Raw genomic sequence first — 144,179 nt, forward strand, 5'->3', positions numbered from 1 at the left:
CTACCTCTAAAACTACTACATCTACTACAACAACATCTACTATTTCTACTGCTGCTTATTCTACTACTCTACTGATGCCGCTACTGCTTTCACTAATTTGGAATGTAGCGGTCACGGTGCGGCAAGTTCTAATGAACAGGAAGAGGCCGCTAGTTCCGATACTTGTCCTACATATTGTATTTAGTGTTTGTGACTGCATTATTTTCATTTTAAGGCAAACGAAAAAAGGAGTAAAACGCAATTTTTCGTAACAACTATCCTGGTTAGCGTCAAATGGTAATTATTAGCAATTTTTAAATAGAATACTTGTAATATTGATATGCCATACAAGGCCCATCATCAGGTTGGACGAGGGTCAGGTTGTGAATCGTCCAAATTGTTCAACGATCCCATCAACTTTATCTCTAAGAATTCATATCAATTCAATTTCAAAATTCATGCGCAGTATTTTTAATATACTTTTTTGAATGGTGGTGAGTAAAATAACTTCGACCTTCGACCACGAAACTTTGGTTGGATGCCCCTGATAACTAGATGAACCGTATTGTTTCAGTTTGGTGGTCAAACAAATTTTAATACCCGCGGTCTCGGGACCATGGATTTTCCGGACACTTTTATACATGTCAGTATTTGCCTGAGTTTTTGAATGTGCAATGTCCAATGTTGTGCCAGCACGAATTCGTTCTTTGAATGTCCAATTTCCAATGTCGTGTCAGCACGAATTTCATTTTTGAATGTCCAGTGTCGTATGTTTAGGTAACACAGCTTGGTAAATCAATGTTTTTTTTATTCATACATTAACATAGCGCCCTTAATTTTTTTCAGAACATTATTATATGCGTTTTCTTCTGAAACATTGATAAATTTAGTGTTTTAATTCAAAAATGATCAATCTCAAGCGATTTTCAACATCTTTTCAAAAAAGTCGATGAAGTAGTTCAGTGGCCCAACGGCCTATCGGCGTTAAGTTAGCGGCTTAGTGGTCTAAAATGGTATCCTATTTCAAAGAATGTATACATGCCTTTTCTTCTAAAACAATGATATATTAACTGTTTTTATGCACAAATTATGACAATTAAGCGATTGTCAACATTTTTCTTTCAAAAAAAGTCGACCAAGCACTTCAGAGGCCTAGCGGCGTGAAGTTAGCGGCCTGGCCGGGCGTCCTAGCGGCCTAGCGGCCTAAACTTGGTTTCTATTTTAAAGCATTTATACATGCGTTTTTCTAAAACAATGATAAATTTATGGTTTCTATTCACAAATCAACACCCTGCGTTTTCTTGGAAAACAACGATAAAGGACTTTGAGTTTGATAAGATAGACCTGGCCCCAATTTCTCGAAACTTCTTAAGCTTAACAGGCTTAAGTAGCTTATTTCAATAAGTCAAAATACATACTGAAATTGATTCTTTATAAATGAAAATGGTTAATTGTGATTAATTGTGATTATCATAAAACATTACTCCAATCTTCAGTATTAACACTCTTAAAGACGTGAATATTATGCAAATTATTGGAAAACAAAAATAGTGAGCTTAGCTTAATCCTGTTATAAGGGACTTAAAAAGTTTCGAGAAATTGGGGCCGGTATCCTAGGAGTCTACAGTTTTGTTGTATTTATTTTGAAAACATGTATGGAGGGACACTTATGAACACTTCTTTAAAGTTGAAACAGATCTTAAGTCGAAAATGTTCGGGGCATTACTAAATAATGACACACGATTTTTACTATTAAATGCGTTTTTGATGACCCACGTGTGTTTCGTTTCACACTGCACTTAGTAAAACAGAGTTATGGTCCTTGAATTAGCAAAAAATGCATTTCTGTACTTGTGTCGCTCAAAACTTCAAAACTATATTACCTAGAGTCATGAAAAAATAGGGAAATGAATGCTAATGTGGTGATAAATGTCTGCACCTAGGGTTTCGTTTCCCGCTGCACTTAGTAATCCAGAGTTAGTGCCCTTGAATTAGCAAAAATGCAATCTGGACTTGTGTCGCTCAAAGCTCTAAAACTATATTACCTGAAGTCCTGAATCCTTGTTAGTGGGGTGATGAAGGTGTGCACCTGGTCCCATTTTCTCGAAACGCCTTGAGTCTCTTATAACAGGATTGAGCTAAGCTTACTATTTTTGTGTTGTTGTTTCTATAATTTGTGTTATGTTAACTTCTTTAAGATTTTTTATACTTTAAATTGGAATTATCTTTATGATTATCACAATAAACCATTTTTTTATCAAAATCAAATTTAAGTATATATTTTGGCTTAAGCTTGTTTAACTTAAGACGTTTTGAGAAATTGGGGCCTGGCGCTTTACTTAAGAGAACTTCCTCACTTGATTATGTATGATAAATGTTCATACGCTTTATTAAAGGTTCCTTTTTTCGAGTGTTATCAGTTTTGTCCGTGTGGCCCCTCCCCTACGAATAATAATAGTGAAATGGGCATTTGGGGTAGATTTTGCGATACCATTTTGGCTTAAATTGTGCGTGTTCATGGTATAATTTTTTATATACCAGACACTTGTGTGGTTTAGAGGAAGAGCGTATACGGGCTTCACCCCCTTTGTATCCACTAGTCAGATGCACATGTCTGTCCTGCTGGCGAGTTTCACCTCCGTTTACATTCTTGAATTATCGTATTCAGCACACAAAGATATTTTAGGTATAATGAAAATACATTTAAGTAAAATATCGACGTACGATGGCGACAAGAGTGCGTTTTACTTGTTTTTTTCTGTGGTATCATATGCTGTTGCCTCACAATTCCCTAATTGATGGAAACTTGTCCGCTAGAGTATATCGCTTTTAGCTCAATCCGCCTATTGCTTATTAGTGAGCTTTTTTGTAGAGTACTGTAACCGACCCACATATACCTTCAGCTTATAAGCTGTGTACGGAGGACATGCACATTCAGCTTATTTGGCTTTATTTTTTACTGAAATGAATGTGTGATTTCGGCGAAAAAGTTGATATGAACGAAAGTAAAATTATAAACGGAAATATATTAATTAATGTATGATTACCAATGTTCGTGCTTGTCGCAATGGTCAATTTTTGGTGTCCTGATCAATTATGTTCAAGCTGAAGTAAGATGTTTATGGTCATAACGTACTCGGATACAGCCTTTAGCTACACGTACAAGTGAACGTACACGTCGTCTTCCCAATCCCTCTCTTGGTGACGAAAGCCAACCGTAAAGTTCATTCAATTTCCTCGGCGTTGGTCTGTTAATAACACGGACCTATAGATCATATAGGTTGATAGATCTGTGTTAATTATGATTGTTTAGGGTCAGTGTTCATTATCAAACACTTTGAGGGTACATTTTAGAATGTAATAACATACGTATTTTTCGTATAGGCAGACATCGATATACAACTTTCTTTTACTGGGTTACTACTTTTCTCAGAGACACTTTTTTAATATATGAATTAGACACTTTGCTAACTTGTTACCACACGACTACCCTATCTTTCGTTATTAGAACACACTAGAACCAGCATTTACCTATAGAAACAAATGTCAACCAAATTAGGTAAAAGTATTTTCATAAGTTAATTATCTTTTGTGGGGTTCAATTACACCTAATTTATCGATGGCGTCAGAAATACACATATAACACTTCCAGATGAAGAAAGCTGATTATATAGCGTATGTTGTATTTCCTTCATTCCATTTTACTTCTCGGCCTAATATTGTTCTTAACTGTGTGTGTTTTTAATTTCTTTTCTTTGAGTTTCGTGCACACCAGCGAAGAGATAACTATTACATCCCTCTGAAGTTTAGAACAATACGTTTACTTCCCGTGCTCTATAATCTGTTGATATATTATATAAATTCCTCTTGGCAGCCCTATTTGTGACACTGAGGCCAAACGCCAGACCGAGTGTGAGTTTGTGCCGTCACATCTTTTGAATCGAGCCAAATAAACACAATTCTTGTTCTTTCTGTTCAATAATATAAATAGGTATTTTCTTTTTTTAAAAGTGTTAAAAAGGCAGCTCCGCATGTGGTCTTTAAGCTATATTTCAGAATAGAATGAAATTCCAACATTCTGAATATGTGTAAGATGGGCGCTCATTTCAAGATACCGAAGCTGAACTATGTACAGTTCTAAATAACAAATTACAAATGCAGGACGTCAAATTTGAAGGTTACCGTCCCGACACGGAAGAGAGGAACAACGCTAATTCCCCGCCAAGATTCTTCAAGGCCGGTGATTTCATACGACGGAATGGGCACTTTGGAATACCAATAAAAACTACATACTTCCAATGTATTACCTGACTTGATATGTTAATACTGACAAGAAAAGTGGTCACTTTTACACTTAAACTAGTAAACACTTTTTCAGTTGTTATTTCTACCACTACACCATGTTTAAAACGCAAATCAGAACAATGCGCAAAATCTGACCGACTCACCACCATCGACGAAGTTACTGTCGATACGACATTGTACGGGAAACCTGTCAATACGATATTGTACGGAAAACATCTCGTACAGTAGAGTGTAGTTTTTGATACTCGATAAACATCCGGTCGACAATACCAAGTGCGCCAATGCCGAAGTAAACCAACACTCTTTAATGACCTGGTGAGCCAGTATATAACATGTATGTCTCTGCATGTATAACTCTGCCGTTTTTGTTCAGTCATCAGTCAAAATATGCTATTGTAATAATGCATTAAAAAATTCAACCTGAATACATGTGCAGTCCACTAAATACACGTGCATATCGTGCACATTCAACGTAACCGACAGACGCCATTCTATAATCAAATGATGTGCATATACAGTATATACATGTAATAGCTTGTATAGACTAGGTGCATGGTTATGCCACTCTCCCATGCCCCCAAGCAAACAGTAAAGTACCAAGAAGGCACAAATAATCCCTGATATAATGATGGGGGAATTGTAACTAGTACTAAACCAAAGGAATAACAGTTCAGTTTTATAATACTATTATTCTGTATTTTTTTCTTACGGAAGCCAACTTGCCCCTGTATTTCCCTATATACATGAGGAGCCAATATAATTTTTTAATTTAATCACAATTTTATTGAACAGGGGTGCAGGAGCAGTTGATCACTATCTAGAGAGCGACAACTGCATGGCAGTTGAAATGGCCTTTGTTTTTGTCGTAGATGTTGGCAACACTAGCACCATCCCTGATAAAAGCCATGCTGCCAACAACAACACTATTATATACAACACCTTTCACCATTGTCACATTCACAAGTCCAACAACATCATTGACGCCACTACCGATGAGGGCCTCCAACTAGTGATGCTGCCTCTGTCGTTTGGCCCACGAAAAGACAGTCTGATGGAGATGGAACCTGTGAGGATCCTGGGTAAATCCTTCAACCTGGGTGAAGATGTTCGGATCCAGAATGTCCCCAATGCATAAAACATGAGGTGCTGGAAGATTGTCCTCCTCGTCTGGATGTTGGCTGGTGATGAACACTGCTTTTAGCAATGGTTTTATAATTAACCATGATCGTGAGTAACAATCTGAGGGTCTGTAGCTTGTACTTGAAATAATCTTAAATAATTATCATTTAATGTAGGGGCGTAGCTAGACCAATTTTGTTGTGCAGACTTCAAACTTATAATTGGCCTTGGGTCTGGGGGCATCCATGTTCATCTGATTTTTTTATACATATTCTGCCTAATGGCGCATTTCGACATTAGTCTGAAGGGGAAACTAACATAAAATATCACAAAAGATTTAAATAAGGGTTAGTATTTGTTCTTTCTTTACAGGAAGAAATGATGTGCAGGCCTTTAAGCCTAGTGGAAGCTATGCCACTGCAATGTATGGACAATTTTAAATATCATCATCAACATATGTTCATATTGTTTTTATTATTTTCAGCACGAGAAGCTTGGTGCATCTACTGGACATGCAGTGTGTGGTTCTGGGAAGATGCTGGGCCTTGGTGAAAGTGTACGGCCAGAACTTTGTGTCTGGCGTCATCCCGTTAAACCATTCTGCGGATCCGACAAGGCTAGGAAGCACAAGGCATCCATTCTGGTAATGATGAGTTTAATAATTGATGATGTTTTTAAATAATACAAAGAATATGATGTTTAAAAGGAGGGTGTCAATATTAAAAAAAAAATATAGCCAAACTTAAAGGTTGTGGTGGTCATCACAATACAGCAAACAGTTTTAATATTATTATATGTAGTTAGTTTTTGGTGTGCTTACAATCATTTGTACTGAATGAATGGAATAATATTGTGTATTATATGATGACAAGTGTCAGATTCTTTTATCACATTTAATATCTCATTATGCTTTTTTCCGATTCTGAAAACGATAAAAAAGATGCACCTCCTGCTGAATTGAAAAAAACTGTCAAAGCTAGCATAAAAAAATGCAGAAATATTAGTATGCGGCTTAATTTAAAACAAAATATATATCAGATCTTTTTCGTTCCATTTATATTAGCCGAAAGAATACTGATTTGATGTATAGTGAAAAACACAATATATACACCATTCTTTAATTAAGCAGAATAAATCCTATTTATCATAACAATAAAATGAGAAATAAATGTCTTGCTTGAATATTACCAATTAAGCAATTATTGTTTCCAATTAAATTCCTTACAAAATTGATGCCCTTATTTCCCTTTGAAGCACTCTTTTTTCGCAGAGAAATAAAATAATTTGCGGACAAATAAAAAATTGTTATGGGAATGGGGAAAAAATTGTTAGGGTCAGCAGCTTTTTTTAGGTAGGGTCGGGTTAACCAAAACGAACAAAACATTTCTTTACACCTTATGAAAAAATAAACATTCTATCCCTTAAGACCTGGGCAAGAGGTAAAGTGAACATTACAGGTACTTTACTAAGAATTTTTTAATGATAGACCCATGAAGATGATACTATTGGTGCATATTTCTCCCAACTCAAATACCAACAAGTAAAGCAAAATTTGTTTGGTAATTATTTTATCTTTATTTTTTTTATTGATATGTAGCACTTTCAAAATTTCTACAGTATTTTGTCATTTCAGATCATAGTGGGTTCATCAATGCTGCTGACTTTCTCCTGCCATGACGTAGGCTGGATGGCACATGGTTACCACCTTCAAGCAGCTCCAGCACCTCTACCCCGGCGTTGGCTCATTTCCAGAACTTTTCAGGTGTTTTGACAGCTGTTCTATAGTTTATACTACTTTATTTTAGTTAAATTGTAAAGAGTGCTTGTATTATCACTCCCAGTACGGTGTATCCTTTTTGAGAAACCATGAAACACATGGTAAGGGCATCATGTGGAACAATAACATGATCTTAGTTTCTGTGCATTAGTCTTGTATTCAAGTACTCTGCATGCTGAATGTTCATAATACTATGAGACATTACGCAGATGCAGTTAATAACAAAATTGCAGGTTCAATATAATAATGCACAACAAAATTGAAGGTTACGCATTAAAATTTTGACAGTCAATGCTGTTGTAACGATACAGTAGTGATGCTATCATACTGGTTCCATATTTATTAACAGAAAAACTAAATTGTAAAAACTATGTATAATGTACTACTGGTGTCTGCTATTCAGAGTCTTAAATGAATATTTGTTTCAGGTCCTTGTTGGTCCCGGTGCTTGGCTTAAAAAGGAGATGGCAGATACCCATGTCATCGCACATTCCAATTTTAGTCTTACGCAGGTTTCTGCAAGCTGTGTTTCATCCCGAATGCTGAAAACCCTTGGTAATAATTTCAAAAAATTAATTATGTATTACTGTTTTCTTCTGTTTAAATGATGTTATACAATTTAAATTAGTGTCCACATATTGTAGAGGAAATTTCTCTATCTTAGCAATTTTTGCCCGTTGGTCACTTTTCTTCATGTTAGGACATTAAGGGGAATTTTGAAACAAAGATGGGGAATGTTTATGTTTTAAAAGGTGGGGAATTGGGCAGAACTTGGACTCCACTATTCGACTATCACTAGAAAGTAGGCACTGCTATATCAAGGGGACGGCAATACTACATATTGACTGAAACTGAAGTCTCTTAACTCAGTTGCTGATCTAGCAGGGGAAAATTTATGATGGTTGGTGGTTATGGATGGAAAAACATGAAGGGAAAAAAGAAGTCGTTATTACTTTTGGAGTATATATATCATTTTTTGCACACTCATCATGTGACACTTCTTGACCATTCAAACATGTGTTAACATGTGAGGTATGTAGTATAAGATTATAACCAACAAGCCTCACTTTATATAAAAAAAAAGCCGACAAGCCGAGGATTAATTTTTGGCTTGCAGGCTTTTTCTTGTATTGCCTTGATAAACAGTAATAATATATACCTGACATATGTTTCTAGTCCGAGTGGACAGAAAAATCTGACCTGAGGGCATACACGTAAGCCGGATTTTGTACAGGGCTTCAGTAAATAGAAAGATGGACAAACAATATTAAAGAAAGGCTTCTTCCGTAAATGCAAGATGCCATATATTGTAGGTGCTTAAGATGTAAATGTCCGAGGAATGAGAAAATTTTATTTTTTATTGATTAACTGTTGTTTAATATTTGGAGAAAAAAATTATATTTTAATTGCTTTATGTAATGTAAGAGGTTTGATTTATAGAAATTATATAACTTTGTACATAACCATATTCTGTTAAAAAGTGTTTTGATTACTGGAATAGTAAATTATCTTTAATTTTAAAATGAAACATTTATAAACGATGGTTACATTGTGAAATAAATAAGGCCTAAAAAAAAAAATTGTTTGGTTAGGGTTACATCCTTAAAAAAAATAGGTAGGGTAGGTAGGCCTTTTATTTTTTTTATTTATTTTTTTAATTAGGTTTTATATAAGAAAATAATTTTCATCATTGGAGAATGGTGTTAAAACTATCTTCTGTATAAGCATTTAAGGTTTAAACTTAATATTAAAAAGCAATTTAAAAAAAAAAACGAGATTTCTTTTTTTTTTTTTTTTTTTTTTTTCATTTTTGATTTTTTTTTTCAAACTGACTATAAAAACGGTAGGGTCGGCGCCTATTCCGTAGGTAGGGTCGGGTAACCCGAACTAAATGTATTTTTTTTTAGGCCTAAGTAAATCTTTATAGAAAGCATATAGCCATTGAGATGTACTTATATAATTGTATTATGGCAAACTGTTAGTTCTTGATTTGAAATATTTTCTTATTTGTTCATGAAGTAGTCCTTTGACACAAGTACATCAGGTAGCAGTTGAAACAGAGAAATTTTATGAACATTATGATCATTTGTAATTATAGATGTAAAGAAGATGATGTGAGGTCACCTGGGTTATGATGAGACGCTTGTGTTTTCAGGAACTCCATGTTTAAGTTACAAGTTTCTCGTAATGTATAAAAGTGAGTGACTATATCAATAGTAAGCTAACTTTTAACCCACATTAGTTGTTTTTTTTGCTCACGGGAAAGCAGTTTCAAATCACATTTGTTTTTGTAAATCATGTCATTGTAAATCATGAGTCAGCCACAGGTTCATCAGTTGATTTAAACAGAAGCTGTGCCAAACTGAAATGTTTGCCTGGGTGTGCATTATTGGCAAGCAGCCATACTTATCTTAATTCTGTACTTCTGTTTTGACCAGTATAATCTTACTGCCCTTGTGTTTTTCATTACTTATATGATACATATAAATATCATATTTGTCTTTTACATAATAATTGTTGTGGCCTTAGACTTGTATGCAACACTGTCTAATTGACTAATTGATAAGTGATAGGGGTATTTTTTTCAGTGTTAGAATTATTTGAAGAAAATACCCCTATCACTACTAAATTATAACATTGTTGCATTATTTTCATGTCATTTAAATGTTCACAATGTGAAATTTACTGTTTTGAAAGATATACTTTTAGTAGAACATAATGCTTATGACAATGAAATCATTTAGTTAGTCAACTAATACCAAATAGCTGCTGAACATAACTTAATTCAATTATTTTAATAGTTGATCATTATAGTGGTTACCGTATTTTCTACTTCAACTCTAAAGGAACTCAATGTAATGCTCATACACAGTTACATGTTAAATGTTCATTTAAGGACTATTTTGAGACTGTGAACGATGTTGCCCTTGGAGACAGTGGGTTCAAGGCCCCTCCCAAAAATACTGTTGACATGAAGACTCCGTCTAGCCAACCAGAGGAAGAGCAGTGCAATAGTAAGTGCAGGCGAGGGCGAGAGGTTGTGAAGAGGACATTTGATGTTTTTGTATGCCTACAAATTTTGTGCTGCCTGTTACTATATGTCTGTCTCTCTTAAAAGAAACAAAGTTGAGATATAGTCATCATGATCGGTAGTTCACGAAACTTAAACTTTTGATATTTGTTCTTATATTTGAACTTGCCAAATCTTCACTTTTAATAGCATTATAAGGCTTATATTGCTTTAAAAGGCTAATATAGCCACTTTTCCCCAGCTTCTTTATACCAGTTTGATTTATATTTCCTCATTTGTCATCAACATTTTTGGTAATAACTTTTTGAGCATACAGCATAACTTGGTCTTTGAGGTATAGACTTTAAACTTCATATACAGATAGATCTCATCCAGGATAAGTGCACTGCACAGGAACCATAACTCTTGGTGCAGTATTTTTTTAGTTATAGCCCTTTGTTAATTTTCATACTTATATTTTGCTCGGAACATAACTTTGACTTCAAACTGTGTTACTAAATGGATATCTTTTAAGAGACGTGCAAAGCTTTATCCGTCCATCTTTCTGTCACACCCTTGTCCGGAGAATAACTTCAAAACTATGATGGGATTGAAATAAATCTTGGTCTTAAGACTGATTGAAATAAAACTTGAAATGTAGATATATGGCAATGAGTGGAAGTGCATTATTAAAGAACAGGCCGTCAACCAATTCTTATATTCCTATATTTTCCTATATTTTTAAGAAATTTCCTATATATTTAAAAACCTATATTTCCTATATTTTCCTATAATTTGGATTTTTTTCCTATATTTTTCTTAAAAAGTGACGCTGTTATATGTTTGAAAACATTCAAAAGATTAATACTGCCTTTAGATATTGTTTATTTGCAGTTTAAGACTGTCATTTGTTCTACAAACCATCACCACCATTCAGAATTGTTGTTGTACACCCATGGTTATCAATTTGAACACCTTTGATGAAGAGTATATTCCAAACATCAGAGCTTAAAGGTGTCCACTTTGATGACCGCAGTTGTGCTGCTGCAGCATATTCTGCCTTGATGGAGAGGTTTGAGGAATGTTGAAAGTGAAACACAAAATTTATGATTATAATAGTCAATAAACAATTAAGAAAATGTTAACTTGCATATCCCTTAATGTTAATTTTTCAGCCTTAAAATTCCTATATTTTGCCCAGAAAAAGCCAAAAACTCCTATATTTTTGTTCAAAATTTCCTATATTTTTTCTTATATTTTCACCAAAACTTGGTTGCCGGCCTGTAAGAATCATAATCCTGCCCTCCATTTTATTTTAATTATCTCCCCAGAAATTCAACTTTTCTGAGTTTTTGAGAATCAGAGAACAACAAGGCCATATTTTCGATATTTGAGATTTCAATTGCTGCTTTTTATTTCATTGCATAAAATTTACTTTAAAATTTAATTCCAAAACCTGCCCACATTTTTCCATGTAATTAATTTTCCCAGTGTATAATAATGCTAAAACCATTTACCTTCTACAATCACATTGTATGACAATTTCTGCCTTTTCATAGAAATTGAGGGTATGGGAGCATCCATCGCCTCCAGCGATATTTTTGTTGTCAATTGATTAATTATGATCATTTGTTGTAAGGGGAATTTATACTGTTTTTCATTCGGTGGAGGATATGACAGTCTATGACCGATCTTGTTATTTCATGTATTATCTTTTCAGTTTCTGCACATGCCAGCTTACCATAGACCCGGCCCTGTCCACTGATGGAAGAAGTCCTGTTAGCGTTTTGCATACAGACATTTTTGTAAGTATTGATGATTGTGTTGAAAACGATGATGATGATGATGATGATGATGATGATGATGATGATGATGATGATGATGATGAAAACTGTCATCCTGGTCATAACTCAGAACTGTCCAGAATATCCACATGTTACATGTCGTATGCATATGTGTTTGTCTTTAATTTTATTTTTTTTCGATTGCAATCGAATGATGCCATTTGATTGACTGACAAAACAGGTAAATGTTGCATCCACTTGTGTGTCTCTAGTTATGATATATAATGAAAATCAAGCAGTGCTTTGATACTTATGGTGAAAATGCAAGCTGCATCATTCTAAAACATAAAAATAGTTTTGATAATGTTTAAAACATGTGATGAAAGCATGATTTATGTTTATATTGCTTACAGGCCAGTTTTTTATTATTTGGTTCCTCTTCATAAAATCTAGTCGTCGTTTCATTTACTAGATGCCTGCACAGATCTGTGAGTGTTCTCCCATGCATGCTGGAAGCTTGTATTTGTATTTGAGGTAAAAAATTGAAAAGCGGCATTTAACTACAATCTATCGTAAACTGGTGGAAGATTCACTGACAAATAAAACAAACGATATCAAAAGTTCAAAACAGTTTAATTTTGGCATGTATTTTTATGTGTGTTTACTGCCATCAGCATTTGAGTCCCTTTTCCTTTGTAGTTGTTAATTGCCTTCAAAGAGTGGCATATAGTTATCATACTGTCTGAGAATAACTTTTTTTACACTTTAACTCTTAAACAGTTTCCCCAAGGACCATCAAACTTCAGAGGTAGATTCCAAGTCATTGAAATTAGACTTTCCGATGAACAAGCTTGAATTCTTATACTAGTGCTTGGCGTCAAATTTTTTAACAAGCCCTGCTATATAAAATTCAGAATTTGAGCAAGCCCAAAAAATATTTTACCAGTGCAGGGCTTGCGGGCTTGTGTTAATTTCGACCACTGAGATTACCTTGACCAGTAGATGACCCTTGTTGGTTTTGGGGTACTAGTCACGACCAACAGTCCTATTATGACACGTTCATTGAATCGCTTTCCTCATATTTCTGCAATATTTATAATTTAGATGTAAAGACGTTGATGCGAGGTCCTTTGGGTCATCACATGATGCTGGTGTTAAACAAAAACTTTTGACCACTATTAGTGAGAGATTGCAGTTTCCGTGCTCAGGCGACATCTCCTGTTACACCAATGACTACTGTGTGTTATCCTCGTAAGTCTCATAAGCAAGAACTAATTATAATGATGGCAACATAAAAGTTGGAACACAAATCATTGAATGGTTTTCCAGATATTTCGGCTTAAACAAATTTGTACGAAGATTTTGTGCTTATGTATTGTGAGCCCAGGACAGAAATAAATACTTTGTTTTCTACAAGGTTAAAATTAATACACAGAATTTTCTTTATTTATTGTATTAAATATCTCGGGCTGCAAAGCCGTCATAAATTATCTTATTAAAAATGTGTGCATAATATATAAAGTTAATATTACGTATAAGAATCATTGACATAATATTCCTATCTAATAAAGATAAATACATGATGGAGAGATTATAAATGCAGAAGGAGCATTATATTTCTGCCAGGTTAGCTTGCAGAATATGTCGAAAATCTTCCATGTTATAGTACAGATAGATATAACAAAACAAGGAAAATATGTTTTTCAGAACTACATATTTTTTTACAAAATTTATATTACGGTAGATATAATAATAGTATAGATCTGTTTCGTTAATTATATTCAGGTGTCAGCAGAATAAGCTACTAAGCCTGTAAATGTCTGTCAACGAATTCACATGCTGACAGTGTAGAGGGGCAGGTCATGCAAGCTGAGGGGAATGAGGCAGGCGTTTCCGGAATAGCAGCTAACACCGCCAACCCATCTGTGAAGATCTGCAGAGCTCTCCCTGGTCGAGGCTATTGCAAGTGCACTGCAATTAACATTGGCCGAGGAACCAAAATATATACATATGTGTGTTTAGTCATAAAATATCTTCTGTACAGTTCTAATGATTTTGTAATAAATAAGTATCAGAATGGTCTTGGAAATAACTGGAGTAAAGTACTTGACTATAATTGATTTTAAAGTGGTGTTTTCCCACAAAAAGAAAATTTGGGTATCAATCTTGAGTATACATGCATAAAAGCAAATATGTCACATATCTGTCACATATCCAGCAAATTATCCGTCACATATCCCACACATTTCCGGCATTTATCCATCACATATCCGGCATATATCCATCACATATCCGGCATATATCTCGCACATATCTGGCATATATTTATCACATATCCGGCATATCCCCACATATCCGGCATATATCCATCACATATCCCGCACATATCGGGCATATATCCATCTCATATCCGACATATATCCATCACATATCTGGCATATATCCATCACATATCTGGCATATATCCATTACATATCCGGCATGTATCCATCACATATCTGGCATATATCCTGCATATATCCACCACATATCCGGCATATATCCATTACATATCCCGCACATATCTGGCATATATCCATCACATATCCCACACATATCCGGCCTATATCCGGCATACATCCATATCCCGCATATATCCATCACATTTCCCTCTCATATCTGGCCTATATCCATCACATATCCAGCATATATCCATCACATATTCAGCATATATCCATCACATATCCAGCATATATCTCACATATATCCGGCATATATCCATCACATATCCAGCATATATCTCACACATATCTGGCATATATCTCGCACATATCTGGCATATATTTATCACATATCCGGCATATCCCACATATCCATCACATATCTGGCATTTTTTCATCTAATATCCATCACATGTCACACATATCCATCACATATCTGGCATATATCCATCACATATCTGGTATAAATCCATCACATATCCGGCATATATCCAGCACATATCCATCATATATCTCACACATATCCGGCATATATCTCACACATATCTGGCATATATCCATCACATATCCGGCATATATCTCACACATATCCGGCATATATCTCACACATATCTGGCATATATCCGGCACATTGGTTTATTTCCAGTCACAATGCAGAGAGGCCGCACCTTTCATGACGTTTAACCTAGAGTTCTTCACGGGGACCTCCAGCAGTGACGTCAGTGTTGATGATGTATTTTGCCAGCAATGGAAACTGTTAAATGAAATGAACATTAACTGATATCACACACTCATTTTGTTCATTGGCACACCATAGAACTGTGTTATTTTCTCCTCTGAACTGTGTTATTGTAAACTGTTTTCAATTGTTTTGCAATGATTATTATTGATTTACATTTATGTATAAACAAGTCACTGAGTATTGCTAGCAATACAACAGTTCCCCTCCGGTAATCAAAAGTACAAAAAAGTACTAAACACTTGTTTTAAATGATGTGCATAGTTTGCTTTTGGCCGGCCCCTAAAAACAATGTTTAATATACCTGGCTTGCGTACTTCTTGAGTTATCACAGAATAATTGTTCACGAGCAAACGGAGACATTGAAACTATTTAATCATCATGGAAACCTGACATGCATAATCTCACTATTCTCACAAATTTTATATACCTAGCTTACATACTCGGAGTGATCACAGGATCCATTATTATTGATAGACAGAAATACATTCACACTATTTTGTTGCCATAGCAACCACATTTCTCTGCGTCAAATAAGTACTTTTCTATTTCCCGAGTTTCATGAATGTAGCTTTTTAAACTTGGAGTTACAACAAATGCAGTCAAAAATGTGTTTTCATTTTTTTTGTTGCCATAGTAACCACAATTGTCCATTCATGTACCAAGTCTCATTCACCAAGCTTGCATATTACTTGTGTGACACCAGGTTATTCAGACGGTGAAACCATTAATTCGTACTCATTATATCAACAACAAAAATGCTACACATGTTTTACGTAATTTTATTGTGTATCGCATTAAATGCAGTTTTATTATAGTTACACACATATAAGAAAAAAGATCAGTTTTAATGACGTATTATACCTGGCAATAAGGTACCTATGTCAACAAAGCTGTTGGTTCGCAAATAAACACCTGATCTTCAATGAAGTCAATCATGTGGTACCGTACGTCATTAAATTGTGTTAAACATGATCTGTATATGATAAAAAAATCACATGATCTGCTGGTTAAATGGCACGTGTGTATCAGGTGATAGATTTGTTGTATACGTCATTAAAACTTGAGAACATGTGTACACAAAAATATTTTGTTGCATACGTCATTAAAACTTGAGATCATTTGATACACTAAAAGGTCACATGATCGGCCATTTTAATGACGTTTTTCACATGTGTACCAAGTGATTTTTGTTGTATGCATGATCAAAACTTGTGTTCACGTGATACACAAAAATATCACATGATCGACCATTTAATGACGTATTTCACATATGTAGCTCGTGATTTTTGTTGCATACGTCATCAAAACTTGTGTTAACGTGATACACTAAAAGGTCACATGATCGGCCATTTTAAACACGTATTTCACATGTACACTACGTGACAATTTTGTTGCATACGTCATCAAAACTTAAGTTAACGTGATACACAAGGTCACATGATCGACCATTTAATGACGTATTTCACATGTGTTTCTCGTGATTTTTTGTTGCGTACGTCATCAAAACTGGAGATCACGTGGTACACAAAAAGGTCACATGATCGGCCATTTTAATGACGTATTTCACATGTGGATCACGTGATTTTTTGTTGCGTACGTCATCAAAACTAGAGATAACGTGGTACACAAAAAGGTCACATGATCACGTGAATTTTGTTGCGTACGTCATCAAAACTTGAGATCACGTGGTACACAAAAAAGGTCACATGATCGGCCATTTTAATGACGTATTTCACATGTGGATCACGTGATTTTTTGTTGCCTACGTCATCAAAACTTGAGATCACGTGGTACACAAAAAGGTCACATGATCGGCCATTTTAATGACGTATTTCACATGTGTATCACGTGATTTTTTGTTGCGTACGTCATCAAAACTGGAGATCACGTGGTACACAAAAAGGTCACATGATCGGCCATTTTAATGACGTATTTCACATGTGTATCACGTGATTTTTGTTGCGTATGTCATCAAAACTTGAGATCACGTGGTACACAAAAAGGTCACATGATCGGCCATTTTAATGACGTATTTCACATGTGTATCACGTGATTTTTTGTTGCGTACGTCATCAAAACTGGAGATCACGTGGTACACAAAAAGGTCACATGATCGGTCATTTTAATGACGTATTTCACATGTGTATCACGTGATTTTTTGTTGCGTACGTCACCAAAACTTGAGATCACGTGGTACACAAAAAGGTCACATGATCGGCCATTTTAATGACGTATTTCACATGTGTATCACGTGATTTTTTGTTGCGTACGTCATCAAAACTTGAGATCACGTGGTACACCAAAAGGTCACATGATCGGCCATTTTAATGACGTATTTCACATGTGTATCACGTGATTTTTGTTACGTACGTCATCAAAACTTGAGATCACGTGGTACACAAAAAGGTCACATGATCGGCCATTTTAATGACGTATTTCACATGTGTATCACGTGATTTTTGTTGCGTACGTCATCAAAACTTGAGATAACGTGGTACACAAAAAGGTCACATGATCGGCCATTTTAATGACGTATTTCACATGTGTATCACGTGATTTTTTTGTTGCGTACGTCATCAAAACTTGAGATCACGTGGTACACCAAAAGGTCACATGATCGGCCATTTTAATGACGTATTTCACATGTGTATCACGTGATTTTTTGTTGCCTACGTCATCAAAACTTGAGATCACGTGGTACACAAAAAGGTCACATGATCGGCTATTTTAATGACGTATTTCACATGTGTATCACGTGATTTTTTGTTGCGTACGTCATCAAAACTGGAGATCACGTGGTACACAAAAAGGTCACATGATCGGCCATTTTAATGACGTATTTCACATGTGTATCACGTGATTTTTTGTTGCGTACGTCATCAAAACTTGAGATCACGTGGTACACCAAAAGGTCACATGATCGGCCATTTTAATGACGTATTTCACATGTGTATCACGTGATTTTTGTTGCGTACGTCATCAAAACTTGAGATCACGTGGTACACCAAAAGGTCACATGATCGGCCATTTTAATGACGTATTTCACATGTGTATCACGTGATTTTTTGTTGCGTACGTCATCAAAACTGGAGATCACGTGGTACACAAAAAGGTCACATGATCGGCCATTTTAATGACGTATTTCACATGTGTATCACGTGATTTTTTGTTGCGTACGTCATCAAAACTTGAGATCACGTGGTACACCAAAAGGTCACATGATCGGCCATTTTAATGACGTATTTCACATGTGTATCACGTGATTTTTGTTGCGTACGTCATCAAAACTTGAGATCACGTGGTACACAAAAAGGTCACATGATCGGCCATTTTAATGACGTATTTCACATGTGTATCACGTGATTTTTGTTGCGTACGTCATCAAAACATGAGATCACGTGGTACACAAAAAGGTCACATGATCGGCCATTTTAATGACGTATTTCACATGTGTATCACGTGATTTTTTGTTGCGTACGTCATCAAAACTTGAGATCACGTGGTACACAAAAAGGTCACATGATCGGCCATTTTAATGACGTATTTCACATGTGTATCACGTGATTTTTTGTTGCCTACGTCATCAAAACTTGAGATCACGTGGTACACAAAAAGGTCACAAGATCGGCCATTTTAATGACGTATTATACATGTGCATCACGTGAGAATACGTTTTGAATCTTTAGTAATTAAACACGTTTTGTTCCATCATTTTATTCTTTTATACATAGAATTTCATAAACGAAAAACATTAAATTACCATGAAGAAACAAAACAAATCAATCACTGTGACTGTTTATGCACATTAAAAAGAAATGAAGATAAGCGTGTATGTAATACTTTTTATGGTTTAAAACTAGTACGCCAAACGCATTTTGTTCTTTAAAAATAACAATTTTGAAATATGTTTCATAGACCCAAAAGTAACTCGACTATTTGATTAGAGAAAATAAATAGTTTGTACAAATACCAATATAAAATATGTTTTCAGTCAGTGAATTACTAAAGTAAGTCATGAAGCAGAGTTAGTGCAAGAGTGAGATAACAAGTGAGCAAGCTACAGCAATTCACTGACTGATTTAAATACAACTTTCATAAAGAAACTGGCGCCTTGATTCTTCATTGAAAGCACAATAACTGTTACTGTTTTTAAAATTTAAATGAAATAAACTGTTTGATTGTACAAACTATTTAAAGTATTTTTGAACAGGTTTTTTCTATATAGATTTTGAAGTTTTAACACATTGGAAAAAAAGAAGGATTTGCAATATATATTTATAGAAAAAGAGAAAACATTTTAATTAAATATATTTTGTGCATTATTATTGTTGTCACTATCATACAAACTTGTTTTGTTTCATATCAACATAAAAGTCATCAAACATACAAAATAAATAATGATTAATATGATGCAATAACACATTTAGTTGTATATTTTTTTTATAATGCGGCCGTTCGTTCGTCTGTCCATTCACATGTTGTTGTTTTTTCTTAATAAATTTAAAACAATTGAAGGCTTTCTGTTCATACACTTTCCAAATTAAAAAGGTAAAACAAAAATGCTTAATTGCAAAGTATACGTCAAATATTTGCCAAGTATATGTCAAATAGTTGCAAAATATACGTCAAATAGTTGCCAAGTATACGTCAAATAGTTGCAAAGTATACGTCAAATACTTTAATAGTTGCAAAGTATATGTCAAATAGTTGCAAAGTATACGTCAAATAGTTGCAAAGTATATGTCAAATAGTTGCAAAGTATATGTCAAATAGTTGCAAAGTATACGTCAAATAGTTGCAAAGTATATGTTAAATAGTTGCAAAGTATATGCCAAATCAGTAAACAAATTATTAAAAAATTTATACTTGATCTGAATTTCCTGAAATCTTTAATCTTAAAAAACTTGTTTCAAAAATTGTAAAATTTACAAAAAAATAATCCAATCATATAAATGTGTGATACTGCATCATATAAATGTGTGATACTGCATCATATAAATGTGTGATACTGCATCATATAAATGTGTGATACTGCATCATATAAATGTGTGATACTGCATCATATAAATGTGTGATACTGCATCATATAAATGTGTGTTACTGCATCATATAAATGTGTGATACTGCATCATATAAATTAATTGGAATTCATCAAAACAAATACATTCAAACCATACTATAATAATTACATAAGTAAATCATTTCATCAATTCGTGATAATCTAACATTTCCTAAGATAAGGCCAATGTTAAGAGATTTTTGTTTCACAATACTTGCCAATACAAAACTGAAATCATTCGCATTTTTCGAACCACATTACATTATATTCATGTATGTAAAAAGTATGTATTAAGGAACATTATATACAGCTCCTTTGGCTATTTGATAAAAGTATGAAAACATCCCATAGGCAAAACATGTGTACCCTTTTTGCAGTCACATTAAAAGCTTTATATGTTTAATGTTTAGCCACACCAAACATTCTTTTCAAATAACAGTGAAACAAGAAATAAATTAACAGTGGCCTTAATGGTAACTTTTCATAATTCATAGACACTCAACAATAATTAACAGTATATGGTATGAAAATAGACTCCTATTATTCAATAAGGTTTCAATGTTGTTAACTTGACAATCAATTAATTGAAAGTTTAAGTGTCCGTTTGTTCTCATGGAATGGCCAATTTTCTTCACTGAAAGGAAAAAAACATCATTTTCAAAACATTACAACTATAACATCGAACTCAAATTCTGAATAAGGCATTTGACCACCAATAAGTGAAATACAATTTGGAATTTACATTTTCTAAAGTTAATTGACATTCTATTACTCAACAAATAAAACTGCCATAAATTATTAATATTAATTATTATATATGGGGTTGCCAGGCATCAATGAATATAAAACGAACGGGACTATAGCTTATATATGGGTTCAATGCCTTAACGGAGAGTGCCATGACTGCCCAATATCTGAGTTCAATAGTTCCAGTGAAAAATGCAAATACATGTAGAGACGTTCAAAGGTATATTTGAGAAATGATTGAAACGACTACTAGTCAATGTTTAACACAAATTATCTAAATATGAAAAAGGAAGTACCTTAAAATGGTTTTTTATCAACCAAACATGTCTTATTAATTATTATATCAATACCATCACACCAACCCAGACTCAATGAACATCACTTAAACAGACTTGGTAGCTGACCTCTACAAGAACACCAACCCTGACCCAATGAACATCCCTTAAACAGACTTGGCAGCTGACCTCTACAACAGCACCAACCCTGACCCAATGAACATCACTTAAACAGACTTGGTAGCTGACCTCTACAACAGCACCAACCCTGACCCAATGAACATCCCTTAAACAGACTTGGCAGCTGACCTCTACAACAGCACCAACCCTGACCCAATGAACATCACTTAAACAGACTTGGTAGATGACCTCTACAACAGCACCAACCCTGACCCAATGAACATCACTTAAACAGACTTGGTAGCTGACCTCTACAACAGCACCAACCCTGACCCAATGAACATCACTTAAACAGACTTGGTAGATCACCTCTACAACAGCTGGCTTAAAAGCATTAATGTCCATACTATCGCGCAAATCAGGTACAAGGCATGTGCCAATGATAAAAAGAAACGATTTCTATAACTGTTATCCATATATTAAGTATTTATTCAAAGATATCCAGTCTATTTTGACCCCATATGTCAGAACTAGATACAGGAACGATGAATTACATGTCAGCGAACAATGGGAATTCACAATTAGGTGAACTTAAAATATTAAAATCAAATGCCAATACTACTCTGCAACAACAACAACAAACCCGAAATTTCAGAATCATAAAACACCGACATCAGCAGCTTAACCAAAACGGGAAATCACCACTATAGCATCCTTCTTATCATGTACATCAAGCACAAAATACAACCCAATTATATCACCATTAAGATCACCATAACATCATAAATGGCAATTGAAGCAGAACCAGATCATCATTATCATCATCATCGTTTCATCATTATCAATCATCATCATCAATCATTCATCATCATCCATCATCATCATCATCATCATCATGGATTTGACCGAAGAACATGAGATCATTAACACAATTTATTTCTTATCAACATCGGATATTGTTTCTACTACTGATAATTCCTGAAACACAACCAAGCGGGCCAAAGTGACATGGTAAGCAGGGAACCCGACCAATGAATAAATGAGCGAATAAATAAATGAATTAATCAATCAATCAAGAAATCAATAAAGTAATTAAACTAAAATAAAAACTTCATACACAAGAGCACCGTGCGCCCCGTGGCACGAACGTCAACGCTTGTCTATTATTGTTCAGTAAATAAGGGGCATAGCCAGCCTCTTATTAAAGCAAGAGTTATTAGACTTGCTTCACATGGGCACATTCTCACTGCTAAAATGTGTAGAAAGTTGCATGTGGATATCTTGAATGGTTATTACGTAATGGCCAAGATAGTGTTTGCATTAACAAGAATACACACAATCGATGGGAAAAACAAGCATTAACTAATTAAATAAATACATGAAGGAACGAGTGTTTGAATTAATATCTGAATGAATGACTTAATAAATAACTGAAATTATATTACCATTAAGATCACCATGACATTACCATCCATGACAACATCAGCAAAGCAATTATAAACTACATCATCACCAAAGAGTCATCATCATTAATTGCAATTTAATTATAACCACATCATCATCATCATCATCACCATCAACAGCAGCATGATAATCATCATCGGCATCACCCCCATCAACAGCAGCAACATGATGATGATGATAATCATCAACACCAACAACAACAGCAGCAGCATGATCATCATCATCATCTAGAGAATGCAAATGATTCACCAAAGAACGCAAGCTCATGAAACACTATGCATTCCTCATCGCCATCAGCAAAAGATTTTCCCAAAGAACAGAGGATTAATATTGATCACTATTCAAATCATATCACCGTCAGCAAAAGATTGACCAAACAACACGAGATCTTAAACACTTCGTTTCTTATCATGATCAGCAAAATATTTTTTCTAAAGATCTCGTGACCATTAACACTTCATTTTTCATAGTCAGCAGCAAAAGACTTAACGAAGCACACACAAAATCATGAAATTGTTTCCACAACTGACGACATACAACAAACCGTGACAAAGTGACAAGGTTTGCAAGGAACCCGATCACATGCATGAGGGAAAGAAAAATGAATAAAGGAAATTCAATCACTACAGTGAAAATAAAATTAATAGGTAACTACATAAGAGTGCCTAGTCCGGAGTTCTTTCCCCTAACACTATCATTATACTGTATGCATCGTCATCATCATCATCATCATCATCATCATCAGCAGCAGCAGCAGCAGCAGCAGCAGCAGCAGCATCACCATCAACAATTTTGTTTAGCAACGGTCTACACTTACCCGACTTTCTAGATGCAAAACGATCCGTTCCTCGACACCATAGTTGCCAAATGGGAGTCCACCGGCAGTCGAAAGGGTCGGGTCCGCCAACAAACAATCCGCCCGTCAGTGGAACGGACCGAGTAGACGGTCTTTTGGCTTGTCCGGACACTGAAATTATCAAACATTTAATATTGTATTTTAGTCTACTGTACATGTTAAATTTTCTTCTTACACAGTTGCAGGCGCGTAGCTGCCTTTACGCGAGTACGCGGCTGAATACACAGGATTCTGACCAAAATAATCGGCCAAAGTTGAAGTATGCGTACTTGACTACATGATCCCGAAACTCCCCTAATACAATTATGAATCCACATTAACAGGGGGCCAGCTGCGCCCCTGAGTGGTATTTTACTTTTTCGCTGTATCATTGGTATTCAAATTACAGTGCTATTTTAAATACGCGATATTTTTATCAATTAGTTTTCACATCAATGACTCATGTTTTGTTGAATTCATACCATGGTCGCCCGTTGATGGGAGCACCACTTCCGGATGCAGAGGGAGTCATTTCCGGTTGCAGGGGCATCACTTCCGGTTGCAAGCATCATCATAATATCCGGTTGCATGGAGCGACACTTCCGGTACAGTGGACGCTGAAAACCAATGCGTTTACATTTGTTTCATTATAGAGTTTATATAATATATCATAATAAATACAAATAAAATGTAAAACAGATTATATAAATCGTGAATAATTCGCATTGCTTAGATCTTATATTGCTTTCACTTTATATTTCATAAACATTTCAAACTGTAAGTCATTTACTAACAATATTCTAAATTGTATCATTAATCTCATACAAACGAAGCCCCCTACAATTACCCAAAAATGTCTGCACTAATGTGCAAGGTAATATTTTCAATATACACGAAAATGGAATAAACATTTTCAGCTACCATGGTTCGGTAACAGCAATTTTGGGAAAGATGCTGGCGCCTTTAGCATTTTCACTGTAAAATTGCTTATACCAGCAAAAAATGCCTATCTGACTTTCGTGTATTTTCTTAACTATTTTTTTTTTATAATTTTACAAAAAATAAAACGATTTTTTTATTTCATAAATGGTCATAAGAGTTTTAAACATAAAATACTTCTTTCGTATGAGATCAATGTGTTTGTGTTTAATTTTTCATTTATACAAGTTTCATTTAAAATTAAGTTTTCCCCATGAAATTTTGATTCATATGTTTATGTAAAGCTTATAAAATATAAAGTGACCTTTAAAGTTTAAACATTCGTTTTTCGCTAAGCATTTTTCACGAAACACATGCGAATGTCAAGCAGATTTGTCTTCGAACATTTTACTACCAAAAAGTATTAAAAAATAAAACTTATCTTTCGTTGGTATTCTTGTCGACGTCCGCTGGCACAGGTGTGGAGGGGTGTGGCAGTACGTAATGAGGCCGGGTGGAGAGACGTGAGGTACTATGGTAACGCCTTACATGTGATAACGGAGGACCGGGCGTGGACCAGGCGATGGCCATGGTGACGTTACTTAGGTGATTATGTTCAATCCGGTGAGGAGGCGTCGGCGACTATTTTGTCATGGTGGTGCAATGGACGTTCATCAGTTTAAGGCAACTGTTCATAATCTGAAGACCAAATTTTGCCGTTACTGACGTAAGCGTTTAAAAAAATAGATATTTAATAGTGATTTTGGACGTAATAGAGCATACAGACTTGAAACATTTGCAAAACTATACAGCTGGCGTACTTGGTGTTTTGCTATTTTAGAACAGTCGGATAATGTTTCCGAGTTGAGTGAAATATTTGTATAGCAACGTTAACAACAAGAAAAACACACGACCGATAAAACAAAGCATTAAATCGACAAGCAAAATGGAAATAAACACTGTACATACCTACAAACAGATCAAGTTTATCCAAATGTCCAGCACTTTGTGTAGCTTCCCGCCTTCTACTGAGTAACAAATGTCAATGCAAATGCAGATCTCACTCCAATACACAATCATGTGTACACATTCCCCCGGGCTAGAAGGTATTGTTCGATTACAATAGAATCATTTCACGGTCTGTTTTATGCCAATAGTTTGTTCTGTCCTGACGGGGCGTAACTGATATACAATTTTTGTTTGTTCTGTCCTGGCGGGGCGTAACTGATGTATACTGTTCTAATTTGTGCTGTCAAGTGGGGCGTAGTTGAAATATACTTATAGTTGAATCTAACATCATACACATTTGATTAGATATGTATTTATGCATTATTTATTTCCTACTTTTTGTATAGAATGTTTAATATCTGCAATGTGCAATGTGGACCATTTGCTTCAATGTCTGTGAAAGGTTTAATTCTGTATTGCACATGATTTTATAGCAGAAATTATATCCGCTTAGCGCCCCCCCCCCCCCCCCAATGAACTAACTGAACCTATTCCCAGCGATGGCATTAGGATGTATAGTATATCAATGTACATGACAATATAATATCCGGATATATGGATGCCCAATTAGTGACCACAGACGGGTCCAGGGTTTGGTGTAGGTGGGTTGAGGGCGAGGACATCAGAAAGTTGTCCAAGTCAACTTTTCATGTAAACGTGGTAGAAAAAAAAATACACGAAAAAGCTTCGTCTTAGATTAAAATTAGCCGAACGTTTTGGAAATTGTACATGAACCAGCCATCTCAATTTTACGGCTGAAATGTTTCGGTCTCCGGCGCTTTGGCACATGTAAGGTGCACAACCAAATTACAACCACTCTTACATCAAAACATGGAACCGCCTCTGCCTCGTGAAACTATCTTATCTATGAGATGAAATTACTGTCATTATTGGTGGTGGTAGTGGTAGTGGTAGTGGTAATTAGTTATACCGTACATCATATCTCGGAACCGTCCCTGCTTCTTTATGTTAATGGATATCTACGAGATGATATTATGATTATTAGTTACGGTATAAATTCGGCTTCTTACGTTGATACCATTTGCAAGAAGGTTGCACCGCAGGTGGTAATGGTGGTACGGGTCTCACTTCATGCACATTCTCTTATTTTCACAAAAAGCACCCAAGAGCCACAAGACTTGGTTTGTTGAATAGTCTGGAACAAATAAGCACAGCAATAAAGTCATAATTTTATTGTCAAAAGACTTTTCCGTTGAAATGCCAAAAAAATCAATAAAAACAGGATTTCAATAAATCTTCGATACAGTATCGCTTCATATCACATGCTTACCTACATATTCTTCCAACATATGTCAGCGAAATACCAGTCCTCATCGCGCTTGTTAGTGTTGGGCGGCGGCGGCGGCGGATTCCGTGGCGAGGGTACCCCCCCCCCCTCCCCAAAAAACAACACACCTTTCGGTACGCCGGATTCCAGCCGACTTTGGCGGGTTCCGGATGCCGAGATAAGTACGCCGGAGTCAAACTGCATAAGAAAACCAGCAAACATAAATAACAGTATTCTAGTTAATCGAGCGCCACTCTTTCTGAGCCTGAATGCAAACGTATTGTGCGCGGGAGGGGGAGCCCCGACCCTGACGGGGCATCATTCGAGTATTCCGACAGTTCGAATCGCAACGCTAAATCAATGGATCTCCCCTGGCCATGTCGATTATAACATATAGAAGTGAAATTTTATAACACTGGAATAGCGAAAATTATGCAAAACTATACCTCATTTTGAACAAATCATTTAAATCAATTTGATTAAGGCTAAAATAAGAGAGAAACAACGTCTGTGTTTCACGTGACCCATGACTGTTATTGCTTCAATTTCACAGCTGTATGTAGCCATAGTGCCAGAGATGTCAAATATCAACTAAAATTGGGACGCTTTACTTTAGCAAATACCAGTTCAAATTCAAACAAGCATTTTCAGTGAAAATATATCCCCCGCCAACGATGGCTTGTTTGTGTTTGTTGGCTTGTTTGTGCTTGAAGGTTAAAAAAAATCTCAGAAAGAATAAGATAAGCACATTGGTTTTACTGAGAAACGGCTGCAAGCAATGATTTTTTTTTAATAAATCAAGGGCAATAACTCTAAGGAAAATTGACCAATCCAAAAGTAAAATAGACAGGCATCATCACTTTATGTTGGTTCTTATTTATTCCAAGTGTCATGAAATTCTACGAGCTAGTTGCATAGAAAAGGCTGCAAACATGGATCTTTTAATAAATCAAGGGCAAATAACTCGTATAGAAATTACACAATCCAAAATATAAATAAACAGGCATCATCGCAGTATGTTGGTTCATATTTATTTCAAGTTTCAAGAATTTCTACCTACTAGTTACTGAGAAATGGCTGTAAATGAGAGTTTTTCAAAAAATCAAGGGCAATAACTATAAGTACAATTGACCAATCCAAAAAATGAACAGGCATCATCCCAGTATAGTAATTCATATTTATTTTAAGTTTCATGAAATTCTGCCAGCTAGTGACTGAGAAATGGCTGTGAATGTGCATTTAAAAAAAAATCAAGGGCAATAACTCCAAGGACAATTGACCAATCGAATTATTTTTTTTGGACGGGCATCATTCCAGTATAGTGGTTCATATTTATTTTAAGTTTCATGAAATTATACCGGCTAGTTACTGAGAAAACGCAGGTGACGGACGGACGGACGGAAGGAAAGACGGACGGACGGACGGACGGACAACGCCATTTCAATATCCCCCTCCCTATTTCATAGGCGGGGGATAAAAACGGTATTCCGGATTCCAAAGCCGGGATGGTGTCGCCCTTATTTGTATAATCTTTACATTCTGCGTAAACAAACACACGAGAAGTTGTGCCAAGGCCAAGGGAATGTATCGATGTAAGCATATCATACATATTAAACACGATTACTTCCCTTCAACTGTAAAAATACTATTAATTTGCGTTATTTTTAAGAGTGATCGATCGTGGTTTAAAGGAATAATTATATAAATCATTTAAATTTAAACTTAAAGAAGTATTGCGTTTGAACAGAATAACATTTTCTCCAAAAATTGTGCTAAAGAATGCATGGTATTCACACAATAATATAATAATACATTTCACAAAAACGTTCGTTCCTTAGTCTGCATGCTAGTCTCAAATAAAACATCAAAGTTTAAAAATGCTATATGATGTTAAAAAGGTGGCAACGTCCTACCACTTAGCTTTTTTTTTTTTTTAAATGAGAACTATCGCTTATATTACTTGTACATCGAAGTAAATTTTGTTTCAAACAATCAAATCATGCCTAAAAAGGTAATACTAACATCACTATCTTCTTAAAATATTCATACTGTTACATGCGTCAAGTCATGCATAGGAACATTAAAAAGCATACATGACATTTTCGGTCAAACATGTGTGCCCAACTTCGTCTTAAGACTGAATCATTGAGTATCAGCCCAACAAGTGGGCTCAACTTCGTCTTAAGACTTTATCATTGAGTAACACCCCAACATCGTCTTAAGACTTTATCATTTAGTAACAGCCCAAAAAATGCGCCCAACTTCGTCTAAGATTTAATCATGGAGTAGCAGCCCAACAAATGCGCCCAACTTCGTCTAAAGACTTCATCATTGAGTAACAGCCCAGCAAGTGCGCCCAACACCATCTTAAGACTTAATCATTGAGTAACAGCCCAGCAAGTGCGCCCAACACCATCTAAAGACTTAATCATTGAGTAACAGCCCAACAAGTGCGCCCAACATCGTCTTAATCATTGAACAGCACTGGTTAAGGTATCTCTGAGATAGGGCATAAGTTTGGTACAACAATATTCATTTTACCTCGGTGTAGTGCCGTAACAAGTGTTAACCATAACACCAGGCGTAAGCCCATAACAACACGTGTGACATGGACATAACTATGGTGTAAGAACGTAGTTGCACCCGGTTACGTGCATCGGATTCTGATTTGTGGAGGTTTTCGCAGTAAAATTGACAAGACCTAGTCTGCCAGTCAAAGCCAGCCGATTGATACCAAATCAGTGTCCAAATTGGGCTTATCAGTGGCTCGTTGCAATCTGCCATGACCTCCAACAATCTGCACTTATCAACACTAGTATACTAGATTGTTTTCTGTGTATTTATTTTCTTAAACTAAGTTTTTACACGTGAAAGGTGTAACCAAGTGCTGTATCTCATGCAACATCGCCGTAACACTCTTTAACCAGACAGTCTAATGCCGATTATAAGACATTTTATGGAAATGTTTTTCTGGATATCTTTTTCAAACGCAGTTTACGCAAACAACATGGTTACGCAGTGAAATATACACTCTTAATGGTATATGTACAGTCACACGTTGACGTTAAATAGAACCTTATATATAGCGTATGGAAAATCATAAATCACGTCAACACGTCGGCAGACGCCCTAAAAGGCATCGCAAATTCTACAGCATTAATAAATTAGGCGAATGCATTTATAAAACGTATTGAGCGTATACTTATCACATGTCTAACCTGAAAGTATAGCTTACTTATATATAACTTATGACAGCGTATCAAATCGTATGACCAGCGTTCCTGACCTATATCTACGTACGAGTACCTTGCCGACAGTCAAGTGACGTTATGCATACATAAAGCGCATATCTCTACAGTACGCATTCATACAGTAGTCAGCGAGCTATCTACATGAACATGGCACCCAAGAATACAGCACCCAAGAAACCTGCCAGGAGCTGAGGTAGAGTCAAGCAGAACCCATCTAAACCATCATCGTCCATAGCCGCCGATTCACCTGCTCATGATTTCCCAGCTGCGCCCCATACCGGCCGCTCGAGGTCACCACTCTTTCCTCCTCCTAGTGATGGTTATCGTGCCTCTTTTGACTTCTTCTCCTCCTCATCCTTTTAGCACGAAGCCGACTAATGTTGGAGAACGACTAGTTTGTATTCTTGTCGAAGCATCTAAGGATCATCCATCTCTGATGCAAGGGGAAGAGGGTCCTCCATCTTCTCTGATGCCAGGGGAAGAGGGTCCTCCGTCTTCTCTGATGCCAGGGGAAGAGGGTCCTCCGTCTTCTCTGATGCCAGGGGAAGAGGGTCCCCCATCTTCTCTGATGCCAGGGGAAGAGGGTCCCCCATCTTCTCTGATGCCAGGGGAAGAGGGTCCTCCATCTTCTCCGATGACGGGTGGAGAAAAGATGGCGAGGTACTCTGAATATATCGATATGCGTTGCAGTTATGAGTTGGAAGTAAGTTACCCAGGTTAACAATAATTTAGCTGTACGGTACGCCTTCATGTCAACGTATCTCGACGTATAAATAGCATACCTCTAGCGTATTTAACGCATGTTTAGAGTATACCAAACTTATGAAGACGCCGATTTCGACCACTGCGTACAACAACGTTTGTCAGCTTATACACGCGTTCTTATAACTAGAAACATACCCTTACATTATGTCAACGTACACCAGCGTGTTGGTGAAACTTATGCGTCCGGCAATTGTTACTTCTATACGTTCTAATGTGACTGCACCAGAAGCCTTACGACCTTTACTGCAACAGGCGTTTAGTTTAATCATATTTTATTGCTCTTTTGTAAACAGTTTAAATTACATGCACTTTACATGTACACTTACAATCAAATAAAACAAAAAGAACAAATGGGCTGGGCTACAATTTATTATTGGAATCATTGTCTTGAATTTGTCTCTACTCCGTTGATATTTTATTCACGTTCGAGTATAAAAAATAATTATAAAACACGTATACATGTATCTATTTTCTTACCAACACTCTTGCATTCTATTTGGAGTTGCATCATCTTTTGATATAATTCGGATAGAAAAAACAACAACTAAACAATATTTGATTTACGCCAAAAAATCTTTCCATGCTATTCAATATAATCCTTCAAAAAACCCTGTTTGTATGTGTATATTTTCACATTGCAGTAGAAATCACTTTTCATGTCTCAACTTTGAAAAAACTCTTGTAATTAATACAATATTATCAGATTCATTTAGAATGTAGTTTTACCTTCCACCGTTTTAAGAGTAGTAATAAAAGAGGGAAAGCATTTTAGTGTTTATTATACTTTCTTTAGAAATTATCTTAATGCAATTCCTTTAGAGAGTCGACATATACAATAATTTACCTTGTAGAAAAAATATACTTTTACGTGTTATCAAATTTAAACATGTATTTAGCAAGTTAACAAAGTCATTGGTAATATCAAGGAAATTTAATCAGAACCACATCGCATACTTTTTTCGTATAATGACGATAAATAAAATAATAATAATAATAATAATAATAACTAGAGCTGTCACAGGAGTGACGAATACCCCCAAATGCCGCCTGGACACAGGAATGGCAAACCATTCCTTTGAAAAGAGGCCATAACTCCAAGGTTACTGCACACTGCATCATCTTTTATCATGCATGCATTGTTTTATTTAAATCTATTGAGTAATTTAGAAGTTACACTGCTGACAAGAAAAACTAGCCTTTCATGAGTTATCGTCCGGAAACCGTTTTTCTATTTTTAGTAACAGTGACCTTGACCTTGGCCCCACCAGCCCCAATATCGAACTTAACCTGTATCTTCTGATGTTACACCTGTGTACCAAAAATTGTTCAAATCTGTCTAGCCTTTTATGAGTTATCGTCTGGAAACCGTTTTTCTATTTTTAGTAACAGTGACCTTGACCTTGGCCCCACCAGCCCCAATATCGAACTTGACCTGTATCTTCTGATGTTACACCTGTGTACCAAAAATTGTTCAAATCTGTCAAGCCTTTCACGAGTTATCGTCCGGAAACCTTTTTCTATTTTTAGTAACAGTGACCTTGACCTTGGCCCCACCAGCCCCAATATCGAACTTGACCTGTATCTTCTGATGTTACACCTGAGTACCAAAAATTTTTCAAATCTGTCTAGCCTTTCATGAGTTAGCGTCCGGAAACCATGAAAACCGACAGCGACCGATCGACAGACTGACAAGCTCACTCCTATATACCCCCTCAAATTTGTTTGTGGGAGTATAATAATAATGTATCCAATGGACTTGTAAACTAAATCTTTATCAAATTGTATGTCTACAATTTTCATCACCATTTCAAATTGCAAAAAGATTCTCATATGTTTCTAAACCGTTGATTCTTTAATCAACATCTTAATAATATTTGATATAATTAATAAAGATCATTGTTTTGTAGATGTACAACTATTGATGAAATGCAAATGTATGGATAAATATTGTTGCACAAACACACAGCCAAACAAACCAATCAATCAAGCAAATTAAATATATATCACTTATCATTGGATAACACACAAATACAAGTATTTAATTTCTAATGCAGTCATCATCTGGAATGGAGCTGCCTTGAAGTGAGTTGATTTCTTCTAAATTTTCACCACTTGCATCCACCCACCTATAGTCTTCTGATGTCTCTAGCTCATCTATAGGTGTCTCTAACATTACTTGAACAAGTTCACCTGCAGCTGTCTCCAACTGTTCATGATCTCCACGTAGCACACATTGGTCTTCAGATATCTCTAGCTCATCTACCAGCACCTCCAGCGTTACTTAAACAGGTTCATGCTTTCAACACACCCCGCCTTGGTTTTCTGTTGTAACTAGTTAATCTGTAGTTGTCTCCAGCGTTACTTGAACAGGTTCAACTGCAGCTGCCTCGGACTGTTCAAGCTCTCCATATACCTCATCCGGTTCTTCTGCTGTCTCTAGCTCATCTGTAGTTGTCTCCAGCATTATTGGAACAGGTTGACCTGCAGCTGTCTCAGGCTGTCTTCATTGAGAGGATCATGTATTAAATATACTGAAATATAACAGTTGAGAGGATGGTATTTAATGTACTGAAATAAATACTTTGTTCATTGCAATTGACTCTGCATGTAAAAACAATCATAAACATAAGTGTTTTTGGTCCAGCTAATTGTCCCACTTAAAAATAAATGAACACTAATCTGAGTTGATGGTTCCAGTTCTGAGCTTGCTCCACATGTAAATACATGAATATAAGTGTACCTTAGTCAAGCCTGAGTTGATGGTTCCAGTTCTGAGCTTGCTCCACATGTAAATACATGAATATAAGTGTACCTTAGTCAAGCCTGAGTTGATGGTTCCAGTTCTGAGCTTGCTCCACATGTAAATACATGAATATAAGTGTACCTTAGTCAAGCCTGAGTTGATGGTTCCAGTTCTGAGCGCACTCCACATGTAAATACATGAATGTTAGAGTACCTTAGTCAAGCCCGAGTTGATGGTTCCAGTTCTGAGCGCACTCCACATGTAAATACATGAATATAAGTGTACCTAAGTCAAGCCTGAGTTGATGGTTCCAGTTCTGAGCGCACTCCACATGTAAATACATGAATGTTAGAGTACCTTAGTCAAGCCCGAGTTGATGGTTTCAGTTCTGAGCGCACTCCACATGTAAATACATGAATGTTAGAGTACCTTAGTCAAGCCCGAGTTGATGGTTCCAGTTCTGAGCGCACTCCACATGTAAATACATGAATATAAGTGTACCTAAGTCAAGCCTGAGTTGATGGTTCCAGTTCTGAGCACACTCCACATGTAAATACATGAATATAAGTGTACCTTAGTCAAGCCTGAGTTGATGGTTCCAGTTCTGAGTGCCCTCCACATGTAAATACATGAATACAAGTGTACCTTAGTCAAGCCTGAGTTGATGGTTCCAGTTCTGAGCACACTCCACATGTAAATACATGAATACAAGTGTACCTAAGTCAAGCCTGAGTTGATGGTTCCAGTTCTGAGCGCACTCCACATGTAAATACATGAATATAAGTGTACCTAAGTCAAGCCTGAGTTGATGGTTCCAGTTCTGAGCTTGCTCCACATGTAAATACATGAATATAAGTGTACCTTAGTCAAGCCTGAGTTGATGGTTCCAATTCTGAGAGCACTCCACTGCTCATTGCAGTATAATGTTAGTTACATGTAACACCCATCAGCGCATTTCTACAGATGCATCAACTGTGCTAGTCTTCACCTGATGTTGTTCATCACCACCAAGGTACGGCAAGAAAACTGTATACATAATCCTGGATGTACTCAATCGATACTTATAGCGGTCAGCAAATGTCAGCAACTGCAAAATGTAGATCATTGCTAATATTTGTACTTATACCTTTGTATTATGATTTTATTTTATTTTTTTACTTACTACTGCTATATGAGCAACGGGTTTCGACAGTAGAAAAATATGATAAAAACACAATGGCATTCTTCCACACTCTTAAAGAAATATTCATGTGTAAGTACTTTCATTTGCACAAAGATGCTTCCTGCAAATTTACTCTTGGTCAAACATGCCCAGTGCTTAACTAAATGGGGTCACTAATTGAAGTTTACATCAAAGAATCGTTATAAATCCTGATTCAAACATGTTATTGTCATGTATCAACTTATGGTTAAATATTGGTAGTATGTACTTACAAAAATAAACTGTTTAAGTATTATACTTACTTTAATACATGTATATACATGTAGTTAACCACCACTATAAAATTAATGTTGAACAATTTCATAAATAATTCTATGTTATTAAACATTTCATATATTTAAGGCTCATTTTTTTCATGTGTGTCTTAAAACTTTTTCTCTAATCATTTAGAATAAAAACATGCCAACCTCATGTTATTTATGGTAAGCGAGTTGACCAGAATAATCCCAAGCTAATTGAACTGTACACATCTAAAGTGTGGCTTATCAGAATATCCATTGATAGAACCTCAAGAGGTCACACGGCCATCAATAACCTCGTCAGAGATACTAAATTGCTTGCAAAGTTTCATCCCTTTTTCTAAATAGATTATGTTTGTTTTTAGACTAAATTTGTATGAATGTTAAAATTTATATTTTTTATATATATATATATATATATATATATATATATATATATATATATATATATATATATATATATATATATATATATATATATATATATATATATATATTCATATTGGTGTATTTTGTGCTTATTGATACAATAATGGTGTGTGTTTTGTGCTTATTGTTACAAAAATGTCATGTGTTTTGTGTTTATTGCTACTATGGCCTTTAATCCATGCCTAGTATTATATGTTACATTATAGTTCTCACATTAAATTAATTAAATGTCCTTTTCACTCACAGCTGTTTATTCAGTCTTCCATTCTAATTTGAACTTGTTGTCGGGCTAAGCCCTTTCTTATTCAGGAGCAATACATAAATTGTATAAATGATTAATTCAGAAACACAAATACCTATAAGAGAAATCGTTGATCTACAGATGGAACATAGTTGAGGACGTCAGGCAGGAATAGATTTGTACCTGCAATGGACAAGGGAAATTTGTAAATGAGCAATGTGGGTAGTTTACACAATATAACGTAGATGGCTAAAAGGTTGTTAGTAATTTACTTATGACTGACTTTGGAAAACTCTAAAGAATGATTTCTTCATTCAAGAGACAAGTTGACAATACCTAACATACAATACAGCCAGCAGCAGAACCGGTCCAAACTCACACCAGTCAGTTTTGACCAAATGTACAAACTGGATACCCTTCAACTCAGTCCAGTCTTTGCTTGAAGATCACCTCAGAAAAGCTCTTAAGGTTATTTTTTAGAAACTGTATCTGCTGTGCTAGGTTAGAGATGCAGCCCTTGTGTCTGTTGGCATCACAGCAGACAATGACTCTTGCATTGGCTGATAGGGTAACCTTCTTGTATGATGCGATGGTTCTGAATATCGAACAGCATGTCTGGAATAAGAAACGAAATATGACATTGTGAAATATAGCCTTTGGTTCTCACTCAGTAAAATATATTACAATCTTACACTGAAACAAACAATTATTCCTGATTTATATTTGCAAAAAGAAATAAGCAAACTTCAAAAGGCAATGTTTTTAAATCAGATTAACCCAACATTGCAATACAATTACTATGCGTAACATAGTAACATTGCATGCGTTTCCATTGCTGTTGGATGTTGCTTGATTCTTGATGCTTCCTATTTCCTGTCCATCCATGGGTGGCATCTTATCCACAACTTGTAACCTGTCCATCCATGGGTGGCATCTTATCCACAACTTGTAACCTGTCCATCCATGGGTGGCATCTTATCCACAACTTGTAACCTTCATCCATTCTAGTTATCGACCCATCAAACATAATGTAATTTAAAGGGTAAGTTCCTGAGATTGTATTGGTGCCAGACCTTACTATTATCTCCACTCCTGGGTGAATTTTGAATGAACAACAGGACCCTTTCTTCAATGCGCAGTGATGGTTGCTCTTCAAGGTCATAGCTCCAGTTGGCACACTCTGTGTTCTCTAGGACAGAGGCAGTTACAGATACAGTGCCTTGTGTTCCTTCACTCAGTGTGTACTTGGAGGTATCCAATGAGAACTATGTTATATTGAAGAATGTCAGGCACATTCCCACTGGAAACGTTGAAGCGGTGCACCACTGTAAACGGTTCATAATTGACCACCATTACAGCACAAGGTCTGCGGCAGGCTTTGACATTCCCAGTTCACCACATCCTCTGATTAGTGAGTACATAGTCAGCACTGGCAGAAACTGTTCCACAATCATTGAGCCACCATCTTTATCAATGATCACCTTCTTTGGCATGTCAGTGTTGCCATCCTTGGCCACATGTTCATTTGCCCTAATACTCAGTGCGTTCACAATTCCATCCATAGTGGCCAGTGTTAGAGAACAAACCTGTTGAATCGAATCTACCAAAATCAACGTAGTTCAATAAACCTTCCTGAATCAAGAGTACTAATAACTCCATTTTACTTCAATAATAATTTACAGAATTTACCCTTCTATATCTGTCCTCCTTTATGTAGGTGACACCAGAGGTCCCATTTTCCCCGTTTGTAGTGCTTCCTCCATACAACCAACCAATCGCATGGACTTGACCTTGAAAAGAATGTGCACAATTATTTTTTAATTGTAAAAGACCGATTGGCAAAATTATTGGGACATTTGTGCAAACAACAGAATTGGTCATAAAGTCAAAATATTACTTCAGCTGAGCAGATTTTAACCAAGATTTTAAGATACAACTTTTGTAGAAACTATTTACAACACATATGTATGACTTGTACCTAATTGGTAAAGAGAATAAAATTAAAATCACAAAAAGGAAAATTAATAAATTAAATACAATATTTTCATAGCTATTCTGTACTTGAGACATTGTTTACATAAAATACCATTGCCTGAAATTGGTGTCCATGTACTGATTTTGGTATCTGACAGCCCCAGCCCTATCTCAGTTACCAAATGCACCATCCGAATCCGGGGAGGTGCATGGTATTGCCCCAATTGCAAACAGGTATACAACATTACTCACCACAAATCTTGGCACCGTACAGGTGATCCAGTTACTTCCCTGACAACCCTACCACAGAAAACAAAAATACAGTCCAAATCCAGGGAGGTGCATGGTATTGCCCCCACAGCAAACAGGTATACAACATTACTCACCACAGATCTTGGCGTTGGAAAGGTGATCATGATATTTCCTTCAGCAGGCTGGCATATATATAGCTGCATACACCATTCACATCCAGTGATGTACAGCTCTGCTGCTCTGCAAACAGTGTACAACATTTATTGAACACTGTTAATAAAGACAACTTACATCAATTTTACCAATCAGAAACAATTGCAGCTAGAGATAGCTTTTTAAAGAGCTCTTGTATCACCCATGGTGTGGTCATCACTGAGAAATAATCATTGGACATGAAATTTGTACTTTTCGACTGGAGAGGAACCAACAGTGACCTTTAAGTTTAGAATATTCTTCTGCATATGGCCATGCCAAATTGGAATTTTGTTAAGCATCAGCGTGCACTTAGGTTTTGCATCATCGTGCCAAATAAAAAAAAACATTTATTTGTATGAGATTCTTGATAGTTGTTCTATATTGTGACAAGACGCCAATGCGGCAATGCTGCATTAAAGCCAGATTTTTTCTTTGACGATGCAATTTTGCAAACCTAGGATTTGAGGTAGTGACCTAGTATTTTTAACCAATAAGACCCATATTTATACTTATTGGAGATATCGTTCATACAAATAACCTGATCAACAGAAACTATTCCATTTGTGTGAGGAAAAATCAACATTTTATAATATCATCAGCTTTTCCAATAAGATCTGTCCCAGAGACCTAGTTTTTGACCCCAGATGACACACTTTATCATCTAAGATTTCATTTTTTTATGACATCGAGAAAATAATCCCTTAGATTGGACCTAATGACCTAGTTTTTTTTATCTGAGGTAACCCATATTCACAAATGTTTAAGACAACATGTAGACAAATATTCTGACCAAGTTTCATTAAGAGTCAACAAAAATTAATGAATTTTAATGACCAAGGGAATTCTTTCTCCTAAGATTTGACCTTGTGACCTAAATTTTGACCGGGAATGACCCATATTAAAGAACTTTCAAGATATTATGCAGACAAATATTCTAAGTGTCATAAAGATTTGACAAAATTTCTTAAATTAAGAAGGGGTACTATGACCCGGAAGCATTTCATTGTGGGCTGACACCTTTATGCAAAACTTAACTTCTTTATACAGGGTTAGACACTAACATTTTTTACAAGGTAGCCCCTAGGACTACTGGATCTAAATCCAGGTGGTCCAGCAAAAATTCTGGTAGTCCAAACTAATGCAAGCCTGCAACGGATTCCTTCAGTGTTTTGTAAGACTTGGCCTTCTCTTTAAAAACATTGTCAGTATAACCCTTTGATTGGTCATGTTTCTTATCTGTCTCAATCTTAAAATTTCCACATTCTTCAAAACAATGTTTGGCCTTTAAATTTAATTTTAAAACCTTAAAAAATCTAAAAACCATGCTAAAATACCCCAGACTAAAAAATCTAAAAAACATGCTAAAATACCCCATAATCTGTCACTTTCAGGAAAATGGTGCAATAAATCAATTGATACCTCGACCGAGATTGTTGCTAAGTTACGGCACAAATGACAGACATCCTACTGATCAGCAATATATGATAAATGGCATCCTACTATTCAGTATTCTTTGTTAATCTTTTAAAATAACATCTAATAATGCTTTTAAAATATAATGAATTTAATTCCCAAATTGTTATTCATTCATTTAATAAGGAAGTAAGATAAAAATTGTTATTGGCCCTATCTTCAATGTATAAAATGACATTTTGTTGGAAAATTAACGCACACAATTTTGCCGTCGTCTGCACTTACACTTAATAAGACCTTTTTTGGCAGTATGAATAATTCATCAGCTGCTCTTCTAAAAGCAAGTTAAAAGATATCAGAAGCCATACATAATGTTCCTTCTGTCTGCTTTATCAAAAACACTGACATTTGACAATATCCTAAATGATAAATAACCATGACGTCATTTCAGAAAATCTAAAAATAGTATCAACCATCAAGTTTTTGTTAACATCGTATCTATCATTGTTTCTGACCGAAAATGCAAGGTACACTGGCAGAGTTTCACGTGTCTGACGATTTAAACACACCATACAGTGCAAAATGGTTTTCCCTTTTTAAATAAAGACAGTCAAAATTATACAGATTGGTTTAAATATTGATCGAAAGGCTATACGCAATGCGCGCGAAACTTGCTGAACAGTCCAGGTGGTCCTGAACTGCTCGGCCATATTTGGCAAACTTTAGAATGAGTGTTTACCGGTGATATTAGGCTTTTTAAAAAAAAATAACAACACGTTTTACGCAAGTTTAAGCGTAATAAAGATTTTATGCTCAATAACCTGATGTGATATTTACTTTTTCTAGTAGTCCGACAGACTATTGACTTAAAATTTCTTGTAATCCTACCGAACCCTGTTATACATTAAAAATCATTACTTTTCCTTACTCTTTAGTGTGTATCTAAAAAAGAACAAGAGCTGTCACAGTATGTGACGAATGCCCCCGAATGTGACATTGACCTACGAAAAAGGTCAGTACATGAAAAGTTGATATTGCCTTTACGTGTCAAATACATATGGCAAGTTATTTTATATTGCCTCTGAACATAAAAAAATACCATCCATACTTGACAACCTACACTGTTATGTCCTTATATTCAGAATTCCCTTGTGAATAAACACTTAGTGTATCTACCTTAGAGGTAGGGACATGGGTCTTGCACATGACATGTCGTCTTCGTATGTGGAACACATGTAGCAAGTGATTTTAAAATCTGTCCATACAAGGGAAAGTAACAGCCCTGACACGACAACCTATACTCTATGTCCTTATATGCAGCACTCCATTGTGAATAAACACTAAGTGTGACCTTGACCTTTGAGGTAGGGACACCGGTCTTGCACGCGACACGTCGTCTTGGTATGTGGAACACTGATAAATGTGGCAAGTTATTTTTAAATCTGTCCTTACAAGAGAAAGTTACAGCCCTGACACGACAACCTATACTCTATGTCCTTATATGCAGCACTCCATTGTGAAAAAACACTAAGTGTGACCTTCACCTTTGAGTTAGGGACACGGGTCTTGCACGCGACACGTCGTCTTGGTATGTGGAACACATGTGGCAAGTTATTTTTAAATCTGTCCATACAAGGGAAAGTTACAGAGCCGGACGGACGGACGGACGGACGGTGCGATTTTAATATGCCCACCTTCGGGGGCATAAAAAGTCCCTTACCGAGTATGCAGCAGGTCCGTAGTAAAGGTTGTCATATTGTAAGGTAACAGCGCTGCTTACAGAGTCTATTAACCTCGAAGGGATATCTCGTTGAGATGGCCTCAAATACAAGGTCTCAGATCTGGTCTCAAAACTGTGGTGCCAATGGCAGTTGTCTCGGCAATTACTCGATAGTACGGTACATTACTGAACACAGGTGGGAAGGCATTTCACGTCACTGTTATGGTTCCCATTCTGTTGGCACATCTCTGCGGCAGTCCATTGTCACATGCACGGAAGGTGAACTGAAAATATCGTGTATATTTTAAGGCTTTTTCCAAAGCACATTTTACAGATTTGTGGCCTTATTCAATGAGCAACTTTGAAGTTAAATTTACGATTAGAAATTAAGTGTTTTGATTGGCCTGTATATTTAGCTGACCAATAGGCTGAATGGAATCACTGAGGCATGTCTAAGGATAAAATCAATATTGAACATGGCGAGTCACCTAAATAAACACTTACAAACCTAAAATACACTCTGTCAATTTATTAATGATAAATTTTATTCCATAATTTTTTTCTGATAAGCCATTTCAACTAGAAATGCACAATCATAATTGATGCTATTTATGAAGTGAAAAAGCCCTTCTTAAAATCTTCATACAATCATCCAGATATAGATTTCCATTGACAGCCCAAATACTATAATTATGTTCATAAAATAAGATTTAAAAAATGAGTCCAAATATTTTTCTCAAAATCCCAAGACTTCACAAATTTTTTTTATAAAGAATCCGGAAAGGCTAACTCTGACACAAAGAACTGGTTGATTCATGCATGTATCGTTTGTCCGGAAACCGTTTTTCTATTTTCGTAACAGTGCACAAAAACCTTTACTCCACTGGCCCCATTTTCAATCACAAGCATTGTCTTCACAGAGGCTGCCTATACAGCAAGTTTCATCACAATATCTCATGCCCAATAAAAGTTATGAAGCAGAAACCATTTTTCTATTTTTAGTAACAGTGACCTTGACCTTGGCCCCACCAGCCCCAATATCGAACTTGACCTGTATCTTCTGATGTTACACCTGTGTACCAAAAATTGTTCAAATCTGTCAAGCCTTTCATGAGTTATCGTCCGGAAACCATTTTTCTATTTTTAGTAACAGTGACCTTGACCCCACCAGCCCCAATATCGAACTTGACCTGTATATTCTGATGTTACACCTGTGTACCAAAATTTTTTCTAATCTGTCAAGCCTTTCATGAGTTATCGTCCGGAAACTGTTTTTCTATTTTTATTAACAGTGACCTTGACCTTGGCCCCACCAGCCCCAATATCAAACTTGACCTGTATCTTCTGATGTTACACCTGTGTACCAAAATTTTTTCAAATCTGTCTAGCCTTTCATGAGTTATCGTCCGGAAACCATGAAAACCGACAGACCCACCGACTGACAAGCTCACTCCTATATACCCCCTCAAACTTCGTTTGTGGGGGTATAATGAGGGCATTTCTTATTTGGCCCTGAAATGTATAATTAGTGTCTATGTAGATCTATGTTGATTTTTTTAGTAACCATTTTATATCATTACATTTCCAACAAACCTCACAAGTCAGAACTTATAAAAATCAAGTAAAGGTTTCATCTCATGTATAGATGTACTATGACACAGCTATAAACATTACGTAAGCTGTTTATTATTATGAAATATATTTTGGGCCAGAGGCCTTTATCTACCAAATTAATACTTGGTCATGTCCCCACAAAAAAAACATTTTGCTGAATACGAAAAGGAGGTTGTTATTTATATCGACATCATTAACGAAAATATTTTTTTAATATGTAAGTGAAGTCTTTTTCAAATGCAATACTATCAATGTTGAAATTGTAGCATTAATAGGAAAATCAAAACTAAATACATACCACAAGGTCATTGTCAGTAGCATTGACATTAAAGACCTGTGCTCCAATTGCTCCATACTCAAGACAACAGAATATGGTGTGTTCAAGAAGAAGGGAGGGAACTGGTCACAGACAACAGTGATGAAAGCCTCCACGAAGGCCGTCTTGCTAGGGTTACTGTTGTCATTGCCAACTACTGTCATCTGAATGTAAAAAAGAATATAGTAAGGTTTGAAAAAATACAAAAAATTATATCAATCAGTAACATAATGTGTTGATAACAAATTATCCGCTAGATTTCTAAATATTTGTTTATTTAAATTTCAGTATGTAAAGGCTGCAAGCCAGAACGGTTGACTGGGATATGATTTTTTATATCAATTTGACTTTTTTTAAATTCGAAAGAAAATAATTTCAGCTGACCGTAAGGTGTTTTTTTTGAAACTATTAATTTGAAAATTTTATTGCATCTTTTTTATACATATAAACACACATTGTTTATGAAAGTGTTGATGATAAAACTTTTGTAATTGTTTGTTTGGTTGATTGATTGTACATACGCCATCGTTGTTCTCAGCTGACACAGTGATAATGCATGAACCAAGGCTGATTGTCTCGTTTATGGTGACTCGATATGGTGACTGTAGGAACTCCGGACCATTCTTGTTACGTGTAACCGAAATGCTGACAATGGACTCTGCGATCTGATCCCGGTACTTTGTGTCATAGGCCTGAACTCTCAGCTGAAATATACATAAGTCAGTATACAGTAGCTACACCTTACATTCAAGTTGTATAAACAGAGGAGCGAGGGAAAGACGGAAACGGGGGAAAAGTTGATGACCTTGGTAATTTTGTGGATTTTGAAAAATTGTTTAAATCACAAGGTCTTTTTGATCTTGCCTCTCAGGACAAAATGGATGACAATATTGAATTGGTACGGTGTGGTGGGGATGGGATGTCATGTCATGTCTCTGCTCGGCTGAACAAGACAATTTGGAGCCATCAGTACTTTAATTTAGCAATTTTGTTAAAGGGCTCTATCGAGCTATCTTCATTGTTCAATCAACCTGGCCTATTACATCTTACGGATGAAGGGGCCTTAGAAGCAAAAGCCAGGACATGCAATGACAAATTCCATTCCATTGAGAGATGGACAGATGCATTTGTAATTTATATGAATGTTTACCTGATTAAATACCCTGACAAGTCTCGCAAGATGTTAGAATATATGAGCTTGTTAAGGGACTTTGCGGCTCACCAGGCTGGTCACGCATGGCGAACTTATGACGAGCAGTTTAGGCTGCATCAAGCAATTTGCCAACAGCCATGGGACAAAATAAACGCAGACCTGTGGTTACGGGTGGTGGCTTTGTCCCAGCCTGTTCAATCCGGGCCCTGCTATAATGTGCCAAGTAAGAGTACGGCCCCCACTCTCCCTTGCATTGACTTTAACAGAGGTTTTTACCATTGGAGCCCCTGCAGGTTCGCGCATAGGTGCTCTGCTTGCTTGTCAACGCAGCATGGTAGGTCAGCATGCCCACAGTCAAATTTCACGACAGAGGCCAGCAGTTTCGTAGGGGTGCAAGATGCATGTTCGGATGCCGGGGCTAGTACTCAAGGCAGTAAAGACTCAATTGATAATGTTTTGACATTAGCTCCCTCCCCAATCATATTAGATCATTTAGAGCGTGAGCTTCTACATTACAATAAAGATGAGGCAGGGATTTTACTTAGCGGTTTTAAGTTTGGTTTTCCATTGTGTTATAGCGGTCCTAGGCTGGCCTTAGAAGCTAAAAATCTTAAGTCTGTGCAGTTAAATACAGGTATCGTGCAGGACAAAATTATGAAAGAAGTTTCTGAAGGTAGGGTAGCAGGTCCTTTTTCATTTAGGCCAAACCTGCGAGTGTCACCTATAGGCTTGGTCCCTAAAAAATCAGTAGGGGAGTTTAGGCTGATACACCATTTATCATATCCAGCCGGTAACTCCGTCAATGACTTCATTGATCCTGCTTTGTGCTCTGTTCAATATGCACACTTTGACAAGGCGGTCGAAACGGTGCAAGCTCTAGGGAAAAACGCATTGCTCTTTAAGCTAGATGTTAAAAATGCTTTCCGTTTGTTACCAGTGAATCCCAATGACTTCGAGCTCCTTGGATTTCAGTTTCAGGGCAAATACTATTTTGATAAGTGTTTACCGTTCGGATGTAGTATTTCTTGTAGCAATTTTGAAACGTTTGCAACATTTTTGGAATTCTGTGTTCGCAGGAGGGCGTTAAATAATCACTTCTGGGAGTCTAATGCTGATATTGAGCTGTTTTCTGACAGTGCAGGAGTTTTGGGACTAGGGTTTGGGCTGATTACTTGGCAAAGCATTTGTACATGACTTGTTCAGTCTGCAAATGTTTTACTTCAATAACCCAATTAAATAGGGAATTTTAAAACTACATTTGCAAGAACCATACAGTTGAAAACAAAACTAGATCTCTGAAGAGTTGAAAAAGATTGCCTGAAGCCAGTGTCAAGGCGGTTCAAATTGAATTGTCTATTCAGTGAAAAATTGCTTGGTTTGATGAACTGACAATCAAGTTTATTTGCTAACAGGGATCATACTGTGTATGTTAGTGGTGTCACTGGCGAGAGCATTTCTCACCATGCTGTCTCCCTCAGTTTCATCAATCATGAAGTAAAAGGCGACGGAGAAGTACTGCCCTGTTAGGTCATATCGCAAGGTACCCTAAACAATCAAACAGATATTCACCCTTTTAGTAAAACATTACATAATAACAAGTTACCAGTAACCACTTTATGTTTAATCTGCTATTGAGTTTCAATCAAATATCACAACTTATACTTGTTAACAAGATTTTCCTTCAATTTGACCTGGTGACCTAGTTTTTGACCACACATGACCCAGAATCGAACTTGACCTAGAGAGTATTAATATTATCATTCTGACTAAGTTTCCTGAAGATACAGTCATAAATGTGACCTCTAGAGTGTTAACAAGCTTTTCCTTTAATTTGACCTGGTGACCTAGTTTTTAACCCCAGATGACCCAATATCGAACTCATCCAAGATTTTATTGAGGGTAACATTCTGACCAAGTTTCATTAAGATAGTGCCCAAATTGTGACCTCTAGAGTGTTAAGTCAAATTGTTGACGACGGACGACGGAAAATGGACACAGGGCAATCGCAATAGCTCACCTTGAGCACTTCGTGCTCAGGTGAGCTAAAAAATGATGAAATATTAATACCATTTACAGAATTGGGCCAATGGTTCAGAGCTTTGTTAACAAACGTAACAACATTGTTAATGTCATTGTTGTTAACTTCCAAATATTTATTGCTCTCGAAGTTTCATTGAAATTCTTGTGCTTTGCAGAAACTTTTACAAGATTTTTGACAACTGATTCAGCTGTGATGGTTTATTTAAATATATGGGCATATCATGAAATAATCACCTTCAAAAGTTAACAACGATGTTTTTAACCACATTGTAAACTTCGGAAAAACCCTCTTCATTCTCACATGCTTACATTAATTTCAGAATCTGTTGCTCTAACATTAAGGATGCTGGTTCCTGGTGGATTAGTTTCCAGTATAGTTGTTTCCAGGATTAAACATTACATATTTGTTATAAGTTTTGACTGTTAGTACATCGTATTGTATATATATGTTATCAAAGTCATTGTATCGAGATGAACTTTATCTACAAACTATGATTTGACAGATACTATTATTCTATCTATACACACTAATTTGCACAAGTAGATTTCATGTATGTATTGTGTGATGTTTGCATGGGCTGGGGGCCTTCTAGCAAATAAACTGTTTGTTTGGGGCCAGTAGAGCTAAAAATCTTTTATCAGCAATCTTATTTCATTCGTTTTCAGGCATTTACACAAAATTTAGCTCATTCCAAGACAAAAAATCAACCTGTGAGAGGGTAGCTTTAAGTCTTATCCATGACCAAGTTATTCACAATGTACTGGTTATCTGTCTGGTCTGCATACAGCACGGATCTTGAGCTGACCTCTCCGGTCGTCTCTCCAACAGAAAAGTACAGGGGGGCGTTCACTGTCTGTGCCAATCACGGTGTATTTCAGAGTGTTGTAGGAGGGAGCCTGAAACAGAGGCTTCATGTTATGCACCAGTCAATTGTAACCATGCACCCCCCCCCCCCCCCCCCCCAGGTCCGGGGAATAGCCGGGACTTTGACTTTCGGTCCAGCCAACCCCAGGTAAAATCCCCACCCTGCGGGAACGAATTGATGGTTAAACCCCGGCCAAATGCCCCCACACCCCAGAGACTCTATGTAAGGGCCAATCTCTGCTAAATTTGGCGCTATGGCAAACCATCGCGGTTACCCGGCCCTGCTGGTGCACCTGGAGAGTAAAAACACAGCCCTTTTTCCCAGCTATCCCCGGTATACCCCCGGACCTGGGGGGGGGGGGGGGGGGGGGGGGCAAGGTTACAATTGACTGGTGCATTAAACACATGTTTTATCAGGCATTGATTCATTGGTAAAGAAAAATTAATGGAAATCACATTGACTAAAATAGTCAAAGGTTCTGAATGCTTTTGACAACCCATATTTAATATCTACATGCGGAAGGTATTTCCAAGAAAAATGGGATTTGATGATTTAAACCAATAAATATATAGTTATAATAGACAAAAATAAATCAAATTCTGTTTGATAATAAAATTGGCCCTATATCATGTTTTACCGCTTAGTGTATAAATTTCCTAACACATCATTATCTCTGGCCTGGAAGTTGTAAATGGCGGCGTTGAAATTGGTATTCTCAAGCACAGATGTGGATGCATGGTAGCTCGAGCTGCTGATTAGCTGAAGCCATACTGGAGTGTTCTCATTACGACTCAGTGTGAAGTACACAATCTCGAACATGGAACAGGCTGGGTTCCTGTTATCGGAGGCTCGCACTCTGACCGGGAAAAAAATATTTGCTTTGCATCTCCTTCATGAGTAACAACCTCTGAAGAGCTATTGTGATATTTTGTGTGGGAGGTTTTATCTGCCATGTTCATGAGAAACAAGAACCATTTACAGTTCATGAGTAATCACAAGAACAACCAAACAGACGAAGTTCTCAATTGAGAATTGAACCAGGTATATTGAAATTGATCGACTACTTGGCTCATAAGAATTCATATACAATACCAAGACCAAGTAGGTTTTTAATCAAACCAGACTGCTTACACACCTTTTCAACACCTCTATAAGTAACTATACCGTGACACACTCCCCTACCATGTTGAAATTTGTCCCCCAATTAACAGGATTGGGAACGAGGTAAACATTATCTCGACGAACCCACAGGTAGGATATTGAGTATATATACCGGTAAAGTCCCTCGTTGGGCGCCAAATGTCACAGGGTGAGAAAAGTGTGCAGCCAGACCGGGGCTTGAACCCGGGACCCCTCGCTATCAGGGCGAGTGCTCTACGGACTGAGCTATGGGACCTTCTCAACACCAGTATAGGTAACTGTACCATGACATAAAGATCAACAACTCAGTGTAGGTTGACTCTGATCTCCCGAACAAGGTGCCAGATGTACGGATGATGCTGCTCTGGTCAATATTGAACAGGTTCACAGCCTTGTTGTCACCGACAAACGCATATGACACTTGACCAAACTGGGTCTGTAACAATGAAATGAATACATGTTAAGTTGGATGCTAATTTTCAGTGGTAAAACACCATTGCCCCTGCTTTGCCCAGTTTTAAGGATATAGTCTTGTCAATAACAAAATATGAACAATACAAAGAATATTAATTTGAGCTATTTCAACCGATGTTATTGAAGGTGTGTTAATTGAACAATCCAAAGAATATGATGATGTATATAGGCATTTGTTTTTATTTCATTTCCGGAGTAAATATTTTGCTTAAAATATTTTGGGCAGCTTGGCATCATCAACATTGTAAACACACAATTTTTGAATAACGACAAAGAAAGCAAACATCACAAACCATGTCAGCATCAGTGGCCGTCACACGGAAGACACTGGTTCCTGAGGACAGACTCTGGGAAATGTCAGCTGCATAGGGAGCCCTGTAAAACACTGGGCAGTTCTCGTTTCGAATAACAGTTATCGTCACTGTTGCAAAATTCTGACTCTGAAGCTGCGGGGTGCCAAAATCACGGGCATACACAGTCATCTGGAAAGATGGACAGGAACATGACAAATACCTTTCAGATGATTACAAATTGAATGGGGTTACCAAGAAATTAAATGGGGTTACCAACCAATTGTATGGGGTTACTTACACATTGTATGAGGTTACCAACCAATTGTATGGGGTTACTAACAAAATGATGGGGCTTCAAACAATTGTATGTATGGGGTTAGCCACAAACTGTATGGGGCTACCAACAAAATTGTTATGCATGAGGTTAGCCACAAATTGTATGGGGTTTGTAACACATTCTATGGGGTTACCACTTAATATTTAATATTAAGGCTAATGGGGCTTTCAGAGAACTAGTTTTATCTCTGAGTCTGGGTATCTTTAATTTCACAATTGAAAACCCTTCACTCACTGTGTAGACATCATTGGCGAACGAAACCTTATTCCTTAGGGACTGCCTGGCCAAAATTTCACCGGTGGACGGGTTGAGGAAGAAGTATTGAAGAGCTTGCTGTGAACCAGTCGCAAAGTACTCCACATTGTTCACCTGGCCCTGGAGCACACAAACAACCAACATTTGTGGAGAACAAAATACTTGCGAAAAAGTACAGACATTTATGAAAGGTCAATACGATTTCCTGTAACAGTCGTTTTAAAGTGCCTAAATCATTTATATTTCTATTAAATCAAATTTACAAATATAAGTTTTCTTTTAAACTAGAGCCACTTAATACAACCTGGCAGTCAAAAGGCTGAAATCCATTTCGGCAATGGATTTGAGGGGGGGGGGGGGGTGCCTTTAGGCTCTTCATTGGGTTCCAACCCCCCTTTTTGGATCAAATTGGTTGAAACACCCTGCAAAACTGGCTTTATACAAAACAACAAAAAAAAAACACTATCAAAACGATTTAATTCTACGTGCCAGAAGTTGATCAGGGTCAGTGGCACGCAGTGACGATCATATAGCCAAGGACTTGGGTCTCAAGGATCGTTTCTGTGTAGTCCTGCTGGGCAAATGTGGGCGGCTGGGTGTTCTGTGTCACCGTCACAGTTACTGTTTCAGTGTCATAAAGGGCTGGGATGCCATTGTCATATGCCTGAATTATTAGCTGTGGCAGATGTCGTTGCTTCACGCTGTGGGGTACCACCATCAATAGCGCGAACTGTCAGCTGAGAAATAGAAAGGTGCATATTTTATTACACATAACTTACGCCTAAATCATTTAAAAGGTTAGTTTTTTTAAAGAACTTTTTTTTTGTCAAATGCTTTCAAAAAGTGATGAATGCCGCACATTGGTGCATTAACATCAGGAAGAGGTCACATTATAATGAATGAAACTTGAAAGCACTTATTCTGTATTTGTTATATTGAAGTATTTTTAAATGATAAGTTAAAGGGTTTCAGTGGAGTACAAAATATTGTCTCACATTTAACAAGTTTACAACATTGTTAATAATGTACAAATGTTTTAAATAAAGGAAAGCAATTAAAAATGCATTAATGAGAAATTGCAGTTATGAAACCACAGGTGTTCCAATTCTAATATAGTGAATTTAAATAGATTAAACATTTTATTTTACGATTGTAAAACAAGTTATTACAACATTATATTAATCACTCTCGTTGACACAATTTTATGCGAGAGAGTAGAAATGTATTGTTGAGGCAAACAGTACACGGGTGGAGGAAACCCATTTGTCCATTGATGACCATGAACCAAACTAACAAGCTGGGAATCAAACCCAGGTCCACTAGGTGAGAAGTGAGTGTGCAAACTGGACAAGGTAATAAGCTAATATCATTATGAAATAAAAAGAAATTTATTAAAATCCTGTGAGTCACCATCGCTAGCGCAGACAGCCACAAATGGCACTCCTAGTGCGTTAACCTCCGGAATGGTGACAAAGTACTGAGCATTGTTGGTCCCTGTCCAGACAGGAGCCAGGAAGTTGCGCTGAATGTCCACAATTACAATGGCCGTGGCACTGCATGTGGGCGTGCCAATGTCATTGGCGAGAACAGGTACCTGGAGATTAAATTGATAAATATCTAACTCTTATTTCAAAAGAAACAATAGCGGTCGTAAGACAGTGCGCTCGACCACACCGCTTTGATTTAGAATACAATAACGATGTAATATTACCAAGTTCGGTCTCTTTATGTCAAACCTAACTCAAATTATTTGATACATAAGGTGACTTTGATGCTGCCCTACCACCAGCCCGCCCAAACAATGATGCAAGTCATTCAAATAACTTGATTTCCCATTATGAAAATGTGGTTAAGAATATACAAATATGCCTTTAAAAAGAAGTTAAAAAAAATAAAAAATAATCAAGGGCCATAATTTTTATTTAGGGTTAAAATGGAGTAATGTTTCTTGTTGTAAGATGGTCGTAAATAATTTTGAATTTTATTAAGTGCATTTAATGAACAGTGTAGAAGGTTTTTTTTATTAAAATCCCAACTTGCCCTTTACTTTTACTTGCCTAAAACTTTAACCTAAGTCAATCAGGGGCTATAACTTGTATTAAGGATATGGAGTTATGTAACCTCATTGGGTGATGGTCCTGAACAATTGTGTGAAGTATTAAGTCAATTGAATGAAGGGTATAGAAGTTATTAAACAATATCATAACCTGCCCTAAAACTTTAACCTAAGTTCCATAGTCAATCAGGGGCCATTATAACTTTGTATAAAAGATACTATGGATTTATCAAACCCCATTATGCGATGGCTCTGAACATCTGTGTAAAGTATTAAGTCAATTGAATGAATGGTATTGTGAAAATACCAACTTGCCCTAAAACTTTAACCTGCCCTAAAACTTTAACCTAAGTCAATCAGGGGCCATAACTTGCATTTAGGATAATATGGAGTTATGTAACCTCATTGTGTGATAGTCCTGAACAACTGTGTGAAGTATTAAGTCAATTGAAGAAAGGATATAGAATTTATTAATAAATATTCCAACTTGCCCTAAAACTTTAACCGAAGTTCCATAGTCAATCATGGGCATAATCTCTGTAAAGAATAATATGGAGTTATCTAACCTCATCATGTGATGGCCCTGAAAAACTGCGTGAAGTATTAAGTCAATTGAATGTAGGGTAAGGACTTATAAGTGAAAATCCCAACTTGCCCTAAAACTTGAACCGGACGAAGCCGTAGGCGAGTAGTATAGCCCACCTATTCTTCGAATAGTCAAGCTAAAAATTCTACAGTCAATAAAATAAAATACGGTTATTTATTAATTGGTTAAAGTTAGCAAAAGTATTTGATTGGTCAATATTTGTCCAATAATTACTGAGGACCAATCAAAATGCTTGTATGTGAAAAATAGCCAAAAAAATAACCTGTGCATAGCTTATCGAGTTTTGGCTGCTGCAGTCAATTAAATAAAACTTGATAATTCTTTGGTTTGGATAACAAGAGGGCCATGATGGCCCTAAATCGCTCACCTGAGTAAAAGAGTTTAACCTTTGTTATTAATATAGCTTGTTTCTCAAAGAATATTGAACAAGAGCTGTCAAAGTATGTGACAAATGCCCCCCAATGTGACATTGATCTATGAACAAGTACATAAAAAGTTGATCTTGCCTTTATGTGTCAAATACATATTGCAAGTTATCTTAAATTGCCTCTGAGCATAGAAAAAAACAACAATCATACTAAATGACAGCCAACACTCTTTATGTCCTCATATTCAGCATTCCATTGTGAATAAACACTTAGTGTATCTTTCACCTTAGATGTAGGGACATGGGTCTTGCACATGACACGTTGTCTTGGTATGTCGAAAACATATGGCAAGTCATTTTAAAATCTGTCCATATAAGAGTAAGTCACAGCACGGACACGACAGCCTATATTTTCCTTCAGGTTGCCATGGCAACCAGAGTTCTGCATGGAATTAATTTTTTTGAACAATTTTGAAAAAGCACCAACCAAGGATCATTCCTATGAAGTTTCATCAAAATTGTCCAAGCGGTTTAGGAGAAGAAGCCCTTCCCTAAATTTGCCACGAATTGGACGTGGAAAATGGGTGGCAGTTGGTGGAGTATTGGAACGGGTGGCACTTGGTGTAAAATGATGAAAAACAGAAGAAAATGGGACTTTGATCTAATTTTTCACCATTTTCCACCAAATGCCACCCCAACGTGGCAGTTGGTGGAGTATTGGAACGTTTTCCACCAAATGCCACGTGGCAAACTTTTTTCACCATTTAATGCCACCCCAACGTGGCAGTTGGTGGAGTATTGGAACGTTTTCCACCAAATGCCACGTGGCAAATTTTTTCACCAAATGCCACCCCAACGTGGCAGTTGGTGGAGTATTGGAACGTTTTCCACCAAATGCCACGTGGCAGTTGGTGGCAAATTTTTCACCAAATGCCACCCCAACGTGGCAGTTGGTGGAGTATTGGAACAATTTTCCATCAAATGCCACATTCAGTTTCTTTGATCTTTTTTCACCAAATGCCATGCCAATGTGGCACTTGATGGAAATTACGTGGCACTTGGCGGAAATTAAATCATGGGATTATGAAGTATGCATACAACAACCTAAGAACAACAAAAAAAACACAATTCTTTGCAGTCATTTAGTTTCATATGTACACAAAATTACAAAGGATCACAGTTGATGGTGAAGAGCTGTCTGCATTTCTACATTTGGAGAAATCCTGAAAACAGTTTTAGTATTATTTATATTGGAGGTTTCATTTTAGCTATCATTATTCAAAATATATTTTAAAATTAGATTCATAAATAAAATGACAACAATAAAAACATACTCTTAAATATGTTTCTTCAGCTTTGGGCCTAGCCAGATTAATACCAAGTATTACAACAAAATGATATATTACCATAACTAAATATAGAATCCAGCCTCATACATTGAATCATTGCAAATATGTTTTACAAGAGCACTCGTCTATGTATTAGCAATGACAATACAGGTAAAAAGTTAATTAAACTACCGGTTTTGGTATTTGAATATTGAAATGTCAATAACCTGTTTCTTTTCTTTCAAGTGATGCACATCCGGTTGTTGTTTTCTGCAAGTTTGGCTATACTTCTTCTGCTATAGAAGTCCTCTATTCATATTTCTTTCTGAAAAAGCGATCATTTTAATAAATCTGTTCAATATAACAGGGTTTGCCTCACCAAGATTCACTTGAATATCTTTTCTTTTTCAAAATCATGCAGCCAACAACATGAATAACACGAAGGCTTTGTCAATACCTCAACAATTTTTCTTAAAAACACACACACCCTTAAGATCTTATAAATCTACATCTTTTCTTGACTGGCATTTAATATTGTTTATCTCACCCTTTATAGCACTTAGCACTTTTAAATAAGTATTAGCTAATATAATATGATAAAACTATGAGGTCAGTCTTCATTATAAGTTATTGTTATATTCAAATATATACCAAAAAGGTCTTAGAATCTTGTCCAAGTACATTGTCATCGTTATGGGGGGTTTTGTCTGGAAAAAAAATGTGTATAACATTTCTTTATGCATCTTCAACTTCATTGTACAAATTGAATGATACTTTTTAAACTTAGTACATTCCTTGACTAAGTATTTGTCAATTCTTTTGGAATAAAGACTTTTAGTGAAACATACTTGACAGTACATGCATAAAGCTTATCTCTTAGTCAAACTTTAAACAAAGACAAAGAGCCTAATATGTGTAAAAATAAAATAAAATGATAAGTCATGATCTTTTTTGGTTGTTAATATGATAAAAAAAAACAGTTACCTTATAATCAATCCATTTTATTAAACAAAACTTCACAAATTTTTTCTCACTATTCAAAGTTCCACAAAATTAATGCTCGTAACTGTCAGAAGATTCAAATATTTTGAGTAGATTTTCCAGCAGAGAGGTCATTCCGAGTTTAAATCAAACATTAATGGGATCCCTGTACCTTTGGGGAAATAGCATTAGAGCACATGTACACAGAAGACTTAGTTTTACTCATCATTATCATGATCATGATAATCATCATCACATTGTTGTTGTTGTTGTCATCATCATCATCATCATCATCATCATCATCAACAACATGTTGTTGTTGTTGTCACCACCACCACAATCATTATGATCACTATCACCACCACCACAATCATCATCATCACCAATACCACCACAATCATCATATTCACCAACACCACAATGAACTACCAACAACACCACAATTGTCAAAATCAACCACCACCACCACAATCATCATAATCCCCACCACCACCATCATCATAATTACCACCACCACCACCACCACCACCACCATCATAATCATCATCAATAGAACCACCAATATCATAATCATTATCAATAGAACCACCAACATCATAATCATCATCAATAGAACCACCAACATCATAATCATCATCAATAGAACCACCAACATTGTAATCATCATCAATAGAACCACCAACATGATGAAGAGTAGTAGCACATGTAGTTATAGTAGTAGTGGGAGAAATCACCAAAAGTAGTATTACCAGTTAGTTTTAAATAGTAGCATATGTAATGATGCTAAAACAGCAGCATGAACAGCAACTGTCGTAGATGCTATTCTTATTCCATGATGATAAGTTATGGTTCCATTTTACAGAACTCTTGAGATTTTCTAAGTCTTTTTTCACCAAATGCCACCCAAAAAATTAACTAAGTCCAGTTTTTCACCAACTGCCATATGAAAAATGAACTAAGTCCAACTTTTTCACCATGTGCCACATGAAAAAAAAATGAGTTCAATTTTACACCAACTGCCACCTCCAGTTGGGTGGAAATTTCATGGCAGTTGGTGGAATTCTTGATATTCCACAAGTGCCACCCATTTTCCACTAAATGCCACCCAAATCCATGGCATTTGGTGGAAGTTGGTGGCAAATTTAGGGAAGGGAGATGATTGTAACCAATTGTTGACACTTTTCCTTTAGGTTGCCATGTCAACCAGAGTTCTACATGGAATTAATTTCTTTGAACAATTTTGAAAAAGCACCAACCAAGGATCATTCCTATGAAGTTTCATCAAAATTGTCAAAGCGGTTTAGGAGAAGATGATTACCGTATAACCAATTGTTGACATTTTCCTTTAGGTTGCCAAGGGGCCAAACAAAATTATTTGAAAAGACCTGACAGAGGCCCATGCTAGGATTTATGCTTCAGACTTAAAGATCCATCAAGCAGTTAATAAGATCAAGTTGTTTAAAGGTTTTTCTATTTTTTGCTCTGGTGACCCCTAAAAGGGGCCAAACAAAACCATTTGAACAAAGTTGAGAGAGGACCATGTAAGGATGCTACATATCAAGTATGGAGTCATTCTGACCTTTACTTTCAGAGGAAAAGATGTTTAAGTGACAAGACAATGTAAAAACAAATGACCCCTGAGCAAGGCCAATTTGACCCCGGGACAATAATTTGAATACCTTTGGTGTAGGTCCACTAGGTAACACTATATACCAAATATGAAAGCTCTAGGTCTTATATTTTGGAGAAGAGGATTTTTAAAGTTTTATTATATAAGACTATATAAAAATATTGAAAACCTAAGCCTATGAACACGGGGCATGGCCAATTATGACCCCAGGGCTAAAGTTTGAACAATCTTAATAGTGGTCCGATAAACAATGCTTCATACCAAATATCTAAGGCCTTCGCCTTTTGGTTTCGGAGAAGAAGATTTTATAAGTTTTCATCATATACATATATAAGGAAACCCATGACCGCCCGGTCGGGGCCATTTTTTGACCCCAGGGCCAAAGATTGAACAATATTGGTACAAGTCAACTAGATGATATATCATGCCAAATATCTAAGCTCTTGTCACTACTTGATTTTACGTGTGTATCTATATATGTATATTTGTTATCAATTGTTGTATGTGGCCCATATTGAAAATTGGTATGTGTACTAAATATGTTATCCAGTTTAAATTAAGACGTTACTTGTCTTTGTGAGTTCGGAGAAGATTTTTTAAGTTTTCACAATAACACATATAGAGAAAACCCATCAGCCCCGGGGTGTGGCCAATTTTGAACCCAGGGCCATAATTTGAACAAACTTTGTAGAGGTCCACTAGACGATGAATCATGCCAAATATCTAAGCTCTAAGCCACGTAAGTTCAGAGGAGATGATTTTTGAAGTTTTCATTATAAACATATAGAGAAAACCCATGACTCCCGAAGGGGGTGGGGCCAATTTTGACCCCAAGGCCATAATTTGAACAATCTTTGTAGAGGTCCACTAGACGATGAATCATGCCAAATATCTAAGCTCTAGTCCAAGTAAGTTCAGAGGAGAAGATTTTTTAAGTTTTAACTATATACATATAGAGAATACCCTAACCCCCCCTGGGCGGGGCCAATTTTGACCCCAAGGCCATAATTTGAACAATCTTTGTAGAGGTCCACTAGACGATGAATCAAGCCAAATATCTAAGCTCTAAGCAACGTAAGTTCAGAGGAGATTTTTGATTTTTTTTAATATAAACATATAGAGAAAACCCATGACCACCCAGGGGCGGGGCCAATTTTGACCACAGGGCCATAATTTGAACAATCTTTGTAGAAGTCCACTAGACGATGAATCATGCCAAATATCTAAGCTCTAGTCCAAGTAAGTTAAGAGGAGAAGATTTTTGAAGTTTTAACTATAAACATATCAAGTATACACATGACCCCCCGGGGCGGGGCCAATTTTGACCCCAAGGCCATAATTTGAACAATCTTTGTAGAGGTCCACTTGACGATGAATCATGCCAAATATCTAAGCTCTAGTCCAAGTAAGTTCAAAGGAGAAGATTTTTGAAGTTTTCACTATAAACATATAGAGAATACCCTACCCCCCCGGGGCGGGGCCAATTTTGACCCCATGGCCATTATTTGAACAATCTTTGTAGAGGTCCACTAGACGATGAATCATGCCAAATATCTAAGCTCTAGTCCAAGTAAGTTAAGAGGAGAAGATTTTTGAAGTTTTAACTATAAACATATCGAGTATACCCATGACCCCCCGGGGCAGGGCCAATTTTGACCCCAAGGCCATAATTTGAACAATCTTTGTAGAGGTCCACTAGACGATGAATCATGCCAAATATCTAAGCTCTAGTCCAAGTAAGTTCAAAGGAGAAGATTTTTGAAGTTTTCACTACAAACATATAGAGAAAACCCATGACCCCCCGGGGCGGAGCCAATTTTGACCCCAAGGCCATAATTTGAACAATCTTTGTAAAGGTCCACTAGACGATGAATCATGCCAAATATCTAAGCTCTAGTCCAAGTAAGTTCAGAGGAGAAGATTTTTGAATTTTTAACTATAAACATATAGAGCATACCCATGACCCCCCCGGGGCGGGGCCAATTTTGACCCCAGGGCCATAATTTGAACAATCTTTGTAGAGGTCCACTAGACGAAAAATCATGCCAAATATCTAAGCTCTAGTCCAAGTAAGTTAAGAGGAGAAGATTTTTGAAGTTTTCACTATAAACATATAGAGAATACCCTTACCCCCCGGGGCGGGGCCAATTTTGACCCCAAGGCCATTATTTGAACAATCTTTGTAGAGGTCCACTAGACGATGAATCATGCCAAATATCTAAGCTCTAGTCCAAGTAAGTTAAGAGAAGAAGATTTTTGAAGTTTTAACTATAAACATATCAAGTATACCCATGACCCCCCGGGGCAGGGCCAATTTTGACCCCAAGGCCATAATTTGAACAATCTTTGTAGAGGTCCATTGGCGATGAATCATGCCAAATATCTAAGCTCTAGTCCAAGTAAGTTCAAAGGAGAAGATTTTTGAAGTTTTCACTACAAACATATAGAGAAAACCCATGACCCCCCGGGGCGGAGCCAATTTTGACCCCAAGGCCATTATTTGAACAATCTTTGTAAAGGTCCACTAGACGATGAATCATGCCAAATATCTAAGCTCTAGTCCAAGTAAGTTCAGAGGAGAAGATTTTTGAATTTTTAACTATAAACATATAGAGCATACCCATGACCCCCCGGGGCGGGGCCAATTTTGACCCCAGGGCCATAATTTGAACAATCTTTGTAGAGGTCCACTAGATGATGAATCATGCCAAATATCTAAGCTCTAGTCCAAGTAAGTTAAGAGGAGAAGATTTTTGAAGTTTTAACTATAAACATATCAAGTATACACATGACCCCCCGGGGCAGGGCCAATTTTGACCCCAGGGCCATAATTTGAACAACGTTTGTAAAGGTCCACTAGACGATGAATCATGCCAAATATCTAAGCTCTAGTCCAAGTAAGTTCAGAGGAGAAGATTTTTGAAGTTTTAACTATAAACATATCGAGTATACCCATGACCCCCGGGGCGGGGCCAATTTTGACCCCAGGGCCATAATTTGAACAATCTTTGTAGAGGTCCACTGGACGATGAATCATGACAAATATCTAAGCTCTAGGCCAAGTAAGTTCAGAGGAGAAGATTTTTTAAGTTTTCACTATAAACATATAGAGAAAACCCATGACCCCCCAGGGCGGGGCCAATTTTGACCCAAGGGCTATAATTTGAACAATCTTGGTAGAGGACCATTTGGTGATCCTACCTACCATATATCAACGGCCTAAGCCTTGTGGTTTGGGAGAAGAAGATTTTTCCTTTCCATTGCCATGGCAACCAGAGTTCTGCATGGAATTCAATTCTTTGAACAATTTTCAAAGGGGACCACCCAAGGAACATTCCTGTGAAGTTTGGATGAAATTGGCTAAGCGGTTTATGAGGAGATGTCGTTTAAAGTAAAAGTTTACGGACGGACGAAGGACGGACGGACGCCGGACGCCGGACAAATTGTGATCACAAAAGCTCACCTTGTCACTATTTGACAGGTGAGCTAAAAATAATTAAAATGATTGATTGGTCAATATTTATCCAATATCGGCTGTTTACCAATAAAATTGCTTGCATGTATAAACTTACCAGATGACCTGCAAATAACTTTTTAAACAATTGGCCTCTGGTAGATTGCCACAAAAAAATATTGGCAATTTGTAAATAAATGATTTTCGTAAAAAGCATATGCTCATCAAATAACGAATTTTTAAAAAGCAAAGAAAAGAGTACTCCTCCAATGTGGAAATATGTCACTTCTTTTAAAACTGAAAACAATATGGCCAATCAGGGAAACTAATTTGGGAACCCCTATTTTCAATGCAGGTGCTCTACAAATTAACATTGAAAAGCAGACTTCAGTCCCAATATTAAACTTTGCGAATATTCGAACACCTAGAAACATACATAGTATCTGTCCTGATTGCATTTGCAAGGTTCGACCAGACTGTAAAATGCTGGTGTGATGGCAAAGTAGGTCGGCGCTGTGTCATCTCCAATAATGGAAAATGTAAGCTGGTTGAATTGAGCCTGAAATGGAAAAATAGTTTTTTTATTATATGCTTTCTGGTGGTTTATAAAGATTTATCAGTGAAAAAGAATTGATATTTAACTGTTTGAAACAGTTAAAATATCAAATTGATATTTTTCACAGTTTTTGAAATTTAGCCCACTCTCAGTGTCAGTGCACACAGGGCTGCAGGGACACTGTTTTAACGTCATTTTAGAACGGAAATAATTATCCTTTTTATATTACATCAAGTTGAAAGAAAAACTTAATATAGATGAAATTTCTTTTTATAAATTAATTGAAATATACAACAAACAGTCATTTAGCATTGCTTCAAATAATATAAACTGTACAAGTACTTAATATTATTTTTTCCATTGTCAGTTTAAACTTGTAAATTCTTCTCACTCTGTAGAATGACTTTATGATTTGAAAAATTAACTTTCTATCAATAAGGTTAAAAAAAGAGCACAAGCAAAAAGACTTTAGAGTGACTGTGTTTATGCTTATATCAAGTTATGTGAGACTTGAGTGATTGTATAAGCTATCAAGTTATGTCACAATCAAACTTAAAGAAATAAGTACAGTCAAAAACCACTTTGTCAAAGTTGTCAGGACCTTGGGAAATACTTCCAAGATAATGAACATTCAATATAACCAAACTACAAAAATTGAAAAACTAAACCGAAAAAAAAAGTTTGACATAACCAGAACATTGAGATAAGAAAAGTTTGACATAGCGAGTTTCGACTGTATTAATTGTAAGCGAGTTTCAACTGTTTTAACTAAAAGCGAGTTTTGACTGTATTAACTATAAAATAAGCTTTCAAATTCGTTTACATACACTTGTGTCCTCAGCAGATACAATCATCACTGAACTTCCGACAGACTGCGACTCCAGGACGGTGGTGGAGTATGTAGAATTGAAAAACAAGGGAGAGAACTGGTTCCTTGACATAGTGATAGTCACCGTTGTGGTGTCAGTTGCAGAACATGACTGTGGCTGCCCTTGATCGCGCAGGGATACTTGGAACTGAAAACAACGATATTTAAATTTTCATTTGTCTCCAGAAATATGTACATCAGCCAAAAAAATTTCTAACAGAAAAAAAAACATAAAAAACTGCCATAACTTTCAACATAAAAAAAACTTATGTAATTCTTCAGTAAGGTCTGTGAAGCTAAGTTATTCTAAACAAGTGGTCTAATACAAAACAGCTGTCATTACAAGCGAAAAAAAATCTTCAATAAACGTTGTAAAATAAAATCATCTTGCTATAGTTTGGTTATGTTGTAACACTGATGATGCAGGAGAACATGGGAAGCTTATAAAAACCTTTAGGCCAAAATAAATTGGGTTTGGTTGGGGTTACATCCTTTCCAGAAACAAGTAGGGTTAGAAGGCTTATTTTTTCTTCTGTTTTTTTTTTATATTAGGCTTTATTAAAATTGTACGTTCAGCGCGAAATTGATTTATCAAACACAAAAATAACACAACTGTCGTGAAAAGGCATCCTTAATTTAGCGTTGTGCGAAATTTTGTCTCTAGATTTCACTCCGATGGTCTGATATTAACGCAATTATCAGACCATATTTATTTTATGGTGGTTACCAAAATATCCACTATGGCCTACTCGGGAGTTATTCCGAGCAGTTCCGAAGGCCTACGGAATTCAACGGAGACAATCACGTGATAGTTATGAATAATCAATGAGGTCAGCATCTCATTAAAAAGATGGACGTTGGAGAAAAGAGAAAGAGAGGAAGACCTAGATTAACTGAAGATCAGAAAGCGGCAAAGACAGGACAATGTAAAAGAAATGTCTTCAACAGTTTATTTAGGTATTCATTTAAATAGATGGAAAGCCTTGAAACTTCAGATGGGATGGTAAACTTACGGTGATGTAGCAAAACACCTTCTCGACAGGTTCGTGTTTTAACTTTAGTCACTGGTTTTGTAAACCTCAGTTATTTAATTATCGGGTGGGTATACAGTATATACATTCTGGTTAAGGTTTTACATTTTATCTGATTTCACAATCACAGTGATCCATGTATGTTTCAATCTTAACCCTTAAGCTGCTGATGGCGATTTTAAAGGCTTTGCAAACAGCTTGGAACCAGACCAGACACCGAGTAACCCGGCGCCTGGTCAGGTTCCAAGTTGTTTGCCACTCAGTCAATATATTCCCAAAGTTTTAAGTAAATTGAAAGAAATTTAGAATAAACCAGACAACATTTTTGAGCAGATGATATTTCCCAGCATGCAAAGGGTTAAAAAGCTGTGCACTCAATCTGTGACAACTCTTGTTGGAAAGATTATAAATTGTGACATCATTTTGCCCCATTATTTTGGATTAAATTAATGGACCAGAATTTTTACCAACATTTTGGGGGAAAAGTGCACCCTTTATTCTGGGGAATGGGGTCTGTATACCCGCCCGAAAGATGACATCTCTTTTACATTTTTCTATGTTGCAAAGTTCTGCAAGTCAAATGAAAAGAACAAATTGCATTTATTATTTGCATTGCAATGTGTAATTTAATAACAAGGTAAATTATTCCTTAAATTTCTATATAAAATCATAGCATGGTATGATTTTGTGTTTTTTTACCTCCCTAAAATACAAATAATCATTATATTATATTCACGTCAAAATGGCCTTATTATATAATGTAATCCATTCAAAAATTATACTGGTCAATCAATACAATTGAACTTAGAAATAATCTCAATTGATGTTATTATTAATAAGTCAAACATGCATTAACACATCTAGTGTTTGAATGATGGATGGCTCACCTAAAAATAAATGTAGACGAGCCAGAAAATGTTAATTATGGAGGAATTTTAAAACTCAAGAACACATTAAAAACAATGCTTTTATTTGTTATCCAATTGATAAAACTATACTCAGAAGAAAAAGTTTAGTCAGTATTTTCATTTTTGAACTAAGTCAACAATTTTGAAAATAGTTTAAGTAAATACATCTCAACAACATGATGTGGTTGACCTATTTATTATCAATACATCGGTTAATCCCTAATTTGCCACTGCATACAGTAGTTTTGCAATTTTTTCGAAGTTCATATGGTGCACGTGCACACGTTAATCGGCATGGTCATTTTGTCGGCAATTTTATCAAATAAATAGTGTAGTGGTCACATTGAAATAATCTGGACACAAAATATCGACAACAATCATGGGCCGTCGCCAAGGTTTATCATTAGATAACAGAAATATCGCTTTAGGATTGCTGGAAACCGGTATTCGCGTAGCTGACATCGCACTTCCTTTTGGTGTTCACGAACGGACTATTTTTCCTCTGCAAAAACGATTCTTTCAAACAGGCAACGTTAAGGTATATAGTGACGTCATCGTTTCATGGTTGCCCGGAAGATCGCAAATCAATTGAGGATTGCCACAGGAACCGGAATTTAGGTTTTCACCGCACGTAATCGTTTGAAGGCTGCACAACTTCGCGCTCTTCGCCCTTACGTTGGCATTCCACTGAGTGTGTGTCACTGTATAGCACATCTTAATTGAGCTCGCCAACATCTTGGCTGAATAAGCAGCAATGGAACAGGATCGTTTTCACAGACGAATCCAAATTTAATCTGCAAAGGGCAGGTGGCATTAGGTGCGTGTATGGAGACGTGAAGGTGAACGGCTGGATCCTACTAACGTCATCCAATGTGATCGATACGGTGGTCACGAAGTGTAATGATATGGGGCGGGATTTCATATAGTGGGAAAACAGAACTTAAAACAATATGTGGAAATCTAAATGCTGTTCACTATTGTGATGAAATCATTGTTCCCGTCGTTGCACCATACATAGCCAACCGTCATGCTGATATTCTACAACAGGATAACGCTCGCTGCCACACTGCACGTTACACACAAAATGTTCTGGCTGGACACAACATCGAAACCCTTGAAGAAGCAGTATTTGGTCAGGAAGAGGCTGCAGAAAGTGATGGTGAGGAAGCGGAGGTAGCAAGTCCTGCAGATGGCCAGAAAAAGAAAGTAAATGAAGCTGATATTGATGCGCTAATGTAGCACCCCCACTTGTATTTTATTCCTCGACCAGCTCCTAGCTTTGGCAGATATGAAAGTTTCCACTTGTCAGATATGTGGCTCCAAAGACATCCAGATGCAGGAGAGCATTGGATGACACGGCCCAATTATCGGATTAGGAGATTACCAATTTGTATGAATGGCTTATTGTGATGTTTTGACGAATGGGACAATTTGGCCAAATACTCGCTGATTGACAGATTTACAATGTGCTAAATTTTTCGGCGAAGTCAATGTCGCTTTGATGATACAAATGGGCGAAGTCTGGGAATTTTAGGTGACCACTTCGCCCAAGTCGCCCCCTCGCGAGAGCCCTGCATCATAGAATGGGTAAGACCTAATGACTGAAAGGGGCATGCTTACAAACCTGTGAGGTGGTGCGGTATAAACAGGGTGTTTCAAATTTTCAAACTTCAAGACTTATATAAGTAGATTGCTAAGTTATGTAATGTGTGTACAGGATAAAGTAGTGAATATCCAGTAATAAATAACTGGGGGGGGGGGTCGGCAGGGGGCAGCCTGGACATTCTTTTAACTGATTAATTGAAATGACACATTTTAAACATTTTGTGAATTTTGATTCTTATTAATAATTGTTTTCAGCATCTTTTAAATGGAAATATTTTTACTTATCTACAAATGTAATTTTGCCATTCATCTTTGGGGGTGGGGGCACAACCCTATCCCCATTGAAGATCCACCACTGTATTGTAAATTATATTTCTTGTGATTATGTACATTGCTATCATTTATGTAGCTGTCATTGCAGGTAACTGAATAGTTTACGGGCCTAGTATGTTACTCACCAAATAAGTTTTTGAATTCATTTTTTATCTACCCATAGGTATGTCAGGAAGGCCACAGAATTACACGCTGGTGCTCCCTGAATTAACACTAAACAGAGGGGTTCTCTCCGGTGACTTCTTTAGCTCTGCAACAACAGTCCTCTGAGGCAACAACTTTGTAAAGATGAAACTTTGGGCAGACATGCTGCAACTGAAGTTTCCATCAGCCTCAAAGTTCTTCCGAATTCAGCGGACATTATACTTTGTGCCTTCTCTGGACTGATACTGGGAGACTCACCAACAAGACCTGTTCCAATCTCTTCGTGGAAAGGATGTAGTCATACTAGGTGTGTTGTTAGAAATGTTCTGAGTTCATCTTGGGTCAATTATTACAGCATACTTTTGACATTATTCAGTTGATTGTTTACTGTGTTGACCACATGATCCCATGTTCCTATCAATAACTTGTGAAGTGCCTTAAAACTAGTATGTATTTGTAATCATCAGCAGATGTCAGTGTTTTGGTTATTATCTCATTTTTTTTTCTCATTCATCTTATTTTTTTTGTCATTCATCTTAAAAATATTATTGAAAATCAATACATACATGTATATTACAAACATAACAAAACAATTGTATTCATTGTTTAAAATCTTATTTGTGAGTAAGATTGCATCTTTAACTTATTAATGTCCCTATTATGCATCTATAGTCTGGTTGATCTATTGCCGTGTCACTCCTGTCTGTTCCAAGTAGCAAGGACCGGTTAGAAAACTTCTGAGTAAAGATGACAAATCCAATGAACTGATTTACTGGTACATGTTTTCAGTGTTTCTTGTGATAGAATTTCAATTCAGCTATAATGTTCGTTTTTCAGGAGATGGCCGAAATGCCAGTCCTGGTCATTCTGCTCAGTATTGTTCATATTCTGTCATAGACAATGAAACGAAGAAGGTCATTATGCTAAAAACAGTAGACAAATGTGAAACAGACAGAAAGCCAGTTGCTATGGAGAAGGTGGCACTTAAAGCATGCCTTGAGGATCTCTTCACCTGGTTTTGTAACAAAACCAGGTCAACATCACAGAGCTAGTAACAGATGGCCACTTAGGAATTGCAGCAATGATGAGTAAGTTTTCCAGTATTATTTAGGTAAAACTATAAAAGCTATGAGTTGGCAGCCATATCCATATATCCTTTCGAATACCGCTACCGTACATCGACGCGCTACCGTAGCCGCCTAATGCAGACCAATTTTTCAAGGGTGCTGGTTACCGCTACTGTTTTACCGTAGGAATACTGTAGATGACTGAAACGTACCGAAAAAGTAGGTACGCCCAGTTCCACAGCCGCAAAATGCACATTTTCCACAAACTTGTGGTACGTTTTTCATTAAAATAAGAAGGATTGTGAATTTTAAAAACAGCATTAATACACTATGGTACTTTGTCTTAGAAACAGTTACTACACTATGGAATTTCTTTAAAATATAATAACCATGCAAAAATAAGCAACGATATTTCTTTAAAAATCGTCATTCAACATTATTCGCCTCTGGCTTTTGTAAATTTGCTTTAATAATACAGCATGCTTATGTTTTTCCTCTTGTATCAGGAGTACGCTGTGGTATCACTGTTAAATTTAAGAAATGAGCAAAACTGCGCAGTGGTATTACTGTGATATTTGTTTTACGGACTGTGTGTTAACTTCGATAAGGTAGACATTTCATGTTTGAATTAAACTAAATCAGTCACTTAAGTGCACTTTGGTAGCGTTCTTAAATCTAGAAGTATGCAAAACTACGCAGCGGTATTTCCTGTATAAACAACATAACATAACCCATTTCAAAGGCGACGTTGCCTTTGAAGGTCATTTAACGCTAGTTACGCTTCCTTTTAAAACTGTTGAAATATATGCTATAACTTTCTTATAAATCCAACCGGACATCTATGACGTGATCGCTATAAAGTTATCATGGAAACCATAGTGACTGCAAATATATCAACAGAACATCCATTACAAAATAGCTGTCACAGTTGCCATGAAAACCACTGCAATAGACAATAAACCAACCGGACTAATATCACAAGGTCGCATCAAGGTTACATTGGAACCACAGTGACCCCTGTTATGAAAGTTGTATGGCAAAGGATCATGACTTAATACAACATGTATCAATACATATCTGTCGATGAAGCAATGATCAATAGTCACGGTCAACATTCAAGAATCGTTGGTGCTCTGTGTGTCATGGGGTTACCAGGCTTTCTTAAGTCGAAAGATAGAAGTAGGGTTGACTCAAACAGTTGTAGAGAACTGAAGAGGAAAAATCACAGGAGGATCATGTTGTATTTGCCGACAAGTTTAAATCATCAGTTCCTCCGGCGTTTGGAAAAAAAACTATACATTCATGTCACGCATTAGACACCGGAAGGACATATTGGTTAATCGCAAACTCAGTCCACGAAAAGAGATGGCAATGTTAGGATGCTAATAGCAGAGGGGAACACATGGCATAAAATATTTCGGACCGGAAGCTTATGTCCACTGCATGGGAACAATCAAAACATGTGTGCAACCCGATGACATGTTTCAATCCTATAATAAATAGCCGACAGAACAAGGTTTTGACGGAAGAAGTAAATACAAAAGGAAAGTGGGAAAAAACATGCATCAAAGTTATTTTTTAATTAAAAAAGAACAGGGGTGTTGTAGACAGTCAACATTTACAGTGTACCAACACAAACGCTTATTTGTGGACCTAATTTGTGTGGATTGCCGTGGACATCTCGCTTGTGATTCATCATGTATAAAGCGTCAACCCTCCTGCTACCTATAACCTGTTTGAGAGAATGGTAATACTTTTTTTACAGTATATTACAAACATGCTGTAGAATGTTAAATAGTAACCATAATCAGGTTTAATAACATTATGATCGTTGCATGTACCACCAAAATGAAACATGAACATGATCTTTTAAAATCAATCAGCTGTTTAATGTTTTATGTTTCTGTTTTTAGGTTGCAGAACAACTTATCGGCGGAAAAATTCTAATGTTTATAAAATAAAACTCAAATGAAATGTTATTTTATTTAAGGGAATGTTTTATTTCGTATCGTGGCTAGGAAAGGCCGAGTGGAGGTCAAGTCCAACAAGACTATGGCTCCAGAAACACGGAGGAATGGAAAACAACAACTCATGTATGTAAAACATTTTCAATAATATATGTTTTTTATGTAATTGCATTTTGAAATGACCCTTAAATCGAAACAATGAACGGCCTCTGAAGTTCATGAAAATGCATACATTAAATTATTTCTACTGTTTAATGGCACATCTTGAAATTCAGAGTCTAGTACAAGAAAGCGCCGTTTAGATCAATCATGCATTAAAATAGATTTTCAATATAGTTTTGATGAAATAATCATAACAAAATGCTGTTCAGGTGTCAACCTTTTGTTCCTGAAGGGACGAATAATGTTTGTTTTAATGGGTTTTTTTTTATAGAATTAAACATTTTATGCTTAAAATGAGGACATATTTTTCGAAATTACACATATACAATGCTATTGTCGCTAACAACGTGTCTTTATAACAAATATTCATCAATATGTGATTTCTTTTTACAAACCGATGATATTGCATTACACCAGAAACTCCACTAGACTCTGTTGCCGTTTCGTTAATCGCATGCTGTGATTATACTGGTGTTGTTTCCCGTGACAAATCTTGCGATATTTTTAGCAATATAATAGTTACAGTCAAATACTTTGATTTATGTTTTGGTCTATGTGTTTCTATTATATAATTATGTACATGTGTTCTTTGTTGATGGAAGAAAAATTATTATCACTAATGATTTTCGTCATGTTTGATTTTATCCCTATGTATTCCTCAAGTTCCTATGATGTAAATAAATGATCTATACATGTTATAACCTTGATGTATTATTGAATTGTGAATCCGTATTTGGATTTTAGTCCTATAAGTATACATTTACCGGTATATAGGAAATGAATGTACATGTGTGTAAAATATCATGATAGAGAATTGTTATTTTAATTCCTTTCTGATTTATTTGATAAAAAACATATTGTTTTGTAATCGCTCTCTGCATGTGTAAATACTAAAATTAACAAAAATATGTATAATATAATGAAAACTACAGGGACAAGCCCATTAGTTGAACAGAAAAAAATAGGCCCTGTTAAGGTACACGTAAAGGACCCAAACAACAATGAACTAGAGACACAAACATTGTTACACCACTTCTTAAATCATAAGTTTCACTTTTTGTTTTATTACTGAATTTTACATGGAATGACACGTGACTGGAAAACAGTGATAATGTGATGTCTGCATTAAAATTAAGCACGGCTAAAATAGCGTATTTATACATACATAGTTTAGTCACACATGGCATTCCAGAGAATGTTTATGTGGATTTTTTCAATTTACTCCGATTCAAGCACACACATGCATAATATGATTGAAATAATACAAACATTTCGCAACGTTGCCTTACAAACATCTTTTTAAGCATTGTACTTTTGAAATATTTTGGAAAACCTTTTTCTACTACTGTAGTACAAAATTGCTGCTTAAGAAATATCAAATACTAGCCGTAGCGTATTTATGAGGAAAACAACATAAATATCGAGTTACTACAAAAGTTAAAACTGCCATAGTGTATCTATGCATGCACAGGTGGTAGAATTCCAGGATTGATCATAACATTAAACGTCTCCGGCAATTTTGAAATATATATACCTGAAATGTTTGTACTAGAACTACCAGAGTGTATTAATGCAAAATATTATCCTTTATGTGCTTAACAAATTGTTCAAAGATGTAATTCCTATCTACAAAACTCGCCTATAGTAGTTTTATAAATATTAAAAAGTAGCCAATACTGAAGATGAAAATTACCACAACCTACATATCACAGGATTACCATTGCGCTGTTTTGCATGTGCGTTTACCTACTGATTGTCTTCAATCAAATTACTACAACACACGTCTACGGTTATTCCTACATTTGTTCAAAATTCATCATATCCGTAGTGTATTAATGAGAGTTTTGTATTTTTCCGAAGTCAACCAGAGCGTAGTTATGCCGGTATGTCATATTTATAAATAAGTGAATATTTTAATTGCCGTTACATAACAAAACCAATAAAATGCATTTCATTGTATTAATGTGTCTATTAAAGGATTTAAGTAAAAGGAAAAATGTACATTTTCACTAGAACATTACCTAATAAGGGATAATGTATATGTCACTAATTCGTGAAATGCAAACTTGATTTATAAGGGTGTTATGTTATATAATTGTATGTACTATATAATGCTTGTAATTAATTTCTTTAATTGTGTTATAAATTTGTACTGTTTCGAAATTGATAAACATTTTACCTAATTGCTAACGCATTTTAATCGGGAGATTTAAGTCTCTGCTTTTAGCAAAACATGTACAAGATTATAAAAATAAGTGGTATTCCCACGCTGTACGATAGCGGTAATCAGAAGCTGAAAATTTGAGTACGGTTTACACTGCTGTGGTAGTTCGCCGGTGAATGATAGAGGTAATGGGGACACCCGAATTTAGGGTCTGCATTAGGCGGCTATGATAGCGGAAAGGATATTGGGCTTTCTCCACTGAATAAGGATGTTTTAGACATTGCAAACGGACATATTACTTGAGCATCATTTGAATGAGCTTCTTGAGTAGAAAAGAAAATGGTTACAAAAACATATTAGAAAGCAGACAGTACAAATTTTATTAAGAAAACAAGTCATTGACAATAATATACAGAACAATTCATGGTCATGCTATGTTTTAACAACATATTTGAACATTTTGAAATGTCAAGAAAACTGATCAGATCGAATAATTTTTGTAAACAAGACGCCAATGTGGCAACGACGCTTTTTTTATTTGATGATGCAATTTTGCAAACCTAGGATTTGAGCTAGTGACCTAGTATTTTTAACCAAAAAGACCCATATTTATACTTAACGGACATATTGTTCATACAAATAACCTGATCAACAGAAACTATTCCATTTGTGTGAGGAAAAGTGGAACATTTTATAGACAGACAGACATTTTTATTTAGACTTGTACAATGTACATCATCTACATAAACATATATATTTTCATAAAACATGTCAACGTGTATATACAACATGTAATGGTAAATATGTTTTGTTTTAAATAACACAACATACTATGTGTAACAAAGCAACATACTATCATTTACTATGTGTAACAAAAAATTGGAGGCTGAACTTGATATTTATCTTTCAACATTCAACAAATTATTTCGAATAACAAGAGCGTATTTAATATACAAAGCTAGTTTTTAATTAATTCATTTCTATCATTTGATTTCAATAAATGTAGAAATTTGTATACAGAAGGGTGCATATAGTAACAACATTTTAGATATTTCTAACATCGGAATAACATGGACATATGCATATAAAATGAAATTCATCTTCAATATCGTAAATATTGCAAGTTGAACAATATCGTTCCTCTCGAGTTATTCGGTTTTTGGCATATATACAAGTCTGAATTCTCAGAGGAAATACAGATAACCTTAGTCTGGAGAAGTACAAGCATAACTTTGTTGGTAAAATATCGAGGTATTTATTGTATTCTAATGAAGATTTAATCTCTTTATATATAGTTAAAACTGTACTAGTGTTAAATGTTCCGAGCCAATTTTGCTAAAAAATATCTAGCAGTCTACGTTTAAATTCATACAAAAAAACTTTACAATCTATATTGGCAACATTGTCGAATATATAAGAAAAACCATGAGCGTCTAACAAATTCTTAACATTTGATACCCAATTTCTTTTACCATTATTATAATCTGACAAAGCTTGCTCATATACAGTTTTTAAAATAATATTATCAGTTTTAACTACTTTAAACCAATAGTTCATTATTCTCATATATCTATGTATATAAAGCGGATATCTTCCTAGTTCACCATAGATACAGGCATTACATGTATTTAGCCTAACCTTCTGTAGCCTTTTGCAAAATTTTAAGTGTATTCTCTCTATTTCTTTTGATTTAGAATTTCCCCAAATTTCACAAGCATAATTCAAAATAGACAAAACAAAAGCTTCAAACAATTGGCAAAACGTTTTTGGACTAATGTCATAATCTTTACATTTGCATAATAGAACATTCATAGCCTTAAGGGCTGTGCCAATTAAATGTTCTTGATGAAGTGCAAAATTACCCGTTAGTTGAAAACAGTTCCAAGATAGTTAAAATCATTTACTACATCAATAATGTTTCCATTATAGGTCCAATGCTCAGTGCCTAATAATCCACCACGTTTACGAAAAACCATAATTTTAGTTTTAGTGGTATTCACTTTAAGTCCCCATGTATTACAATATTCGAATAATGTGTCTAAATGATCTTGCAAGTCTTTAGGTGTTTTACCTACAATGGCCATATCATCTGCGAATAACAGTAACATCAATACTATATCATCAAATTGTAAACCGGATTCAACATTGTTTTGTAAATACAATTCAAAGTCTTCAACAAAGACTGAAAATAAAAGAGGGGACATTACCTCCCCTTGGCGTAAGCCAACAGCATAATTAAAATACTCTGAATAATTAGAACATGATTTTAAATACATCAGCTTTTGCAATAAGATCTGCCCCAGAGACCTAGTTTTTGACCCCAGGTGACACACTTTTATCATCTAAGATTTCATTTTTTTATGACATTGGGAAAATGGTTCCTTAGATTTTACCTAGTGACCTAGTTTTTTTATCTGAGGTGACCCATATTCAAAATTGTTTAAGACAACATGTGGTCAAATATTCTGACAAAATTTCATAAGATTTGACAAAAAATTAATGAATTTTTATGACCTTGGGATTCTTTGTCCTAAGATTTGACCTTGTGACCTAGATATTGACCGGGGATGACCCATATTAAAGAACTTTCAAAATATTATGCAGACAAATATTCTGACCAAGTTTCATAAAGATTTGACAAAACTTGTTGAATTTATGACGTGGAGAGATTTTCCTAGGATTTGACCTAGTAACCTAGAATTTGACCTGTGATGACCAATATAAAAAATAACAAGATATTTTGCAGACAAATATTCTGACCAAGTTTCATCAAGATATGAAAAAAAAAATGTTGAATTTATGATGTGAAAATATATTTCCTAAGATTTGACCTGGTGACCTAGATTTTGACCCGGGTTGACCCATATTAAAACATAAGCAAGATATATTGCAGACAAGCATTCTGAACATGTTTCATCAAGATAGGATAGAAATTGCTGAATTTATTACAATGAAATATTTGATGAAAATCCTGCTAAAAGACAAAACCTAACAAAATAGTAATATCACAATCACACTATTTACATAAATTCAGTTGTACATCGAAAGTTTTTGAATACAAAAAAAAGATGAAAACCGCTAAAAGGAGGAAAATTGTCATCCCTGTTGATCCCTGTGATTCCACGCAAAATGTGTGCCCTACTGCACCCTACATGGCATAAAGCCAGTTTATTGTCCATATGGATCGGGGAAACACAGCATGAGGGAATAACTCTTCTATCCCCAGCCCCCAAATATCCATGGGTCCATAGAATGAACTGCCTGTAGGCCTGGTGGCGGATGTCTCATCTCATTAAAAGGGCAAGGGCCATAACCCAGGACAAGGAGGTCAAAGTCCTGAAAGAGGAAAGGTATATCATAAGTCAGTGGCATTAATCACAGATACTTAGGCTAAGATTTGAAAAAATAAATATCCAGGGACAAGTTATTATCAGCCATACTTAACTCAGTACAATTTTTCAAGTAGTACTCAGCAAAACTCAGTACTCACCTAAGCAAGAGTACTTGTACTTTTACCTACTAAGTATACAGACAAACTTTGCCAACATTTAATACCTAACAACTGGATTTCACACCTGCCCACAATTCGATATAGCAGTATTTAAAAATGTACAACATCATAAGTATAAATGAAGCTTAAAAATGTTAATGAATTGTCTACCTTTTTTTAACAATTAGCTACACATATGTCTTAGATCTATGTTGAATTTCAGTTTCCTAAGATTCTTGAAAGCAGCATGAGAAAGACGAGCTTCCCAGCCGCAACAAACTCTTTCCCTCTGTGTGGGCATGTCCCGGCAGTTTCCGCACACACACCAGCTTGAAATTATATTCCCTTCCTCGGGCTAAGGCCCAGCACCTCCTAGTGGGTTGCCTCCAGGGGCTGGGGCTGCTAAAACAAGAAGCATGAGCCCTGGCTCCATCTCAATGGCCCTAGAAATTGCAGCCTGCAGTTGTGGCTTGGTCAGCTTGCCCACCTGTTTCTGAAGATAATTTAATAAAATCACAATTAAAATCACAATTAAAAGTTGAAACTGTAAAATAGTGATTGGCTGATTAGCAATATTGCTCAGCTTTTTTACATTTATTCAAAAATAATGCTAACATGTTCATATTTCAATCGCAAATATGGAAAATACTTAAAAATAATAAACACCAAACAAATGCATTTTGTTGAATAGAAAGAAGGTTACAAATGTTCCACAAGTAGTCTGTACTGTAATGAATTATTATTATAAATTAAAAATAACATACCTTCATCCCTTCTTTTTGCTTCGCTAAAACTTTCACGCTGTTGTTCCCTACCACCTGTGTTTTGGACCTGCAAGTTCTAGTAGCTTGCCTTTTACCTTTGTAGGCAGCTCTTCCAGCACTGGTGCCTTTGCCACGCCTAGCAACAGTACCTGGTTATAAACATGAATATTGTATAATTAACTTACTAGCTTATTGATATAATAATTGATATATGTAATAAAGGGGAACATAATTTGTATGAGGTGCTGTCATGCCTTAAACACCTTCTTAAAATCTCTATCAACTCAAGTTAAATGTCTTGAAAAAGGCTGCACTTATTCAATTGCAATGGCAGCTTTCCTGGGGCACTCTCTCACGGATTGACTGTTTGAATTTTTATAACGTATATGTCCTCAATTAAGAAAATTGCTGAATACTTCAATTCTTATCTCAAGGTTATGCACCAGTTAATTGTAACCATGGCCCCCAGAGGTCCGGGGGTATACTGGGTATAGCCGGGAAATGCACCGTGCTTTTACTTTCCAGGTGGCCCCGCAGTGCCGGGTGACTGCGGTGGTTTTGTCTTCACGCCAAATTTAGTGGGAAATTGACCTTGGGTCCCTTGGGGGCAGGGGCATTTGGCAGGGGTTTTACCAGCAGATTGTCTCTGCAGGGCAGAGACTTTGCCCATGCTTGGCTGGACCTAAAGTCGGAGTCCATGCTATTCCCCAGTCTGATCTTGTCTCAGCATTTTGTTTCACTGGTTTCCAGACTTTTGAGCATATGATGGCTCATTCCAATACAAACGATAATTAAACTGGTCAATCTGTGGGAAAGCAGCTTTAAATATTAAATGCTACAATTTAATAAAAGAAAAGATGAGCTATGATGATCGCATTATCAACTTATGTTTTTTTGCTGCTTTGGCTCTGTTGTGGTCTTTGAATCGAGGGACCAGGCTCGTCAATATCCTCTACATCAATCTGGGATGAAGGACTGCTTGGAGGTGACTGAAAATAGGAAATAATTTTTTTTACATGTTGTTTATAAACATCTATTTCACCCTAGATCACCTGGTTTTAGTTTCAGCTTTTTCCAAGAGTCAAAAGGTTAATCGATAATATTAATGTTCCAAAATACACATCGACGTTTAATAACTTGTATGCATGGCTCTAAACAATAACATAATCTCGAATAAATTGAAAGATTCAATATCAGCGCTTGATCTTAACCCCACCCACTTCAGTTCGACTTGCCATTTTGAATAAATAGTAGAACCAAGTCCAAGTAAATATAAGCGTTAAAAGGAAGTTCCTTGATAACTTTAATTAATAGTCAACTTTAATTAATAGTCGGTTAATAATAAAAATAAAATAAGGCACAAACCTCAGAGTCACTGGAAGATGACATTTCTTTTGATCAAGTCGATAGTTGAAGGGAAGACGCTATTGGCTGTTTACATACCGGCGCTTTATTCAAGCATTATGCAAATGACCAACTCCGAAGTTCGCTACGATTGACTACTAACTGTGGCGGTTAATTCGAAAGTTGATAAATTTGATCTCGGAAATATCAACAATTAAGAGCTTTCCTAGTAATTTTTTTGCAATTAATCTTCAAATGAATATAAAATGAACGTGTTTATCATATAATTTTAACTTCATTTTTACCCACACATTTTTCTCATTACCGCTGAACGTACCACTTTAAAGAACATATTTTATTGTCATCAATGCGGAATGGTGTTGGTTTAAAAACACACACCTAAAAAAAATTATTTTATTTTTTTATTTATTCTTTGTTTTTAATCTCCAACTGACTAAAAATAGTATTCGAAGGTAGGGCCTGGAAACCCAAGCCAAATTTTTTTTTTTAGGGTTTACTTACAGTAAAATCTCCAGTTGTTCCAACAAGAGTCCTGGTGAGTTGAAGCACTCCGGCACTCATAATCTGGAAGTATGTGGTCGCGTTGTTGTTGACGCTCGAGATGATGTAAGATAGTGTATTGTGAGGGGCCTGGGTGTCGCTGTCCGAGGCAAAGAGTGGGAGTATCTCCGAATACAGGGCGTGGTTCTCATTGATGGTTGCCTGGTATGAAGTCTGAAACCACTGAGGAGTGTTCAAGTTACGGTTCACCGAGATCTGGGCAGTGGCTCTAGACAAAAGACCAACGGTATCCGTGGCAACAATACGCACCTAAAAGAAAGCATTCAATACAAGTTTTCACAGATGCATAAATATCATGTATGTTTTTTCATGTCTTCATGTACAATAAAGGAATAGTAGAATTTAAATGAAACAAGAGAAAGTTAACAGACAGAAATTATTGAGCAACACACGGACAGACGGAGGGTGCAATTTTAATATGCCCTCCTTCGGGGCATAAAAATATCCAGTAAGACAATCCATACTAAACGATTTCTTAAGGTCCTCCTGGTAGCCTTACCATCACTGAAAAATGAAAACAAGAGGCCCAAAAGGGCCTATGCTCTACTGGCATGGCTCTTGTGGTCATTTTTAATCCAGAGCATGTATGTATGGGTAAAAGGCAACAGACATATAGTTCACATTTTGTATTTCACAAGAAATTGTTTACAGACACACGCACGGATGCACATACTACGTACACATTACCATCGCATTAGCTCTTCTGGCCTTTGGCCAGTAGAGCTAAAAATGGCAAAAGCACTCTATAGTTAGTGTCAAGTTTTGCTCAATCTTAATAAAAAAAAAATAAGTTACCTCTAACTGTTACAATTCTGTTTTAATCACATAATACCAGTAAAATGTCAAGTAAATGATATAAATTTTCAACAGTGTTCGAAATTCGCGGTAGCCCGATAGTCCGAGGCTACCAAATTTCAGCTGGGGCTACCGATTTTCCACAGAAACTAGCCCGACCGGGCTACCGTTTTTTCCTTATGTGAGTTAAAAAAGACCATGCCAATTAAATGCGCAACACATCGTTTTTTTGTGTTTTTTTCGCCATGCCTTATTATTTAAGAATGCGTCCTTTAAGGCGACTGGAGCGACTAAGTCGCCTTGACAACGGCGAAGTCGGATTCGCCGAAATTTATGATGATCAAAAAGCTAAATGCTCTGCGATTCAGGGCTCAAGCCATGTGCTGAATGTTTGTTTATTTACTCAATGAATATAAACACATGTAAAAATTAATAATGCCCGAAGTGACAAGTAATTATCGATCAGTTTTTAACCAGTAACTGTGTCTGTTAGCAGCAGTCAAACTCTATGACGTCAATAACTCCGCCCATTATGTAAATTCACGGATGACATCGGCAGTTTTCGACAACTACGATGGCTATGAAAATCAACAATGCCAAAATAGAAATATCAACATTGATATTTTATTTATTTCGTTTAAATATATTTTATTTATTAGCTAAAATAAAAAGAAAGATATTTAAGTTTGTAATGCGAACAGAAAATAATCATTCTACAAGCATCGTCCTAAATGCGCAGGAAACAGGTGCCCGTTTACTTCCTGACAAATTTAATCAAAGTGAAAGGAGAACTGTGGGATATAGTTAGATCGTTGTCAGTGTACAGTACAGTAAGGTTCTATTTTATACCTTTGAATTGCTTTGCCATTTATTTTAAAGAACAATTATAGTAATATTGGCAATATAAACATCGATATATTTTTGTTGTTTCTTCCGAAACTTGAAAGTGAAACTGAAAGTTGAAAAGAGAAAAATGTCATTGCACAATCGCTGGGGCATATCGGATTTGACAAGGATGCATTGGATAACAGAACTTAAAGTACATGCATGATTCTTTCCATTAAATAAATGATATGTCCAGTAAACATGTTTCTCTTTTTATTACCTTTTTGAAAACTTTATTATGCATCAGTCAATTGTAACCACGGCCCCTCCAGGTCCGGGGAATAGCGGGGACTTTGACTTTCGGTCCAGCCAAGCCCAGGTAAACCCCCCGAACGGATAAGTAAAATCCCCGCCAAATGCCCCCGCAACCCAAAGACCCTAAGTAAGGCACATTCCCCGCTATATTTGGCGCGAATACAAAACCACCGCAATCACCCGGCACTGCGGGGCTACCGGGAAGTTAAAAACATGGCCCATTTCCCCGGCCATCCCCGGTATAGCCCCGGACCTTGGGGGGCCGTGGTTACAATTGACTGGTGCATTACGTTATGCTACGTTTACACTATGTTCCCGGTGGTCACGGCAGCCCCTTTTGCCCGAAACGTATTGCACCGTGGGATTTTGGCCATTTTTGTCTCCATAAAAAAGTTTTGTTAGGTTGTGCTAAGTTTCCTCACGTTTTATTGTGGTAACCGTGACAAGCCGTAGGGGCGAAAAAGTGGTTCGTCCAAGGCGCACTTAGGTCCGGGCGCGGTCTACCAGGGATGCATGTACGTTGCATCCCGGTCTGATACGTTCTGATAGGATCCCTCACGTTGTTCACGTCTTGATCAAGGTCTGATGTGTTTTCCACATTTTGTCAAGGCCTTCTATGCATCGAACGCGAACACCGCAGAGCTTTGGATTACGTTTGTGTCCACGGTATAAAGAAAATCCCCCAGGCAACAGCAATTACTGTATCAGAATACTTCGACAAGTAAACATGAATTCCCAAGATGAAGACGATTGTGTTTTCACCGCAAATGAAACGTAACGAAACGGCTATCGTCCACCTTAGCTTGCCGTGAAAACCGTGACAAAACGAAGCATGACCTTACAAAACTAGAAAGGAACTTCAGATGCCGGGGATTACATATGATTCCCGCCCCCCTACGGACGATTTATAAGTTGTGTAACGGCCTATTACGTACTGTCACGTGTCATTGCGTTTACCCCGTTTTACTACGACCTACTACGTTTCTCATCCTCACCGTGGCTGCCGTGGCAATTTTTTTGACAGTTTAAAATTCTGGCCCAGCATGCACGGCAATAACGGTCTGTCACGTTTGCATATTCCGTTCCCCCGCGCTGTCTCATGTTTATCCCGTTTTCTCCACGGTTGTCTGAAACGGGGCTGCCGTGGCCACCGGGAACATAGTGTAAACGTAGCATTACTGAACTTTTGATGACTACACTATTATATGAATGACTATAATTTATTATTGACGCATTGTTCAGATTGGGGAACATTTATTGAAACTGTATGAGCGTGCTTGATTAGATGATCAGAATCGTTGTGGAATCATACTCAAACTTCCAAAAATTATTCCGATCGAGTGATACTTTATAGCGTTTAAGTTTGGGCTAGTGAAATTGGTTTCGGGCTAGTAAAATTTCCTATCTGGTAGCCTGAAAGGGCTAGTAGATTCAAATCCGAATTTCGTACACTGTTTTCAATGTTTATGTTGTTCTCTGATTTTCACCTTTTAAGAGCATGTTTTGTGACTTTTTTCCTTCTTTTTTTCCACCACCCGTTGGACATTTTTCCGGAAAAATCTTGTAAACCAAAAAACAAAATAGGAGTGGCTTAAGTAAAATTCAATGCAATGTACAGAACGATATCACTTCTATGTATGCTTTTGACAATTTTCTTTTTTCCTGCAATTGTATGAACTGATGTCTAATCCCTTTAAGCCTACCTAATTTATATTGGAACTGTTTCTTAATGAATTCGGAAGGATGCCAAGAGGTCCTCTCTAGAGCCTCTTTCTGACACTGCAGGGGCCCTCAATTGGGTCAGTTCTCATCATTATTATTTACAAGGTATAGCAGTTATTACATTGTCACATCCCCCCCTGGATGTTGGCTGTCTTGTTGCAGGCTGTTTGATGTGGGTTATGAACCCTTTCCACAGGCTTGTCTGTAACTCAGAGTCACTGTCTGGGTCATCTCCATGTCGCCATCTCTTAGATGCCTCGAAAGTCATCAAACTTCTGGTATCCGAGATAATTGGTAGTAAATAACTAATTTAAATAAAATTCATGCATAAATTACCACGGCCCAATTTTAAAACAATAGTCAAAAACCTTACAATGCTTAAGAGCTCATGTACAACTGTAATGTTATGGCCAGATTCTATGCAATAAATGTCCATTTGATATTTGAAATGCAGCTCTGACACAAATGGGGCTACGCCTTGAAAATTAACTATCTTAAGCCTCAAAATCTTTCTAATACAGGGCCCATACTAATATACCCTTTCTTCAGACTCTCTTATTTTTCACATCAAATCTTCTGTATTTTTGAATGTATACAGGCTTTTGTCACAATCAAGCGAAAAGTAACAAGTTTAAACTAAAGTGATACGTACTTCTGTATGATCTTCAACTCACCTTTTCTCTAGTGCCATTTTCTTCCTCTCCATCCAGGTTCTTCTCTGGTTCTCCAGTCTCCCCTCTTGTCTTGCATTTCATGGTGTAAAACATGTGTATCAAAAATTATTTAAATGTGTTAACCCTTCCATTATTTATCTTTGGCAAATTCTTACTTGTTAAGGCTAACATCTACATTAAACATTAAACCAAGAATTGTCCTGTATTTTATGGTGTTAAACATGTATACAAAACAAGAGCTGTCACAGAGACAGCGCACTCGACTATTCCGCCGCTTTTCGGCGTATGGATTGAAAAGTTTTGGTGAAACATGCATGGATCACTGTTAGATTAGATTTCAATACAATACATGATGTGCTGAGATATTTACATAAATTTAATGGAAAATATTAGAGGTGGTAGGCAAACTTTAACGTAAATTCTAAGTCGAAAAAGGGGCATAATTTTGTCAAAATGCTTGATAGAGTTACCTCCTCCTGTGTATAGAGTGGGGGCATGATTGTGAACAAGTGTGCAAAGTTTCAATGCCAAATGCCAATGAACTTTGAAAATATTTGAGGTGGTAAGCAAACTTTAACGTAAATTCTAAGTCGAAAAAGGGGCATAATTTTGTCAAAAAGCTTGATAGAGTTACCTCTTCCTGTGTACAGGTTGGGGGCATGATGATGAACAAGCATGCAAAGTTTCAAAGCAAGATGTCAATGGACTTTGAAAATATTTAGGTGGTACACAAACTTTAACGTAAATTCTAAGTCGAAAAAGGGGTATAATTTTGTCAAAATTCTTGATAAGAGTTACCTCCTCCTGTGTATAGAGTGGGGGCATGATGGTGAACAAGTGTGCAAAGTTTCAATGCCAAATGCCAATGAACTTTGAAAATATTTGAGGTGGTACGCAAACTGACATAAATTGTAAGTAGAAAAAGGGGCATAATTTTGTCAAAATGCTTGATAGAGTTACCTTAGTTACTTTAACATAAGTGGTTAAGCTCGGGTGAGTAGGATAGCTCTCCTTATTCTTCCAACAGTTGAGCTAAACATGATGGAATGTTAATAAATACAACATGCGGCACAAAAATGTCCTGTACATTAAAACACTTGTCGGCCATAATACTGTCTTATCGCACATCTTAGCTAATGAGCTACGCTCCACAATCTGCCCGTCACTTGTTGAGCCTCCAACGCTCCACAATCTGCCCGTCACTTGTTGAGCCTCCAACGCTCCACAATCTGCCTGGCACTTGTTGAGCCTCCAACGCTCCACAATCTGCCTGGCACTTGTTGAGCCTCCAATGCTCCACAATCTGCCCGTCACTTGTTGAGCCTCCAACGCTCCACAATCTGCCCGTCACTTGTTGAGCCTCCAACGCTCCACAATCTGCCTGGCACTTGTTGAGCCTCCAACGCTCCACAATCTGCCTGTCACTTGTTGAGCCTCCAATGCTCCACAATCTGCCCGTCACTTGTTGAGCCTCCAACACTCCACAATCTGCCTGTCACTTGTTGAGCCTCCAACGCTCCACAATCTGCCTGTCACTTGTTGTGCCGCTATATGAAGATGACACATATGAAACCAAACCCCCTGGTGAAGTTCCAATCAGCACTTTCACAGTGTTCCTGTTTTTTTAAGTAGAAAACGTGGCTTGCTGTGCGGTTGGGTTTTAAGGTTTTTTTCTTGGACATTCTGTTCCATCTACTATAACATGTGTGCTTGGGTAGTTTCTTTTGAAACTGCTTTGAGCAAAGTGCTTAACTAGTTCTTGGCTCAGCCAGATGTTGAGTTCCCTCCACTGTTTCTCCATGAAGAGAGCCCATGTAATAAATATGTTTGAAATAACACTTTCAGCAACGCTGAACATTCTAGACAGTTCAAAGCTTGTTGTGTGTCGCCTTAGTTTCATTAACACATTAAAAATTGGTCAGGCACAGTCACACTTATAAATAATTTTCAAGTTCAGTTTATAAATGAACTGCTGCTGAATCATAATCAAAGTTATACATAGAAAATGCTTGTTGTTTTGGTGTCTAAATAGTGTTGTGCCGATGATCGATTATAATCAACAATTGATCGGAAAGGCCAACGTCGGCGACAATCAATAGTGAAATTTGAATAATCGATTAAAGAAACAAGGGACGTAACCGCTACTGACAAATTTTCTTTTTCTGGTTAATGCTAGTACATGTTGAAATGTTAAGGTGTTACCATGTTAAGTTATTTAGTCATATTCTTATCAAGTCAGTATTTCACTATGGTCATTTATTACAATTTCTTTTTTGTAATTTAACTGCTATAGGATTATTTCTCAACTTCTTATGTTTGTGGTTTAAAAGTGATCTTAAAAACATGTTCCCGTTTACTTCTTACAATGTGGGAATTTAGTTTTTTCAGTCTTCGGTAAGGGTATGTTCTTAAAAAATATATATACATAAAATATATAGAATAATCAACTGCTTGTAGTACTTGTTACTGACTGATTATTAAAAAAACAAGTTGATATATTTTTCTTTTTTATTATTTTACACATGTATACAATACCAAATGTAAGACAACAATTAGAGCTAAGTGTGGTCTCATGTTCTGTAATCAGGGCTCGAATTTAGCACTCGCACGCTTGCAAAATGTGAGCCAAAATTTGAAAAATGCGAGTTGAATTTACAGACGAGTTCAAAATTTGCAGAAAATATGCAATCATTGAAATAGATATGTACATAATCGGTGATCAATTCCTGCACAATATATATAAAACTGATTTAAAAATGCCTACTTTCGTTTTCCGATAATCACACAGAAACTGATGATGTAGACTAACATTATGCGCACAGGCAGGTGCTTGTTACTATGTATTTTTGTAGACTGGTCTTTCGTTTAAACTTTTGGCGGCTGTTTTAAGTGATAATCGTATCGAGATACAGTCTATAAAATGATGACAAGCAAAAAGATAAAATCAAAGGACTGAAGGTCCTGAGAGTTGCCAAGAGAAGTTTCTTGCAGATGCATGCTAAATGAAGCTTATATGAGTAAACAAAAGTTTTTTAAATATTTGACGAAAGGTTCTAGATTTTTAGCAGACATGAGACATGTAATATTGTCATGGTTTGAAAGAACTATACACAGTTGTTCAGCACATGAAGATGATGTGACATATACAAGATTCAGGTCCCTACCTCTAAGGTCAAGGTCACACTTGGAGGGAGACAAACAGCTGTATACAATTGTCGGATGTAAAATCACTTGCAGTTACAAGTCTTGCATAAAACAGTTGAAATCAGTGTGACCTTGACGTTGATGAAGTGGTTATAGTGACAAAAAAAAAAATTGTGGACTTTTCTTTTATTCTTATCAAGAAAATAGATACATTGCACATTAAGTATGATTTGGTAAAAAATCAGAGGTAACAAAATAGTGAATATTTAACCTGTTTACTGGCCTAAATGGCACAAAGTAGCTCAGGGGCCGTATTCATAAAGCTCCTAAGGAAAATCTTAAACTTAAGTGAACATTTCAGATGCGGATTTCCAATTTATTTTTAAGCAAACGTCAAAGAAACTTTTCATGCTTATGAAAAACATAGTTTTGCATATGAATGCAAAGTTTCATTGAAGTATTATGGGTAAAAAAGTGAGAAATCTGCAATGGAAATGTTCACTTAAGTTTAAGATTTTCCTTAGGAGCTTTATGAATATGGCTTGAGCCTGTACAAGACACTTAGTAACTAAAGTTTCATCTAGATCCATACTGTTTGAAATTCAATCCATAGATTTTATTACCAAAGGTTGGGGAAGTGTTTTAAGTTGGAAGTAAATATAATAGTTTTCATGTGCACACTTGGCCTGGGAGTGAAGGGGTTATTTTTTCTAAGCCTTTGATATGAGATGAAGAAAAAAAACAATGACTAGATTGGCATAGAATCTGCTTGAAATACTGGTTAGAATGAGATTGTACATACAAGATGGTGTAAAAGTAATACAAGTACAAGGTTTATGTTGTACATTATCAGTTTTGTAAAATAGTATGTCTCATGTTTCACATAAAACACTGTTTGTAAAACAATTTGCTGCCTGTATGCAATATGGCCTATTAACATCTTGATTAACCTTAAATTTGACCTTTGACTTTGAAGGATGATCTTGGCTTTGATATGTTGCCATTAATTATGTGTACTAACACTAACCCGCGACACTATTAACCCATTATCTGATAAGACACATTTTGATGCATCCGAGAAATGTTAAAAATGGAGCATGTTCTTCTTAAGGAGCAAATGCTCACTTTTTTAAAAAGGTTTTCAAAACAGTTAGAAATTCAATTTTTCTTTTGCAAAGCATTTCAAAAATTTATAACCAAGTGCAGAAAATAATGTCATCATCCAAATATAGCATATCGGGTAATGGGTAACGATGTACTATGAAAGCAGTTGTATTCCTGTTATATTAATTTAAGGTTAGCAAAAAAAAATTGGCTTGAAAAAATATCTAAGTTGAATGAAACAAAGATAAACAGACAACGATATGTACAGTATAGTAAAAGTTTAGTCATGGCATAGAAAGAAATCATAGGCAACATAATAAGCAAATGACATATCAATAGTTTGTAAGATATGTGAAATGACATACACTCAGTCAAAGTTCTAACCGATCACTTCTTAAACTGGATTTTTTTTAAAACTATATTTCTGTCCTGTCTGAAAAATTAGTAATTGTCTCAGCTGATGTAAACTTGGCAAAACTCCTAATCGGTCACTTAGTAAAGTAACTTTCCTGAAAAATGCATAAAGTGTCAACAATATACAGTTCAGTATTCTATTTTCCCCATCTCGTGGCAATATTCTTAGAAAATTTCAGCTAAATCGAAGCTTAAACGGCAGAGAAAACACAGTTCATATGTGATTACTCCTAATCCAAAAGTCACAAGGAAAAGAAATTACAATGCAAATTCCATAGGGAATCACATTTTTCATTGATTTTGTATTTTTAAAATCTTTTGACACAGTCTCTGTTTCACATAGAAGGTAATGTTAAAGTTAAACATTTTTTTTTTAACTTATTAAGCCATTGGTGACTGTGTATCAGTCTCACATGTCATGTAATATCATTTTAAAGTGACAAAGGGTGGTATTTTTATTTTTCTTCCTTTATACGCTATGTTAGATTTTGTGACTTTTATTATTGATAGTGTTGTCATTTGAGACACTGTATCTTTTTGATGAAGCGTAGTACGTGAACCAAGTTTTCACAGCATGTGTAATGGTCTTTTCATAAATCTAATTTGTAATTAAACTTATTGTACAGGGAAGGGAATATTAGAAGATTACCTAGGTGACCAATTAGGAGTTTTGTTGAGTGTATTCAGCAAAACAACTCTTTAATACAACTACCTGTCTTAGATAGGTAGTGGTCAATTAGGGAAGGTGTCACCAAGAGCATGTAAAAAGAATGCAGACAGCTGTAGCTGGAATTTGGCAAAAGCAAATTCAATTTTTAAAGCCTGGTATAATAAAATGCGAGTATTCCTGTACTCCTTGTATTCAACTAAAGTATATTTAAAACTTAACTACTAGTAGACATGCATATATGGTACATGGACGCCTCCACTCAATTGGTGTGTGAAAATCAAGGTAGAATGTGAAGGTCAAGGTCAGAATGATAGTGATACATGACACTTCACAATCCAAAAATGCAACCACAAGCCAAGTTTGGTGATCGTAGGCCATATAGTATAGGAGATATGCACTGACAAAGATTTAAAAGTAATTCTGCTGATGAATATTCAATCTTTCAAACACGAAAAAAAACCTATATCGTCTGGTAAAAGTAATGACCAAAAACGTTATAGATGAAATCATTTTTAGTAAAAGAGGTAGATTTTTTCCTACAATATGTAATTGAACTAGAACTCTGACCAAGTGAGCTCTACCATTGTATGAAGTAAATATGAAATTCCATCCAGTAGTTTTCAAGTTATGCTCCAGACAAGTAAAAGTACCAAAGGACAATAGCTCCATAATTAGCAAATTAAGAGTTATGGTTCTTGTACACTGCACTTCATCTCATTGAGTTTTAACATTATATGAAGTATTATGAAATTCCATCCAGTAGTTTCCAAGTTTTGCTCTGGACAAAAAAAAAGTAACAAAGGGCAATAACTCTGTAATTAAGCAAATTACTGCACTTCCTATCATTGAACTTTACCATTGTATGATGTTTTATGAAATTCCATACAGTAGTTTTCAAGTTATGTTCCGGACAAGACAAAGTAACAAAGGTCAATAACTCCATAATTAGGTAAATTAGAGCTATGGTTCTTGTACACTGCATTTCTTCCCATTGAGCTTTACTATTGTATGAAGTTTTATCAAATTCCATTAACTCATTATCTCCTAGAGACACATTATTGCACAATTATTGTGGCTGATGTTTGAAGAAATTGTGAGAAATAGAGCATTTGCTCCTTAGGAGCAAATGCTCTATATCCCATAATGCCTTTAAAACCATTGAGATAAACCGATACTTCAAGCCTTCAAGATTATTTTTGGTTAGCTAAAAATATAAAAATGACGTCGGAATCTAAATATAGCATAGGGGATAATGTGTTAAACAATACTGAAGTTATGGAAGAAAAACAAAAAACGAATGGACGGACAGACAAACAGGGTGATTACTATAGGGCTCCCACATTGATGTGTGGGGGTCCCTAATTACACCAAAATGAATAAAGTGTGAGGATTTTAATGCCTCATGATTCCCACCCCAGATTGTAAATTAGTTTACGAACCGTTGCGTGCTTTACAATTGGCCAATTAAAAAGTACACAAGAGGTTGATTGGCACATTGCTGCTCTTGTTTCATACTGGTACCTTTAAAGTAAAATTGTGAAACGCGGCTGGTGGTTCACATGATTGACAGTTGTGGGCAGGAACTATGAGAAATAAAATTCTCAAATTGAATTCAAATGACTTTTATAATAGGTAAAATACGCCACTTTCACATCAAATAATGCATCAATCTGTCACATCAATGACAGATAGGTAATGTCCTCTAACAGACAAAGATAGATTTTTGTGTGTTTTAAAGTGAATTTTCATCAAGAATATTACTCTAAATAATGAAGATCAAATGTAAAGGTCAACGTCAGAAGGACATGAAACTGATGAAAGTGGAACGCTGCATTCAATATATGCATCCTCACACTAAGTTTGGTAATCCTAGGTGATAACTAGATCCTCGTTCGATTTAGTGAAGATTCCATCCTGTTCTGTGACTAAGCTTGATTCCACACCACCCAGGTCAAGAGCTAGCAAGTTTGGTAATTCTTGGTGATGGAATGATATAACAGGCAACACTATGAATGCTCCAGTGTATGAAAAGTAAACATCTCTAAACTATAAACTATGAACATGATTTTTCACTCATTAAAGGTGACCACAGACTGTCATGCTCCAGTGTATGAAAAGTAAACATCTCTAAACTATAAACTATGAACATGATTTTTCACTCATTAAAGGTGACCACAGACTGTCATGCTCCAGTGTATGAAAAGTAAACATCTCTAAACTATAAACTTTGAACATGATTTTTCACTCATTAAAGGTGACCACAGACTGTCCTTTGGCTATGAAATTCAGTGTTTTTGGTAGTTTGGCTGTAATGTCTTCCAACTGACACTGAAAGGCTGCAACTAGCACTTCGTTTGATACATTGAAGATTCCATCATGTTCTGTGAGTAACTGGGATTCCACATCACCCAGGTCAAGTCCTAGAATGGTGGCCGTCATCTCGGTGTTTGGCATGTCAGTAACCTATATAAATAAAGTAGGGAATAACTCCGTTATTAAGCATAAAGGGGTTATGGTTCTTGTACACTGCACTTCCTTTCATTGAGCTCTACCATTGTATGCAGTATATGAAATTCCATCCGGTAGTTTTCAAGTTATGCACTGGACAAGAAAAAGTAACAAAGGGAAATAACTCTGTCATTAAGCAAACATGGGTTATGGTATTTGTAAACTGTACTTCCTCTAATTGAGCTCTACCATTGTTTAAAACTTTATCAAATATAATCTAGTAGTTGTCATAGTATGCTCTGGACAAAGTTTACACTATTAAACTGTGGAACAAGGGGAGATAACTCTGCAACAAATTGACCAAACGTTATAACCCTTGCAAAGTGCACAACTTCACATTGCTATCTATCTAAGTTGCAAGTTTCAATCAAATTCCTTCAATTCCTTTAATTCTTTCAAGTAGTTTTTAAGTTAGAGTATGGGACAAATACACTATCGAAATAGTTTGCATGCGTAATTGCCAGGGGTAGTATAAACATTTCAATGAAACGCTTGATGTTGATGGGACATCTTTACCTTAACATGGCCGCTAAAAAATGAGCGGCTTCCTGAGATGCAACATCATGTTAAATATGAAGTTTGTCAAATGGATGAAAAGTTAATGGCAATTTTACATCTTGAATGTGACCTTGACAAGTGGACCCTCAAAATGTGTGGGTCATTGAGATGCACCTTCATGCTAAAATTCAAGTCTGTGCATTGCAAATAGTATGGTAGATCAGAGGATTTGGAAAGGAACTTTTGCTCGAGTACATGTATGTTTGTATGTTCCAAGATATAGCCTTCCCAGTACGGTCCTCCACCGTAATGGTCCGCACATTCACCTCTTTGTCATTCACTATTACTGTAGTGGCAACGCTGTCCTGCAAGGAGAAATAACATGGACATCTTTGATGTGGCATAAAGAAGTTTTTGATTGCTTATTTTCAATCATCATCTTTTATGTATGCCAACATTTGTCTGCCTGTAAAGGGGCATTAAATTTGCACACAAAAAACGTTAGTTATTACCCTGTCAAATTGTAACCCTTGCGATGGTAAATAAAAGTGTGTAGTTGAAACACCAATGCGCCCAAAGGGTCTTGTCACAAATAAATTTGACATTTGACCTTGAAGGATGACCTTGACTGTGTTATGTTACAAATGAATATCTGCAACTTAATGAGATACACATGCATGTCAAGTATCAATTCTGTATCTGCAATAGTTCAAAAGTTGACCTTTGACATTGAAGGATGACCTTGACCTTCAAATGTTACCACTGAAAATTGGTGGCTCCATCAGGTACACCTACATGCCAAATATGAAGTCACTAGCTGTATTAGTAGAATATATGACAATTAAGCTTTGTGACATTGAACTTTGACCTGCAACACATAATCTTGGATGTGGTTAACATTTCTGTAAAATTTAAAAAATCATTTATTCATGACGGGAGATATGGATCAGACACGAACATGTGTACGGCTAGACAGACACATAGGGCGAATCCTGTTACACTCTATCCAATAAGCTCTATGTATGGGTGATGGTATACTTGGTATAACAATTACGCAATCAATTTTTAAGTGTTCACTTTTATATATATATACACTTTGAGAAAACACTTAGAATACACTTTGTGCTCAATACAGTCCAAAGGACTTAGAATCAAAGAAGCTCGACCAATAAAAATGAAAAAGTTAAAATCAAACTATTGATCAAACACACACTTAACAATTAAAATCTCGTTTCCAATATTCAAACACGTGTGATGTAAACACTTGATGAAAAAAGTCACAAGTGCTTCTCAAATACTTGCTTTACAATATTTTAACAATGTATCCAATACTCCAAACACCTCAAACTATTGATTATCAAACTCTTGATGTAAACAAAATGTTAATTGATTTTTAACCAGTCTTTAATATGTCAATTCAATACATGTCTGTGAGTGTGAACATCAATAAAAAAATCCCAAATGTACGTGTTTGATAATGGTGGTGGGGGCGAATAGCGCAGTAAAATGATATTATCATTGATAACCTAAATTTAGCATGCGCACTCGAGTAACGTTAAGTAGAAATGCACGGAATACAACATACATATATAACCCGAGATAAACATAAGGCTTGGTTACGAAATTATTCCATGCATGCTAAAATGAACGAAGACGGATCGTTTTTCCGAAGTCAAATTCAGGCGTCCCCTTGACGCTACGTAATTTGTGCAAAAATGGTTTGTTTAAAAATGCACAGAGAACATCAAACATAAATAACCTACGATAAAAAGAAAACTCAAGTGAATGACAATATATTCAAGTGCATGCAAACGGAACTGCTGATTGTCGATTCGTTGTTGTTGAACGAGGGCCGAGATTTTACAAAATGGCAGGCTCCGGTGTTGTTGAACGATGCCCAGAGTTTTTGAAAAATGACTGACTTCGGACGCTTTGTAAATTGTGCAGATATGTCACAAGACAAAAATAACAATGCACTGCTATGATTGTAAAATACTCAACACATACAATAAGAAATTGAAGGAAAAACAATTTGTTATAGTTGGCTACTTACCAGATATAGTTTGTGGTTTGTAGAAGAGTTAGCCCGGATTGAAGCTGGCGACGATTCCTCCGCGATATTTTAGTCGAACATTCAAAATGAATTGTATATAAATCACTTATGATAACAAACGTTTCTCGACGTTAATTTTTTTTAATTTCCATACGTTTATTTTAATGAAATAACAAAATAGCACGCCCGACACTTCACATTCATGGACTACTTTTAGCCGAAGTACCACAGAATTGGGCGGGTTTTGACAAGCTGGCGGGAAATTCAATGGAAGTGCATTCTTTATTGCTTTACACTTAACACAGTCTTGCGCTCACCCCTCTGACAATATGTAAAAGCATAAATTACTACGAGACAGGATAAATCATTTTTAATACCTTCATTTGACCAAAATGCAAATAATCGAGTTTCAGACTCGCACAATAAATGATTTATCCGCGAAAAATAGTGTAACTCTGAAATAAGGTATCAAACATGACTCCAGAGAGTTTGCCTAAAGGCAACTCAAAAAGTGATATTCCATCAGTGGCTCTAGCAATTAATATGTGCAATACCCTTTGGGTTCATTCAAATGAGCTGGTCCTATCAATTATTGCAAACCAAATAATTGTCCCGAGATTCGTTACAGAAAAAAATTCTTTAGTGCTATCTTGTGTACAGTCCCTTTAATGAAATCAACTCACTTTTTATTTCTTTTGCATTGAGTGTAAATGTTAAAATGTCAAAACTATATCAGAAAATAATGTATTTTAATTTTTATTATGTATTTTTATATTTACAATTTCATACTCAAACAACAATATTCTTTGGTTAAGCACTGTCAACTGGCCAAATTTCAACCAGACAGCTGTATAATTCCAAATTCCAAATGTCACTGATATACGTTACATTCCCAAAATAAGAAAAAAACGCGATCTATAGAAAGATAATTATGTTTCAAACATCAGAGGAAGGCTCCTAAAAAGATAACTCGGCTGTGCAGATAACTGCATCCACAAGCTCTGAAAGGAGTCCTCCAAGATGAGGATTAACCAAAAGATCAGCAGCCCCTTAAATAAAAAAAGTGATATTCCATCAGTGGCTCTAGCAATTAATATGTGCAATGCCTTTTGGGTTCATTCAAATAAGCTGGTCCTATCAATTATTGCAAACCAAATAATTGCCCCGAGATTCGTTACAGAAAAAAATTCTTTAGTGCCAATCTTGTGTACGATCCCTTTAATGAAATCAACTCACTTTTTATTTCTTTTTCCTCGAGTGTAAATGTTAAAATGTCAAAACTATATAAGAAAATAATGTATTTTAATTTATATTATGTAATCCAAATTCCAAATGTCATTGATATACATTACATCCCCGAAATAAGAAAAAAACCGCGATCTATAGAAAGATAATTTATGTTTCAAACATCAGAGGAAGGCTCCTAAAAAGATAACTCGGCTGTGCAGATAACTGCATCCACAAGCTCTGAAAGGAGTCCTCCAAGATGAGGATTAAACAAAAGATCAGCAGCCCCTTAAATAAAAAAAGTGATATTCCATCAGTGGCTCTAGCAATTAATATGTGCAATACCCTTTGGGTTCATTCAAATGAGCTGGTCCTATCAATTATTGCAAACCAAATAATTGTCCCGAGATTCGTTACAGAAAAAAATTCTTTAGTGCTATCTTGTGTACAGTCCCTTTAATGAAATCAACTCACTTTTTATTTCTTTTGCATTTAGTGTAAATGTTAAAATGTCAAAACTATATAAGAAAATAATGTATTTTAATTTTTATTATGTATTTTTATATTTACAATTTCATACTCAAACATCAATATTCTTTGGTTAAGCACTGTCAACTGGCCAAATTTCAACCAGACAGCTGTATAATTCCAAATTCCAAATGTCACTGATATACGTTACATTCCCAAAATAAGAAAAAAACGCGATCTATAGAAAGATAATTATGTTTCAAACATCAGAGGAAGGCTCCTAAAAAGATAACTCGGCTGTGCAGATAACTGCATCCACAAGCTCTGAAAGGAGTCCTCCAAGATGAGGATTAACCAAAAGATCAGCAGCCCCTTAAATAAAGTGATATTCCATCAGTGGCTCTAGCAATTAATATGTGCAATACCCTTTGGGTTCATTCAAATGAGCTGGTCCTATCAATTATTGCAAACCAAATAATTGCCCCGAGATTTGTTACATAAAAAAATTCTTTAATGCCAATCTTGTGTACAGTCCCTTTAATGAAATCAACTCACTTTTTATTTCTTTTTCCTAGAGTGTAAATGTTAAAATGTCAAAACTATATAAGAAAATAATGTATTTTAATTTATATTATGTATTATTATATTTACAATTTCATACTCAACATCAATATTCTTTGGTTAAGCACTGTCAACTGGCCAAATTTCAACCAGACAGCTGTATGATTCCAAATTCCAAATGTCACTGGTATATGTTACATTCCCGAAATAAGAAAAAAACGCGATCTATAGAAAGATAATTATGTTTCAAACATCAGAGGAAGGCTCCTAAAAAGATTACTCGGCTGTGCAGATAACTGCATCCACAAGCTCTGAAAGGAGTCCTCCAAGATGAGGATTAGCCAAAAGATCAGCAGCCCCTTAAATAAAAAAGTGATATTCCATTAGTGGCTCTAGCAATTAATATGTGCAATACCCTTTGGGTTCATTCAAATGAGCTGGTCCTATCAATTATTGCAAACCAAATAATTGTCCCGAGATTCGTTACAGAAAAAAATTCTTTAGTGCCAATCTTGTGTACAGTCCCTTTAATGAAATCAACTCACTTTTTATTTCTTTTTCCTCGAGTGTAAATGTTAAAATGTCAAAACTATATAAGAAAATAATGTATTTTAATTTTTATTATGTATTTTTATATTTACAATTTCATACTCAAACATCAATATTCTTTGGTTAAGCACTGTCAACTGGCCAAATTTCAACCAGACAGCTGTATAATTCCAAATTCCAAATGTCACTGATATACGTTACATTCCCGAAATAAGAAAAAAACGCGATCTATAGAAAGATAATTATGTTTCAAACATCAGAGGAAGGCTCCTAAAAAGATAACTCGGCTGTGCAGATAACTGCATCCACAAGCTCTGAAAGGAGTCTTCCAAGATGAGGATTAACCAAAAGATCAGCAGCCCCTTAAATAAAAAAGTGATATTCCATCAGTGGCTGTAGCAATTAATATGTGCAATACCCTTTGGGTTCATTCAAATGAGCTGGTCCTATCAATTATTGCAAACCAAATAATTGCCCCGAGATTCGTTACAGAAAAAAATTCTTTAGTGCCAATCTTGTGTACGATCCCTTTAATGAAATCAACTCACTTTTTATTTCTTTTGCCTCGAGTGTAAATGTTAAAATGTCAAAACTATATAAGAAAATAATGTATTTTAAATTATATTATGTAATCCAAATTCCAAATGTCACTGACATACATTACATTCCCGAAATAAGAAGAAAACGTGATCTATAGAAAGATAATTATGTTTCAAACATCAGAGGAAGGCTCCTAAAAAGATAACTTGGCTGTGCAGATAACTGCATCCACAAGCTCTGAAAGGAGTCCTCCAAGATGAGGATTAACCAAAAGATCAGCAGCCCCTTCAATAAAAAAAGTGATATTCCATCAGTGGCTTAAGCAATTAATATGTGCAATACCTTTTGGGTTCATTCAAATGAGCTGGTCCTATCAATTATTGCAAACCAAATAATTGCCCTGAGATTCGTTACAGAAAAAATTTCTTTAGTGCCAATCTTGTGTACAGTCCCTTTAATGAAATCAACTCACTTTTTATTTCTTTTGCCTCGAGTGTAAATGTTAAAATGTCAAAACTATATCAGAAAATAATGCATTTTAATTTATATTATGTAATCCAAATTACAAATGTCACTGATATACATTACATTCCCGAAATAAGAAAAAAAACGCGATCTATAGAAAGATAATTATGTTTAAAACATCAGAGGAAGGCTCCTAAAAAGATAACTCGGCTGTGCAGATAACTGCATCCACAAGCTCTGAAAGGAGTCCTCCAAGATGAGGATTAACCAAAAGATCAGCAGCCCCTTAAATAAAAAAAGTGATATTCCATCAGTGGCTCCAGCAATTAATATGTGCAATACCCTTTGGGTTCATTCAAATGAGCTGGTCCTATCAATTATTGCAAACCAAATAATTGCCCCGAGATTCGTTACAGAAAAAAATGCTTTAGTGCCAATCTTGTGTACAGTCCCTTTAATGAAATCAACTCACTTTTTATTTCCTTTGCCTCGAGTGTAAATGTTAAAATGTCAAAACTATATAAGAAAATAATGTATTTTAATTTATATTATGTATTATTATATTTACAATTTCATACTCAACATCAATATTCTTTGGTTAAGCACTGTCACCTGGCCAAATTTCAACCAGACAGCTGTATGATTCCAAATTCCAAATGTCACTGGTATACGTTACATTCCCGAAATAAAAAAAAAAAGGCGATCTATAGAAAGATAATTATGTTTCAAACATCAGAGGAAGGCTCCTAAAAAGATTACTCGGCTGTGCAGATAACTGCATCCACAAGCTCTGAAAGGAGTCCTCCAAGATGAGGATTAGCCAAAAGATCAGCAGCCCCTTAAATAAAAAAGTGATATTCCATTAGTGGCTCTAGCAATTAATATGTGCAATACCCTTTGGGTTCATTCAAATGAGCTGGTCCTATCAATTATTGCAAACCAAATAATTGTCCCGAGATTCGTTACAGAAAAAAATTCTTTAGTGCCAATCTTGTGTACAGTCCCTTTAATGAAATCAACTCACTTTTTATTTCTTTTTCCTCGAGTGTAAATGTTAAAATGTCAAAACTATATAAGAAAATAATGTATTTTAATTTTTATTATGTATTTTTATATTTACAATTTCATACTCAAACATCAATATTCTTTGGTTAAGCACTGTCAACTGGCCAAATTTCAACCAGACAGCTGTATAATTCCAAATTCCAAATGTCACTGATTTACGTTACATTCCCGAAATAAGAAAAAAACGCGATCTATAGAAAGATAATTATGTTTCAAACATCAGAGGAAGGCTCCTAAAAAGATAACTCAGCTGTGCAGATAACTGCATCCACAAGCTCTGAAAGGAGTCTTCCAAGATGAGGATTAACCAAAAGATCAGCAGCCCCTTAAATAAAAAAGTGATATTCCATCAGTGGCTCTAGCAATTAATATGTGCAATACCCTTTGGGTTCATTCAAATGAGCTGGTCCTATCAATTATTGCAAACCAAATAATTGCCCCGAGATTTGTTACAGAAAAAAATTCTTTAGTGCCAATCTTGTGTACGATCCCTTTAATGAAATCAACTCACTTTTTATTTCTTTTGCCTCGAGTGTAAATGTTAAAATGTCAAAACTATATAAGAAAATAATGTATTTTAATTTATATTATGTAATCCAAATTCCAAATGTCACTGACATACATTACATTCCCGAAATAAGAAAAAAACGCGATCTATAGAAAGATAATTATGTTTCAAACATCAGAGGAAGGCTCCTAAAAAGATAACTTGGCTGTGCAGATAACTGCATCCACAAGCTCTGAAAGGAGTCCTCCAAGATGAGGATTAACCAAAAGATCAGCAGCCCCTTAAATAAAAAAATAATATTCCATCAGTGGCTCTAGCAATTAATATGTGCAATACCCTTTGGGTTCATTCAAATGAGCTGGTCCTATCAATTATTGCAAACCAAATAATTGCCCCGAGATTCGTTACAGAAAAAAATTCTTTAGTGCCAATCTTGTGTACAGTCCCTTTAATGAAATCAACTCACTTTTTATTTCTTTTTCCTCGAGTGTAAATGTTAAAATGTCAAAACTATATAAGAAAATAATGTATTTTAATTTTTATTATGTATTTTTATATTTACAATTTCATACTCAAACATCAATATTCTTTGGTTAAGCACTGTCAATTGGCCAAATTTCAACCAGATAGCTGTATAATTCCAAATTCCAAATGTCACTGATATACGTTACATTCCCGAAATAAGAAAAAAACGTGATCTATAGAAAGATAATTATGTTTCAAACATCAGAGGAAGGCTCCTAAAAAGATAACTCGGCTGTGCAGATAACTGCATCCACAAGCTCTGAAAGGAGTCCTCCAAGATGAGGATTAACCAAAAGATCAGCAGCCCCTTCAATAAAAAAAGTGATATTCCATCAGTGGCTCTAGCAATTAATATGTGCAATACCCTTTGGGTTCATTCAAATGAGCTGGTCCTATCAATTATTGCAAACCAAATAATTGCCCTGAGATTCGTTACAGAAAAAAACTTCTTTAGTGCCAATCTTGTGTACAGTCCCTTTAATGAAATCAACTCACTTTTTATTTCTTTTGCCTCGAGTGTAAATGTTAAAATGTCAAAACTATATAAGAAAATAATGTATTTTAATTTATATTATGTAATCCAAATTCCAAATGTCACTGATATACATTACATTCCCGAAATAAGAAAAAAAACGTGATCTATAGAAAGATAATTATGTTTCAAACATCAGAGGAAGGGTCCTAAAAAGATAACCCAGCTGTGCAGATAACTGCATCCACAAGCTCTGAAAGGAGTCCTCCAAGATGAGGATTAACCAAAAGATCAGCAGCCCCTTAAATAAAAAAGTGATATTCCATCAGTGGCTCTAGCAATTAATATGTGCAATACCCTTTGGGTTCATTCAAATGAGCTGGTCCTATCAATTATTGCAAACCAAATAATTGCCCCGAGATTCGTTACAGAAAAAAAATGCTTTAGTGCCAATCTTGTGTACAGTCCCTTTAATGAAATCAACTCACTTTTTATTTCTTTTGCCTCGAGTGTAAATGTTAAAATGTCAAAACTATATAAGAAAATAATGTATTTTAATTTATATTATGTTTTATTATATTTACAATTTCATAATCAACATCAATATTCTTTGGTTAAGCACTGTCAACTGGCCAAATTTCAACCAGACAGCTGTATGATTCCAAATTCCAAATGTCACTGGTATACGTTACATTCCCGAAATAAGAAAAAAAAGGCGATCTATAGAAAGATAATTATGTTTCAAACATCAGAGGAAGGCTCCTAAAAAGATAACTCGGCTGTGCAGATAACTGCATCCACAAGCTCTGAAAGGAGTCCTCCAAGATGAGGATTAACCAAAAGATCAGCAGCCCCTTAAATAAAAAAAGTGATATTCCATCAGTGGCTCTAGCAATTAATATATGCAATACCCTTTGGGTGCATTCAAATGAGCTGGTCCTATCAATTATTGCAAACCAAATAATTGCCAAAAGTGATATTCCATCAGTGGCTCTAGCAATTAATATGTGCAATACCCTTTGGGTTCATTCAAATGAGCTGGTCCTATCAATTATTGCAAACCAAATAATTGCCCCGAGATACGTTACAAAAAAATTCTTTAGTGCCAATCTTGTGTACAGTCCCTTTAATGAAATCAACTCACTTTTTATTTCTTTTTCCTCGAGTGTAAATGTTAAAATGTCAAAACTATATAAGAAAATAATGTATTTTAATTTTTATTATGTATTTTTATATTTACAATTTCATACTCAAACATCAATATTCTTTGGTTAAGCACTGTCAACTGGCCAAATTTCAACCAGATAGCTGTATAATTCCAAATTCCAAATGTCACTGATATACGTTACATTACCGAAATAAGAAAAAAAACGCGATCTATAGAAAGATAATTATGTTTCAAACATCAGAGGAAGGCTCCTAAAAAGATAACTCGGCTGTGCAGATAACTGCATCCACAAGCTCTGAAAGGAGTCCTCCAAGATGAGGATTAACCAAAAGATCAGCAGCCCCTTCAATAAAAAAAGTGATATTCCATCAGTGGCTCTAGCAATTAATATGTGCAATACCTTTTGGGTTCATTCAAATGAGCTGGTCCTATCAATTATTGCAAACCAAATAATTGCCCTGAGATTCGTTACAGAAAAAAATTCTTTAGTGCCAATCTTGTGTACAGTCCCTTTAATGAAATCAACTCACTTTTTATTTCTTTTGCCTCGAGTGTAAATGTTAAAATGTCAAAACTATATCAGAAAATAATGCATTTTAATTTATATTATGTAATCCAAATTACAAATGTCACTGATATACATTACATTCCCGAAATAAGAAAAAAAACGCGATCTATAGAAAGATAATTATGTTTCAAACATCAGAGGAAGGCTCCTAAAAAGATAACTCGGCTGTGCAGATAACTGCATCCACAAGCTCTGAAAGGAGTCCTCCAAGATGAGGATTAACCAAAAGATCAGCAGCCCCTTAAATAAAAAAAGTGATATTCCATCAGTGGCTCCAGCAATTAATATGTGCAATACCCTTTGGGTTCATTCAAATGAGCTGGTCCTATCAATTATTGCAAACCAAATAATTGCCCCGAGATTTGTTACATAAAAAAATTCTTTAGTGCCAATCTTGTGTACAGTCCCTTTAATGAAATCAACTCACTTTTTATTTCTTTTTCCTAGAGTGTAAATGTTAAAATGTCAAAACTATATAAGAAAATAATGTATTTTAATTTATATTATGTATTATTATATTTACAATTTCATACTCAACATCAATATTCTTTGGTTAAGCACTGTCACCTGGCCAAATTTCAACCAGACAGCTGTATGATTCCAAATTCCAAATGTCACTGGTATATGTTACATTCCCGAAATAAGAAAAAAACGCGATCTATAGAAAGATAATTATGTTTCAAACATCAGAGGAAGGCTCCTAAAAAGATTACTCGGCTGTGCAGATAACTGCATCCACAAGCTCTGAAAGGAGTCCTCCAAGATGAGGATTAGCCAAAAGATCAGCAGCCCCTTAAATAAAAAAGTGATATTCCATTAGTGGCTCTAGCAATTAATATGTGCAATACCCTTTGGGTTCATTCAAATGAGCTGGTCCTATCAATTATTGCAAACCAAATAATTGTCCCGAGATTCGTTACAGAAAAAAATTCTTTAGTGCCAATCTTGTGTACAGTCCCTTTAATGAAATCAACTCACTTTTTATTTCTTTTTCCTCGAGTGTAAATGTTAAAATGTCAAAACTATATAAGAAAATAATGTATTTTAATTTTTATTATGTATTTTTATAACTACAATTTCATACTCAAACATCAATATTCTTTGGTTAAGCACTGTCAACTGGCCAAATTTCAACCAGACAGCTGTATAATTCCAAATTCCAAATGTCACTGATATACGTTACATTCCCGAAATAAGAAAAAAACGCGATCTATAGAAAGATAATTATGTTTCAAACATCAGAGGAAGGCTCCTAAAAAGATAACTCGGCTGTGCAGATAACTGCATCCACAAGCTCTGAAAGGAGTCTTCCAAGATGAGGATTAACCAAAAGATCAGCAGCCCCTTAAATAAAAAGTGATATTCCATCAGTGGCTGTAGCAATTAATATGTGCAATACCCTTTGGGTTCATTCAAATGAGCTGGTCCTATCAATTATTGCAAACCAAATAATTGCCCCGAGATTCGTTACAGAAAAAATTTCTTTAGTGCCAATCTTGTGTACGATCCCTTTAATGAAATCAACTCACTTTTTATTTCTTTTGCCTCGAGTGTAAATGTTAAAATGTCAAAACTATATAAGAAAACAAGAGATGTTTGTCAAACATTATGCCCCCTGAGCGCCAAGTTGCCAGAAATATTTGGACAATTGAATGAAATATGCATGGACTGAAATGACAGCTGATTTGTCATTGGATGCATATGAGGCAGGTCATCTACTGGTCATACCTAATCTTCATGTCAAGTTTGATGACCATAGGTCCGGGAATTGTTGAGTTATCACTCGGACAAGCTTTGGTCTTCCAACAGACCGACCGACATGTGCAAAGCAATTATATAACCCCTCTGCTTCGAAGGGGGGCATAATTAAACTAGATGTTCACTGAAAACTGATACTTCAACTCATGCATTTAGTGACATATAAATTTCTACTGTCTACTATATAAGAAAATAAAATATGGACAATCAGAAAACCTTTTTTCAGCTTACAGTCACACTGACCTTGACCTTTGACCCACTGACCTCAAAATCAATAGGGTTCATCTGCTGGTCATGACCAATAAGCCTACCTAGTATGAGGTCCCTGGGTCAAAGCGTTCTCAAGTTATTGATCGGAAACCGTTTTTTCATGTTAAGGTCACACTGACCTTGACCTTTGACCCACTGACCTCAAAATCAATAGGGTTCATCTGCTGGTCATGACCAATACACCTACCAAGTATGAGGTTCCTGGGTCAAAGCGTTCTCAAGTTATTGATCGGAAACCGTTTTTCATGTAAAGGTCACACTGACCTTGACCTTTGACCCACTGACCTCAAAATCAATAGGGTTCATCTGCTGGTCATGACCAATAAGCCTACCTAGTATGAGGTCCCTGGGTCAAAGCGTTCTCAAGTTATTGATCGGAAACCGTTTTTCATGTTAAGGTCACACTGACCTTGACCTTTGACCCACTGACCTCAAAATCAATAGGGTTCATCTGCTGGTCATGACCAATACACCTACCAAGTATGAGGTCCCTGGGTCAAAGCGTTCTCAAGTTATTGATCGGAAACCGTTTTTCATGTAAAGGTCACACTGACCTTGACCTTTGACCCACTGACCTCAAAATCAATAGGGTTCATCTGCTGGTGATGACCAATACACCTACCAAGTATGAGGTCCCTCGGTCAAAGCGTTCTCAAGTTATTGATCGGAAACCATTTGGTATTCCGACCGACCGACAGACAGACAGTTTTTCATGTTAAGGTCACACTGACCTTGACCTTTGACCCACTGACCTCAAAATCAATAGGGTTCATCTGCTGGTCATGACCAATACACCTACCAAGTATGAGGTTCCTGGGTCAAAGCGTTCTCAAGTTATTGATCGGAAACCGTTTTTCATGTAAAGGTCACACTGACCTTGACCTTTGACCCACTGACCTCAAAATCAATAGGGTTCATCTGCTGGTCATGACCAATAAGCCTACCTAGTATGAGGTCCCTGGGTCAAAGCGTTCTCAAGTTATTGATCGGAAACCGTTTTTCATGTTAAGGTCACACTGACCTTGACCTTTGACCCACTGACCTCAAAATCAATAGGGTTCATCTGCTGGTCATGACCAATAAGCCTACCTAGTATGAGGTCCCTGGGTCAAAGCGTTCTCAAGTTATTGATCGGAAACCGTTTTTCATGTTAAGGTCACACTGACCTTGACCTTTGACCCACTGACCTCAAAATCAATAGGGTTCATCTGCTGGTCATGACCAATACACCTACCAAGTATGAGGTTCCTGGGTCAAAGCGTTCTCAAGTTATTGATCGGAAACCGTTTTTCATGTAAAGGTCACACTGACCTTGACCTTTGACCCACTGACCTCAAAATCAATAGGGTTCATCTGCTGGTCATGACCAATAAGCCTACCTAGTATGAGGTCCCTGGGTCAAAGCGTTCTCAAGTTATTGATCGGAAACCGTTTTTCATGTTAAGGTCACACTGACCTTGACCTTTGACCCACTGACCTCAAAATCAATAGGGTTCATCTGCTGGTCATGACCAATACACCTACCAAGTATGAGGTTCCTGGGTCAAAGCGTTCTCAAGTTATTGATCGGAAACCGTTTTTCATGTAAAGGTCACACTGACCTTGACCTTTGACCCACTGACCTCAAAATCAATAGGGTTCATCTGCTGGTGATGACCAATACACATACCAAGTATGAGGTCCCTCGGTCAAAGTGTTCTCAAGTTATTGATCGGAAACCATTTGGTATTCCGACCGACCGACCGACCGACCGACCGACAGACAGACAGACCGACCGACCGACCGACCGACATGTGCAAAACAATATACCCCACTTTTTTCAAAAGGGGGCATAATAATGTATTTTAAATTATATTATGTAATCCAAATTCCAAATGTCACTGACATACATTACATTCCCGAAATAAGAAGAAAACGTGATCTATAGAAAGATAATTATGTTTCAAACATCAGAGGAAGGCTCCTAAAAAGATAACTTGGCTGTGCAGATAACTGCATCCACAAGCTCTGAAAGGAGTCCTCCAAGATGAGGATTAACCAAAAGATCAGCAGCCCCTTCAATAAAAAAAGTGATATTCCATCAGTGGCTTTAGCAATTAATATGTGCAATACCTTTTGGGTTCATTCAAATGAGCTGGTCCTATCAATTATTGCAAACCAAATAATTGCCCTGAGATTCGTTACAGAAAAAAATTCTTTAGTGCCAATCTTGTGTACAGTCCCTTTAATGAAATCAACTCACTTTTTATTTCTTTTGCCTCGAGTGTAAATGTTAAAATGTCAAAACTATATCAGAAAATAATGCATTTTAATTTATATTATGTAATCCAAATTACAAATGTCACTGATATACATTACATTCCCGAAATAAGAGAAAAAACGCGATCTATAGAAAGATAATTATGTTTCAAACATCAGAGGAAGGCTCCTAAAAAGATAACTCGGCTGTGCAGATAACTGCATCCACAAGCTCTGAAAGGAGTCCTCCAAGATGAGGATTAACCAAAAGATCAGCAGCCCCTTAAATAAAAAAAGTGATATTCCATCAGTGGCTCCAGCAATTAATATGTGCAATACCCTTTGGGTTCATTCAAATGAGCTGGTCCTATCAATTATTGCAAACCAAATAATTGCCCCGAGATTCGTTACAGAAAAAAATTCTTTAGTGCCAATCTTGTGTACAGTCCCTTTAATGAAATCAACTCACTTTTTATTTCTTTTTCCTCGAGTGTAAATGTTAAAATGTCAAAACTATATAAGAAAATAATGTATTTTAATTTTTATTATGTATTTTTAGATTTACAATTTCATACTCAAACATCAATATTCTTTGGTTAAGCACTGTCAATTGGCCAAATTTCAACCAGATAGCTGTATAATTCCAAATTCCAAATGTCACTGATATACGTTACATTCCCGAAATAAGAAAAAAACGTGATCTATAGAAAGATAATTATGTTTCAAACATCAGAGGAAGGCTCCTAAAAAGATAACTCGGCTGTGCAGATAACTGCATCCACAAGCTCTGAAAGGAGTCCTCCAAGATGAGGATTAACCAAAAGATCAGCAGCCCCTTCAATAAAAAAAGTGATATTCCATCAGTGGCTCTAGCAATTAATATGTGCAATACCCTTTGGGTTCATTCAAATGAGCTGGTCCTATCAATTATTGCAAACCAAATAATTGCCTTGAGATTCGTTACAGAAAAAACTTCTTTAGTGCCAATCTTGTGTACAGTCCCTTTAATGAAATCAACTCACTTTTTATTTCTTTTGCCTCGAGTGTAAATGTTAAAATGTCAAAACTATATAAGAAAATAATGTATTTTAATTTATATTATGTAATCCAAATTCCAAATGTCACTGATATACATTACATTCCCGAAATAAGAAAAAAAAAACGTGATCTATAGAAAGATAATTATGTTTCAAACATCAGAGGAAGGGTCCTAAAAAGATAACCCAGCTGTGCAGATAACTGCATCCACAAGCTCTGAAAGGAGTCCTCCAAGATGAGGATTAACCAAAAGATCAGCAGCCCCTTAAATAAAAAAGTGATATTCCATCAGTGGCTCTAGCAATTAATATGTGCAATACCCTTTGGGTTCATTCAAATGAGCTGGTCCTATCAATTATTGCAAACCAAATAATTGCCCCGAGATTCGTTACAGAAAAAAATTCTTTAGTGCCAATCTTGTGTACAGTCCCTTTAATGAAATCAACTCACTTTTTATTTCTTTTGCCTCGAGTGTAAATGTTAAAATGTCAAAACTATATAAGAAAATAATGTATTTTAATTTATATTATGTTTTATTATATTTACAATTTCATAATCAACATCAATATTCTTTGGTTAAGCACTGTCAACTGGCCAAATTTCAACCAGACAGCTGTATGATTCCAAATTCCAAATGTCACTGGTATACGTTACATTCCCGAAATAAGAAAAAAAAGGCGATCTATAGAAAGATAATTATGTTTCAAACATCAGAGGAAGGCTCCTAAAAAGATAACTCGGCTGTGCAGATAACTGCATCCACAAGCTCTGAAAGGAGTCCTCCAAGATGAGGATTAACCAAAAGATCAGCAGCCCCTTAAATAAAAAAAGTGATATTCCATCAGTGGCTCTAGCAATTAATATATGCAATACCCTTTGGGTGCATTCAAATGAGCTGGTCCTATCAATTATTGCAAACCAAATAATTGCCCCGAGATTTGTTACAGAAAAAAATTCTTTAGTGCCAATCTTGTGTACAGTCCCTTTAATGAAATCAACTCACTTTTTATTTCTTTTTCCTCGAGTGTAAATGTTAAAATGTCAAAACTATATAAGAAAATAATGTATTTTATTTTTTATTATGTATTTTTATATTTACAATTTCATACTCAAACATCAATATTCTTTGGTTAAGCACTGTCAACTGGCCAAATTTCAACCAGACAGCTGTATAATTCCAAATTCCAAATGTCACTGATATACGTTACATTCCCGAAATAAGAAAAAAACGCGATCTATAGAAAGATAATTATGTTTCAAACATCAGAGGAAGGCTCCTAAAAAGATAACTCGGCTGTGCAGATAACTGCATCCACAAGCTCTGAAAGGAGTCCTCCAAGATGAGGATTAACCAAAAGATCAGCAGCCCCTTCAATAAAAAAAAGTGATATTCCATCAGTGGCTCTAGCAATTAATATGTGCAATACCCTTTGGGTTCATTCAAATGAGCTGGTCCTATCAATTATTGCAAACCAAATAATTGCCCTGAGATTCGTTACAGAAAAACTTCTTTAGTGCCAATCTTGTGTACAGTCCCTTTAATGAAATCAACTCACTTTTTATTTCTTTTGCCTCGAGTGTAAATGTTAAAATGTCAAAACTATATAAGAAAATAATGTATTTTAATTTATATTATGTAATCCAAATTCCAAATGTCACTGATATACATTACATTCCAGAAATAAGAAAAAAAACGTGATCTATAGAAAGATAATTATGTTTCAAACATCAGAGGAAGGCTCCTAAAAAGATAACTTGGCTGTGCAGATAACTGCATCCACAAGCTCTGAAAGGAGTCCTTCAAGATGAGGATTAACCAAAAGATCAGCAGCCCCTTAAATAAAAAATAATATTCCATCAGTGGCTCTAGCAATTAATATGTGCAATACCCTTTGGGTTCATTCAAATGAGCTGGTCCTATCAATTATTGCAAACCAAATAATTGCCCCGAGATTCGTTACAGAAAAAAATTCTTTAGTGCCAATCTTGTGTACAGTCCCTTTAATGAAATCAACTCATTTTTTATTTCTTTTTCCTCGAGTGTAAATGTTAAAATGTCAAAACTATATAAGAAAATAATGTATTTTAATTTTTATTATGTATTTTTATATTTACAATTTCATACTCAAACATCAATATTCTTTGGTTAAGCACTGTCAACTGGCCAAATTTCAACCAGACAGCTGTATAATTCCAAATTCCAAATGTCACTGATATACGTTACATTCCCGAAATAAGAAAAAAACGCGATCTATAGAAGATAATTATGTTTCAAACATCAGAGGAAGGCTCCTAAAAAGATAACTCGGCTGTGCAGATAACTGCATCCACAAGCTCTGAAAGGAGTCCTCCAAGATGAGGATTAACCAAAAGATCAGCAGCCCCTTCATAAAAAAAGTGATATTCCATCAGTGGCTCTAGCAATTAATATGTGCAATACCCTTTGGGTTCATTCAAATGAGCTGGTCCTATCAATTATTGCAAACCAAATAATTGCCCTGAGATTCGTTACAGAAAAAACTTCTTTAGTGCCAATCTTGTGTACAGTCCCTTTAATGAAATCAACTCACTTTTTATTTCTTTTGCCTTGAGTGTAAATGTTAAAATGTCAAAACTATATAAGAAAATAATGTATTTTAATTTATATTATGTAATCCAAATTCCAAATGTCACTGATATACATTACATTCCCGAAATAAGAAAAAAAACGTGATCTATAGAAAGATAATTATGTTTCAAACATCAGAGGAAGGCTCCTAAAAAGATAACTTGGCTGTGCAGATAACTGCATCCACAAGCTCTGAAAGGAGTCCTTCAAGATGAGGATTAACCAAAAGATCAGCAGCCCCTTAAATAAAAAAATAATATTCCATCAGTGGCTCTAGCAATTAATATGTGCAATACCCTTTGGGTTCATTCAAATGAGCTGGTCCTATCAATTATTGCAAACCAAATAATTGCCCCGAGATTCGTTACAGAAAAAAATTCTTTAGTGCCAATCTTGTGTACAGTCCCTTTAATGAAATCAACTCACTTTTTATTTCTTTTTCCTCGAGTGTAAATGTTAAAATGTCAAAACTATATAAGAAAATAATGTATTTTAATTTTTATTATGTATTTTTATATTTACAATTTCATACTCAAACATCAATATTCTTTGGTTAAGCACTGTCAATTGGCCAAATTTCAACCAGATAGCTGTATAATTCCAAATTCCAAATGTCACTGATATACGTTACATTCCCGAAATAAGAAAAAAAACGTGATCTATAGAAAGATAATTATGTTTCAAACATCAGAGGAAGGCTCCTAAAAAGATAACTCGGCTGTGCAGATAACTGCATCCACAAGCTCTGAAAGGAGTCCTCCAAGATGAGGATTAACCAAAAGATCAGCAGCCCCTTCAATAAAAAAAGTGATATTCCATCAGTGGCTCTAGCAATTAATATGTGCAATACCCTTTGGGTTCATTCAAATGAGCTGGTCCTATCAATTATTGCAAACCAAATAATTGCCCTGAGATTCGTTACAGAAAAAACTTCTTTAGTGCCAATCTTGTGTACAGTCCCTTTAATGAAATCAACTCACTTTTTATTTCTTTTGCCTCGAGTGTAAATGTTAAAATGTCAAAACTATATAAGAAAATAATGTATTTTAATTTATATTATGTAATCCAAATTCCAAATGTCACTGATATACATTACATTCCCGAAATAAGAAAAAAAACGTGATCTATAGAAAGATAATTATGTTTCAAACATCAGAGGAAGGCTCCTAAAAAGATAACCCAGCTGTGCAGATAACTGCATCCACAAGCTCTGAAAGGAGTCCTCCAAGATGAGGATTAACCAAAAGATCAGCAGCCCCTTAAATAAAAAAGTGATATTCCATCAGTGGCTCTAGCAATTAATATGTGCAATACCCTTCGGGTTCATTCAAATGAGCTGGTCCTATCAATTATTGCAAACCAAATAATTGCCCCGAGATTTCGTTACAGAAAAAAATGCTTTAGTGCCAATCTTGTGTACAGTCCCTTTAATGAAATCAACTCACTTTTTATTTCTTTTGCCTCGAGTGTAAATGTTAAAATGTCAAAACTATATAAGAAAATAATGTATTTTAATTTATATTATGTTTTATTATATTTACAATTTCATAATCAACATCAATATTCTTTGGTTAAGCACTGTCAACTGGCCAAATTTCAACCAGACAGCTGTATGATTCCAAATTCCAAATGTCACTGGTATACGTTACATTCCCGAAATAAGAAAAAAAAGGCGATCTATAGAAAGATAATTATGTTTCAAACATCAGAGGAAGGCTCCTAAAAAGATAACTCGGCTGTGCAGATAACTGCATCCACAAGCTCTGAAAGGAGTCCTCCAAGATGAGGATTAACCAAAAGATCAGCAGCCCCTTAAATAAAAAAAGTGATATTCCATCAGTGGCTCTAGCAATTAATATATGCAATACCCTTTGGGTGCATTCAAATGAGCTGGTCCTATCAATTATTGCAAACCAAATAATTGCCCCGAGATTCGTTACAGAAAAAAATTCTTTAGTGCCAATCTTGTGTACAGTCCCTTTAATGAAATCAACTCACTTTTTATTTCTTTTTCCTGGAGTGTAAATGTTAAAATGTCAAAACTATATAAGAAAATAATGTATTTTAATTTATATTATGTATTATTATATTTACAATTTCATACTCAACATCAATATTCTTTGGTTAAGCACTGTCACCTGGCCAAATTTCAACCAGACAGCTGTATGATTCCAAATTCCAAATGTCACTGGTATACGTTACATTCCCGAAATAAGAAAAAAACGCGATCTATAGAAAGATAATTATGTTTCAAACATCAGAGGAAGGCTCCTAAAAAGATAACTCGGCTGTGCAGATAACTGCATCCACAAGCTCTGAAAGGAGTCCTCCAAGATGAGGATTAACCAAAAGATCAGCAGCCCCTTAAATAAAAAAGTGATATTCCATTAGTGGCTCTAGCAATTAATATGTGCAATACCCTTTGGGTTCATTCAAATGAGCTGGTCCTATCAATTATTGCAAACCAAATAATTGTCCCGAGATTCGTTACAGAAAAAATTCTTTAGTGCCAATCTTGTGTACAGTCCCTTTAATGAAATCAACTCACTTTTATTTCTTTTTCCTCGAGTGTAAATGTTAAAATGTCAAAACTATATAAGAAAATAATGTATTTTATTTTTTATTATGTATTTTTATATTTACAATTTCATACTCAAACATCAATATTCTTTGGTTAAGCACTGTCAACTGGCCAAATTTCAACCAGACAGCTGTATAATTCCAAATTCCAAATGTCACTGATATACGTTACATTCCCGAAATAAGAAAAAACGCGATCTATAGAAAGATAATTATGTTTCAAACATCAGAGGAAGGCTCCTAAAAAGATAACTCGGCTGTGCAGATAACTGCATCCACAAGCTCTGAAAGGAGTCCTCCAAGATGAGGATTAACCAAAAGATCAGCAGCCCCTTCAATAAAAAAAACTGATATTCCATCAGTGGCTCTAGCAATTAATATGTGCAATACCCTTTGGGTTCATTCAAATGAGCTGGTCCTATCAATTATTGCAAACCAAATAATTGCCCTGAGATTCGTTACAGAAAAAACTTCTTTAGTGCCAATCTTGTGTACAGTCCCTTTAATGAAATCAACTCACTTTTTATTTCTTTTGCCTCGAGTGTAAATGTTAAAATGTCAAAACTATATAAGAAAATAATGTATTTTAATTTATATTATGTAATCCAAATTCCAAATGTCACTGATATACATTACATTCCAGAAATAAGAAAAAAACGTGATCTATAGAAAGATAATTATGTTTCAAACATCAGAGGAAGGCTCCTAAAAGATAACTTGGCTGTGCAGATAACTGCATCCACAAGCTCTGAAAGGAGTCCTTCAAGATGAGGATTAACCAAAAGATCAGCAGCCCCTTAAATAAAAAAATAATATTCCATCAGTGGCTCTAGCAATTAATATGTGCAATACCCTTTGGGTTCATTCAAATGAGCTGGTCCTATCAATTATTGCAAACCAAATAATTGCCCCGAGATTCGTTACAGAAAAAAATTCTTTAGTGCCAATCTTGTGTACAGTCCCTTTAATGAAATCAACTCACTTTTTATTCTTTTTCCTCGAGTGTAAATGTTAAAATGTCAAAACTATATAAGAAAATAATGTATTTTAATTTTTTATGTATTTTTATATTTACAATTTCATACTCAAACATCAATATTCTTTGGTTAAGCACTGTCAACTGGCCAAATTTCAACCAGACAGCTGTATAATTCCAAATTCCAAATGTCACTGATATACGTTACATTCCCGAAATAAGAAAAAACGCGATCTATAGAAAGATAATTATGTTTCAAACATCAGAGGAAGGCTCCTAAAAAGATAACTCGGCTGTGCAGATAACTGCATCCACAAGCTCTGAAAGGAGTCCTCCAAGATGAGGATTAACCAAAAGATCAGCAGCCCCTTCAATAAAAAAAGTGATATTCCATCAGTGGCTCTAGCAATTAATATGTGCAATACCCTTTGGGTTCATTCAAATGAGCTGGTCCTATCAATTATTGCAAACCAAATAATTGCCCTGAGATTCGTTACAGAAAAAACTTCTTTAGTGCCAATCTTGTGTACAGTCCCTTTAATGAAATCAACTCACTTTTTATTTCTTTTGCCTCGAGTGTAAATGTTAAAATGTCAAAACTATATAAGAAAATAATGTATTTAATTTATATTATGTAATCCAAATTCCAAATGTCACTGATATACATTACATTCCAGAAATAAGAAAAAAAACGTGATCTATAGAAAGATAATTATGTTTCAAACATCAGAGGAAGGCTCCTAAAAAGATAACTTGGCTGTGCAGATAACTGCATCCACAAGCTCTGAAAGGAGTCCTCAAGATGAGGATTAACCAAAAGATCAGCAGCCCCTTAAATAAAAAAATAATATTCCATCAGTGGCTCTAGCAATTAATATGTGCAATACCCTTTGGGTTCATTCAAATGAGCTGGTCCTATCAATTATTGCAAACCAAATAATTGCCCCGAGATTCGTTACAGAAAAAAATTCTTTAGTGCCAATCTTGTGTACAGTCCCTTTAATGAAATCAACTCACTTTTTATTTCTTTTTCCTCGAGTGTAATGTTAAAATGTCAAAACTATATAAGAAAATAATGTATTTTAATTTTTATTATGTATTTTTATATTTACAATTTCATACTCAAACATCAATATTCTTTGGTTAAGCACTGTCAATTGGCCAAATTTCAACCAGATAGCTGTATAATTCCAAATTCCAAATGTCACTGATATACGTTACATTCCCGAAATAAGAAAAAAACGTGATCTATAGAAAGATAATTATGTTTCAAACATCAGAGGAAGCTCCTAAAAGATAACTCGGCTGTGCAGATAACTGCATCCACAAGCTCTGAAAGGAGTCCTCCAAGATGAGGATTAACCAAAAGATCAGCAGCCCCTTCAATAAAAAAAGTGATATTCCATCAGTGGCTCTAGCAATTAATATGTGCAATACCCTTTGGGTTCATTCAAATGAGCTGGTCCTATCAATTATTGCAAACCAAATAATTGTCCGAGATTCGTTACAGAAAAAAAATCTTTAGTGCCAATCTTGTGTACAGTCCCTTTAATGAAATCAACTCACTTTTTATTTCTTTTGCCTCGAGTGTAAATGTTAAAATGTCAAAACTATATAAGAAAATAATGTATTTTAATTTATATTATGTAATCCAAATTCCAAATGTCACTGATATACATTACATTCCCGAAATAAGAAAAAAAACGTGATCTATAGAAAGATAATTATGTTTCAAACATCAGAGGAAGGCTCCTAAAAAGATAACCCAGCTGTGCAGATAACTGCATCCACAAGCTCTGAAAGGAGTCCTCCAAGATGAGGATTAACCAAAAGATCAGCAGCCCCTTAAATAAAAAGTGATATTCCATCAGTGGCTCTAGCAATTAATATGTGCAATACCCTTCGGGTTCATTCAAATGAGCTGGTCTTATCAATTATTGCAAACCAAATAATTGCCCCGAGATTTGTTACAGAAAAAAATGCTTTAGTGCCAATCTTGTGTACAGTCCCTTTAATGAAATCAACTCACTTTTTATTTCTTTTTGCCTCGAGTGTAAATGTTAAAATGTCAAAACTATATAAGAAAATAATGTATTTTAATTTATATTATGTTTATTATATTTACAATTTCATAATCAACATCAATATTCTTTGGTTAAGCACTGTCACCTGGCCAAATTTCAACCAGACAGCTGTATGATTCCAAATTCCAAATGTCACTGGTATACGTTACATTCCCGAAATAAGAAAAAAAGGCGATCTATAGAAAGATAATAGTTTCAAACATCAGAGGAAGGCTCCTAAAAAGATAACTCGGCTGTGCAGATAACTGCATCCACAAGCTCTGAAAGGAGTCCTCCAAGATGAGGATTACCAAAAGATCAGCAGCCCCTTAAATAAAAAAGTGATATTCCATCTAGTGGCTCTAGCAATTAATATGTGCAATACCCTTTGGGTTCATTCAAATGAGCTGGTCCTATCATTATTGCAAACCAAATAATTGTCCCGAGATTCGTTACAGAAAAAAATTCTTTAGTGCCAATCTTGTGTACAGTCCCTTTAATGAAATCAACTCACTTTTTATTTCTTTTTCCTCGAGTGTAAATGTTAAAATGTCAAAACTATATAAGAAAATAATGTATTTTAATTTTTATTATGTATTTTTATAACTACAATTTCATACTCAAACATCAATATTCTTTGGTTAAGCACTGTCAACTGGCCAAATTTCAACCAGACAGCTGTATAATTCCAAATTCCAAATGTCACTGATATACGTTACATTCCCGAAATAAGAAAAAAACGCGATCTATAGAAAGATAATTATGTTTCAAACATCAGAGGAAGGCTCCTAAAAAGATAACTCGGCTGTGCAGATAACTGCATCCACAAGCTCTGAAAGGAGTCTTCCAAGATGAGGATTAACCAAAAGATCAGCAGCCCCTTAAATAAAAAAGTGATATTCCATCAGTGGCTGTAGCAATTAATATGTGCAATACCCTTTGGGTTCATTCAAATGAGCTGGTCCTATCAATTATTGCAAACCAAATAATTGCCCCGAGATTCGTTACAGAAAAAATTTCTTTAGTGCCAATCTTGTGTACGATCCCTTTAATGAAATCAACTCACTTTTTATTTCTTTTGCCTCGAGTGTAAATGTTAAAATGTCAAAACTATATAAGAAAACAAGAGATGTTTGTCAAACATTATGCCCCCTGAGCGCCAAGTTGCCAGAATATTTGGACAATTGAATGAAATATGCATGGACTGAAATGACAGCTGATTTGTCATTGGATGCATATGAGGCAGGTCATCTACTGGTCATACCTAATCTTCATGTCAAGTTTGATGACCATAGGTCCGGGAATTGTTGAGTTATCACTCGGACAAGCTTTGGTCTTCCAACAGACCGACCGACATGTGCAAAGCAATTATATAACCCCTCTGCTTCGAAGGGGGGCATAATTAAACTAGATGTTCACTGAAAACTGATACTTCAACTCATGCATTTAGTGACATATAAATTTCTACTGTCTACTATATAAGAAAATAAAATATGGACAATCAGAAAACCTTTTTTCAGCTTACAGTCACACTGACCTTGACCTTTGACCCACTGACCTCAAAATCAATAGGGTTCATCTGCTGGTCATGACCAATAAGCCTACCTAGTATGAGGTCCCTGGGTCAAAGCGTTCTCAAGTTATTGATCGGAAACCGTTTTTCATGTTAAGGTCACACTGACCTTGACCTTTGACCCACTGACCTCAAAATCAATAGGGTTCATCTGCTGGTCATGACCAATACACCTACCAAGTATGAGGTTCCTGGGTCAAAGCGTTCTCAAGTTATTGATCGGAAACCGTTTTTCATGTAAAGGTCACACTGACCTTGACCTTTGACCCACTGACCTCAAAATCAATAGGGTTCATCTGCTGGTCATGACCAATAAGCCTACCTAGTATGAGGTCCCTGGGTCAAAGCGTTCTCAAGTTATTGATCGGAAACCGTTTTCATGTTAAGGTCACACTGACCTTGACCTTTGACCCACTGACCTCAAAATCAATAGGGTTCATCTGCTGGTCATGACCAATACACCTACCAAGTATGAGGTCCCTGGGTCAAAGCGTTCTCAAGTTATTGATCGGAAACCGTTTTTCATGTAAAGGTCACACTGACCTTGACCTTTGACCCACTGACCTCAAAATCAATAGGGTTCATCTGCTGGTGATGACCAATACACTACCAAGTATGAGGTCCCTCGGTCAAAGCGTTCTCAAGTTATTGATCGGAAACCATTTGGTATTCCGACCGACCGACAGACAGACAGTTTTTCATGTTAAGGTCACACTGACCTTGACCTTTGACCCACTGACCTCAAAATCAATAGGGTTCATCTGCTGGTCATGACCAATACACCTACCAAGTATGAGGTTCCTGGGTCAAAGCGTTCTCAAGTTATTGATCGGAAACCGTTTTTCATGTAAAGGTCACACTGACCTTGACCTTTGACCCACTGACCTCAAAATCAATAGGGTTCATCTGCTGGTCATGACCAATAAGCCTACCTAGTATGAGGTCCCTGGGTCAAAGCGTTCTCAAGTTATTGATCGGAAACCGTTTTTCATGTTAAGGTCACACTGACCTTGACCTTTGACCCACTGACCTCAAAATCAATAGGGTTCATCTGCTGGTCATGACCAATAAGCCTACCTAGTATGAGGTCCCTGGGTCAAAGCGTTCTCAAGTTATTGATCGGAAACCGTTTTTCATGTTAAGGTCACACTGACCTTGACCTTTGACCCACTGACCTCAAAATCAATAGGGTTCATGCTGGTCATGACCAATACACCTACCAAGTATGAGGTTCCTGGGTCAAAGCGTTCTCAAGTTATTGATCGGAAACCGTTTTTCATGTAAAGGTCACACTGACCTTGACCTTTGACCCACTGACCTCAAAATCAATAGGGTTCATCTGCTGGTCATGACCAATAAGCCTACCTAGTATGAGGTCCCTGGGTCAAAGCGTTCTCAAGTTATTGATCGGAAACCGTTTTTCATGTTAAGGTCACACTGACCTTGACCTTTGACCCACTGACCTCAAAATCAATAGGGTTCATCTGCTGGTCATGACCAATACACCTACCAAGTATGAGGTTCCTGGGTCAAAGCGTTCTCAAGTTATTGATCGGAAACCGTTTTTCATGTAAAGGTCACACTGACCTTGACCTTTGACCCACTGACCTCAAAATCAATAGGGTTCATCTGCTGGTGATGACCAATACACATACCAAGTATGAGGTCCCTCGGTCAAAGTGTTCTCAAGTTATTGATCGGAAACCATTTGGTATTCCGACCGACCGACCGACCGACCGACGACAGACAGACAGACCGACCGACCGACCGACCGACATGTGCAAAACAATATACCCCACTTTTTTCAAAAGGGGGCATAATAATGTATTTTAAATTATATTATGTAATCCAAATTCCAAATGTCACTGACATACATTACATTCCCGAAATAAGAAGAAAACGTGATCTATAGAAAGATAATTATGTTTCAAACATCAGAGGAAGGCTCCTAAAAAGATAACTTGGCTGTGCAGATAACTGCATCCACAAGCTCTGAAAGGAGTCCTCCAAGATGAGGATTAACCAAAAGATCAGCAGCCCCTTCATAAAAAAAAGTGATATTCCATCAGTGGCTTAGCAATTAATATGTGCAATACCTTTTGGGTTCATTCAAATGAGCTGGTCCTATCAATTATTGCAAACCAAATAATTGCCCTGAGATTCGTTACAGAAAAAAATTCTTTAGTGCCAATCTTGTGTACAGTCCCTTTAATGAAATCAACTCACTTTTTATTTCTTTGCCTCGAGTGTAAATGTTAAAATGTCAAAACTATATCAGAAAATAATGCATTTTAATTTATATTATGTAATCCAAATTACAAATGTCACTGATATACATTACATTCCCGAAATAAGAGAAAAAACGCGATCTATAGAAAGATAATTATGTTTCAAACATCAGAGGAAGGCTCCTAAAAAGATAACTCGGCTGTGCAGATAACTGCATCCACAAGCTCTGAAAGGAGTCCTCCAAGATGAGGATTAACCAAAAGATCAGCAGCCCCTTAAATAAAAAAAGTGATATTCCATCAGTGGCTCAGCAATTAATATGTGCAATACCCTTTGGGTTCATTCAAATGAGCTGGTCCTATCAATTATTGCAAACCAAATAATTGCCCCGAGATTCGTTACAGAAAAAAATTCTTTAGTGCCAATCTTGTGTACAGTCCCTTTAATGAAATCAACTCACTTTTTATTTCTTTTTCCTCGAGTGTAAATGTTAAAATGTCAAAACTATATAAGAAAATAATGTATTTTAATTTTTATTATGTATTTTTAGATTTACAATTTCATACTCAAACATCAATATTCTTTGGTTAAGCACTGTCAATTGGCCAAATTTCAACCAGATAGCTGTATAATTCCAAATTCCAAATGTCACTGATATACGTTACATTCCCGAAATAAGAAAAAAACGTGATCTATAGAAAGATAATTATGTTTCAAACATCAGAGGAAGGCTCCTAAAAAGATAACTCGGCTGTGCAGATAACTGCATCCACAAGCTCTGAAAGGAGTCCTCCAAGATGAGGATTAACCAAAAGATCAGCAGCCCCTTCAATAAAAAAAGTGATATTCCATCAGTGGCTCTAGCAATTAATATGTGCAATACCCTTTGGGTTCATTCAAATGAGCTGGTCCTATCAATTATTGCAAACCAAATAATTGCCTTGAGATTCGTTACAGAAAAAAACTTCTTTAGTGCCAATCTTGTGTACAGTCCCTTTAATGAAATCAACTCACTTTTTATTTCTTTTGCCTCGAGTGTAAATGTTAAAATGTCAAAACTATATAAGAAAATAATGTATTTTAATTTATATTATGTAATCCAAATTCCAAATGTCACTGATATACATTACATTCCCGAAATAAGAAAAAAAAACGTGATCTATAGAAAGATAATTATGTTTCAAACATCAGAGGAAGGGTCCTAAAAAGATAACCCAGCTGTGCAGATAACTGCATCCACAAGCTCTGAAAGGAGTCCTCCAAGATGAGGATTAACCAAAAGATCAGCAGCCCCTTAAATAAAAAAAGTGATATTCCATCAGTGGCTCTAGCAATTAATATGTGCAATACCCTTTGGGTTCATTCAAATGAGCTGGTCCTATCAATTATTGCAAACCAAATAATTGCCCCGAGATTCGTTACAGAAAAAATTCTTTAGTGCCATCTTGTGTACAGTCCCTTTAATGAAATCAACTCACTTTTTATTTCTTTTGCCTCGAGTGTAAATGTTAAAATGTCAAAACTATATAAGAAAATAATGTATTTTAATTTATATTATGTTTTTATTATATTTACAATTTCATAATCAACATCAATATTCTTTGGTTAAGCACTGTCAACTGGCCAAATTTCAACCAGACAGCTGTATGATTCCAAATTCCAAATGTCACTGGTATACGTTACATTCCCGAAATAAGAAAAAAAGGCGATCTATAGAAAGATAATTATGTTTCAAACATCAGAGGAAGGCTCCTAAAAAGATAACTCGGCTGTGCAGATAACTGCATCCACAAGCTCTGAAAGGAGTCCTCCAAGATGAGGATTAACCAAAAGATCAGCAGCCCCTTAAATAAAAAAAGTGATATTCCATCAGTGGCTCTAGCAATTAATATATGCAATACCCTTTGGGTGCATTCAAATGAGCTGGTCCTATCAATTATTGCAAACCAAATAATTGCCCCGAGATTTGTTACAGAAAAAAATTCTTTAGTGCCATCTTGTGTACAGTCCCTTTAATGAAATCAACTCACTTTTTATTTCTTTTTCCTCGAGTGTAAATGTTAAAATGTCAAAACTATATAAGAAAATAATGTATTTTTTTTTATTATGTATTTTTATATTTACAATTTCATACTCAAACATCAATATTCTTTGGTTAAGCACTGTCAACTGGCCAAATTTCAACCAGACAGCTGTATAATTCCAAATTCCAAATGTCACTGATATACGTTACATTCCCGAAATAAGAAAAAAACGCGATCTATAGAAAGATAATTATGTTTCAAACATCAGAGGAAGGCTCCTAAAAAGATAACTCGGCTGTGCAGATAACTGCATCCACAAGCTCTGAAAGGAGTCCTCCAAGATGAGGATTAACCAAAAGATCAGCAGCCCCTTAAATAAAAAAAGTGATATTCCCAGTGGCTCTAGCAATTAATATGTGCAATACCCTTTGGGTTCATTCAAATGAGCTGGTCCTATCAATTATTGCAAACCAAATAATTGCCCTGAGATTCGTTACAGAAAAAAATTCTTTAGTGCCAATCTTGTGTACATCCCTTTAATGAAATCAACTCACTTTTTATTTCTTTTGCCTCGAGTGTAAATGTTAAAATGTCAAAACTAATAAGAAAATAATGTATTTTAATTTATATTATGTAATCCAAATTCCAAATGTCATGATATACATTACATTCCAGAAATAAGAAAAAAACGTGATCTATAGAAAGATAATTATGTTTCAAACATCAGAGGAAGGCTCCTAAAAATAACTTGGCTGTGCAGATAACTGCATCCACAAGCTCTGAAAGGAGTCCTTCAAGATGAGGATTAACCAAAAGATCAGCAGCCCCTTAAATAAAAAAATATATTCCATCATGGCTCTAGCATTTAATATGTGCAAGGTCTCTTAAATGCTTTTGGGTTCATTCAAAATGAGCTGGTCCTATCAATTATTGCAAACCAAATAATTGCCCCGAGATTCGTTACAGAAAAAAATTCTTTAGTGCCAATCTTGTGTACAGTCCCTTTAATGAAATCAACTCACTTTTTATTTCTTTTCCTCGAGTGTAAATGTTAAAATGTCAAAACTATATAAGAAAATAATGTATTTTAATTTTTTTATGTATTTTTATATTTACAATTTCATACTCAAACATCAATATTCTTTGGTTAAGCACTGTCAACTGGCCAAATTCAACCAGATAGCTGTATAATTCCAAATTCCAAATGTCACTGATATACGTTACATTCCCGAAATAGAAAAAAAACGCGATCTATAGAAAGATAATTATGTTTCAACATCAGAGGAAGGCTCCTAAAAAGATAACTCGGCTGTGCAGATAACTGCATCCACAAGCTCTGAAAGGAGTCCTCCAAGATGAGGATTAACCAAAAGATCAGCAGCCCCTTTAAATAAAAAAGTGATATTCCATCAGTGGCTCTAGCAATTAATATGTGCAATACCCTTTGGGTTCATTCAAATAGGGTATCAATAAAAATGGAGACTGAAAAAAATCAATGCACTGTCCTATCAATATTGCAAACCAAATATTGCCGAGATTCGTTACAGAAAACTCTTTAGTGCCAATCTTGTGTACAGTCCCTTTAATGAAATCAACTCACTTTTTATTTCTTTTGCCTTGAGTGTAAATGTTAAAATGTCAAAACTATATAAGAAAATAATGTATTTTAATTTATATTATGTAATCCAAATTCCAAATGTCACTGATATACATTACATTCCCGAATAAGAAAAAAACGCGATCTATAGAAAGATAATTATGTTTCAAACATCAGAGGAAGGCTCCTAAAAAGATAACTTGGCTGTGCAGAACTGCATCCACAAGCTCTGAAAGGAGTCCTTCAAGATGAGGATTAACCAAAAGATCAGCAGCCCCTTAAATAAAAAAAAATATTCCATCAGTGGCTCTAGCAATTAATATGTGCAATACCTTTGGGTTCATTCAAATGAGCTGGTCCTATCAATTATTGCAAACCAAATAATTGCCCCGAGATTCGTTACAGAAAAAAATTCTTTAGTGCCAATCTTGTGTACAGTCCCTTTAATGAAATCAACTCACTTTTTATTTCTTTTTCCTCGAGTGTAAATGTTAAATGTCAAAACTATATAAGAAAATAATGTATTTTAATTTTTATTATGTATTTTTATATTTACAATTTCATACTCAAATCAATATTCTTTGGTTAAGCACTGTCAATTGGCCAAATTTCAACCAGATAGCTGTATAATTCCAAATTCCAAATGTCACTGATATACGTTACATTCCCGAAATAAGAAAAAAACGTGATCTATAGAAAGATAATTATGTTTCAAACATCAGAGGAAGGCTCCTAAAAGATATCTCGGCTGTGCAGATAACTGCATCCACAAGCTCTGAAAGGAGTCCTCCAAGATGAGGATTAACCAAAAGATCAGCAGCCCCTTAATAAAAAAGTGATATTCAATCAGTGGCTCTAGCAATTAATATGTGCAATACCCTTTGGGTTCATTCAAATGAGCTGGTCCTATCAATTATTGCAAACCAAATAATTGCCCCGAGATTCGTTACAGAAAAAAAATTCTTTAGTGCCAATCTTGTGTACAGTCCCTTTAATGAAATCAACTCACTTTTTATTTCTTTTGCCTCGAGTGTAAATGTTAAAATGTCAAAACTATATAAAAAATAATGTATTTTAATTTATATTATGTAATCCAAATTCCAAATGTCACTGATATACATTACATTCCCGAAATAAGAAAAAAACGTGATCTATAGAAAGATAATTATGTTTCAAACATCAGAGGAAGGCTCCTAAAAAGATAACTCGGCTGTGCAGATAACTGCATCCACAAGCTCTGAAAGGAGTCCTCCAAGATGAGGATTAACCAAAAGATCAGCAGCCCCTTAAATAAAAAAGTGATATTCCATCAGTGGCTCTAGCAATTAATATGTGCAATACCCTTTGGGTTCATTCAAATGAGCTGGTCCTATCAATTATTGCAAACCAAATAATTGCCCCGAGATTTTACAGAAAAAATTCTTTAGTGCCAATCTTGTGTACAGTCCCTTTAATGAAATCAACTCACTTTTTATTTCTTTTGCCTCGAGTGTAAATGTTAAAATGTCAAAACTATATAAGAAAATAATGTATTTTAATTTATATTATGTATTTATATATTTACAATTTCATACTCAACATCAATATTCTTTGGTTAAGCACTGTCAACTGGCCAAATTTCAACCAGACAGCTGTATATTCCAAATTCCAAATGTCACTGGTATACGTTACATTCCCGAAATAAGAAAAAAAAGGCGATCTATAGAAAGATAATTATGTTTCAAACATCAGAGGAAGGCTCCTAAAAAGATAACTCGGCTGTGCAGATAACTGCATCCACAAGCTCTGAAAGGAGTCCTCCAAGATGAGGATTAACCAAAAGATCAGCAGCCCCTTAAATAAAAAAAGTGATATTCCATCAGTGGCTCTAGCAATTAATATATGCAATACCCTTTGGGTGCATTCAAATGAGCTGGTCCTATCAATTATTGCAAACCAAATAATTGCCCCGAGATTCGTTACAGAAAAAAATTCTTTAGTGCCAATCTTGTGTACAGTCCCTTTAATGAAATCAACTCACTTTTTATTTCTTTTCCTGGAGTGTAAATGTTAAAATGTCAAAACTATATAAGAAAATAATGTATTTTAATTTATTTGTATTATTATATTTACAATTTCATACTCAACATCAATATTCTTTGGTTAAGCACTGTCACTGGCCAAATTTCAACCAGACAGCTGTATGATTCCAAATTCCAAATGTCACTGGTATACGTTACATTCCCGAAATAAGAAAAAAACGCGATCTATAGAAAGATAATTATGTTTCAAACATCAGAGGAAGGCTCCTAAAAAGATAACTCGGCTGTGCAGATAACTGCATCCACAAGCTCTGAAAGGAGTCCTCCAAGATGAGGATTAACCAAAAGATCAGCAGCCCCTTAAAAAAAAAGTGATATTCCATCAGTGGCTCTAGCAATTAATATGTGCAATACCCTTTGGGTTCATTCAAATGAGCTGGTCCTATCAATTATTGCAAACCAAATAATTGTCCCAGATTCGTTACAGAAAAAAATTCTTTAGTGCCAATCTTGTGTACAGTCCCTTTAATGAAATCAACTCACTTTTTATTTCTTTTGCCTCGAGTGTAAATGTTAAAATGTCAAAACTATATAAGAAATAATGTATTTTATTTTTTATTATGTATTTTTATATTTACAATTTCATACTCAAACATCAATATTCTTTGGTTAAGCACTGTCAACTGGCCAAATTTCAACCAGACAGCTGTATAATTCCAAATTCCAAATGTCACTGATATACGTTACATTCCCGAAATAAGAAAAAAACGCGATCTATAGAAAGATAATTATGTTTCAAACATCAGAGGAAGGCTCCTAAAAAGATAACTCGGCTGTGCAGATAACTGCATCCACAAGCTCTGAAAGGAGTCCTCCAAGATGAGGATTAACCAAAAGATCAGCAGCCCCTTAATAAAAAAATGATATTCCATCAGTGGCTCTAGCAATTAATATGTGCAATACCCTTTGGGTTCATTCAAATGAGCTGGTCCTATCAATTATTGCAAACCAAATAATTGCCCTGAGATTCGTTACAGAAAAAACTTCTTTAGTGCCAATCTTGTGTACAGTCCCTTTAATGAAATCAACTCACTTTTTATTTCTTTTGCCTCGAGTGTAAATGTTAAAATGTCAAAACTATATAAGAAAATAATGTATTTTAATTATATATTAATCCAAATTCCAAATGTCACTGATATACATTACATTCCAGAATAAGAAAAAACGTGATCTATAGAAAGATAATTATGTTTCAAACATCAGAGGAAGGCTCCTAAAAAGATAACTTGGCTGTGCAGATAACTGCATCCACAAGCTCTGAAAGGAGTCCTTCAAGATGAGGATTAACCAAAAGATCAGCAGCCCCTTAATAAAAAAATATTCCATCAGTGGCTCTAGCAATTAATATGTGCAATACCCTTTGGGTTCATTCAAATGAGCTGGTCCTATCAATTATTGCAAACCAAATAATTGCCCGAGATTCGTTACAGAAAAAAATTCTTTAGTGCCAATCTTGTGTACAGTCCCTTTAATGAAATCAACTCACTTTTTATTTCTTTTTCCTCGAGTGTAAATGTTAAAATGTCAAAACTATATAAGAAAATAATGTATTTTAATTTTTATTATGTATTTTTATATTACAATTTCATACTCAAACATCAATATTCTTTGGTTAAGCACTGTCAACTGGCCAAATTTCACCAGACAGCTGTATAATTCCAAAATTCCAAATGTCACTGATATACGTTACATTCCCGAAATAAGAAAAAACGCGATCTATAGAAAGATAATTATGTTTCAAACATCAGAGGAAGGCTCCTAAAAAGATAACTCGGCTGTGCAGATAACTGCATCCACAAGCTCTGAAAGGAGTCCTCCAAGATGAGGATTAACCAAAAGATCAGCAGCCCCTTCAATAAAAAAAAGTGATATTCCATCAGTGGCTCTAGCAATTAATATGTGCAATACCCTTTGGGTTCATTCAAATGAGCTGGTCCTATCAATTATTGCAAACCAAATAATTGCCCTGAGATTCGTTACAGAAAAAACTTCTTTAGTGCCAATCTTGTGTACAGTCCCTTTAATGAAATCAACTCACTTTTTATTTCTTTTGCCTCGAGTGTAAATGTTAAAATGTCAAAACTATATAAGAAAATAATGTATTTTAATTTATATTATGTAATCCAAATTCCAAATGTCACTGATATACATTACATTCCAGAAATAAGAAAAAAAACGTGATCTATAGAAAGATAATTATGTTTCAAACATCAGAGGAAGGCTCCTAAAAAGATAACTTGGCTGTGCAGATAACTGCATCCACAAGCTCTGAAAGGAGTCCTCAAGATGAGGATTAACCAAAAGATCAGCAGCCCCTTAAATAAAAAAATATATTCCATCAGTGGCTCTAGCAATTAATATGTGCAATACCCTTTGGGTTCATTCAAATGAGCTGGTCCTATCAATTATTGCAAACCAAATAATTGCCCCGAGATTCGTTACAGAAAAAAATTCTTTAGTGCCAATCTTGTGTACAGTCCCTTTAATGAAATCAACTCACTTTTTTATTTCTTTTTCCTCGAGTGTAATGTTAAAATGTCAAAACTATATAAGAAAATAATGTATTTTAATTTTTATTATGTATTTTTATATTTACAATTTCATACTCAAACATCAATATTCTTTGTTAAGCACTGTCAATGGCCAAATTTCAACCAGATAGCTGTATAATTCCAAATTCCAAATGTCACTGATATACGTTACATTCCCGAAATAAGAAAAAACGTGATCTATAGAAAGATAATTATGTTTCAAACATCAGAGGAAGGCTCCTAAAAGATAACTCGGCTGTGCAGATAACTGCATCCACAAGCTCTGAAAGGAGTCCTCCAAGATGAGGATTAACCAAAAGATCAGCAGCCCCTTCAATAAAAAAAGTGATATTCCATCAGTGGCTCTAGCAATTAATATGTGCAATACCCTTTGGGTTCATTCAAATGAGCTGGTCCTATCAATTATTGCAAACCAAATAATTGCCCGAGATTCGTTACAGAAAAAAATTCTTTAGTGCCAATCTTGTGTACAGTCCCTTTAATGAAATCAACTCACTTTTTATTTCTTTTGCCTCGAGTGTAAATGTTAAAATGTCAAAACTATATAAGAAAATAATGTATTTTAATTTATATTATGTAATCCAAATTCCAAATGTCACTGATATACATTACATTCCCGAAATAAGAAAAAAACGTGATCTATAGAAAGATAATTATGTTTCAAACATCAGAGGAAGGCTCCTAAAAATAACCGCTGTGCAGATAACTGCATCCACAGCTCTGAAAGGAGTCCTCCAAGATGAGGATTAACCAAAGATCAGCAGCCCCTTAAATAAAAAAGTGATATTCCATCAGTGGCTCTAGCAATTAATATGTGCAATACCCTTCGGGTTCATTCAAATGAGCTGGTCTTATCAATTATTGCAAACCAAATAATTGCCCGAGATTTGTTACAGAAAAAAATGCTTTAGTGCCAATCTTGTGTACAGTCCCTTTAATGAAATCAACTCACTTTTTATTTCTTTTGCCTCGAGTGTAAATGTTAAAATGTCAAAACTATATAAGAAAATAATGTATTTTAATTTATTATTTTTTATTATATTTACAATTTCATAATCAACATCAATATTCTTTGGTTAAGCACTGTCACCTGGCCAAATTTCAACCAGACAGCTGTATGATTCCAAATTCCAAATGTCACTGGTATACGTTACATTCCCGAAATAAGAAAAAAAGGCGATCTATAGAAAGATAATTAGGTTTCAAACATCAGAGGAAGGCTCCTAAAAAGATAACTCGGCTGTGCAGATAACTGCATCCACAAGCTCTGAAAGGAGTCCTCCAAGATGAGGATTAACCAAAAGATCAGCAGCCCCTTAAATAAAAAAGTGATATTCCATCAGTGGCTCTAGCAATTAATATGTGCAATACCCTTGGGTTCATTCAAATGAGCTGGTCCTATCAATTATTGCAAACCAAATAATTGTCCCGAGATTCGTTACAGAAAAAAATTCTTTAGTGCTATCTTGTGTACAGTCCCTTTAATGAAATCAACTCACTTTTTATTTCTTTTTCCTCGAGTGTAAATGTTAAAATGTCAAAACTATATAAGAAAATAATGTATTTTAATTTTTATTATGTATTTTTATATTTACAATTTCATACTCAAACATCAATATTCTTTGGTTAAGCACTGTCAACTGGCCAAATTTCAACCAGATAGCTGTATAATTCCAAATTCCAAATGTCACTGATATACAGTTACATTCCCGAAATAAGAAAAAAACGCGATCTATAGAAAGATAATTATGTTTCAAACATCAGAGGATGGCTCCTAAAAAGATAACTCGGCTGTGCAGATAACTGCATCCACAAGCTCTGAAAGGAGTCCTCCAAGATGAGGATTAACCAAAAGATCAGCAGCCCCTTAAATAAAAAAGTGATATTCCATCAGTGGCTCTTAGCAATTAATATGTGCAATACCCTTTGGGTTCATTCAAATGAGCTGGTCCTATCAATTATTGCAAACCAAATAATTGCCCTGAGATTCGTTACAGAAAAAAATTCTTTAGTGCCAATCTTGTGTACGATCCCTTTAATGAAATCAACTCACTTTTTATTTCTTTTGCCTCGAGTGCTAAATGTTAAAATGTCAAAACTATATAAGAAAATAATGTATTTTAATTTATATTATGTAATCCAAATTCCAAATGTCACTGATATACATTACATTCCCGAAATAAGAAAAAAAACGCGATCTATAGAAAGATAATTATTTATGTTTCAAACATCAGAGGAAGGCTCCTAAAAAGATAACTTGGCTGTGCAGATAACTGCATCCACAAGCTCTGAAAGGAGTCCTCCAAGATGAGGATTAACCAAAAGATCAGCAGCCCCTTAAATAAAAAAATAATATTCCATCAGTGGCTCTAGCAATTAATATGTGCAATACCCTTTGGGTTCATTCAAATGAGCTGGTCCTATCAATTATTGCAAACCAAAAATTGCCCCGAGATTCGTTACAGAAAAAAATTCTTTAGTGCCAATCTTGTGTACAGTCCCTTTAATGAATTCAACTCACTTTTTATTTCTTTTTCCTCGAGTGTAAATGTTAAAATGTCAAAACTATATAAGAAAATAATGTATTTTAATTTTTATTATGTATTTTTATATTTACAATTTCATACTCAAACATCAATATTCTTTGGTTAAGCACTGTCAACTGGCCAAATTTCAACCAGATAGCTGTATAATTCCAAATTCCAAATGTCACTGATATACGTTACATTCCCGAAATAAGAAAAAAACGTGATCTATAGAAAGATAATTATGTTTCAAACATCAGAGGAAGGCTCCTAAAAAGATAACTCGGCTGTGCAGATAACTGCATCCACAAGTTCTCGAAAGGAGTCATCCAAGATGAGGATTAACCAAAAGATCAGCAGCCCCTTCAATAAAAAAAGTGATATTCCATCAGTGGCTCTAGCAATTAATATGTGCAATACCCTTTGGGTTCATTCAAATGAGCTGGTCCTATCAATTATTGCAAACCAAATAATTGTCCCGAGATTCGTTACAGAAAAAAATTCTTTAGTGCTATCTTGTGTACAGTCCCTTTAATGAAATCAACTCACTTTTTATTTCTTTTGCATTGAGTGTAAATGTTAAAATGTCAAAACTATATAAGAAAATAATGTATTTTATTTTTAATTATGTATTTTTATATTTACAATTTCATACTCAAACATCAATATTCTTTGGTTAAGCACTGTCAACTGGCCAAATTTCAACCAGACAGCTGTATAATTCCAAATTCCAAATGTCACTGATATACGTTACATTCCCGAAATAAGAAAAAAACGCGATCTATAGAAAGATAATTATGTTTCAAACATCAGAGGAAGGCTCCTAAAAAGATAACTCGGCTGTGCAGATAACTGCATCCACAAGCTCTGAAAGGAGTCCTCCAAGATGAGGATTAACCAAAAGATCAGCAGCCCCTTAAATAAAAAAAAGTGATATTCCATCAGTGGCTCTTAGCAATTAATATGTGCAATACCCTTTGGGTTCATTCAAATGAGCTGGTCCTATCAATTATTGCAAACCAAATAATTGTCCCCGAGATTCGTTACAGAAAAAAATTCTTTAGTGCCACTCTTGTGTACAGTCCCTTTAATGAAATCAACTCACTTTTTATTTCTTTTGCCTCGAGTGTAAATGTTAAAATGTCAAAACTATATAAGAAAATAATGCATTTTAATTTATATTATGTAATCCAAATTCCAAATGTCACTGATATACATTACATTCCCGAAATAAGAAAAAAAACGCGATCTATAGAAAGATAATTATGTTTCAAACATCAGAGGAAGGCTCCTAAAAAGATAACTCGGCTGTGCAGATAACTGCATCCACAAGCTCTCAAAGGAGTCCTCCAAGATGAGGATTAACCAAAAGATCAGCAGCCCCTTAAATAAAAAAAGTGATATTCCATCAGTGGCTCTAGCAAATAATATGTGCAATACCCTTTGGGTTCATTCAAATGAGCTGGTCCTATCAATTATTGCAAACCAAATAATTGCCCCAAGATTCGTTACAGAAAAAAATTCTTTAGTGCCACTGTTGTGTACAGTCCCCTTTAATGAAATCAACTCACTTTTTATTTCTTTTGCCTCGAGTGTAAATGTTAAAATGTCAAAACTATATAAGAAAATAATGTATTTTAATTTATATTATGTATTCCAAATTCCAAATGTCACTGGTATACGTTACATTCCGAAATAAGAAAAAAAAGCGATCTATAGAAAGATAATTATGTTTCAAACATCAGAGGAAGGCTCCTAAAAAGATAACTCGGCTGTGCAGATAACTGCATCCACAAGCTCTGAAAGGAGTCCTCCAAGATGAGGATTAACCAAAAGATCAGCAGCCCCTTAAATAAAAAAAGTGATATTCCATCAGTGGCTCTAGCAATTAATATGTGCAATACCCTTTGGGTTCATTCAAATGAGCTGGTCCTATCAATTATTGCAAACCAAATAATTGCCCCGAGATTCGTTACAGAAAAAAATTCTTTAGTGCCACTCTTGTGTACAGTCCCTTTAATGAAATCAACTCACTTTTTATTTCTTTTGCCTCGAGTGTAAATGTTAAAATGTCAAAACTATATAAGAAAATAATGTACTTTAATTTATATTATGTAATCCAAATTCCAAATGTCACTGATATACATTACATTCCCGAAATGAGAAAAAAACGCGATCTATAGAAAGATAATTATGTTTCAAACATCAGAGGAAGGCTCCTAAAAAGATAACTCGGCTGTGCAGATAACTGCATCCACAAGCTCTCAAAGGAGTCCTCCAAGATGAGGATTAACCAAAAGATCAGCAGCCCCTTAAATAAAAAAATGATATTCCATCAGTGGCTCTAGCAATTAATATGTGCAATACCCTTTGGGTTCATTCAAATGAGCTGGTCCTATCAATTATTGCAAACCAAATAAATGCCCCGAGATTCGTTACAGAAAAAAATTCTTTAGTGCCAATCTTGTGTACAGTCCCTTTAATGAAATCAACTCACTTTTTATTTCTTTTAAGTGATATTCCATCAGTGGCTCTAGCAATTAATATGTGCAATACCCTTTGGGTTCATTCAAATGAGCTGGTCCTATCAATTATTGCAAACCAAATAATTGCCCCGAGATTCGTTACAGAAAAAAATTCTTTAGTGCCAATCTTGTGTACGATCCCTTTAATGAAATCAACTCACTTTTTATTTCTTTTGCCTCGAGTGTAAATGTTAAAATGTCAAAACTATATAAGAAATAATGTATTTTAATTTATATTATGTAATCCAAATTACAAATGTCACTGATATACATTACATTCCCGAAATAAGAAAAAAAACGCGATCTATAGAAAGATAATTATGTTTCAAACATCAGAGGAAGGCTACTTAAAAGATAACTCGGCTGTGCAGATAACTGCATCCACAAGCTCTGAAAGGAGTCCTCCAAGATGAGGATTAACCAAAAGATCAGCAGCCCCTTAAATAAAAAAAAGTGATATTCCATCAGTGGCTCCTAGCAATTAATATGTGCAATACCCTTTGGGTTCATTCAAATGAGCTGGTCCTATCAATTATTGCAAACCAAATAATTGCCCCGAGATTCGTTACAGAAAAAAATTCTTTAGTGCCAATCTTGTGTACAGTCCCTTTAATGAAATCAACTCACTTTTTATTTCTTTTTCCTCGAGTGTAAATGTTAAAATGTCAAAACTATATAAGAAAATAATGTATTTTAATTTTTATTATGTATTTTTATATTTACAATTTCATACTCAAACAACAATATTCTTTGGTTAAGCACTGTCAACTGGCCAAATTTCAACCAGACAGCTGTATAATTCCAAATTCCAAATGTCACTGATATACGTTACATTCCCGAAATAAGAAAAAAACGCGATCTATAGAAAGATAATTATGTTTCAAACATCAGAGGAAGGCTCCTAAAAAGATAACTCGGCTGTGCAGATAACTGCATCCACAAGCTCTGAAAGGAGTCCTCCAAGATGAGGATTAACCAAAAGATCAGCAGCCCCTTAAATAAAAAAAGTGATATTCCATCAGTGGCTCTAGCAATTAATATGTGCAATACCCTTTGGGTTCATTCAAATGAGCTGGTCCTATCAATTATTGCAAACCAAATAATTGCCCTTGAGATTCGTTACAGAAAAAAACTTCTTTAGTGCCAATCTTGTGTACAGATCCCTTTAATGAAATCAACTCACTTTTTATTTCTTTTGCCTCGAGTGTAAATGTTAAAATGTCAAAACTATATAAGAAAATAATGTATTTTAATTTATATTATGTAATCCAAATTCCAAATGTCACTGATATACATTACATTCCCGAAATAAGAAAAAAAACGCGATCTATAGAAAGATAATTATGTTTCAAACATCAGAGGAAGGCTCCTAAAAAGATAACTCGGCTGTGCAGATAACTGCATCCACAAGCTCTGAAAGGAGTCCTCCAAGATGAGGATTAACCAAAAGATCAGCAGCCCCTTAAATAAAAAAAGTGATATTCCATCAGTGGCTCTAGCAATTAATATGTGCAATACCCTTTGGGTTCATTCAAATGAGCTGGTCCTATCAATTATTGCAAACCAAATAATTGCCCCGAGATTCGTTACAGAAAAAAATTCTTTAGTGCCAATCTTGTGTACTACCCCTTTAATGAAATCAACTCACTTTTTATTTCTTTTGCCTCGAGTGTAAATGTTAAAATGTCAAAACTATATAAGAAAATAATGTATTTTAATTTATATTATGTATTTATTATATTTACAATTTCATACTCAAACATCAATATTCTTGGTTAAGCACTGTCAACTGGCCAAATTTCAACCAGACAGCTGTATATTCCAAATTCCAAATGTCACTGAGTATACGTTACATTCCCGAAATAAGAAAAAAAACGCGATCTATAGAAAGATAATTATGTTTCAAACATCAGAGGAAGGCTCCTAAAAAGATAACTCGGCTGTGCAGATAACTGCATCCACAAGCTCTGAAAGGAGTCCTCCAAGATGAGGATTAACCAAAAGATCAGCAGCCCCTTAAATAAAAAAGTGATATTCCATCAGTGGCTCTAGCAATTAATATAGTGCAATACCCTTTGGGTGCATTCAAATGAGCTGGTCCTATCAATTATTGCAAACCAAATAATTGCCCCGAGATATTGTTACAGAAAAAAATTCTTTAGTGCCAATCTTGTGTACAGTCCCTTTAATGAAATCAACTCACTTTTTATTTCTTTTTCCTCGAGTGTAAATGTTAAAATGTCAAAACTATATAAGAAAATAATGTATTTTAATTTTTATTATGTATTTTTATATTTACAATTTCATACTCAAACATCAATATTCTTTGGTTAAGCACTGTCAACTGGCCAAATTTCAACCAGACAGCTGTATAATTCCAAATTCCAAATGTCACTGATATACGTTACATTCCCGAAATAAGAAAAAAACGCGATCTATAGAAAGATAATTATGTTTCAAACATCAGAGGAAGGCTCCTAAAAAGATAACTCGGCTGTGCAGATAACTGCATCCACAAGCTCTGAAAGGAGTCCTCCAAGATGAGGATTAACCAAAAGATCAGCAGCCCCTTCAATAAAAAAAGTGATATTCCATCAGTGGCTCTAGCAATTAATATGTGCAATACCCTTTGGGTTCATTCAAATGAGCTGGTCCTATCAATTATTGCAAACCAAATAATTGCCCTGAGATTCGTTACAGAAAAAAACTTCTTTAGTGCCAATCTTGTGTACAGTCCCTTTAATGAAATCAACTCACTTTTTATTTCTTTTGCCTCGAGTGTAAATGTTAAAATGTCAAAACTATATAAGAAAATAATGTATTTTAATTTATATTATGTAATCCAAATTCCAAATGTCACTGATATACATTACATTCCAGAAATAAGAAAAAAAACGTGATCTATAGAAAGATAATTATGTTTCAAACATCAGAGGAAGGCTCCTAAAAAGATAACTTGGCTGTGCAGATAACTGCATCCACAAGCTCTGAAAGGAGTCCTTCCAAGATGAGGATTAACCAAAAGATCAGCAGCCCCTTAAATAAAAAAAATGATATTCCATCAGTGGCTCTAGCAATTAATATGTGCAATACCCTTTGGGTTCATTCAAATGAGCTGGTCCTATCAATTATTGCAAACCAAATAATTGCCCCGAGATTCGTTACAGAAAAAAATTCTTTAGTGCCAATCTTGTGTACAGTCCCTTTAATGAAATCAACTCACTTTTTATTTCTTTTTCCTCGAGTGTAAATGTTAAAATGTCAAAACTATATAAGAAAATAATGTATTTTAATTTTTATTATGTATTTTTATATTTACAATTTCATACTCAAACATCAATATTCTTTGGTTAAGCACTGTCAACTGGCCAAATTTCAACCAGACAGCTGTATAATTCCAAATTCCAAATGTCACTGATATACGTTACATTCCCGAAATAAGAAAAAAACGCGATCTATAGAAAGATAATTATGTTTCAAACATCAGAGGAAGGCTCCTAAAAAGATAACTCGGCTGTGCAGATAACTGCATCCACAAGCTCTGAAAGGAGTCCTCCAAGATGAGGATTAACCAAAAGATCAGCAGCCCCTTAAATAAAAAAGTGATATTCCATCAGTGGCTCTAGCAATTAATATGTGCAATACCCTTTGGGTTCATTCAAATGAGCTGGTCCTATCAATTATTGCAAACCAAATAATTGCCCCGAGATTCGTTACAGAAAAAAATTCTTTAGTGCCAATCTTGTGTACGAGTCCCTTTAATGAAATCAACTCACTTTTTATTTCTTTTGCCTCGAGTGTAAATGTTAAAATGTCAAAACTATATAAGAAAATAATGTATTTTAATTTATATTATGTAATCCAAATTCCAAATGTCACTGACATACATTACATTCCCGAAATAAGAAAAAAAACGCGATCTATAGAAAGATAATTATGTTTCAAACATCAGAGGAAGGCTCCTAAAAAGATAACTTGGCTGTGCAGATAACTGCATCCACAAGCTCTGAAAGGAGTCCTTCCAAGATGAGGATTAACCAAAAGATCAGCAGCCCCTTAAATAAAAAAATAATATTCCATCAGTGGCTCTAGCAATTAATATGTGCAATACCCTTTGGGTTCATTCAAATGAGCTGGTCCTATCAATTATTGCAAACCAAATAATTGCCCCGAGATTCGTTACAGAAAAAAATTCTTTAGTGCCAATCTTGTGTACAGTCCCTTTAATGAAATCAACTCACTTTTTATTTCTTTTTCCTCGAGTGTAAATGTTAAAATGTCAAAACTATATAAGAAAATAATGTATTTTAATTTTTATTATGTATTTTTATATTTACAATTTCATACTCAAACATCAATATTCTTTGGTTAAGCACTGTCAATTGGCCAAATTTCAACCAGATAGCTGTATAATTCCAAATTCCAAATGTCACTGATATACGTTACATTCCCGAAATAAGAAAAAAACGTGATCTATAGAAAGATAATTATGTTTCAAACATCAGAGGAAGGCTCCTAAAAAGATAACTCGGCTGTGCAGATAACTGCATCCACAAGCTCTGAAAAGGAGTCCTCCAAGATGAGGATTAACCAAAAGATCAGCAGCCCCTTCAATAAAAAAAGTGATATTCCATCAGTGGCTCTAGCAATTAATATGTGCAATACCCTTTGGGTTCATTCAAATGAGCTGGTCCTATCAATTATTGCAAACCAAATAATTGCCCTGAGATTCGTTACAGAAAAAAACTTCTTTAGTGCCAATCTTGTGTACAGTCCCTTTAATGAAATCAACTCACTTTTTATTTCTTTTGCCTCGAGTGTAAATGTTAAAATGTCAAAACTATATAAGAAAATAATGTATTTTAATTTATATTATGTAATCCAAATTCCAAATGTCACTGATATACATTACATTCCCGAAATAAGAAAAAAAAAACGTGATCTATAGAAAGATAATTATGTTTCAAACATCAGAGGAAGGCTCCTAAAAAGATAACCCAGCTGTGCAGATAACTGCATCCACAAGCTCTGAAAGGAGTCCTCCAAGATGAGGATTAACCAAAAGATCAGCAGCCCCTTAAATAAAAAAGTGATATTCCATCAGTGGCTCTAGCAATTAATATGTGCAATACCCTTCGGGTTCATTCAAATGAGCTGGTCCTATCAATTATTGCAAACCAAATAATTGCCCCGAGATTCGTTACAGAAAAAAAATGCTTTAGTGCCAATCTTGTGTACAGTCCCTTTAATGAAATCAACTCACTTTTTATTTCTTTTGCCTCGAGTGTAAATGTTAAAATGTCAAAACTATATAAGAAAATAATGTATTTTAATTTATATTATGTTTTATTATATTTACAATTTCATAATCAACATCAATATTCTTTGGTTAAGCACTGTCAACTGGCCAAATTTCAACCAGACAGCTGTATGATTCCAAATTCCAAATGTCACTGGTATACGTTACATTCCCGAAAATAAGAAAAAAAAGGCGATCTATAGAAAGATAATTATGTTTCAAACATCAGAGGAAGGCTCCTAAAAAGATAACTCGGCTGTGCAGATAACTGCATCCACAAGCTCTGAAAGGAGTCCTCCAAGATGAGGATTAACCAAAAGATCAGCAGCCCCTTAAATAAAAAAGTGATATTCCATCAGTGGCTCTAGCAATTAATATGCAATACCCTTTGGGTCATTCAAATGAGCTGGTCCTATCAATTATTGCAAACCAAATAATTGCCCCGAGATTCGTTACAGAAAAAAATTCTTTAGTGCCAATCTTGTGTACAGTCCCTTTAATGAAATCAACTCACTTTTTATTTCTTTTTCCTGAGTGTAAATGTTAAAATGTCAAAACTATATAAGAAAATAATGTATTTTAATTTATATTATGTATTATTATATTTACAATTTCATACTCAACATCAATATTCTTTGGTTAAGCACTGTCACTGGCCAAATTTCAACCAGACAGCTGTATGATTCCAAATTCCAAATGTCACTGGTATACGTTACATTCCCGAAATAAGAAAAAAACGCGATCTATAGAAAGATAATTATGTTTCAAACATCAGAGGAAGGCTCCTAAAAAGATAACTCGGCTGTGCAGATAACTGCATCCACAAGCTCTGAAAGGAGTCCTCCAAGATGAGGATTAACCAAAAGATCAGCAGCCCCTTAAATAAAAAAGTGATATTCCATCAGTGGCTCTAGCAATTAATATGTGCAATACCCTTTGGGTTCATTCAAATGAGCTGGTCCTATCAATTATTGCAAACCAAATAATTGTCCCGAGATTCGTTACAGAAAAAAATTCTTTAGTGCCAATCTTGTGTACAGTCCCTTTAATGAAATCAACTCACTTTTTATTTCTTTTTCCTCGAGTGTAAATGTTAAAATGTCAAAACTATATAAGAAAATAATGTATTTTATTTTTATTATGTATTTTTATATTACAATTTCATACTCAAACATCAATATTCTTTGGTTAAGCACTGTCAACTGGCCAAATTTCAACCAGACAGCTGTATAATTCCAAATTCCAAATGTCACTGATATACGTTACATTCCCGAAATAAGAAAAAAACGCGATCTATAGAAAGATAATTATGTTTCAAACATCAGAGGAAGGCTCCTAAAAAGATAACTCGGCTGTGCAGATAACTGCATCCACAAGCTCTGAAAGGAGTCCTCCAAGATGAGGATTAACCAAAAGATCAGCAGCCCCTTCAATAAAAAAAGTGATATTCCATCAGTGGCTCTAGCAATTAATATGTGCAATACCCTTTGGGTTCATTCAAATGAGCTGGTCCTATCAATTATTGCAAACCAAATAATTGCCCTGAGATTCGTTACAGAAAAAAATTCTTTAGTGCCAATCTTGTGTACTAGTCCCTTTAATGAAATCAACTCACTTTTTATTTCTTTTGCCTCGAGTGTAAATGTTAAAATGTCAAAACTATATAAGAAAATAATGTATTTTAATTTATATTATGTAATCCAAATTCCAAATGTCATTGATATACATTAAATTCCCGAAATAAGAAAAAAAACGCGATCTATAGAAAGATAATTATGTTTCAAACATCAGAGGAAGGCTCCTAAAAAGATAACTCGGCTGTGCAGATAACTGCATCCACAAGCTCTGAAAGGAGTCCTCCAAGATGAGGATTAACCAAAAGATCAGCAGCCCCTTAAATAAAAAAATAATATTCCATCAGTGGCTCTAGCAATTAATATGTGCAATACCCTTTGGGTTCATTCAAATGAGCTGGTCCTATCAATTATTGCAAACCAAATAATTGCCCCGAGATTCGTTACAGAAAAAAATTCTTTAGTGCCAATCTTGTGTACAGTCCCTTTAATGAAATCAACTCACTTTTTATTTCTTTTTCCTCGAGTGTAAATGTTAAAATGTCAAAACTATATAAGAAAATAATGTATTTTAATTTTTATTATGTATTTTTATATTTACAATTTCATACTCAAACATCAATATTCTTTGGTTAAGCACTGTCAACTGGCCAAATTTCAACCAGACAGCTGTATAATTCCAAATTCCAAATGTCACTGATATACGTTACATTCCCGAAATAAGAAAAAAACGCGATCTATAGAAAGATAATTATGTTTCAAACATCAGAGGAAGGCTCCTAAAAAGATAACTCGGCTGTGCAGATAACTGCATCCACAAGCTCTGAAAGGAGTCCTCCAAGATGAGGATTAACCAAAAGATCAGCAGCCCCTTAAATAAAAGTGATATTCCATCAGTGGCTCTAGCAATTAATATGTGCAATACCCTTTGGGTTCATTCAAATGAGCTGGTCCTATCAATTATTGCAAACCAAATAATTGCCCCGAGATTTGTTACAGAAAAAAATTCTTTAGTGCCAATCTTGTGTACGATCCCTTTAATGAAATCAACTCACTTTTATTTCTTTTGCCTCGAGTGTAAATGTTAAAATGTCAAAACTATATAAGAAATAATGCATTTTAATTTATATTATGTAATCCAAATTCCAAATGTCACTGATATACATTACATTCCCGAAATAAGAAAAAAAACGCGATCTATAGAAAGATAATTATGTTTCAAACATCAGAGGAAGGCTACTTAAAAAGATAACTCGGCTGTGCAGATAACTGCATCCACAAGCTCTGAAAGGAGTCCTCCAAGATGAGGATTAACCAAAAGATCAGCAGCCCCTTAAATAAAAAAAGTGATATTCCATCAGTGGCTCTAGCAATTAATATGTGCAATACCCTTTGGGTTCATTCAAATGAGCTGGTCCTATCAATTATTGCAAACCAAATAATTGCCCCGAGATACGTTACAGAAAAAAATTCTTTAGTGCCAATCTTGTGTACAGTCCCTTTAATGAAATCAACTCACTTTTATTTCTTTTTCCTCGAGTGTAAATGTTAAAATGTCAAAACTATATAAGAAAATAATGTATTTTAATTTTTATTATGTATTTTTATATTTACAATTTCATACTCAAACATCAATATTCTTTGGTTAAGCACTGTCAACTGGCCAAATTTCAACCAGATAGCTGTATAATTCCAAATTCCAAATGTCACTGATATACGTTACATTCCCGAAATAAGAAAAAAACGTGATCTATAGAAAGATAATTATGTTTCAAACATCAGAGGAAGGCTCCTAAAAAGATAACTCGGCTGTGCAGATAACTGCATCCACAAGCTCTGAAAGGAGTCCTCCAAGATGAGGATTAACCAAAAGATCAGCAGCCCCTTAAATAAAAAAAGTGATATTCCATCAGTGGCTCTAGCAATTAATATGTGCAATACCCTTTGGGTTCATTCAAATGAGCTGGTCCTATCAATTATTGCAAACCAAATAATTGCCCGAGATTCGTTACAGAAAAAATTCTTTAGTGCCAATCTTGTGTACAGTCCCTTTAATGAAATCAACTCACTTTTTATTTCTTTTGCCTCGAGTGTAAATGTTAAATGTCAAAACTATATAAGAAAATAATGTATTTTAATTTATATTATGTAATCCAAATTCCAAATGTCACTGATATACATTACATTCCCGAAATAAAAAAAAACGTGATCTATAGAAAGATAATTATGTTTTCAAACATCAGAGGAAGGCTCCTAAAAAGATAACCCAGCTGTGCAGATAACTGCATCCACAAGCTCTGAAAGGAGTCCTCCAAGATGAGGATTAACCAAAAGATCAGCAGCCCCTTAAATAAAAAAGTGATATTCCATCAGTGGCTCTAGCAATTAATATGTGCAATACCCTTTGGGTTCATTCAAATGAGCTGGTCTATCAATTATTGCAAACCAAATAATTGCCCCGAGATTTGTTACAGAAAAAAATGCTTTAGTGCCAATCTTGTGTACAGTCCCTTTAATGAAATCAACTCACTTTTTATTTCTTTTGCCTCGAGTGTAAATGTTAAAATGTCAAAACTATATAAGAAAATAATGTATTTTAATTTATATTATGTTTTTATATTTACAATTTCATAATCAACATCAATATTCTTTGTTAAGCACTGTCAACTGGCCAAATTTCAACCAGACAGCTGTATGATTCCAAATTCCAAATGTCACTGGTATACGTTACATTCCCGAAATAAGAAAAAAAGGCGATCTATAGAAAGATAATGTTTCAAACATCAGAGGAAGGCTCCTAAAAAGATAACTCGGCTGTGCAGATAACTGCATCCACAAGCTCTGAAGGAGTCCTCCAAGATGAGGATTAACCAAAAGATCAGCAGCCCCTTAAATAAAAAAGTGATATTCCATCAGTGGCTCTAGCAATTAATATGCAATACCCTTTGGGTTCATTCAAATGAGCTGGTCCTATCAATTATTGCAAACCAAATAATTGTCCCGAGATTCGTTACAGAAAAAAATTCTTTAGTGCCATCTTGTGTACAGTCCCTTTAATGAAATCAACTCACTTTTTATTTCTTTTTCCTCGAGTGTAAATGTTAAAATGTCAAAACTATATAAGAAATAATGTATTTTAATTTTTATTATGTATTTTTATATTTACAATTTCATACTCAAACATCAATATTCTTTGGTTAAGCACTGTCAACTGGCCAATTTCAACCAGATAGCTGTATAATTCCAAATTCCAAATGTCACTGATATACATTACATTCCCGAAATAAGAAAAAAACGCGATCTATAGAAAGATAATTATGTTCAAACATCAGAGAAGGCTCCTAAAAAGATAACTCGGCTGTGCAGATAACTGCATCCACAAGCTCTGAAAGGAGTCCTCCAAGATGAGATTAACCAAAAGATCAGCAGCCCCTTAAATAAAAAAGTGATATTCCATCAGTGGCTCTGCAATTAATATGTGCAATACCCTTTGGGTTCATTCAAATGAGCTGGTCCTATCAATTATTGCAAACCAAATAATTGCCCTGAGATTCGTTACAGAAAAAAATTCTTTAGTGCCAATCTTGTGTACAGTCCCTTTAATGAAATCAACTCACTTTTTATTTCTTTGCCTCGAGTGTAAATGTTAAAATGTCAAAACTATATAAGAAAACAAGAGATGTTTGTCAAACATTATGCCCCCTGAGCGCCAAGTTGCCAGAAATATTTGGACAATTGAATGAAATATGCATGGACTGAAATGACAGCTGATTTGTCATTGGATGCATATGAGGCAGGTCATCTACTGGTCATACCTAATCTTCATGTCAAGTTTGATGACCATAGGTCCGGGAATTGTTGAGTTATCACTCGGACAAGCTTTGGTCTTCCAACAGACCGACCGACATGTGCAAAGCAATTATATAACCCCTCTGCTTCGAAGGGGGGCATAATTAAACTAGATGTTCACTGAAAACTGATACTTCAACTCATGCATTTAGTGACATATAAATTTCTACTGTCTACTATATAAGAAAATAAAATATGGACAATCAGAAAACCTTTTTTCAGCTTACAGTCACACTGACCTTGACCTTTGACCCACTGACCTCAAAATCAATAGGGTTCATCTGCTGGTCATGACCAATAAGCCTACCTAGTATGAGGTCCCTGGGTCAAAGCGTTCTCAAGTTATTGATCGGAAACCGTTTTTCATGTTAAGGTCACACTGACCTTGACCTTTGACCCACTGACCTCAAAATCAATAGGGTTCATCTGCTGGTCATGACCAATACACCTACCAGTATGAGGTCCTGGGTCAAAGCGTTCTCAAGTTATTGATCGGAAACCGTTTTTCATGTAAAGGTCACACTGACCTTGACCTTTGACCCACTGACCTCAAAATCAATAGGGTTCATCTGCTGGTCATGACCAATAAGCCTACCTAGTATGAGGTCCCTGGGTCAAAGCGTTCTCAAGTTATTGATCGGAAACCGTTTTTCATGTTAAGGTCACACTGACCTTGACCTTTGACCCACTGACCTCAAAATCAATAGGGTTCATCTGCTGGTCATGACCAATACACCTACCAAGTATGAGGTCCCTGGGTCAAAGCGTTCTCAAGTTATTGATCGGAAACCGTTTTTCATGTAAGGTCACACTGACCTTGACCTTTGACCCACTGACCTCAAAATCAATAGGGTTCATCTGCTGGTCATGACCAATACACCTACCAAGTATGAGGTCCCTGGGTCAAAGGTTAAGGTCACACTGACCTTGACCTTTGACCCACTGACCTCAAAATCAATAGGGTTCATCTGCTGGTCATGACCAATACACCTACCAAGTATGAGGTCCCTGGGTCAAAGCGTTCTCAAGTTATTGATCGGAAACCGTTTTTCATGTAAAGGTCACACTGACCTTGACCTTTGACCCACTGACCTCAAAATCAATAGGGTTCATCTGCTGGTCATGACCAATAACCTACCTAGTATGAGGTCCCTGGGTCAAAGCGTTCTCAAGTTATTGATCGGAAACCGTTTTTCATGTTAAGGTCACACTGACCTTGACCTTTGACCCACTGACCTCAAAATCAATAGGGTTCATCTGCTGGTCATGACCAATACCACCTAGTATGAGGTCCCTGGGTCAAAGCGTTCTCAAGTTATTGATCGGAAACCGTTTTTCATGTAAGGTCACACTGACCTTGACCTTTGACCCACTGACCTCAAAATCAATAGGGTTCATCTGCTGGTCATGACCAATACACCTACCAAGTATGAGGTCCCTGGGTCAAAGCGTTCTCAAGTTATTGATCGGAAACCGTTTTTCATGTAAAGGTCACACTGACCTTGACCTTTGACCCACTGACCTCAAAATCAATAGGGTTCATCTGCTGGTCATGACCAATAAGCCTACCTAGTATGAGGTCCCTGGGTCAAAGGGTTCTCAAGTTATTGATCGGAAACCGTTTTTCATGTTAAGGTCATACTGACCTTGACCTTTGACCCACTGACCTCAAAATCAATAGGGTTCATCTGCTGGTCATGACCAATACACCTACCAAGTATGAGGTCCTGGGTCAAAGCGTTCTCAAGTTATTGATCGGAAACCGTTTTTCATGTAAAGGTCACACTGACCTTGACCTTTGACCCACTGACCTCAAAATCAATAGGGTTCATCTGCTGGTGATGACCAATACACATACCAAGTATGAGGTCCCTCGGTCAAAGTGTTCTCAAGTTATTGATCGGAAACCATTTGGTATTCCGACCGACCGACCGACCGACCGACCGACAGACAGACAGACCGACCGACCGACCGACCGACATGTGCAAAACAATATACCCCACTTTTTTCAAAAGGGGGCATAATAATGTATTTTAAATTATATTATGTAATCCAAATTCCAAATGTCACTGACATACATTACATTCCCGAAATAAGAAGAAAACGTGATCTATAGAAAGATAATTATGTTTCAAACATCAGAGGAAGGCTCCTAAAAAGATAACTTGGCTGTGCAGATAACTGCATCCACAAGCTCTGAAAGGAGTCCTCCAAGATGAGGATTAACCAAAAGATCAGCAGCCCCTTCAATAAAAAAAGTGATATTCCATCAGTGGCTTTAGCAATTAATATGTGCAATACCTTTTGGGTTCATTCAAATGAGCTGGTCCTATCAATTATTGCAAACCAAATAATTGCCCTGAGATTCGTTACAGAAAAAAATTCTTTAGTGCCAATCTTGTGTACAGTCCCTTTAATGAAATCAACTCACTTTTTATTTCTTTTGCCTCGAGTGTAAATGTTAAAATGTCAAAACTATATCAGAAAATAATGCATTTTAATTTATATTATGTAATCCAAATTACAAATGTCACTGATATACATTACATTCCCGAAATAAGAGAAAAAACGCGATCTATAGAAAGATAATTATGTTTCAAACATCAGAGGAAGGCTCCTAAAAAGATAACTCGGCTGTGCAGATAACTGCATCCACAAGCTCTGAAAGGAGTCCTCCAAGATGAGGATTAACCAAAAGATCAGCAGCCCCTTAAATAAAAAAAGTGATATTC

General features: G+C 35.6%; 1 protein-coding gene and 3 long non-coding RNA genes across 7 annotated transcripts; 1 reads left to right on the plus strand and 3 right to left on the minus strand.

Annotated features, from left to right (window-relative positions):
• The first annotated feature begins 4,543 nt into the window (after positions 1-4,543).
• LOC128232408 (uncharacterized) lies at positions 4,544-16,252 on the plus strand. Of its 4 annotated transcripts, none has more exons than XR_008260525.1 (11): positions 4,544-4,599; positions 5,077-5,511; positions 5,888-6,046; positions 7,037-7,165; positions 7,609-7,735; positions 9,279-9,377; positions 10,077-10,194; positions 11,911-11,995; positions 13,079-13,225; positions 13,760-13,986; positions 15,101-16,252. It is a non-coding gene; the product is annotated as an uncharacterized LOC128232408 (long non-coding RNA). The 4 variants fall into 4 exon arrangements; XR_008260524.1 differs by having other exon boundaries at positions 4,550-4,618; XR_008260526.1 differs by having other exon boundaries at positions 4,550-4,618; positions 5,077-5,465.
• Positions 16,253-20,140: 3,888 nt separating this feature from the next.
• Positions 20,141-24,332, minus strand: LOC128229807 (uncharacterized). Its single transcript, XR_008260133.1, has 3 exons — positions 24,179-24,332; positions 23,679-23,828; positions 20,141-20,889 (listed from the first exon to the last, which is right to left on the minus strand). It is a non-coding gene; the product is annotated as an uncharacterized LOC128229807 (long non-coding RNA).
• Positions 24,333-32,757: 8,425 nt separating this feature from the next.
• On the minus strand, positions 32,758-47,332 carry LOC128232944 (uncharacterized). The gene is made up of 10 exons (XR_008260584.1): positions 47,187-47,332; positions 43,806-43,988; positions 43,267-43,448; positions 41,355-41,638; positions 38,161-38,266; positions 37,490-37,590; positions 36,137-36,415; positions 35,916-35,983; positions 34,531-34,756; positions 32,758-33,457 (listed from the first exon to the last, which is right to left on the minus strand). It is a non-coding gene; the product is annotated as an uncharacterized LOC128232944 (long non-coding RNA).
• Positions 47,333-47,976: 644 nt separating this feature from the next.
• LOC128230803 (protocadherin Fat 4-like) lies at positions 47,977-61,766 on the minus strand. Its single transcript, XM_052943245.1, has 8 exons — positions 61,649-61,766; positions 60,702-60,824; positions 51,253-51,436; positions 50,366-50,484; positions 49,822-49,962; positions 49,251-49,439; positions 48,789-48,919; positions 47,977-48,199 (listed from the first exon to the last, which is right to left on the minus strand). The coding sequence occupies exons 1-8, from the start codon at positions 61,760-61,762 to the stop codon at positions 47,977-47,979; spliced, it is 1,224 nt and encodes a 407-aa protein (XP_052799205.1). The 5' UTR covers positions 61,763-61,766.
• Positions 61,767-144,179: the final 82,413 nt, after the last annotated feature.

This window comes from Mya arenaria, chromosome 4 (assembly GCF_026914265.1).
Source record: "Mya arenaria isolate MELC-2E11 chromosome 4, ASM2691426v1".
In the NCBI taxonomy this organism is placed as follows: Eukaryota; Metazoa; Mollusca; class Bivalvia; order Myida; family Myidae; genus Mya; species Mya arenaria.

Bases quoted from the DNA above. Each gene is read 5' to 3' on its own strand.
- LOC128230803 (XM_052943245.1), bottom strand. From the start codon at position 61,762: ATGTCAAGGAACCAGTTCTCTCCCTTGTTTTTCAATTCTACATACTCC. The intron at 50,485-51,252 runs GTGACTCACAGG...ATGGCATCCCAG, and splicing joins GGCTGTCTGCGCTAGCGATG to CCCTTTATGACACTGAAACA. The intron at 48,920-49,250 runs GTTTGTGATGTT...TCATTGTTACAG, and splicing joins CGGCCACTGATGCTGACATG to ACCCAGTTTGGTCAAGTGTC.